At 35.2% G+C, this 144179-nt stretch overlaps 3 protein-coding genes and 1 long non-coding RNA gene across 14 annotated transcripts; 2 read left to right on the top strand and 2 right to left on the bottom strand.

Moving 5' to 3' along the window:
• Nucleotides 1-17275: 17275 nt before the first annotated feature.
• Nucleotides 17276-24172, top strand: LOC141394476 (uncharacterized). 8 transcript variants are annotated; one of them, XR_012410435.1, is made up of 3 exons: nt 17276-17356; nt 17416-24060; nt 24120-24172. XR_012410435.1 is itself a non-coding variant. In XM_073968871.1 (2 exons), exon 2 carries the CDS (start codon nt 18980-18982, stop codon nt 21689-21691), a length of 2712 nt encoding a protein of 903 aa, XP_073824972.1. In that variant the 5' UTR covers nt 17276-17356; nt 17416-18979; the 3' UTR covers nt 21692-24172. The 8 variants fall into 5 exon arrangements, 3 of the variants coding, with proteins under 3 accessions (XP_073824972.1, XP_073824973.1, XP_073824974.1); XR_012410437.1 differs by having other exon boundaries at nt 17316-17356; nt 17550-24060; XM_073968871.1 differs by having other exon boundaries at nt 17416-24172.
• LOC141392362 (coiled-coil and C2 domain-containing protein 1-like) lies at nt 22904-34581 on the bottom strand. Its single transcript, XM_073965311.1, has 3 exons — nt 34477-34581; nt 34016-34390; nt 22904-22921 (listed from the first exon to the last, which is right to left on the bottom strand). Exons 1-3 carry the CDS (start codon nt 34531-34533, stop codon nt 22904-22906), a joined length of 450 nt encoding a protein of 149 aa, XP_073821412.1. The 5' UTR covers nt 34534-34581.
• Nucleotides 34582-60273: 25692 nt separating this feature from the next.
• Nucleotides 60274-121736, top strand: Reps (RALBP1 associated Eps domain containing). 4 transcript variants are annotated; one of them, XM_073968866.1, is made up of 10 exons: nt 60274-60700; nt 60782-60990; nt 61056-61496; nt 113650-113966; nt 114024-114420; nt 114482-114730; nt 115403-115565; nt 115622-116079; nt 116162-116251; nt 120126-121736. In XM_073968866.1, the coding sequence occupies exons 2-10, from the start codon at nt 60841-60843 to the stop codon at nt 120780-120782; spliced, it is 2922 nt and encodes a 973-aa protein (XP_073824967.1). In that variant the 5' UTR covers nt 60274-60700; nt 60782-60840; the 3' UTR covers nt 120783-121736. The 4 variants fall into 4 exon arrangements, with proteins under 4 accessions (XP_073824967.1, XP_073824968.1, XP_073824970.1 ...); XM_073968867.1 differs by having other exon boundaries at nt 60509-60704; XM_073968869.1 differs by lacking the exon at nt 116162-116251 and having other exon boundaries at nt 60531-60700.
• LOC141394481 (uncharacterized) lies at nt 71862-143857 on the bottom strand. Its single transcript, XR_012410441.1, has 7 exons — nt 143461-143857; nt 137753-140085; nt 137269-137695; nt 136919-137210; nt 136733-136847; nt 126575-127631; nt 71862-71876 (listed from the first exon to the last, which is right to left on the bottom strand). It is a non-coding gene; the product is annotated as an uncharacterized lncRNA (long non-coding RNA).
• Nucleotides 143858-144179: the final 322 nt, after the last annotated feature.

Raw genomic sequence — 144179 nt, 5'->3', positions numbered from 1 at the left:
AAAAAATCTCTTAAAAGAATATGTGAAATTGTTACGACTCTCTTTAACTGAATGAAAAAAGTAAAGAAATAAGGGAAGAAACCCCGTGACTATTTGCTGATTATTATTATTATTGGTCGACCGTGACTATTTGCTGATTATTATTATTGGTCGACTGTAAAAACCGTTCTGCAACTAAGAAATTTTTATTGTAGATGACAAAGTGTGAAAGAAAATATTGAATAATTGATCATTCTAAAGGTTATTGCCACTTGTACATTTTTTAATATATCGCACCTGATCAACAAAAGGAAGCAACTTAAAATTTCTTACTTATCAGTAGAGACAAAAACCTGTTCATAGAGGACATGAAGAGTGGAATAATTGAATTTTTTTATAAAGGAGTAGACATAACAACGAAAAATCCAAACTATAACAAACAAGTAAAAAGTCGTTAAGTTCGGCCAGTGTTGAAACTTAATTTTTTTTAATTATTTTTCATTCAACAGAACTACGGTCCAAAACATGCATCCCCATATGTCAAGCATTGGTACAAAATCGAAAAATATGCATACTTATGTTTGTACTTATTATTTTGGACATATGTGTACATAAACAGGCCTTTTCGTAATCAAGACAATATTCCCCATATGGTACTGGGTGGTATTTTTTGGTTACACATGAAGAAAATCGGTCGAATAATGAATGTGGTCACTTTCAAACGATCGGATCTTTCTATCCAAATTGGATTATTCGCGGCTGTATTCAGTCATTACCACTCGTTTAAGTTCACTGGAAATACCGTGTAGTATGATCTTATAGTAAAATTTAAATGATCACCATTAACTTTTCCGCTCAAAGTTTCGCATTCATTACTTAAGTGCGTCGCGCTACAACAACCACATGAAAAATGTGTAAGTGAAGCCAAGTTTTTTGAAAAACAACAACATGGCTGGCGCATTAAAATTAAACATAATTTAACTGTTTTGGGACAACGCATGTCCCAACGTGTCACTAAACGGACCGTATGTGCCGAGGGCTTTAGTAATCTTTTTAATAAATTTCTTTACGACACTCGCTCATTCCGCGATGACATTCAAATATTCAGCATTAAATTAGAGCATTGAAAATCTCAGCAATAGTATTTCTTTTAACATATGAAATGGATACATTTTTTTGTAGACGTAACAATATACAGAAAACATCTTGAGGTCTTCTATAAACAGAAAATCGAACCAATTTCAGCCATTTCCGTGGGACAAGACTACAATATGTTGACACTAAAACCTTGAAAATTCCGAAAATCTGGAGGTAATTTCCTAAAAACACTAAACCCCTCCAAAATAACGAAAATAAAAACATACCTTTCCCGGTGGAAGTTTTGGCATCTTGATTATCCTTTTTGAAAAATTGCCTTTCTTGAACAAATTCTTATTCTTTCTTGAACGACAGATATTCCTTTTTGAAAAATTGCCTTTCTTGAATAAATTCGAATTCTTTCTTGAACGACAGATAGATATTCCATTTTGCAAAATTGCCTTTCTTGAATAAATTATAATTCTTTCTTGAACGACAGATATTCCTTTTTGAAAAATTGTCTTTCTTGAAAATTCTTAATTCTTTCTTGAACGGCAGAATGTGTCAGAATGATATTCCTTTTTTGTTTAAAAAAATATGTGACTGAGTCAAAAAAATAACTCGACTACTACGACTACAATGTAGAAATTTAAAGTATATTCCAACAACAAATATATAAGTGATAAAGAATACCCAAAGCGCAGTGTTAAATCTGCCGTGTTTTGTGCTTCAAAACATGGATCATAACTATTTTTTCTGTAAGAAATGCTAGGAACACAAAATACCAACATTTTTTGAGGCTGAACTCCAAAAGTACCGCTACGCCGAAAGTTGGAGCTTCGCCGAATATTTTTAGCAAGAAATGTTTGTACCTCGATCGAAGACCAAGATCAAAACCGTCCAAGAGAAGCTCCTAAACTTCATTTATTCCAAATGTTGTCTGGTAGGTACACGAACGAGTAGATTGATATAGTCCATATTCAAACCCGATCTATATCCGGAAGGAGTAGTACGATTTGCAAAGTTTGAACCAAATCGATTGCGCCCTTCGATAGTTTCCGTTCACACCATTTTACAGATAAATTTCGAACTTTTGTGGGGAGGTACCCGAAGGAGTGGACGACGTGGGTCAACTTCGAACTTTAACTAAGTTTGAGCAACATATTACGAAGTTTAAAATTTTGTTCGGTTGATCCGTTTGAGAGTTATCGTGCACACGGACGGACAGGGCTAAATCGACTCCAAATTGTCTCAAAGAACTTCGTCCAAACACTGTTGGGGTCTAAAACTATTATTTCGAAGAGGCACATTTAGACTAAATGCTGATGGTATAAAAAGAAAGAAATAGGAGGTACTGAAAATGTTTTGATCCAATTATGGACAAATATTCTGTATCGGGCGACAATTTATTTGTGATATTGATACAATTACCGCAGTTGTCCGTGTTACCAAAGCCATTGTCTCTAATTCAGCGATGAACAAGAAGAATGCGCCCTTCTAATTTAAATAAGGATTCGGCATACAAATGTACTCTCCGTGTTCATCTATGATTTTATTCCGAACTTTCGAATTCGGGAGATAACTTTAAACAGAGAAGTCAGAAAGAAAAGCAGACGAAAATGTTCGCAATAGTTTACTTGATTAAAACGCAAATGTAAATAAGCTCTAATAAACCAAAATTCTACCTATCTATCTGCGACAAAGATCGTCCTAAATAGTTCAAAACAAAGAAACATTTGCAATTGAACTCGACAATGAGATAGCAATAATAGCATAATAGGTTTGAACTAAAGCCATCGACTTCAGTATCTAACAGACGCGAGACGAAGTTCGCCGGCCCCCCTAGTTTTAAATAATTAAAAGCTCTATCAAAAATTTTGAGAGCTTTGCCTAATTTTCAACGGACTGGAAGACTCATGGAAATCGAATTGGCATTGGGGTCATACATTTGTTGTGTATTTTTGCGATTACGGCAGAAAGTCCTTCTTAAAAAATCAATTTTTTATTGAATTTGAATATCGGTTCAGATTTGGATATAGCTTTTCATATTCAATTTCAATGAAATTTGGAATGTGTGACAGAATTTGGTCTACAACGAAATGTACCAAAGTGTATAGAAATCGGTTCAGATTTGCATATATATCTCATATATATTCGTCCGATTTCATGCTTCTGATGCTCTAAAGTCGCTACATATGCCCAATTTCAATCAAATTTAGAATGTGTGACAGAAGTTGGCCTGCAAATAAATGCGCGAAAATATTTCGAAATCGGTTCAGACTTGAATATAACCCCCATATACATTTTTGACCGGTTTGAGGTATCTGATGCGCCAAACACCCTATATCTGCATGAAATGTGTGACGGAATGTGATCTAGAAATAAGTTTGCCAAATTATATTGAAATCGGTTCAATGACATTTTATTTGGTCTAGATATAAGTTTGAATCGGTCGCAATTTGTAAAATGAGTGCAGAATTTGGTCCAGAAAAATGTTCGACAAAGCATTTTTAAAACAGTTTAAATTTCAGGTTATAACCTGTTTAAACTATGCTTAATTTAGAAAATCCAGTCGATTTAAGATGCCATTTTCATACAATAGATTTTCATAGATTTTTATTTTTTTTTTTTATTTCATAGATTTTATTTTTGAATTAATGAAAATGGAAACAAATTAAATGAAAAATAAGAAACATGAAAAATATGGAATATTCAAAAATGGAAGAGCTCGCATGTGAACAACACCATCATCCTCCTCCTCATCGTTGTCCATTTCATTGTCGGTATGTTGATGTTGATTGGCATCGGCATGTTGCTGTTGATTGGCATCGGCATGTTGATGTTGATTAGCATCGGCATGTTGATTAGCATCGGCATGTTGCTGTTGATTGGCATCGGCATGTTGATTTTCGCCGTGGACTCTTCCACGTCTGTTGCCACGTCTTCTATTGTAATTGCGTCTGCAGCGTCTATTGCAATTACAATTACAATTGCCTCTTCGGTTTGTTGTGGTCTTGGTGGTGGTGATGGTCCTGCTTCCATCACCATTCTCCACAATGACCGTAACTTTTTTTCCATTGTTGCTGTTGCGTTGCTTCCGCTGGTTGTGTTTTTTGTTTTTTGCCTATAAAGAAATGAAAAAATAGGTAATGAAAAATTAAAATTAAAAAAATTAAACATGAATTACAAATATTAAAAATTTATTTTAGCAACCAAACTTACCATTTTGACGTTCAAGTATTGAATGAGGAAAAGGAAAAAATATTTTCGTTTTCCTTAGTTTCTTTTTTTCCAGTGGCAAAGCCTGCTTTTTTAAAAATTAATTAATTATCGTTAAGTTGTCATCGCCATTTACTTGGAGATGAAAATGGCGGAAATGTCAATGATTTTCTTGAAAGTATGCAAAAGTAGTACACAGAAATGTAAGGGAGAATAATCAACTGCTTTTATTTTATAAAAAATGTAAAAAAATACATTTTATTTTACCGAAAAATGTGTGCGTGTGACTACGGACTAATGCTTGGTTTACATTTACGATTTGGATATAACCCCCATATACATTTTTGACCGGTTTGAGGTATCTGATGCGCCAAACACCCTATATCTGCATGAAATGTGTGACGGAATGTGATCTAGAAATAAGTTTGCCAAATTATATTGAAATCGGTTCAATGACATTTTATTTGGTCTAGATATAAGTTTGAATCGGTCGCAATTTGTAAAATGAGTGCAGAATTTGGTCCAGAAAAATGTTCGACAAAGCATTTTTAAAACAGTTTAAATTTCAAGTTATAACCTGTTTAGACTATGCTTAATTTAGAAAATCCAGTCGATTTAAGATGCCATTTTCATACAATAGATTTTCATAGATTTTTATTTTTTTTTTTATTTCATAGATTTTATTTTTGAATTAATGAAAATGGAAACAAATTAAATGAAAAATGAGAAACATGAAAAATATGGAATATTTAAAATTCATAAAATGGAAGAGCTCGCATGTGAACAACACCATCATCCTCCTCCTCATCGTTGTCCATTTCATTGTCGGTATGTTGATGTTGATTGGCATCGGCATGTTGCTGTTGATTGGCATCGGCATGTTGATGTTGATTAGCATCGGCATGTTGCTGTTGATTGGCATCGGCATGTTGATTTTCGCCGTGGACTCTTCCACGTCTGTTGCCACGTCTTCTATTGTAATTGCGTCTGCAACGTCTATTGCAATTACAATTACAATTGCCTCTTCGGTTTGTTGTGGTCTTGGTGGTGGTGATGGTCCTGCTTCCATCACCATTCTCCACAATGACCGTAACTTTTTTTCCATTGTTGCTGTTGCGTTGCTTCCGCTGGTTGTGTTTTTTGTTTTTTGCCTATAAATAGACATCGGATTTTAGCATGTTTTTTATTTCTTATCCGATTGGACTCAAATTTTGGATCTAGGCGTTTTGAGGGTCAAATTTTCGATATTTGGGGTCATATCAAAAATATGCAAAAAATATGCAAAAAATATGCAAAATATATGCAAAAAATATGCAAAATATATGCAAAAAATATGCAAAATATGCAAAAAATATGCTAAATATGCAAGTGTTTTTTTGACAAAAATCGTCAATTAAATTTGGAAAATCATCAAAAAAGCACTCTAAATTAAGTTTTTTGACGCTTAACATAGTTTTTTGCTGATTATTATGTTATTGAGACTCTCCAGATATTCCGCCACAGCAATAAATCTAGACTAACAAGACTTAAATCAGTTTTCAAAAGGTGAGAAAATGTCAAATAACCCAGCATTCCTATTACAACATAATTTGCTTCCTATACAAATGTAGATAGATAATTAAAAAATTTCAAAAACTCAATCAGAAATGTCAAAATCAACATGTCCAAATATGGTGATAGTTTCTAATCGGCCAAAATTGTCGAGCAGAAAAACAAAGGAGCTAGAGTTATTTTTGTTTAGATAAAAGCGCAATTTTTTCAAGATTTTGGAAAAAGGGTTCGCTTTTTAGCGCAAAATGGGAAAAAGTACTAAAGTACCATTTACGATTCCAGGTTCCGGAATATAACTATAATTAGAAGAACATATACGTTTTGAATATCCACATATTAGATTTGAATATATTTTATAGTGTTTAGTCCTATATTTGTGGTCAAAAAACTTGATGACATGGTTTTAGCTTAATGCACTAAAAATAGTTAATTTTATATGTATATTGTAAGCATACAACCGCTTAATGCAGAATTGGGAAATGTTCACTCCTCGGCGAAAAGTAATGCATTATTTTTAGATTCACTTTTGGCAGTTTTGTTGAGATGTATATTATTTTATTGTTGTAAAATAATTTCAGCTAAATCTCGGGTTTTGTTGCTTTCAAATTTTTAAAAACAACAAGTTTTATTTAATGGGATGTAGTTAAAATTGATGCGAAGAACACCAAATGATTAGTGCAAAATGACATCACTCAGAAAACCCACACAATAGCGTGGTAGTGGTAAAATAAGTCAAACCCTTGGAATTATCTTTAACATGGCAAAACCACTCACATATTTCTGCTAGAAAAGCATTTGGAATGCTAAAAAAATATAGTTCTTTCATTCCTGCTACAGGGAAACAATTTTGATTACACAGTCGAAAAGAAAATATACAATTAATTAACTTATACCTGACCGTGTATTCGATAATTTGAACTAATTATTACAAATGTTTCGAATTTGGACAGTTGTTTAATGGAGGAGTTGCTGTAAAAATTGTTTCAGCAACATTTAGAAAAAATTATCGGGTAAAAGGATATAACACCTTTTATAACACATTGGTCTTGTTGTCTAGGATATAAATAAATATATTAAGAAAAATATTCGCCGCAATATTGTCATTAAAGTTGCCAAAGGCACTATACACCTAAAAGGCAAAGATTTCAAGGAATCTTAATTTTCAAAAAAAAAAAAATGAAATTTCACACTTGTCCCGTGTTTTGCTTACATCCTGATGTATACTTTAAAAACGTCATAGTTCTGGCTCTACTTTCACAATCTGATTTGCGTTTTCTTAAATTTGGGAAAATTGAGTCTTGTTGCATGGTAAATTGATAAAAGTAAGGAAAGGAACAAATACGGGCAATGCCAATAAAAATGTCTGGGTTGTCGTATAGAAAAATCTCACTATTTTTAACACTTAGAGCACGTAGAGTATTATATAACTACCACGAGTTATTTAATCATAGAAAATAATTTATTTTCTTTACTATTCGTTAATCCGGACAATTTGATAATTCGGACACCGCCGAAACCTGTGGTGTAGGGATTATCGAGATTGTACTGTATATATGGGTGCAATATCCAAATCAAAATCGATTCTTACCAAAATAAACAGGGATCGCCCTATGGCCAAAAAATCTCCAATTTTTATGCGATTTGGTATATAAATGTGACCTGTACTTTGTTTTCAGAAAGACCTGGCCAGATGGATAAATGCGAATCTATGCAGATCATCAAAAGGAACTGTGGGTCTATTTCGTTTCCTTTTGCATGTTGCAAACTCATTCACTAAGACATAATACCCTTAGGGTATTAAAATATAGTTATCAGTGCAATCATGAATAAAAATTCCGTGCATAATTTGTTTCCTTTCCCAAATTTCACATTTTTTTCCATATTTATGCCCAAAATGGGAATATTTTTGTCGATTCGACTGGAATATGCCATCATGAAGCGAATCTAGTAGCTTTCAACTTTTAACAAATTTTGATTTTAAAAGAGTTTCACTTTCTAAAATTATTTCCCGTGCGGAAAATTCGGAGGAAAATATTCATGATTGCCCTGTATATGTTTTTATATGTTACTAGTGGACCCGGCGAACTTCGTCTCGCTATTAAGGAATAAAATTTCATACAAAAACTCAATTTTCGATTTTTCCAATTTTCCGACTTTTCCAGATAGATTTTCCAAAATTTTCTTCGTAAAGACCTTCTCCTCGAAAATACGAATAACTGACAAAAAATTTTACAGAAATCGGCCTAGCCGTTCTCATTTTATGAATTATTATACATTTTTTACACCATTTTTATATATATAGAAGATATGTTTTTAGTAAAATATGATAGATTTTATGTAATATTCAATATTGTCTTAGTGTTAATTTCTACCTCATTTGTTATTCTGTCACACAATTTCGCCGAGCAGAAACTATCAACATATTTGGATACGTTCATTTTGACATTTCTGATTGAGTTTTTGAACAAATTTGTATTAGAAAGCAACTTATGTTGTAATAAGAAGGCTGGGTTATAGGAAATTTTCTAAGTCTTTTAGTCCAGATTTATTGCTGTGGCGGAATAATAAATAATAACATAATTATCTGCTAAGAAATCGACGTTTAACGACAATAAACTTAATTTAGAACACTTTTTGATGACTTTCCAAATTTAATTTGACGATTTTCGTCAAAAAAATTAGTTGCATATTTTGCATATTTTTTGCATATTTTGCATATTTTTTGCATATTTTGCATATTTTTTGCATATTTTGCATATTTTTTGCATATTTTGTGCATATGCAAAATATGCAAATATGCAAAAAAATAAAAAATATGAGCCTGTCATTGCATTCAGTTTTCTTCAAAACGAATTTTGGTCCAATCAGAATTTTCGTATCTTTATTAATAAAAAATATGCAAATATGCAAAATCCGATGTCTACCTATAAAGAAATGAAAAAATAGGTAATGAAAAATTAAAATTAAAAAAATTAAACATGAATTACAAATATTAAAAATTTATTTTAGCAACCAAACTTACCATTTTGACGTTCAAGTATTGAATGAGGAAAACGAAAAAATATTTTCGTTTTCCTTAGTTTCTTTTTTTCCAGTGGCAAAGCCTGCTTTTTTAAAAATTAATTAATTATCGTTAAGTTGTCATCGCCATTTACTTGGAGATGAAAATGGCGGAAATGTCAATGATTTTCTTGAAAGTATGCAAAAGTAGTACACAGAAATGTAAGGGAGAATAATCAACTGCTTTTATTTTATAAAAAATGTAAAAAAATACATTTTATTTTACCGAAAAATGTGTGCGTGTGACTATGGACTAATGCTTGGTTTACATTTACGATTTGGATATAACCCCCATATACATTTTTGACCGGTTTGAGGTATCTGATGCGCCAAACACCCTATATCTGCATGAAATGTGTGACGGAATGTGATCTAGAAATAAGTTTGCCAAATTATATTGAAATCGGTTCAATGACATTTTATTTGGTCTAGATATAAGTTTGAATCGGTCGCAATTTGTAAAATGAGTGCAGAATTTGGTCCAGAAAAATGTTCGACAAAGCATTTTTAAAACAGTTTAAATTTCAGGTTATAACCTGTTTAGACTATGCTTAATTTAGAAAATCCAGTCGATTTAAGATGCCATTTTCATACAATAGATTTTCATAGATTTTTATTTTTTTTTATTTCATAGATTTTATTTTTGAATTAATGAAAATGGAAACAAATTAAATGAAAAATGAGAAATATTAAAAATATGGAATATTTAAAATTCATAAAATGGAAGAGCTCGCATGTGAACAACACCATCATCCTCCTCCTCATCGTTGTCCATTTCATTGTCGGTATGTTGATGTTGATTGGCATCGGCATGTTGCTGTTGATTGGCATCGGAATGTTGATGTTGATTAGCATCGGCATGTTGATTAGCATCGGCATGTTGATTAGCATCGGCATGTTGCTGTTGATTGGCATCGGCATGTTGATTTTCGCCGTGGACTCTTCCACGTCTGTTGCCACGTCTTCTATTGTAATTGCGTCTGCAGCGTCTATTTCAATTACAATTACAATTGCCTCTTCGGTTTGTTGTGGTCTTGGTGGTGGTGATGGTCCTGCTTCCATCACCATTCTCCACAATGACCGTAACTTTTTTTCCATTGTTGCTGTTGCGTTGCTTCCGCTGGTTGTGTTTTTTGTTTTTTGCCTATAAAGAAATGAAAAAATAGGTAATGAAAAATTAAAATTAAAAAAATTAAACATGAATTACAAATATTAAAAATTTATTTTAGCAACCAAACTTACCATTTTGACGTTCAAGTATTGAATGAGGAAAACGAAAAAATATTTTCGTTTTCCTTAGTTTCTTTTTTTCCAGTGGCAAAGCCTGCTTTTTTAAAAATTAATTAATTATCGTTAAGTTGTCATCGCCATTTACTTGGAGATGAAAATGGCGGAAATGTCAATGATTTTCTTGAAAGTATGCAAAAGTAGTACACAGAAATGTAAGGGAGAATAATCAACTGCTTTTATTTTATAAAAAATGTAAAAAAATACATTTTATTTTACCGAAAAATGTGTGCGTGTGACTACGGACTAATGCTTGGTTTACATTTACGAAATCCACTCGATTTCAACTGTCAAATCCATAGGTTAAACGTCAAATGAAATCCAGATGAGATTTCATTTGACGTTTAAGCTATAGAATTGACAGTTGAAATCTAGTGGATTTCGTAAATGTAAACTTAGCATTACTTTCTTACACACACATAACCGAAAAGCAGCGAAATTTCTATTTATTTCAATGGATTTCAGTTTAGGGGTTTTATTCCGATAATATCGATAGGCAAAACTATCTATCGATATTGAATTTTTAAATAATAATCGATATTATCGATAGTGCCATCGATTTTTTGCCTGCTCTAGTAAGTAAGAGATTGCATGTACCATGCATTATACAATTAAAAAGGTAGATGCCTCAGCCCAGCTGATCGAATCTAAAACGTCAAAAAACTAGGAATTCGCCATGAAAAATCAAAACAAAAAACCATATGATTCGGTAAGTAAGAGATAGCATGTCTACACTTTATAGACAAACACAAGCGATAAAAAGAGACAACAAGAGACCATTTGGCGAAAATTTTGACAGTTTACATTACAAAAAAAGTTGCTTTGTTGTAGCAATTCGCCGATGCACATACCTTTCTAATTGTACCATGCATTTTACATTACAAAAAAAGTTGCTTTGTTGTAGCAATTCGCCGTTGTTTCTACCTTTTTAATTGTACCATGGTACCATGGATACAATTAAAATGTCAAAATATTTCGCCCTGAACATGGTGTAACCCTGCGTTTACACATGACAGGACAGTTGAGTTCATGTATTGATTGTCAAAACCATGGCACAATTACCCAGGTAGTAGCGTCGTAAAATGTTGAATATGTTATGTCAAAACTTTCTTTATGTTGTTGGGGAAGTTACAACAACAATATTTTTTTATAAAGGGATTTGACTTTTCATATTCGAACAGCTGGGGCTGGATTCTCGTTCTATGAAAATTTGAAATGAAAAATATTTATTTTCATTTCAAATTTTCATAGAATAAGAGTTGAGCCCCTGGTGTGATACCACTACCTGGTTAATTGTGCCATGGTGAAAACCATGTCTGTGTGACGTAGGCGTCCAGACAACTGCAAAAACAGTTATAAAATTATGAATGAAAATCATCGACTTGTTTTCGTTTTTCATTCGCATATTTTGTTTTTGTACATATTCTTTTGTTTTCAGCACATTTGAATTATCATCTTACTTCTTTTTCACAAAAATGTCAAAAATTTGTTAACCCGACTGTCTGTGAAAAAATGATGGACAGTTGGAAGACAGCCGACAAATGTATGTATGTGTTAGTAAATCAGAGGTGTATTCGAAGACAAACTGTTTGGTGTAAACACCAGATGAGTTCCATATATAGTTAAGAAATCCTCATTTAAAAAACAACGCTTTACATTTGCGCTAAGGCGAGTAAATCGATCTAAAAAATTTGACAATTCGTGTGAGAAGTATAATTTTGTTTACAAAAACAGGCCTCTTGTTGTCTCTTTTTATCGCATGTGTTTGTCTATAAAGCGAACACATTCTATCTCTTTCTTACCAAATCATAATGATTTTTTATTTATTATTGTCTTTTTAGGACGAAGACCATTATTTATGAAAGTTTTTAATTAAGGAGTTTTTGTATTGAAAAATGGATTCTAGCGAAATACCACACACTCAACCATTACGCTACGATCGTTTCGCCTGGTGGTTTAAGCCAGGATCATCAGGCGTATTTTGAATGCTAATGGCTAGAAGACAAAGGCTGATTTTGATAACTTCTATTTATACAAACATTTTTACAAATTTGTAATTATGAAGTATTTATTGAAGTCTTTTTCTTTATCAAGTCACCCTAGTGTCTTGTCTAGGAATCATTTTCTGTTTTGATTTTTCATGGTGAATTCCTAGTTTTTTTGACGTTTTAGATTCGATCAGCTGGGCTGAGGCATCTACCTAAAGGGGTGTTTACACTATCTATGAATGTCATATGAGATGTCAAATTTGCTACCTGTGAATGTTGTACACATAAGCTGCGTTCCAGTACTTTTTTAAGGATAAAAGTGTCAAAAGAGAAAACTGTCGAAAATGAGACCAACACACACATTTGTCCAAAATGTGCGGGAACGAAAAAATTGCAGAAACGCCAAAAAATCTGGAACAAATGTCAAAGTCGGCGTGTCAGCGAATCAGAAGCCGGCAAACATGTTGCATATTTTTGCTCGCTCAAATTTATCGTGTAAAAAGTTTCTAAAGAGAGAGCCATTCAGCGTCATTTTTGTTCAAAGAGAATTGAACATTTTGCAACTTTTTTGGTGTACGGGAACGCATTTCGAGAATAAATGTGAAAATGTGTAAAAACTTTTTAGTTCTGGAACGAAGCTATAGTGTGACCACTATGAAAATTTTCATTTATCAAAATGTAGTGACAACTCGTATGTACTTTTTTCATTTAAGGGGTGTTTACACTATCTATCAATGTAATATGAACTGTCACTTCTTTTATCCATTCGACATCTTTTATGTTTGTCAAAGTACATACCACTTTTAGTTTTTGCGTTCACACTAGCATACAATTTCGTATGACCACAAAATACAAATCACGCAACAAATACAATTTATTTTCGTTTTCTTTACCCATTTTCTTAATTTTTTGGTAAAATTGTTTTCTTCCAACAATTTATTTCTCAACTGCATACGAAAATACATAGCCGAATAGAGTGCTCCCTAAATAAAAAATGTACATATGGGTTGCCACATTGTTTTGATAGATGAAAATTTTCATAGTGGTCACACTAGCTGTGTTCCTTTACTTACCTGAGGTAACCATTTTTAACCTGCAAAGCGTTCCTTAACCCCGAAAAGTGCAAAACTGGAAGCAATTTTTAAGAAAGTGAGAGGGGAGCGAGAACGGGAATGGCTTTCTCTTCTACCACAGGCTACCAGCAAAATTTCTGCAGGTAAAAATGGCAGAACTGATTTTTCGACTTTTGTTTGACGATTATTTCACAACGAAGAAGAAAAAGTCGAACGCTGACAAAACTAAATCATGGTTCAATTAAAAAGGTTAGCTAAAGCTATCTGTCAGTTTAAATTTTTCAAAATTATATACACAATCTGTGAATGTGCGTGTGCTGTTTGAGTGTTTAGTAATTGTGTTGTGTTTAGTAATTTTGACGTTTTAGGAATTTAAGAAAAACCAGGGTTCTATAATTCGTTTTCATCTAGATCTACCTCTTTACTTATACCATGAACTAAATTAAAGACTGTGAAATAAAAGACGAAAATTGATTTTTTATGATTCTTTTTGACATTGCTGCCAGAGCTACCATTTTTCCGTTCCTTTACTTTTCTGGTAAAAATGTTCATGAGAGATCAATTTTGAGCAATTTTGACACTTTTCTCTTTTACCACTCTTACCATTAAAAAAGTAAAGGAACAAAGCTACTATGTGTACAACATTCACAGGTATCAAATTTGACATCTCATATGACATAGATAGATAATGTAAACAGCCCGTTTAGACTAAGGGCATTATCTCGATTTAATACCCCGGTTACACTATTGAAGGTTAACCCACTGGGTTTAATAGATCCAGTGGGTTAATCTTTGCTGGTTACACTTAGCTTTTCGAGGATATAAACTGTCAGCTGATGTTTGTTTACGTATACATACAAAATAACTAATAAAGTCGTGTGTTACACTTTTACGATTTCTCGTATGAGATATCGTCCCCTCTTTGCTCATATTGGTATATTTTACATAGGGATACATTTTTGTATCATGGTATCATGCGTACTTTTTGTTAAAAAAGTGTCTAATGAAAAAAAATAAATAATTTTATGATTTCCAAATAACTTTAGATTTACTAACTCCATAAAATCTCATACGACCAATCGTAAACGTGTAAAACACGACAAACTCTGTTGCAAAAAACAGTTGCAACTTTTGGTACTTTTTGAGTAGAGTTGGATTTTTTTGCACAAATACCGAATACAACACTGTATTTTTGGTGGATTTGTGCCGGATTTAAAATAAACCCAGTCGTGAGAGGATTTAATTTTTGTATGGCAAATCTGGACAGATTTGACCAGATTAATACCCCGGTTACACTATTGAAGGTTAACCCACTGGGTTTAATAGATCCAGTGGGTTAATCTTTGCTGGTTACATTTAGCTTTTCGAGGATATAAACTGTCAGCTGATGTTTGTTTACGTATACATACAAAATAACTAATAAAGTCGTGTTTTACATTTTTACAATTTCTCGTATGAGATATCGTCGCCTCTTTGCTCATATTGGTATATTTTACACACAGGGATACATTTTTGTATCATGGTATCAAGAGTACTTTTTGTTAAAAAAGTGTCTAATGTAAAAAATAAATAATTTTATGATTTTCAAATAACTTTAGATTTATTAACTCCATAAAATCTCATGCGACCAATCGTAAACGTGTAAAACACGACAAACTCTGTTACAAAAACAGTTGCAACTTTTGGTACTTTTTGAGTCGAGTTGGATTTTTTTGCACAAATGCCGAATACTGTATTTTTGATGGATTTGTGCCGGATTTAAAATAAACCCAGTCGTGAGAGGATTTAATTTTTGTATGGCAAATCTGGTCAGATTTGTCCAGATTAAGCAATAAATCCTCATGAAGTGGGTTAACCCGGCAAAAAACTGTAGTGTAACCGCACTATAAGTAATAAATCCTCATAATGTTGGTTAACCCGGCAAAAAAACTGTAGTGTAACCGCACTATAAGTGCTTAATCCACCCAAATCCACCCTGATTTACCATCCAAAATTAAATCAACTCAAAACTTGGATTTGTTTTAAATCAAATGTTAAATCGAAATATTTTGATATACAACATGGTTTTTTGCTTCTAAAAATGCAACTATTGCTGTTTGTACCAATATTGGCAACTATGTTCATGTGTCGTTTATTTACTAGGGTTATGATTTTTTTTTTATTTTCTATTAAATAATTTACAATCCATTATTAATTTCGCTTCAGCGCCAGTTGTCTTTATAGAGGCTAGTTGGCAAAATATTACAATTCAATATTTAAATTGAAATATATACATAGCTAAATACAATATTTTATATTGATTGATTTTATATTTTTTATATTGATAACAACAACATAAAGTTTTATTACAAAAACTGTTCAACATTATGTAGCAAAAACGATCGAATGTTTCTTTTATATATTAAGAAGTTGTTAATATTTTTAATATCTTGAGGCAAATTGTTGTACTCCTTACTGCCAGAATGGTCAATTCTTTGTTTTGTTGTTTCAGTTAGACAAAATTCTACCTTTAGATTATCTCTATTTCTTGTCAAGAATCTATGCTCATTTCTGGCAAATGTTAACGTGTGGTGACCAATATTGTTCAAACATTTAAATACATACAAAAGAACTTGCATTTTATAACATCCATGTAGAGGTAATATGTTTGAGAATACTTCCTTAAACAAGCTAAGTGTGGGATAAGTCGGTGGTAAGTTGGCTATGACTTTCAGGGCTCTATTTTGTACTCTCTGAAGCGATTTTAATTCACATGACATTTTATGACCATAAATGATAGCAAGGTAATTAAAATGACTTTGTACAAGTGCATTGTAGATTAAAAGCTTTGTGTTATGATCAAATTTGTTTTTAAACTTATAAAGCAACCCAATAGCTGGTGCAATTTTATGTTTTAATTGACGTATATGCTGATCCCATGACAAGTTATTCTGAAAATGTAATCCTAAATATTTCAGGGTTTGTACCTCCTCTATTTCTGTCTAGTTTATATTTATGGTGAAATTGTTATTGAACCTGGAGTGCGGTTTAAATCTAATCAATTTTGTCTTTTCGGAATTAATAACCTGACCTTTTTTCTCAAAAATGATTTCCTGTATATTAATGCCAAAAATAACAACGTCCATTCCATTTAATTATTAAAAAAGGTCACGCACAAACCACTTTGATTTTTTTTTTTGGAAAATCCTATGAAATGAAATAAATGTTACACCAAATTTTTTTCCTGTTGCACGAATAAATGACATTTTGCCTATTAATGACTAAAATATTTTTTATTCCATTTAAATATTGAAAAAGGTCCCTCACAAACCACATTCAATTTATGTGATACATGGAATAAAGCTATATATGATATAAAATTATATGTATGTAATAATATGACGACAAAATTGGTGAGAAAAAAAGCTTATGTCATTCTGGATGTGTCGTGTGTCTTTAACGATTGTTTTGTGTTATTTATGTACTTAAAGTGACTCCAAAATTGTTTCCAAAAAGCTCATCTATAAAAACTTTAAAAGCTTTTTGGGCATGAGCTTTTTTCTATCCTTGTAATTAAGATTTTATCTAATCTTATAGCCCATTTAGATATGACTTCATTAGCCGGATTTAGCACATTATCAGGTTTTATTTGCTAAATCCTGCCAAAATCTACCAGATTTCCCATACAAAAATAAATCCTCGTATTGAGTGGATTTGTTTTAAATCTGGCATAAATCCTCATATACAACTCTGTTTTTTGCAACATGTTGCTAGAAAATACAAAAGGTTGCAAGCTGGCACAAGTAACAAGGTAGATGAATCGGTGAATTGCTACACTAAAAATAATTTAAAATGTAAAAATTTGTAAACAAGGCTGTTCCAGAACGGCACTTTTTAAATGTTTACATTTTATTTATTTTTTATTGACGTTGCCGCCAAGCGCTTTTATTGTGTTTGCGATCGATTCTATTGATATCGATCGTCATTGTGATTTGTCATGTTTTTGTTTGTGATGTTGATAGTTATCGCAGTTTCCTCCATTCTCTCTCTTTGACAATATCTGATTAAGGCATTTGATATTTGCAATGCCATTATTCTTCGTATTTGTCTTTTTGCAGTCAAAGGAGAAGGTGAAAAACTGCGGTAAGTATCAGCAATGATATTTGTTATTGTAATTTGTGTTAATGACTTTACATTTTTAGAAATAAACGCGATCTACTGTATAACATGTTTTATGCAGTAAATATAAACAAAATTGTTTTGCGTTAACCGCAAGCCTCCTGCTTTGACGTTAAACTTAATCCATAACAAATTTTTTATTTCGCAATTTGTTTAGTTTGTGACGCAAACAAGTGTGGACATTGCTGTGTGTGGAAAAATACAAAGTAAGCCAAATTTGAGGTTGGAAAGATGGCACCACCTGTTCGCCGGAGCCCACCAAACCTGAGAAGCACAGCCAGTGCAGACACTATTACATCAGTTCAGCCTGATCATGACGCCCAAGTGGATGTAAGTAGTGAAGCCTATGGAAACACACAAGCAACGCCGAGAACGGAGACAAATAACCAAACTATGTCATCAGCCGTACATAGTGGAACAAAAAAGCCTGCATCCAACAATTTTGCCAGTGATAATAATGCCATCACAGAAACGCCAAAGGGGAACGTTTCAAGCCAAAAGAAGACGGTCTCCAAGTCAGGTAATGCCATGAAAGCTACAGAGCCAGGTACAAGTAGCCAACAGAGGGAAGTGGACAACATAGCTGATATAAAGAAGCAAATGGCCTACCTAAAACGACAACTTTTGGAAACAAAATCTCAACTAGCCGAGAGTCAACGCCAGTGCCAGCAGTTGGAGGTTATGTCCCAAAAGCCATCAGGAGAAACGGTAAGTGACCATAACCTAAATTCTAGAAACATGTCCGCCATTGATTTAGGAAACACAACAACAACAACGATGCTGCCAAATATTCAAGCAACACATACATCGACATCAACAGCCGCCATCATGACGCAACCGCCACCTGCTGCCGACGTCAACGTTGTACAAATGCTGATGCAAGCTGCAACAAATTTCAACGCTTCTTTGCCGCCAGCAATAAATACAAATTTATCGCCATGTTCTACAAATAGTAACCTCAGCCAACAACAACATAGAAATTTGTATGGTGCTCAAAGTGGAGTCAGTGAGGTTATGGTTTATCGAAAAATTATTGATTTGCCAGAATTTAGTGGGGAACCTGAGGACTGGCCATTATTTTACACAGCCTATAGCCAGTCATCAGCCGCATATGCCTACACAGATTTTGAAAACAATCAACGCCTACAAAAATGCCTAAAGGGTGAAGCCAAGGAAATTGTGAAAGCGTTACTTACTCATCCTGAACATGTAAGTGATGTAATTGATCAACTGAAATTTCGATTTGGAAGACCAGGCCCTGGATTCTTGTTCTATGAAAATTTGAAATGAAAAACATTTCCTTTATAATGTTTTTCATTTGACATTTGCTTCCTTTATAAATAGTTTTAATTTCTCATTTTCATAGAAACAGAATTGAGCCCCTGAGCAGCTTATACATTGCCAGTTGAAACAAGCCAGAGAGTTGCCACATATTTCGGAGAACAATTTAACGAAATTAGTGCCATTTTCAACAAAAGTAAAAAATTTAGCAGTTTTCCTGAAATCAATTGATGCACAACAACACATTGCTAACCCTACTTTACTGGAAGAGTTAGTATAGAAGCTCCCCATGAGCAAGAAACTGGAATGGGCCAGAGTTGCCACCACTATTCAACCATATCCGACCATTATTATTTTAGCGATTGGCTTTCAGAAATGGCAAATTTAATTTGCATAATTCATGATGTTGACAATAAAGAACAAAAGCGCCGTGTCCTACTCCATTCTACATCACAGCAAATACAATGCATTTTCTGTAAAGGTCAACATAAAATCTATGATTGTCGTCGTTTCTTGAATCTCAACGTGCAAGATAGATGGAAACAAATTAAACAGATACGTGCCTGCTTTTCTTGTTTGAATATTGGACATATAACCAGAGATTGTCGTCGTAGTCGATTATGCCCTATAGAAGGTTGCCAACGTAGGCATAATAAACTGCTGCATGAGGGCGCCCCCTGTGTACCATCCATTCAACCATCGAATTGTGAGTCAGAATCTCAACAAAATGTTCTCAGCTGTTCATCTGAAGTTAATAAAAAGCTACTTTTTCGTGTATTGCCCGTCACACTATATGGAAACAATTGTCGTATGGATGTATATGCTCTTTTTGATGATGGATCATCTATAACCATGATGGACAAGGACATTGCTGAGAAAATAGGAATTCGAGGAAAAAGCTGTTCATTAAATATACAGTGGTTCGGAGGGAGGTCTGCCAAGGAACCTGTGACGTCATTCAATGTGAAGGTGAGTGGAGTGAACAAAAAGAGTTGCCACTTGATGAAAAACGTTTATGCAGTGTCAAATTTAAATCTTCCAATGCAAAGTTTGAACCAAAAAGAAATTGAAGCCGCCTTTAAGAACAACCAAAATCCAGCAGTGAAGCCATATTCAAATATTGTGCCAAAATTATTGATCGGATTGGATAATGCATTTTTAGGGTTGCCAACAATTACTAATTTTAAAGATTTATCGGGACCTTTCGCCTGTAACACTGAATTAGGATGGGTTGTTTTTGGACCCTGTAAATCGATATCGTCATCTCAATCATCGTGTCTTTTCGTAAGTGTGGAAGAAGATCGACATGTCCACAAAATGGTGGAAGATTATTTCAACATTGATAGCATGGGTGTTCGAGCAGCCCCATTAATAGAATCGGATGACGATATAAGGGCAAAAGAAATTCTTCACGAATCGACGAAAAGAGTTGGAAATAGATTTCAGACCGGATTATTATGGAAAAATGAGAATGTGGAGTTGCCAGATAGTTACACAATGGCACTTAGGCGACTTGAAGGAGTTGAAAGGAAAATGAAAAGGGATTCAAATTTGTATGCTGCTTACGCAGAAGTTATTAATGGATATATAGCCAAAGGTTACATAAAAGAGGTCCCACTGGAAAATATCAGCCTGATATCAAATAGGAAATGGTACTTGCCACATTTTGGAGTTATTAACCCGAACAAAGAGAATAAAAAGCTGAGATTAGTTTTTGATGCAGCCGCCAAGGTAAATGGGACGTCATTAAATGACAACCTTTTAAAGGGTCCCCAATATATTTTATCATTGCCTTCAATACTTTATAGTTTTCGGCGTGGAAATATTGCAGTGTGTGCTGATATTAGAGAAATGTTCCATCAAGTGATAATACAGCCAAGAGATAGAATATCAGAAAGACTTTTATGGCGAAATTGTAACCCTGATATAGAACCTGTTGAATATGAGATGACAGTCATGACATTTGGAGCCGCCTGCTCACCGTGTTCAGCCATATATGTTATGAAGACTAATGCCAAGGAACATATTGACTGCCATCCCAGAGCAATAGAATCAATTTGTGAACATCACTATATGGATGATTTTGTTGATAGTTTTCATTCGGTGGATGAAGCTATAGAAATATCAAAGCAAGTTACAAAAATTCATAAAAATGGTGGATTTGAACACAGAGGATTTATATCAAATTCAAATGATGTCATGTTGGCACTTGATGGTTTATCGTCGTCGAAAATTATTGCTCCCATGGAATCGGGAGAAAAGGTATTAGGTCTGTATTGGGACCCGGGTTTAGATACATTTATGTTTAACCTGAAATTTAGCAAAGTCGATCCTGATATTATTTCTGGACAGAAAATACCAACTAAACGCCAAGTATTAAGCATCATTATGTCAATGTTTGATCCTCTTGGATTTTCGAGCAACTTTATGGTTGGAGGAAAATTAATTTTACGTAACATTTGGATAACTGATTGTGTAGGGGATGAAGAGATTCCCAAAAACATCGATGTAACTTGGCAAAATTGGAGAAACAAGCTAATTAACATAAAAGAATTTAGCCTGAATCGATATTACTTCCCCCCTGGAAAGTCTAAAAAGTTGGAATTACATATTTTTGTTGATGCTAGTAAGGAAGCATTTGCAGCTGTAGCCTATTGGAGATTTGTTACTTCTGAGAATGAAATTGGAGTTAGTTTTATATGTTCTAAAACAAAATGTTCACCCTTGAAAAGGGTATCGATTCCCCGCCTGGAGTTGCAAGCCGCCGTATTAGGAACGAGAAAAAAACAAAATATACTTGCTGGGGTGCCACCGTGGTGCAATGGTATGCACACCCGCCTTGCACACATAAGGTCGTGGGTTCGATTCCTCGGCCAGGCAACATCAAAACACTTTTCAACGGTGGCAAAATACCCCTCAGTAATGTTGGCGACATTTCCTGAGTATTTCAGCCATGTAAAACTTCTCTACAAAAGTGGTGTCTTGGACACGCCGTTCGGACTCGGCAATAAACTGTAGGTCCCATATCATTGAGCTAATATGAATCGGGGTGCACTCATTGATATGAAAGAAGTCTCCCTTGTCCCTTAGGGATGTTTGTGGAACATTTATATACTTGCTGATCACAAATTGGTACCAGAAGATATAACCCTATGTAGTGATTCAAAGACTGTTTTGAAATGGATTTCAAGCAGTCATAGAAATTATAAGCCTTATGTAGCCCATAGAATAGCGGAAATATTGGAATCAACAAAAATTGATAATTGGAAATGGGTACCAACAAAAGATAACGTAGCCGACGATGCCACAAGATATTATAATCAAATTGATTTTTCGATTTCGTCAAGATGGTTAAATGGACCATCATTTCTAAAAAGTTCTGAGGAAGAATGGCCAAATTATGGCCCGACTTCATCCTGATGAAGCCGATGAAGAAGAAATGCGACCTAAGGTTTCGCTTTTAATTTTGAAAAATTATTTTATTAATATTGAGAGATTTTCGTCGTATCTCCGTTTAAAACGAATGGTAGGACAAATAATTCGTTTTATTGATATTTGCCGCAAAAAAAGTCGGCGCTCGAAATTTACCTGATTTAAATGCATATTATTTAAATGAAGCTGATGCAGTATTATGTCGTCAAGTTCAACGAGAATCATTTGCCGAAGACATCAGAAATATTGAAAGGGGACAGCCAGTTTCTAAAGAAAATAAATTGGAAAATTTAACTCCTTATATCGACGATAATGGATTATTGAGATTTTATGGAAGAATTGATGCAGCCAGCTGTCTTCCATATAGTATGAAACGACCAATTATATTGCCTAAGGATCACTATTTTACGAAACTTGTTGTATTTTATCATCATTGCCAGATGAAACTTGAAAGTCATGAAGCAGTTATATGTGAGATAAGGAAAAAATTTTGGATTCCACAAATAAGACAAGTTTTAAGAAAATTTGTTGCCAGCTGTTTCACTTGCCGAAAAAACAACGCCAAGCCTGTGCCGCCCATTATGGGTCCACTGCCCATTGATCGATTGGAGCCTTATATGCTGTTTATATTAGAGCTTTTTGCAGGGTTAACCTTCTTTGAGAGGATTTGTTTGAAATATAAGCAATGGAATTGACATTTAAAACCCAGTCGGTTTGTTAAATCCGGTTATATATAAACGGGGTATTACATCAGACCTTTCAAATATACTGGTCTTGATTATTTCGGGCCTATAAATGTCACGATTGGACGAAGAACTGAAAAGAGATGGGTAGCATTATTTACATGCCTGACAATCCGCGCTATACATTTAGAAATAGCTCATGATTTGTCAACGGATTCCTGTATAATTGCAATTAGAAATTTTATAAATCGTCGTGGTGTTCCTGTAAGAATCAGGTCCGACAATGGGACGAATTTTATTGGAGCCAACGAAGAGTCCAAACGATTTGATGACGTTTTTGAGGCCGATCGGATTCAACATGAATTGAGTGAAAAAGGCATTGAGTGGATATTTAATTGCCCAGCAAACCCTTCGGAAGGCGGTGTATGGGAGAGGATAGTACAAAGTGTTAAAAGAGTTTTACGACAAACCATGAAGGACACCTCTCCAAAGGAACATGTTTTGCATTCCTTAATAATTGAAGCAGAAAATATAATAAATTCTAGGCCATTGACTCACGTGCCCATAAGCCCTCATGAGGAGGAGCCCCTCACTCCAAATCATTTTTTGTTCGGAGCAGCCAACATTCCTCAGACATCTGCGGTCAACGTTCCAGAAGAACAAATCTTCCGCCTGAAGAAGCAGTGGCGAGTTGCTAAGAGTTTGCGAGATAGATTCTGGAAGCGGTGGGTTGTTGAATATTTGCCAACATTAACCAGGCGAGTAAAGTGGTGTAAGCGAATGAAGCCAATAGAAGTAGGAGATGTTGTGTTTGTTTGCGATCCTAATCTTCCACGTAATCAATGGCGGCGAGGTATGGTCACTCGTCTGCATACTGGGGCAGATGGTGTTGTTCGTCGAGCTGATGTCAAAACCTCCACAGGAGTACTTCAACGAGCTGTCTCAAAGTTAGCCGTCCTGGACTTAGATGATGGTGAAGCTGACCGCTCCACGGGGGTGGGGGTGTTCCAGAACGGCACTTTTTAAATGTTTACATTTTATTTATTTTTTATTGACGTTGCCGCCAAGCGCTTTTATTCTGTTTGCGATCGATTCTATTGATATCGATCGTCATTGTGATTTGTCATGTTTTTTGTTTGTGATGTTGATAGTTATCGCAGTTTCCTCCATTCTCTCTCTTTGACAATATCTGATTAAGGCATTTGATATTTGCAATGCCATTATTCTTCGTATTTGTCTTTTTGCAGTCAAAGGAGAAGATGAAAAACTGCGGTAAGTATCAGCAATAATATTTGTTATTGTAATTTGTGTTAATGACTTTACATTTTTAGAAATAAACGCGATCTACTGTATAACATGTTTTATGCAGTAAATATAAACAAAATTGTTTTGCGTTAACCGCAAGCCTCCTGCTTTGACGTTAAACTTAATCCATAACAAAGGCGGAAAAATTAAATTTGTTTTGATGCACAAAGTTGTTTTTAATCAACCAAGACTAATATTTACGATGTCTAAACGATAAAATAATTCGTTTATTTATTTTAGATGGGCAAACGGCGATAAAATAATTCTTCATTTGCTCTCTGGTTACCATTAGTAGCATAATGTGCTAACATTTTCAGTATTAAACAATATTACAAAAAAATTCTTTTGACGCATGGTTTAATAAGAAGGGTTAGCCAAAGCTTTATGTCAATTTAAATTTTTTTCATTCGAGTATGCCTAAAACTTCAAAACAATATAAACAAACTGTGTATGTGTGTGTGGTGTTTGAATAATATGCCAAACAATTTTAAAAACAATCGAATTCAATTGTTTTTAGACCATTTGTATGGAAGAAATTGCTGAGATTTGCATTGAAACAATCAGTTTATCATATTCACAACACGACTATGTGGAGAAAACTTAACTCTTCATTCATTTTTCGCGTTTTTTATAAAATGCTCAAAAAATACATTGTAAACAAACCCACCTGTTGCTTTTATTTTGAAGTTTTAGGAATTCAAGAAAAACAAGGGTTCTATAGATTTTTTTCATTTAAATCTACCTCTTTACTTATACCATGTTTTGACGTTTCAAATTCGATCAAATGGGCTGATTAGAGCTGGCAAAAAATCGATGGCACTATCGATAATATCGATTGTTATTTAAAAATTCAATATCGATAGATAGTTTTGCCTATCGATAATATCGGAATAAAAACCCATAACCTGAAATCCATTGAAATAAATAGAAATTTCGCTGCTTTTCGGTTATGTGTGTGTAAGAAAGTAAGTCCGTAGTCACACGTACACATTTTCGGTAAAATAAAATGTTTTATTTTTTTTATTTTTATGAAATAAAAGCAGTTGTGTATTCTGCTTTACATTTCTGTGAACTACCTTTGCATAATTTCAAGAAATTTCCACCATTTTCATCTCCAAATTAATGGTGTTGACAACTTAACGATAATATCGATAGCAATCGATATTTTAAAACACTATATCGAAAATATCTAATGTTGGGAATATCGATGGTTTGCCAGCTCTAGTTTACAGTTATTTGAAAAATGTAAATAATAGGGTTATGACATTTTTATAACCTTATATCCCTGTGTCATATTTTGATGAGCTTTTGCATAATAGCTCATTTAGACTAGCCATAAATCCTCGACTGGATTTAATAAATCCAGCACAAATCTCATTGCATTTAGATATACATTTTGGAGGATATAAATGGCAGTCAGCTGATTTTTGTTCATAGCACAATTACCAAGGTAGATGCATCAGCCCTAGAGCTGGCAAATCATCGATATTCCCAACATTAGATATTTTCGATATAATGTTTTAAAATATCGATTGCTATCGATATTATCGTTAAGTTGTCAACACCATTAATTTGGAGATGAAAATGGTGGAAATTTCTTAAAATTATGCAAAGGTAGTTCACAGAAATGTAAAGCAGAATACACAACTGCTTTTATTTCATAAAAATAAAAAAAAAAACATTTTATTTTACCGAAAATGTGTACGTGTGACTACGGACTTACTTTCTTACACACACATAACCGAAAAGCAGCGAAATTTCTATTTATTTCAATGGATTTCAGGTTATGGGTTTTTATTCCGATATTATCGATAGGCAAAACCATCTATCGATATTGAATTTTTAAATAACAATCGATATTATCGATAGTGCCATCGATTTTTTGCCAGCTCTACTGTAAACACAAACACACAAAAACAAACAGAAGCGGAAAATAGAAAAAATATTAAATAAAAATAAAATTGATATAGCTTTAATTTAATAGTATACACATTAATAGTATTTAATAGCAATTTGCCAAATTATTTTGTGCAGTATTCCATTTAATTTTTAATTTTCAAGCAATTCTTTTTGCAAATTCGCTTATGTATACGTAAACAAAGATCAGCTGACTGGCATATTATATCATTCTAGACTAGTCTAAACAACTAGGATTTGAAAGTTGGGTTTAGAAATCGAGTCGATTTAAAATGACTAGTCTAAACGGGCTATTAGGGAGCACTCTATTCAGCTATGTATTTTCGTATGCAGTTGAGAAATAAATTGTTGGAATTTTACCAAAAAATGAAGAAAATAGGTAAAGAAAACGAAAATGTGAGTACGATTAAAGTTTTTAACAATATAAATTGTGTTATTTGTGTGATTTATATTTTGTGGTCATATGAAAGTGTATGCTAGTGTGAACGCAAAAACTAACCGCCAGTTTTTGTATGTCGAAAGAAGAATGTGTGCGAATTAATAAATCCAGTAAAAATCTCATTGCATTTAGATATACCTTTGGAGGATTTAAATTGCAGTCAGCTGATTTTTGTTCATAGTACAATTACCAAGGTAGAAGTATCAGCCCATCCAATCGAATTTGAAACGTCAAAAGAAGTTGTTGTAAATTGAATTCATCTCAAAAAACATATGCCAAATTACAAATTTATTTTTTAATATGTGTGTTCGTTTACTTACAATTTGTTCAAATTGTCACTGGATGCTGTTCGTTTACTCTACAGTACAATGCAAAAGACCTTACTGGACTTGTACAAATTTGTACAAATTATTGTGTAAACGAGAGAAATAAATTGTTGGAATTTTACCAAAAAATGAAGAAAATAGGTAAAGAAAACGAAAATGTGAGTACGATTAAAGTTTTTAACAATATAAATTGTGTTATTTGTGTGATTTATATTTTGTGGTCATATGAAAGTGTATGCTAGTGTGAACGCAAAAACTAACCGCCAGTTTTTGTATGTCGAAAGAAGAATGTGTGCGAATTAATAAATCCAGTAAAAATCTCATTGCATTTAGATATACCTTTGGAGGATTTAAATTGCAGTCAGCTGATTTTTGTTCATAGTACAATTACCAAGGTAGAAGTATCAGCCCATCCAATCGAATTTGAAACGTCAAAAGAAGTTGTTGTAAATTGAATTCATCTCAAAAAACATATGCCAAATTACAAATTTATTTTTTAATATGTGTGTTCGTTTACTTACAATTTGTTCAAATTGTCACTGGATGCTGTTCGTTTACTCTACAGTACAATGCAAAAGACCTTACTGGACTTGTACAAATTTGTACAAATTATTGTGTAAACGAACAGACCTAATATTGAAAATGTTAGCACGTTATGCTACTAATGCCACCTAATGAGAAAATAAAGAATTATTTTATCGTTTAGACATTGTCTTGGTTGTTTAAAATCAACTTTGTATATCAAAGCAAACTTAATTTTTTCGCCTTGTTTAAAAATTTTTATATTTTAAATTATTTTTGTTTTAGCAATTCAACGACGCATCTACCTTGTTTCTTGTGCCAGCTTGCAACTTTTTGTATTTTCTAGCAACATGTTGCAAAAAACAGAGTTGTATACGAGTATTTAAAACAAATCCATTTGTAATAATTTTAGCTTTGTTCCTTTACTTTTTTAATGGTAAGAGTGGTAAAAGAGAAAAGTGTCAAAATTGTTCAAAATTGCTCTCTCATGAACATTTTTACCAGAAAAGTAAAGGAACGGAAAAATGGTAGATCCGGCAGCAATGTCAGAAAAAAACATAAAAAAATCAATTTTCGTCTTTTATTTCACAGTTTTTAATTTAGTGTTGTCAGTGTTGTTGTTGTTGTAACAGTGTTTTTGTTATGTTTATTTGTTCGTTCCTCTGTTCAATCTGGCTCTGGGTCTATCTCCAGTTCAAGAAAAGTGGCTGCTTCGATGGGATGTAGCCATAGATCCACTGGAGTTAGATGGGTAGGTTTGGCGGCGCAGTTAAAAAGGTGTTGTGTGTCGTGCGGGCCCATGCCGCATACTGGGCAGATGTCTTGCACGGCGCGATCGATTTCCGCCCAATAAGAATTTAGGCGACTGCAATATCCCGAGCGTAGTTGAGCCAAAACTACTCTAGTTTGTCGTGGCAGCAGACGCTCCTCAGCTGCGATAGATGGAGGATGTACTCCGAGTACTTTATTCACACTATAATTGCTTAAAGCCTTGGCAACTGCGTCCGTGTGAATGCTATTCAATCCTGCTTGATATGCTTGTTGATCTAGGGGTTCTCTCCTGTATCGTTGGACCTCTCCCTCTAGAGCATGGATATCCTTCCTGATCTCCCTGAATGGGCCGGGCCTACCCACAAGATGGTGATTGGGATGGTTCACACGATAACATCCAAGCAGGAACTGCAACGAAAGCATCTCATTGTGTTGCTTTACAGGAAGAATTTTTGCCTCCTCATGTAGATGGTCCACTGAAGATTTGAGGAGGCACCCTGTCGCTGTTCTCAGGGCTGCATTCTGGCAAGTTTGAATCTTTTTCCAGTTCGAATCACACAATCTCGGGGACCAGACTGGAGCCGCATAGCTTACCACAGACCGACCTATCGCGTTATATGTGGTCAACAAGGTTTCTTTATCTGCACCCCAAGTGCTGCCGGCCAGGGACTTAAGGACCTTGTTCCTGCTTTTCAACTTGTCGCAGATAGCTGTGGCGTGTGCGCACGACGTGAATGTAGTGTCGAATGTGACCCCTAAAATTTTAGGGCAGTTTGTGGTCGGAATTCTGCTACCGTCGACCACGACATTCAACTCACGTCCAAACTGCGCTGTCCATGTGGTGAACAGAGTGGCTGTAGATTTTGTGGGGGAAATCTGCATATTCCTCGAATGGAAAAAGGTGGAAAGATCAGTTAAATAGTTGTTCAGTCTCTCACAGATGTCATCAGGATAAGTCCCCTACGCCAAGATCGTGCAATCATCCGCATACGTCACGATCTCAATGCCGTCTGGAGGGGGTGGAATACAGGAGAGGTAGAGGTTAAACAGTTCCGGAGATATCACCCCACCTTGGGGAACTCCCTGTTTCACTCTACGGGGTTTGGACTTCTTATTCCTGAATTCCACGTACGACTGGCGTCCACACATATAGTTGATTACCCAACGTTTCAAGCTTGGCCGGAGGGTTGTCTGCTCAATGTCCCCAAACAGCGTGGAGTGCCTGACTGTATCAAAGGCTTTTGATAAGTCAAGCGCCACCATCACTGTTCTATCGCACGGCCGTCTCTGGTTGAGTCCTTTACAGATATATGTGGTAATGGCGTGCAGCGCTGTTGTCGTGCTGTGCTGCTTACGGAATCCATGTTGATGATCGGCAATCGGTCTGTACGATTCACTTTTGCTGGCATCCTTGCCTGGCTTCCGTAGTGGGACCACCCTGCCCATTTTCCAGACTTCGGGAACAACGAGGGTGGCTAGCGACAAGTTGAAGACTTTGGTGAGATCCTCGACTCCCGGCTCATCCAGCTGCTTCAACATTACCATGGAGATTCCATCAGGGCCCAACGCTTTGGATGATTTAGCGTTCCTGATGGCATTGGCAACATCATCCATTGTAAATTGTGGTGGTTCATCCTCGGCAGGAAGAGATCTGATGCGACGTAATACTCTTCTCTTCGCCCTGTCACTCTCGGGATGCTCGACAAACTGTCGATTGAAATTACTTGCGCACCTCTTCGGGTCAGTCAACGTAACGTCGCCAAACGTGACTGAGGTCCTATCTTCCATTCTTCCAGGGTTCGAGAGTGACTTAACCGTTGCCCACAATTCACCTATACCGGCTCCAATGTTGCAGCTCTTCAGATGATTTAACCATTTGTTCCGCTTATGCTCGCCGACCAGGCTGTTAACTTCCAGTGTCAGCTCCCTGACTCTGGGGTCATTGGGGTTGATACGACGAAGCTCATCACGCTCGTTTGCTAATCCCATCGCCTCTGCTGGGAAATTTGGTCTTACTTCGGGTATTCGACCAGCAGGGATATGGCGAGCGGCTGCAGCAGTGATGATGTCCCGGAACGTCCTTTCCGCTACCCGAACATCTGAAGGATTGGGCAATTCTCTGAAGCGGTGATTGGTGAACTCTCTGAAACTCGGCCAATCAGCTTTTTTATGATTGACGAACGTGCGGCGTTCAGAGGTGATGAAATCGGGTGGTCTGCTAATGGAGACAATTATGGGGAGATGGTCTGATCCAAGGGAAATGACGGGTTGCCAGGTAACGTCATTTGTCAGACCAGGTGACACGATGGTTATGTCAGGCGAACTGTGACACTCTCCTCTAATTCTGGTAGGGCGTCCTCATTGACCGTGCAAAACGTAGAGCTATCAATCTGCTCAGCCAGCGCTGTACCTCTCTGGTCGTTTCCGAGGGCCGAATGCCACATCTCATGATGTGCATTAAAATCCCCCAGGACCAGACGATTATGCCCTTGCAAGAGCGGGCTAATGTCAGGCCTATAATCAGGGATACAGCTATTTCTCGGCGGGATGTATACATTCAGCAACTCTATCTCGGCAGCCCCACACCTGACTGCTACCCCCATACATTCCATGTATGGGTCATTAGAGACAGGCTCAAGCGAGATAGGTCTGTATTGGACAGACTGGTGCAATAGGAAAGCCAATCCCCCACCTCCACTTCTGGTGCGATCTTTCCTCAGAACATTGTAACCATCACAATGCTCTAAGCTGTGGTTGTTGTTCAGCTTGGTTTCCTGCACCGCCGCGACCTTGATGTTCTTCCGACTCATAAAATCTACTATCTCCTCGATCTTACCTCGGAGTCCATTGCAATTCAATTGCAGAAAGGCTGCATTTTCGGGGATTGGGACAACAACGGCTGGTGTTAAAGGCTGCGTGTGAGGTTGTTGTCGAGGGGACTGCGGGGGAGTTTCGTAATCAGACGACGAGGGAGTCTCGTAATCCGACGACGACTCACTGGGAACTGTGTTCACACAGCATGCAGCAACATAGTCCCTGTCGTAGTCCCTCACGTGGACGAGTCCAGAGCAACCCCTTAGATGCACCCACTCCTGACATCTATTGCATCTCACCGAAGGTTGGATGTGGGTGAAGATGCGAATGTGACAAACTGAGCACAGATATATTGGTCCTGGGTTTTCCTCCGTCCCGGCTCGGACCAATAGAATTCGGAGCAGGCATTCCGGGATATGCTGCTCCCAACACAGAAAAACGAAACAAATACGAACATGTACACACTGAGGTGGCAGCCGCTGGCCGGAACATTGGTTTTGTGTTGTTCCGGGTCAATCCGGTACGAAAGAACCCGCTGCCGTGGGATTGCCGACTTTTTCTTCGGTTTTTCGTCCATTTTGTGAAATAATCGTCAAACAAAAGTCGAAAAATCAGTTCTGCCATTTTCTACCTGCAGAAATTTTGCTGGTAGCCTGTGGTAGAAGAGAAAGCCATTCTCGCTCTCTCTCCCTCTCACTCTCTTAAAAATTGCTTCCAGTTTTGGCACTTTTCGGGGTTAAGGAACGCTTTGCAGGTTAAAAATTGTAACAAATGGCTAAAATGGTAACCTCATGTAAGTAAAGAAACACAGCTTTTGTGTGTCTTTTTACTTACTAAATGTAGCTGAAACATATTTTCTGCAACTTTTCCTTTATATTACTGTCAAAATCTGCAACATTAGTAATAATTATTACAAATTATCACGTAAAAAGACACAGCTATTATTACAAATTATCGAGTACGTAGACAGGTATAATACGAGGATTTGTTTTAGTATGGGAAATCTGGTAGATTTTGGCCGGATTTAGCAAATAAAACCTGATAATGCGCTAAATCAGGCTAATGATGTCATATCTAAATGGCCTATGACAGTTGAAATCGAGTGGTAAGTAAACTTGCCTGTAGATTGGGACTTATTGCATGATCATGTCACCGAAATTTATAATTTCAAGCAAATTGTCCTCTTTTGAAATGTACGTGAAAACGATTGTAAATGTTTATAGTACATTTACGAAATAGAGTGGATTTAATCTAACAAATGAAATCTCATCAGAAATTCCTTGTATTTTATTTGACGTTTAAGCAATGGAATTGACACTTGAAATCTAGTAACTTTCGTAAATGTAGACTCTGTAATACGGACATCTCATATTTGTCCAACCTCGATAATCAGAACGAATTTTTTTCTATCTTGAGCATTAGGTTCTTATTTATTTCATTGACGTTTTCGTTCTTAAATAATTGGTAAGAAAAAATAAGTTTTTCAAAGTTTTCGATTTTTGTAGGTAACCCTGCGTTTACAAATGACAGGACAGTTGACTTCATGTATTGATTGTCAAAATCCCACAACTTGCCTGTGTGACGTAGGCGTCCCGACAACTGCAAAAACAGTTGTAAAATTTTGAATGAAAATCGTCGATTTCTTTTTGTTTTCCGTTCACATATTTTGTTTTTGTTCATGTTCTTTTTTTTCAACACATTTCAATTATTATCTCACTTATTTTTACAAAAATGTCAAAAATTTGTCTTCTCTAGTGTCTGTGAAAAAATGATGGACAGCTGGGAGACAAACGACAAATGTATGTATGTGTTAGTAAATCAGAGTTGTATTTGAAGACAAACTGTCTGGTGTAAACGCCTAGTAACTCCAAATATAATAGCTCATTTAGACTAGCCATAAATCCTCGACTGGATTTAATAAATCCAGTACAAATCTCATTGCATTTAGATATAAATTTTGGAGGATTTAAATGGCAGTCAGCTGATTTTTGTTCATAGCACAATTACCAAAGTAGATGCATCAGCCCATCTGATCGAATTTGAAACGTCAAAAGAATTTTTTGTAAATTGAATTCGTCTCAAAAGACATACGTCAAATTACAAATTTATTGTTTAATACTGAAAATGTTAGCACATTATGCTACTAATGCTAACTAAAGGGCAAATAAAGAATTTTTTTTATCGAAGTTTGTCCATCTAAAATAAATAAACGAATTATTTTATCGTTTAGACATCATAAATATTAGTCTTGGTTGATTAAAATCAACTTTGTACATCAAAACAAATTTAATTTTTCCGCCTTGTTTACAAATTTTTACATTTTAAATTATTTTTAGTGTAGCAATTCACCGATGCATCTACCTTGTTTCTTGTGCCAGCTTGCAACTTTTTGTATTTCCTAGCAACATGTTGCAAAAAACAGAGGATTTATGCCAGATTTAAAACAAATCCACTCAATAGGAGGATTTATTTTTGTATGGGAAATCTGGTAGATTTTGGCTGGATTTAGCAAATAAATCCTGATAATGTGCTAAATCCGGCTAATGAAGTTACATCTAAATGGGCTATAAGTTAGAGAATCGCACTACTTGCATAGAAATATCAATAAATTAATAAAAAATCGTATGACTCCTTTTATTTTCATTCTTTGATATAGCATTTCCAAATCAAATGAAACCTTTTCCAATTTAAATGAAACCTTTTCGAAAATGATATCGATTTCGAAACTTGTGTCAAACATTCGATTCTCTAAAGCTGGGTACACATTGTCAGTTTTGAATGTCGATATTTCGCAATTATCGATAACTGTCAAACCGTCCAGCAGCCACAAAATATTTTGTGGTTGCATGAGGAATGACAAAATTGAACGGCCACACTAGCGAGCAACAACAAAGCTGTCATTCAAAACTGACAATGTGTACCCAGCATAACTCATCTTTTCAGTTATAGCCCAATTAGATATGACATCATTAGCCGGATTTAGCACATTATCAGGTTTTATTTGCTAAATCCAGCCAAAATCTACCAGATTTCCCATACAAAAATAAATCCTCGTATTGAGTGGATTTGTTTAAAATCTGGCATAAATCCTCGTATACAACTCTGTTTTTTGCAACATGTTGCTAGAAAATACAAAGGTTGCAAAAGGTGGCTCATCAGGTTGTAAAATTTCGCTTTTCGTTGTAGCTTCAACATTTTCAATTTCATCTTGTTCACCCTGTGCTATATCAACAGGATCAGCAATTTCGTGTAACTCTCCTAAAAGATCCGAATCATTCTCTATGTCGTCATCGTCATCATCACTGCCAATGTCCTTCAGACTATCTGCAATCATTTTATCCAGATCACTTGGTGCAACTAGTTTAGGCTTCGGTTTAGGCTTGGGTTTGCCTCCCCCACCAGCTATTGCTGCTAGCTCTGCCTCCAAGTCACTATCATTCTCATTATCATCACCACCATCAAATCCCAAACTAGGATCAAAATCATCTGGTATGTCTGTTAACCCGAACTATAATAGAAAGAAATGAGTCATTTTTTTCTTTATTCGTCGCATTTAAATTCATTTCGTAAAGATAGTTTATTTGACAATAATACCTGTGATAGATTGTGATTTCGACGTTTTGGCGGTTCCGGCTTCTTTCTGGCGAACATTTTAATGAAATCAATAGACCTTAAAAACTGTTGCAGATTTGATTTTATTAATTACAAGGGCGTAGCCAGGATCAAATCTAGGGGGGGCAACTAATTTTTTTTTTTTGTTTTTTGGTGATGTGTATAGTTTTTACATACAAAATTTTAAACCCTTTATTTAGGTACATACCTAATGAAAAACAAGTAAAAAGCTTCCACCATAAAATATTCTGAATTTATGTGGAATATTTAGCATTCTTTCCGATATGAAAGTTCTGTTGGCCACGATTTTAGGTAAATTGCGTAAACCAATTACTTGAAATTTGGCGGTATCGTTGTTTAGGGGTATACCAAAACGAGGACGTATGTCCGCAACTACGAACGCTTAATGCTAAATTGCACCCAATTTAGAGAGAAAATGTAAATAAAAATTTAGAATGGGAGGTACCCGAAGGACTGGATTTATAAGGACTATATCCGATTTGCAAATTTTGGCCCAAATCGATTGCTCCCTTCGAGAGTTTTCGTTCACATGGCATTGGATGCACATCCTCTTGTGGTTCGAACATAGTAATTTCTTAACAGATACATATAGCATACCAAGAATAAGTTAATAATATGTAACTTAACGTACACACGAATTCGCTTAAAACGACATTGTTTATAACGCAATGTCATTATCCAAAAGACGATTTGAATCGAAACATCCTAAGAATGCGTGATGTCTCTGTTTATCTGTTTAACCCATTTCGTCGCAATTAATGTTCGATTTTTCGAACAGTAAAAAAATTTTATGGATGAAAAAGGTAAAATTTTAAACAACTTTTAGTATGTATACGAGTATTAAGTTTTCTCTGTCAGCAAATAAAAAAATTCTTCCCTTGAAAACTTCTCCTCCTCCTCGATGGTAGGGGTGCATTTTCGAAGCCTATAATTTTGGATACTATTTAAAATTAATTTTAAAAAATTAAAAAAAAAAACATGAAATTTAAAAAGTAATCATGGTGAATTATTGCCAATACATAAAACCGTAGCACAAAACATAAAGAAGATGATTTAGATGCACAAGCTGGACTTTACATACATATGTGCAAAGTTGACTGTTCGAAATTGTCATAAATGTCAGTGGCTATATCAAAACGTGGAAATGTATGAACAAATTAGGGGGAAGAGTTATTATAGCCCCATAGAAGACTAAATATTAAATTTCATCCATTTCTGTAGGATAGCCGTAATATCCTAAACTATCCTGAAAACCCATAAAATCGGGAGGTACCGTTCTAGTTTGGCTACATAAAACATGAACCAGTGCTCACAAATTTCTGGATAAAAGTTTAGTAGGCCCAAAGAAGACTAAATATGTATTTAATTACACCCCTCATAGAACGGGCGGTACCGTTACCGGTAATCCAAAACGTGAACCAGCACTGACACATTTCCGGGGGAAAGTTTTGTAAGCCCAAAGAAGACTCTATACTACTCTTTAATCATTTTTTCGTTCACTCTGGCACATACTTTGCACATCGTAATATTTCTAAGCGACGTAGATCGTCCTAACATACTTTACATTTTGACATCACAAACAATTAAGAGGCGGTCTCACTTGTATTGAAAGGAGTGCCAAAAATAGTTCTAATCGAGCTACCGCCTCGAAATTTTAAACATAGTTTTACAACGAGGCAAGTTGATAGAAAAAAATTTCAGTGGATGTAGGTCGACATTTAGGTATAGCCCTCTTATAAAGGTAATGCCTGATTTTTGGTATTTTCATGAATTTAGACACAGTTTCCAATTGATTTGGTTGAAATTTCGCATTTTGAGTTCTCAGTGAACAAAATACATCCTCGCAAAAATGTTCAATATAGGTCCACGTTTAGGTATAGCCCCCATATAAAGGTGTATTTTTTAAAAAACACGGAGTATCCCAAATACTCCCAACATTAGTAAAACTCAACATAAATTTATAGTACTGATTTTAAAAGTACCAGAAAAATTATTTACAAAGAATTTATTTTTAAGGAAGTTAGAAACTATGTATGAATATCTTTTTACGTAAAAACATTGTCAATGCTATCAACTATAAGTTTAAATCTGGAAATTGTACATTTACCTCTTTATTTTTTTATAATTTCACTCATAAGCTGCGAATGCTATTCAATTTTCGACTTTACTTGACATATTACCGTTGTAAATTGGCAAAAATTGTACTGGATATTAACAATTTGATGTGTTTAGGTAATATTTATTTCAATCGAAATCAAATTTGTTTCCATAAATTTTTGATTTTTGTCCACGGGCGGAACCACAGTGCGATATGGCCCTCTTCGAACATAAACTAATTTTGGACCGATATAATAAAAACTTCTTTAACAAAATTTTTAATTTTCATAGACTATATCAGTCAATCTATACTATATCGACTCAGAATTTTATCCTGATAACAAATATGTATACTTTATAGGGCTGCAAATAAGTATTTCAATGCGTTACAAACGGAAAAATATACCCTCCATTCTATGATGGAAGGTATAAAAATTGCATAATAATAATAATTGTTCCACAAACATCCCAGAAGGGACAAGGGAGACTTCTCTCATATCAATGAGTGCACCCCGATTAATATTAGCTCAATGATATGGGACCTACTGTTTATCGCCGAGTCCGAACGGCATGTCTAAGACTCCACTTGTACAGAAGTTTTAAATTAAAAATTGCATATCCCATGTATTTTTCAACAGAATTCAAAGTTTACTTAGAAATAATAAATTATATTTGGTATCTTCTAAGCAGGCTAGAGCAGGAGGAAAAGCATTTTCCTAATTTTAATGCGTTTTTACACTTCTATGACTATAAACAAAACATTTGTTAACCGCTTTTAAAAAAATATAGCTTATTCGAAAGATATTAGTCGTCCATTTGCCGTTATTAAATTTAAAAAACAATTTTTTTTATAATTTTTCAAACTTTTTTGACAGCACTAGGGGGGGGGGGGGGGGCAGCTGCCCCCTCTGCCTATAGCTGGCTACGCCCATGATTAATTACACTGCTCAACACGACTTTTGTTTCAACAGAAGTTGCGGTTGTTTCTAGATGAAATCGGCGAGATATTTTCAAATCCGGCCCCGGTTTTTGTCCATCAGCTCTTGTTTTTGAGATATAGCTTAAAATCGGTTTTTACGAGTTTAACCCAGACTTTCGTTATTTTCGGATACAAACAAATATTTTTTTGTGGGTTTTTCGACATTAATCTATTAAGGAGATGTTGTACGCTCGATACAAATCATTTTTGAAATAGTTATGGTGAGTATATATCAAAAAATATAGAAAATATACGACGGACCTTGTAGAAATTGCATATTTTGAGTACTTTAAGCTGTAATTACGTCATCGGGGGAAGTCATAGGATCTTCATATGGCAATGCGGATATGCTTAGGGTGTCTACTATATAGTCCAGTATTCAAATATATAATATAAAGTTCATAGCCCCCATGATTTGGCCATAACCTAAAAATCGCAATGAAGACTGCTAAAGGGAATTAATTTACCAGTGATATCATTACCACATAAGCCATTTACTTTTCAATGGCAGTCTTCATGATGGTTTTTAGGTTATGGCGGAATCATGGGCGCTATGAACTTTATATTATACATTTGAATACTGGATTATATAGTAGACACCCTAAGCATATCCGGAGTACCATATGAAGATCCTATGACTTCCCCTGATGACGTAATTACAGCTTAAAGTACTCAAAATATGAAATTTTTACAAGGTCCGTCGTATATTTTCTATATTTTTTGATATATACTCACCATAATTATTTCAGAAATGATTTGTATCGAGCGTACAACATCTCCTTAATATATAAATGTCGAAAAACCCACAAAAAATATTTGTTTGTATCCGAAAATAACGAAAGTCTGGGTAAAACTCGTAAAAACCGATTTTGAGCTATATCTCAAAAACAAGAGCTGATGGAGAAAACGCGGGACCGGATTTGAAAATAACTCGCCGATTTCATCTAGAAACAACTGCAACTTCGTCTGAAACATTCAACTTTTTCAATTTTGTTGAGCAGTGTTATTCTTACAATCAAATGCTGTGTTCCAGAACCTGCTAAAAGCTACTATTTTTTACTACGATAACATTTTTTCCTTTATGTTATCGGAAAAAATTTTAAAAATTAGTAGATTCTTGCAGTACTGGAACAGACCAAAAACTATCGATTTCAAACAGCTGACAAATCAACTTGGGCAAGGCGAATCTACAATAACCCAGCAAAAAAGTTTGGAAGTAGTGCAATGCAGAGTTATGATTTCAATACATCTTTCGATGCAGTCCACACGGAGTTATGAAAAATGCACTCTGCTCGATACATTTTAAAAGCACTCGCTTATAGATCCCTAGCCAAGCAAGCCAATTTTTTGATCCCTACAGTCGCAGTCTTTTTTTCTGAACACAAGAAAGAGTTTCTAAAATTATAAGAATTTGTGTAAAAAAAATAAAGAAATACAAACTAAAGATACGAACATTGCTGTAATTCACGAGACGCAAATTATTTTTGAAGTGGAGTTAGAGTTTTTTTTTGGAAATCTGAACTGGAGTTGGAGGAAAAATGAAAAACCACTTGGATGATGAAGCAATATCAGTTGCGTGACACAAAAAGCAGAGCAGAGGATGTAAACTCAGTTATGATCAAATTTAATGGAGAGTTTTTATAATTTGTATTAGTGTAATAAAGTTAATATTCTTGTTTACACGAATAAGAAATGTATTTTATTTATTTTGGGATATTTGCAATGGCTTGCATTTTATAGCATCTTTAGACTGCATTTAAATTCAATCCAAAACACTACATCAAAAGCTGTGATTTGGATCGAAAATGGAGTGCATCCTAGCTGTGTGCCGTGGAAGCAAAATGGAGTGCATCCTAGCTGCGCGCTCTCTTGTAAAATTCATAGGTGAATTCATAGGAAAAGATGTACTCCAGCGGCAATTGTTCTAGTGATTTAACTGCATCCGCGGATGCAAACTTTTTGCTGGGAAACACCATCATGGTACAATTACAAAGGTAGATGCATCGGCGAATTGCTACAACAAAGCAACTTTTTTGTAATGTAAACTGTCAAAATTTTCACCAAATGGTCTTATGTTGTCTCTTTTTATCGCTTGTGTTTGTCTACAAAGTGTAGACATGCTATCTCTTACTTACCGAATCATATGGTTTTTTGTTTTGATTTTTCATGGCGAATTTATAGTTTTTTTGACGTTTTAGATTCGATCAGCTGGGCTGGGGCATCTACCTTTCTAATTGTACCATGGCCTCAGCCCAGCTGATCGAATCTAAAACGTCAAAAAACTAGGAATTCGCCATGAAAAATCAAAACAAAAAACCATATGATTTGGTAAGTAAGAGATAGCATGTCTACACTTTACAGACAAACACAAGCGATAAAAAGAGACAACAAGAGACCATTTGGTGAAAATTTTGACAGTTTACATTACAAAAAAGTTGCTTTGTTGTAGCAATTCGCCGTTGCATCTACCTTTGTAATTGTACCATGCATGGCACGAATGGAATTATTCGAATTACAAATGGAATTATTCGAATTTCAAATGGAATAATTCGAATTACAAATGGAATAATTCGAATTACAAATAGAATAATTCAAATTACAAATGGAATAATTCGAATTACAATTGAAATGTTTCGAATTACAACTGGAATTCTCGAATTACAAATAAAATATTACGAATTACAAATGGAATTCTCGAATTACAACTAAAATGATTCGAATTACATCTGTAAAAGGTGTAGAGATGTTTGCTTATGGGTACTTTACACGATATGTTTTTTACATATGAGTTGTCACTTTGCATATACATTTCATATGCAAAAAACATATCGTGTAAAGTACCCATTATCCTACACGATATGTATTTTACATATGGGTTGTCACTTTGCGTATACATTTTGTATATAAAAAGTGAGAACCCATATGTAAAATACATATCTTGTAAAGTACCCATTAGTTTAAATAGTTTTTAATTCATTTATTAAATTTACATATATTTGTATTTCATTAAACCAATATTTATGAGACTTCAAAGCATATTGATATTTTATATTTTTGTTTACAATTTTCAAAAATGAAGTTGACCTAGTATTACGTACAACAACAATATTCTATGTGGTTGTTTCATCGATTATTGTACAACAACACTTGCTTTTACCTGTAATAATTGTACCATGGTAATACTGCAAAAAACAATCTGACAAATTGTTATTAAATATGTGGTTTACAATTTATATTAAATAAAAGCTACATCCAATTTATTTTTATTTAATATTTTTCTACTTTTCCGCTTCTGTTTTTGTGTGTTTGTGTTTACAGTTATTTGAAAAATGTAAACAATAGGATTATGACTTTTTTACAACCTCATATCCCTGTGTCATATTTGGATGAGCTTTTGCATAATACTATGTTTACATTTACGAAATCCACTCGATTTCAACTGTGAATTCCATTGCTCAAACGTCAAATGAAATCCAATCGATTTCAGATGAGATTTCATTTGACGTATACACAAAGGAATTGACAGATGAAATCGAGTGGATTTCGTAAATGTAAACATAGTGTAAGATTAGATAAAATCTTAATTACAAGGTGATTCGATAGAAAAAATCTCACTCACAAAAAGCTTTAAAAGTTTTTATAGATGAGCTTTTTGGAAAAAATTTTGGAGTCACTTTAAGCACATAAATAACTCAAAACAGTCGTTAAAGCCATACGACATATCCAGAATGACATAAGCATTAGTTTCTCACCAATTTTATAGTCATATTATAACATATATATCATCTTATCATATATAGCTTAATTCCATGTATCACATACATTGAAAGTGGTTTGTGCGGGATCTTTTTCAATATTTAAATGGAATAAAAATTATTTTAGTCATTAATAGGCAAAATGTTATTTATTCGTGCAAGAGGAAAAAATTTTTGGAGCAATTTTTTTTCATTTCATAGGATTTTCAAAAAAATTGTCAAAGTGGTTTGTGCGTGATATTTTGGAGTTTATTCACTCTCTCAATCATTTTTGAGAAAAAATGTCATAAAGTCATAACCCTAGTAAATAAACGACACATGAACATAGTTGCCAATATTGGTACAGACTGCAATAGTTGCATTTTTAGGAGCAAAAAGCAGTGTTGTATATCAAAATATTTCGATTTAACATTTGATTTAAAACAAATCCAATGCCAAGTTTACACTTGCGCTCAAAAATCCACTGGATTTCACGAAATCCTGAAATACACCCTGGTGTTTACACTAATTTTTTTTTTGATTTCAAACATATCACAATGACCAAGGTAGATGCATATGTGCAGATGATCGAACCTGCATTTTCAAAACAAGTTGTTGTAAATGGAAGTAATCATCAAAAATTGAAGTAATCACGACAATATAGAACTTTACAACTTTATTTGGAAAATTATCGTAAACTTATCTATAATCGTATTAATTGTGTATAATACTAACAAATGCAAAAAAAAAAAAGAAATGATGTTATCGTTGAGACATCATAATAATAAATGTTGATAGATAAAAGTTGTGATCAGAACCCGCAAAATATTAATACTTGCAGAAGTTTTCCCGTTTAGTGCTAAAAATGCGTTCCCGTACTCCGAAATCTAGCAAGATTTGATTTTATCGTTGAGACATCATAATAATAAATGTTGATAGATAAAAGTTGTTTTCAGAACCCGCAAAATATTACTACTTGCAGAATTTTTCCCGTTTAGTGCTAAAAATGCGTTCCCGTACTCCGAAATCTAGCAAGATTTGCACTCTTCTCCTGTTTTCTGCCATACAGTTTGGCCTAGTAGAAACTAGCAGCATGTTCATTGGCATCTAAATACGATAGCTGATACGTTGATTTTGACATTTTTTTGTAAATAATGTGAAAAAAATATTAAATTACTTTGTTACAATGCTATTCTTCATTGTGTTCCCGTACTTTTTTAATGGTAATGTTAGAAAAAAGAGCGAATTGTCAAAAATTGCTTCCCAATACAAATTTCTTAAAAAATATAGGAACAAAAAAATGACGGAAATTGCAAAAACTCCAGCAGAAATGTCAAAATCAACGTATCAGCAATCGTATTTAGATGCTAATGAACATGCTGCTAGTTTCTACTAGGCCAACATTTTATGGCAGAAAACAAGAGAAGAGTTGTTACTCGCCGGCTATCCGCTGAATAAAATCAAAGCATAAAATCGAATAAAAATACAGTATAGTCTCGATAATCCGGACACCACATGTTTCGGCGGTGTCCGGATTATCGAATTGCCCGGATTACCGAGTAGTTACAAAAACGTATAATTTTATAAGTTAAAATCATTAATAGCGGATGTTTACTAGATAATATCATGACATTTAAGCAAAACGAATTCATGTTAAGCAAATAAAACGGTTTGCGACCATTTTTAGACTGGGAGCAGCTATCCTGGCTATAAATTTACTTCTTAATTTTACTCCTCCAGCGTAATTTAGGTGAAATTTCTCTACTATTGGTGTATATTTATTCATAGTTTTTTTTAGGATATAAACTTCGTAGCCCATGTACGGATATTGATTTTCAGAGTTCATGGAACACGAGACTCTTACGACATGAGATATAACTTCAGAATTCGCACTCATGCACTCACCTCATTATGGTGAATATATGTTAGCCCTATCTATGAACATCAGCAACTGACTTTATGTCGTCGACGAAAACAAAAAATGTGTTGTTTTCTATTAATGTTATAATCTTCGAATAGGACAATATATGTAGATTTTGAATCTATTGGATGCGTAATTACGAGAATGCAACAACAATCCGTAGTTGCCGGTAATTTTGTACATCAAAGAATGAAAATAAAAGGACTCAACTTTTTTTAATAATTTATTGATATTTCTATACAAATAGTGGGATTCTCTAACTCATTTTTTTGCGTTACTAAAAACTAAGCTATTAATCGTAACGCTTTAAATATTTTAAACATTTCTAGGTAAAATAGTTTCGGAATACATTACATGCTCCCAAGGGAAATTTTCAGTAATCAGAAGGCTAATGAACTAATTCCTTTAGAGGAAACGAACATCCAACATAGATTTTTAGGGGAAATAGGCTACCCAACGCTGGGTTTAAAATACTGTTGCATATCATAGTCATCCATCAATGGTTGAACGGTAGAAAAATCATTCGGCAGATTCAGATAGTGAATTCCATATTGACTGTATAACTGAGTCAAGGTGAAACGGCGAGATGTAAACCGAAAACTTTGAAAAACATAATTTTTCTTATTTGTACACCAATTGCTATTGCTAAGAACGAAAACGTCTATGAAATAAAAAAGAATCTAATGCTCAAGACGGGAAAAAAATGTTGATGTCCGGATTATCGAGGCACGAAAAATATGAGTCTACAATGTAAAAAATTCTAGTGTCCGGATTACCGCGTTGTCCGGATTATCGAGACTATACTGTATATGAAAAATATACGAGGTCGGTTTGGGCATGGTAAGATAACAAATTTGCCTGGCTAGCTCATCCAGGAGGTAAGTTCTCAACCCGTTATTCTTCAGCTCGCGAACATATTAAAATAAACATTCCATGCCACGGAAACCAAACGTTTATTAAAAGTAGAGTTGATTTTAAATTATATTGCAAAGGTCAATTCTAAGTCATTGAAGCACCTTACCTGTGACCATTTGTGGTATGACGAGGACTAATGTCATACCGAGGTACACTTGTCCCACCCTGTCGCCTATGACATTGTATGTACCTTTAATTTACAATGCACCTTAATGTGACCTTCAAAACCTAAAAGCCTTGGTTACCCAACATTCCTTTTAAATGCGAAGTCAGTTTAGCATTTCATATTCATAACAAAATTCATTTTATTGAACATAATTCATAATAATAAAAAAAAATAATTAATTAATAATAATTAATAAAAAATAAAAAATAGAAAATCATTAAGAAAAATTATTAAATTAATTAAAAATAATATAAAAATTAAAAAAAAAGGAAAAACTATGAAAAAAGGCTAAATGTCAAAAATGTCAATCAAAAATGACGTCAAACATTCCAGAATAATGCTTTCAATTATTTTTGTAAATTCACTTCGCAATTTACCAATGTAAGGTCAGGAATGCCCTTTAGAAGATTTGGAATTTTCCAGTTTTGTTGATGTCACTATGCATTAAAACACAAAATCAGTAAAGATTCACTTCGGGCAAACATGCATATTTTGCAATGTCTTACCTTGAAAATAATTCAAATTTTATTGCAATAAATGCAAATTCATTTGGGTGGCTTGAGGTCTTTGCAAAATGTCACAATGTAATATTCACTTATTAATGATCTTATTATTTGTAGGTCTTCATATTAGAATATTTTTATTTTTCCATTTGTTAGCACTATACTGTTATTACGATATATAGATAATTTTACGATAAAGTTCTATATTGTCGTATATTTTTATGGCTAATTCAATTTACAACAACTTGTTTTGAAAATTCATGTTCGATAAGCTGCGCATATGCATCTACCTCGATTATTGTGATATGTTTGAAATCAACAAAAAATAAATGTAAACACTGGGGTGTATTTCAGGATTTCGTGAAATCCAGTGGATTTGGAGCGTAATGTTTGGTTTACATTTACGAAATCCACTCGATTTCAATTGTCAAATCCATATGTTAAACGTCAAATGAAATCCAGATGAGATTTCATTTGACGTTTGAGCTATGGAATTGACAGTTGAAATCGAGTGGATTTCGTAAATGTAAACTTAGCATAAGTGTAAACTTGGCATAATGTGCCGTTTCCACGGTACGTCTTTCGTTCTCTGTTCGTTGTTCGACCCATAACTACGAATAAATTACTTATTTCCCCACACAAAATTCTGTGACCAAAAGACGATTTTTTTACGTTGTTCGAGTAGAAATACTCTCTGAACGACGAATAAAAAAGTCCCATCCCTAACAACTGATGGAATTTATCGAAAAAAATTAATTGTGACATGTCTAAATTCAAAAATGAAAAATTTGTTAAAAGCACAAACAATTTTAGAAAAAAATTAATGATCTTAACTTTTTATATAGATGCAGAAGGAAGAAGGTTGTGTTTCCTTCTTACTTCCACCCACATTTTTTGTCCATTAGTTCAAAACCGCGTAAAAAATCAGAAACAAAAAGGAAACAAATAACTGAAAGTCTGTATACACAAACATTGTTTTGGCATGTCTCTCTCTCTTTAATTTTGAAAACAGAAACATATAAAAATATATTGAAAATACAAAATTATTCGGAATTTATGGAAAAAATTAATGAAAAGTGTGTAGTTAAATATAGAAGATGCATTTGAAGGAAAGTCTATTGCTTTTCCGATTCATTTAATGTATATTTTAATGCTCTGTTCCAGAACCTGCAAGAAGCTACTATTTTTTACTACGATAACATTTTTTCCTTTATGTTATCGGAAAAAATAGTAAAAATTAGTAGATTCTTGCAGTTCTGGAACAAACCATATGTGTTTTCGGTTCAAATTTACGTGAAAACAAGGAAACAAAAATGAAAGAAATTTTGTTTTTGTTTCTGTTAATTACGAATGGTGTCGTGGAAATGGGTTAATTCGTGTACGACGTTCGACAGGCGAACAACGTAATTGAAACGCTCGTGTGAACATACCCAGCAAAAAGTTTGCATCCACGGATGCATTTGCCGTTGGAGTACATCTTTTCCTATGAATTCACTTAAGAATTTTACAAGAGAGCGCGCAGCTAGGATGCACTCCATTTCGCTTCCACAGCACACAGGTAAGATGCACTCCATTGTCGATCCAAATCACAACTTAAGAAGCAGTGCTTTGGATTGAATTTATATGCATTCTTCGGATTGCATTTTTAATCAGTCTAAAGATGCAATTAAAATGCAAGCCATTGCGAAACATCCCAAAATAAATAAAATGCATTTATTATTTGTGTAAAATAAGAACACAAAGAACTTTATTATATAAACACAAATTAAAAAAAGTTTCCATTAAATTCAATCACATTTGAGCTTACTTCCTCCGTTCTCGATTTAATCCAAGTGCATCTGATTTTCTTTCATCATCCTAAAGTTTTTTTATGTTGCCTTCCCATCACTAGCTCAGCTTTCAACATGGAAATTTTTTCGACTCCATTAAAAATTTCCGTCTCGTGAATTACCGTAAAAATGTTCGCAACTTAAGTTGTTATTTCTTTATTTTATAACAAATTCTTCGAAATGTGTACACTCTTGTTTATCTGTGTAGGGATCAACCAACTGTTATTTTCTGTAGGGATCTATACAGCAACTGCTTATAAAATGTATCGAACGGAGTGCATTTTTCATAACTCTGTTGGACTACATCGAAAGATGTTGTGAAACCATAACTCCAATTGCACAACTTCAAAATTTTTTTCTGGGTGACATTAGAAGTTGTTACATCAAATCATACCAAACGTCAAATTTGTTCACAAGAACGCATTGGTGTGAATTGCTTGTTTACATTTTGTATGAGATTTTATTCACAACAATGAATTTTGACAACTAGTATGATGATCAGCTGTTTTTGGCGTTACACCTTTTTATTCCACCATGGTCTGTTCCTTTACTTTTTAAAATGGTAACTTCTTTATTTGCAAATTCGTTTTCCGAATATTAGCGATCAATGCAATTTAGTTACATTTAAAAATTATACGTAATTTGTTTTCAAAAATTATTTATTAGATCTGCAAATCCCTCTCTGTGTCTCGCTATGCTTAATAAGTTTGTCTCATCTCGAATACCAGTCCATTCCTTGATATTCTCAAGCCATGTTAACTCCTTCCTTCCTCTTCTTAAGTCCAATTTACATATGCACATTAAATGATTTCGTTTTACGAAATCCTAGAATCAAATGAAGTGTATTTACATCTGTTTTTTTGCGTCATTTGCTTACGCACACAATCGCACATACACACTTATACAATAACACAAACACACGCACACAATATATTTATTCAGAGAAATAGGAATTTCAGAACACGAATGTGTATCAAATAACTTAAATTAATTCTAAAAACAAAAAATAATAATTTTTGCAAGTTTTTTAAACATTTATTTTTACTATTGTCATCGTTTGAGTATTTTTGTTTTTCTACAACACACACAAACAAACAAAGACATCATAAAACAGTTGCATTTTTTGATAGTTTATGACAAAAAAACAGGGCTGCTTATAATAGTATGGTGTTTTCGTGCGTTGTTTAGAATAAATGACGCAGCTATCGTCATTTATTTTTGTATAGTAAATGACGCAAAATGTTGCCTGTTTTAGCAAATAAATGACGAAACAGCTCCAAATGACGAAAAAGTTGCTAATGTAAATTGGACATTAGTTTCTTTTAATTTTCGATGGAGGTTGAAATCGTCATGAAGTTTTTGTGATCTTTCAATCTCCAGACATTGGTTTTTTAAATATTCATTTTTTGCAACGCGAATAGGTGCCTGATTTTCTCTATTCAGCTCTCAATATACTTCATAATTATTATTTTTATAGTTGTTATTTATTGTTGACCTGTTGTATGGTAATTTATATTTGATGTATATTTCGGCTAAAGGTCAGTGAAAAGACGTTGTTTGTGTTTAGTTTTAAATTTTTATTTTTGTTCCAATATTTCGGTTGACTTCGTCAACCATCTTCAGGGATAAACTACAAAAAGAACAATCATTTACAATTTGATAATAACAATTATAACACAAAGATTACATTTAAAGAGAAAAGCTTCTGCTTTCTTACGCCGTTTGAGCTAAACTAAGTTTTTCTTTCTTGTTGTCTTGAGTGCTTGTTGACTAAGTTCCTGTATATGTGTGCACAGTGGTCAGTATCAGTTTTATAGTTCATTCTAATGTTTGTAGGGGTATTTATTATGTGCAACATTTCTAAAGTATATCGTCTTTTGTAATTGCTTTCTTGCGTTAATATATCCACATCTATGAAATTTGGCGTATGTCCAGTTAATGTGCAATGTGCTGCTAAGGCCGTCTTTTGTTCTAAGGGTTTGTCCGTATTTTGATCCGACTTATGTCCGGAAAGTCTGGTTTTTAGTTTTGTTTTAGTTGTACCAACATATACCTTAGGGCATATGTTGGTTCCGTCTCCATTGCACTTGATTCTGTAAACAACATTACACTTATCCTCCTTTTTTAACTTCGATTTTGTTTTGCTAAATATGTTGTTGACGTTGTTCGTAGTCCTTAGAGCTAACTGGTAATTGTCCTTATTATATATATTGGAGTTCTTAAACCTCTCTGAGAATCCAGGTACATAGGTAATCGCTTTGTATACTTTTGCTTCTTTGGTTTCCTTGACAATTCTATGTTTTTCTTTCGTATGTTTTATTAATTCTTCTATAGTTTTATGTGGGAACTCATTTATGGCTAGAATCTCGTAAATCTTTTGTTCGTTTGTTTGATGAAAATGTTCGTCACTTATGCTTAATACTCTATTAATAAAGTTTGTGGCTGTATTGATTTTTACTCTTCGTGGATGTTTAGAGTTGAAATTTATTAGACGTCCTGTGGCGGTTGGTTTTTGGTACCAGTCTAGTGATAATGAGTTTCCTTGTCGAATTATGACTGAGTCCAAGTACGGCAGTTTTTTATTTACTTCCAATTCATGGGTGAACTGTATGTTTTTGTCAAAGGAATTTAGGATGTTTAAAGTGTTGTCAATTTCGGTTCTCTTCACAATGCAGAAAATGTCGTCTACGTACTTCGTTATTAGTTTTGGTTTATTCGTCATCTTTTCTATTGCAGCGTCTAATAATTCCTCCATTACGATGTCAGCAATAATCGGTGACGCTGATGATCCCATTGGAAGTCCCTTTCTCTGCTCGTACACCTTGTCATTATATATAAAATATCTAGAGTCTTTGATACAAAGAGTCAATATTTCCATAAAAACGTCCTTCGGTATTTTGGTGTGTTCACTTATAAGGTTCCACTGTTCCTTTATTGTCCTTAACGCTAAATTTATTGGTACGCTAGGGAATAACGACACAACATCAAATGATATTAAAACTTCGTCCTCATTGATAAATGTATTTTTAATTCTCGATTTTAGATCCAATGCGTCTCTGATGTTGTATTTTGAATGTTCGGTCAGATGTTTTAAAATTGCTACTATATATTTGGAAAGTCCATACGTCGGTGAATTAATAGATGAGCAGATAGGTCTTAGTGGTATTCCCTCTTTGTGAATTTTAGGGAGGCCATATATTCGTGGCGCAACTGCTGTGTTAGTGATCATCCTATTTTTCTCCATGGCATTAATTATATTCATATTAAATAATTTTTCCGTCAGTTTGTTGTTTTTGGTTTGAAGAGTCGATGTTGGATCTCGTTTAAGTCTTCTATATGTACAAATATCTCGCAGTATTTCTTTCATTTTTGCTTCATAATCATCTTTGTTCATCGCAACCGTCTTTCCCCCTTTATCGGCATTCAATATAAAAATGTCTTTATTTTCCTTGAGGAATTGTTTTGTTCTACCCACTGTGTCAATTACAAGTTTATCTCTTTTACTTAATTTAGTCCGTTGTAAGTGGTCGTCAATAAGAGAGACTATTTTCACTCTCGCATTTTCCTGATCCTCTTTGTTGTCAAGTGTTTGTATGCATTCTTCACTCTCAGCAATGACATTCAACAGGGGGAATGCTGTTGTTGTTGTTGGCAACGCATACTTCGGTCCCATCGACAGTAACCACTGCACATCATTCGGTATTGTTTTGTTTGTGGAGTTGTAGAACCAGTCGTTGCTTTGCATGTTGAGTTGTTTTTGTTGAGTTTCTTTTAGTTTCTCAAACTTTTTGATATGTCTTGTTTTATTTTTCTTATCATAACTCTCTTGGAGTAATTTTTCACTCTCCATGTAAATGTTGTAGTCTCTTTCATCCATTAAATATTGAAGTTTCTCATTAGTTTCTAGCATAATCGTTTTGTTTTTGTGGAGTTCTGTATGTTTTTGTTGTATTAGTAATTTGAGAATTTTGATGTGAAAATTGTAGTTGTGCGTTTCTAGCTTAGTTAATAAATTTGGCGGTATTTTGTCATTTGCTTTGAATATGTCATAGGTTGTTTTTGTTGTATTGGCTATAAAGTTTGGTATTAATCCCAGGTTCCTACATTTGATTAGGAATGTTGTTGAAGCTTTCAGATTTGCTGTTTTCTTATTGCATTTCGAATATTGTTTGGTTTTGTTAACAGTATTTATGTTATATTTTCTTCTTATCTCGTTGTATAGATGCATTTTTGTAATTTTTCTTTCACTTTGTATTGCGGTGTGCCTTCCGTGTTGTTTGTTGTTGTTATTTATTGTTGACCTGTTGTATGGTAATTTATATTTGATGTATATTTCGGCTAAAGGTCAGTGAAAAGACGTTGTTTGTGTTTAGTTTTAAATTTTTATTTTTGTTCCAATATTTCGGTTGACTTCGTCAACCATCTTCAGGGATAAACTACAAAAAGAACAATCATTTACAATTTGATAATAACAATTATAACACAAAGATTACATTTAAAGAGAAAAGCTTCTGCTTTCTTACGCCGTTTGAGCTAAACTAAGTTTTTCTTTCTTGTTGTCTTGAGTGCTTGTTGACTAAGTTCCTGTATATGTGTGCACAGTGGTCAGTATCAGTTTTATAGTTCATTCTAATGTTTGTAGGGGTATTTATTATGTGCAACATTTCTAAAGTATATCGTCTTTTGTAATTGCTTTCTTGCGTTAATATATCCACATCTATGAAATTTGGCGTATGTCCAGTTAATGTGCAATGTGCTGCTAAGGCCGTCTTTTGTTCTAAGGGTTTGTCCGTATTTTGATCCGACTTATGTCCGGAAAGTCTGGTTTTTAGTTTTGTTTTAGTTGTACCAACATATACCTTAGGGCATATGTTGGTTCCGTCTCCATTGCACTTGATTCTGTAAACAACATTACACTTATCCTCCTTTTTTAACTTCGATTTTGTTTTGCTAAATATGTTGTTGACGTTGTTCGTAGTCCTTAGAGCTAACTGGTAATTGTCCTTATTATATATATTGGAGTTCTTAAACCTCTCTGAGAATCCAGGTACATAGGTAATCGCTTTGTATACTTTTGCTTCTTTGGTTTCCTTGACAATTCTATGTTTTTCTTTCGTATGTTTTATTATTTCTTCTATAGTTTTATGTGGGAACTCATTTTTGGCTAGAATCTCGTAAATCTTTTGTTCGTTTGTTTGATGAAAATGTTCGTCACTTATGCTTAATACTCTATTAATAAAGTTTGTGGCTGTATTGATTTTTACTCTTCGTGGATGTTTAGAGTTGAAATTTATTAGACGTCCTGTGGCGGTTGGTTTTTGGTACCAGTCTAGTGATAATGAGTTTCCTTGTCGAATTATGACTGAGTCCAAGTACGGCAGTTTTTTATTTACTTCCAATTCATGGGTGAACTGTATGTTTTTGTCAAAGGAATTTAGGATGTTTAAAGTGTTGTCAATTTCGGTTCTCTTCACAATGCAGAAAATGTCGTCTACGTACTTCGTTATTAGTTTTGGTTTATTCGTCATCTTTTCTATTGCAGCGTCTAATAATTCCTCCATTACGATGTCAGCAATAATCGGTGACGCTGATGATCCCATTGGAAGTCCCTTTCTCTGCTCGTACACCTTGTCATTATATATAAAATATCTAGAGTCTTTGATACAAAGAGTCAATATTTCCATAAAAACGTCCTTCGGTATTTTGGTGTGTTCACTTATAAGGTTCCACTGTTCCTTTATTGTCCTTAAAAGTTTGAGAAACTAAAAGAAACTCAACAAAAACAACTCAACATGCAAAGCAACGACTGGTTCTACAACTCCACAAACAAAACAATACCGAATGATGTGCAGTGGTTACTGTCGATGGGACCGAAGTATGCGTTGCCAACAACAACAACAGCATTCCCCCTGTTGAATGTCATTGCTGAGAGTGAAGAATGCATACAAACACTTGACAACAAAGAGGATCAGGAAAATGCGAGAGTGAAAATAGTCTCTCTTATTGACGACCACTTACAACGGACTAAATTAAGTAAAAGAGATAAACTTGTAATTGACACAGTGGGTAGAACAAAACAATTCCTCAAGGAAAATAAAGACATTTTTATATTGAATGCCGATAAAGGGGGAAAGACGGTTGCGATGAACAAAGATGATTATGAAGCAAAAATGAAAGAAATACTGCGAGATATTTGTACATATAGAAGACTTAAACGAGATCCAACATCGACTCTTCAAACCAAAAACAACAAACTGACGGAAAAATTATTTAATATGAATATAATTAATGCCATGGAGAAAAATAGGATGATCACTAACACAGCAGTTGCGCCACGAATATATGGCCTCCCTAAAATTCACAAAGAGGGAATACCACTAAGACCTATCTGCTCATCTATTAATTCACCGACGTATGGACTTTCCAAATATATAGTAGCAATTTTAAAACATCTGACCGAACATTCAAAATACAACATCAGAGACGCATTGGATCTAAAATCGAGAATTAAAAATACATTTATCAATGAGGACGAAGTTTTAATATCATTTGATGTTGTGTCGTTATTCCCTAGCGTACCAATAAATTTAGCGTTAAGGACAATAAAGGAACAGTGGAACCTTATAAGTGAACACACCAAAATACCGAAGGACGTTTTTATGGAAATATTGACTCTTTGTATCAAAGACTCTAGATATTTTATATATAATGACAAGGTGTACGAGCAGAGAAAGGGACTTCCAATGGGATCATCAGCGTCACCGATTATTGCTGACATCGTAATGGAGGAATTATTAGACGCTGCAATAGAAAAGATGACGAATAAACCAAAACTAATAACGAAGTACGTAGACGACATTTTCTGCATTGTGAAGAGAACCGAAATTGACAACACTTTAAACATCCTAAATTCCTTTGACAAAAACATACAGTTCACCCATGAATTGGAAGTAAATAAAAAACTGCCGTACTTGGACTCAGTCATAATTCGACAAGGAAACTCATTATCACTAGACTGGTACAAAAACCAACCGCCACAGGACGTCTAATAAATTTCAACTCTAAACATCCACGAAGAGTAAAAATCAATACAGCCACAAACTTTATTAATAGAGTATTAAGCATAAGTGACGAACATTTTCATCAAACAAACGAACAAAAGATTTACGAGATTCTAGCCATAAATGAGTTCCCACATAAAACTATAGAAGAATTAATAAAACATACGAAAGAAAAACATAGAATTGTCAAGGAAACCAAAGAAGCAAAAGTATACAAAGCGATTACCTATGTACCTGGATTCTCAGAGAGGTTTAAGAACTCCAATATATATAATAAGGACAATTACCAGTTAGCTCTAAGGACTACGAACAACGTCAACAACATATTTAGCAAAACAAAATCGAAGTTAAAAAAGGAGGATAAGTGTAATGTTGTTTACAGAATCAAGTGCAATGGAGACGGAACCAACATATGCCCTAAGGTATATGTTGGTACAACTAAAACAAAACTAAAAACCAGACTTTCCGGACATAAGTCGGATCAAAATACGGACAAACCCTTAGAACAAAAGACGGCCTTAGCAGCACATTGCACATTAACTGGACATACGCCAAGTTTCATAGATGTGGATATATTAACGCAAGAAAGCAATTACAAAAGACGATATACTTTAGAAATGTTGCACATAATAAATACCCCTACAAACATTAGAATGAACTATAAAACTGATACTGACCACTGTGCACACATATACAGGAACTTAGTCAACAAGCACTCAAGACAACAAGAAAGAAAAACTTAGTTTAGCTCAAACGGCGTAAGAAAGCAGAAGCTTTTCTCTTTAAATGTAATCTTTGTGTTATAATTGTTATTATCAAATTGTAAATGATTGTTCTTTTTGTAGCTTATCCCTGAAGATGGTTGACGAAGTCAACCGAAATATTGGAACAAAAATAAAAATTTAAAACTAAACACAAACAACGTCTTTTCACTGACCTTTAGCCGAAATATACATCAAATATATATTATTTTTATATTTTCGTCTCTGGTCCATCAAATTTAATATATCTTGTGTCATCCATTCCTTGTTTTTGGATCGTTTATAATACCCTAGGGCGTCTTCTGCTATGAGCTTGAGTTTATTTTTAACATCGTTCCATATGTCTTCAACTGTTTCGATATTGATTGCGTTTAGTTCCTGGTTCATCCGGTATTTTAGGCTTGTTTTCAAAGAGATATCGTTAAGTTTTGCTACGTCGAGCTTTCGTCGAGATTAATTAAATTAATTAATCGAGTTAATTAAAATAAAATCTATTTGATTACGTACAATGTGACCTCTTCTATCTTATGGGTACTTTACACGATATGTATTGTTACGAATGTAACTGATAGGTTTAATTTAATTTAGTTTAATTTCCGTTAATTTAAAAATTTGAATTGTAACGTAACGTTTTATTACGCAGTTATTTTATTTAAGCAACAACAACTACCATGTAGAACTCTCTTCATCATTCTAGTCGTTACATTACCTTTGGTTAATGTTCTTTTGTTTGTTTTGCCATAATCATGTAATTATCGTTTAGTTTGTTACTTCTTTTCTTGCATTTATTTGTTGTTGTAATTACGTCATTGATCATCCCCCATGTATGTGAGTCTGGTTGTTCGCTTAGTCGATGGTCAGACTAGCAAGGTTTCATGAAACCAATTTCGTTAAAGTTTCTTTTCAAATTTCGTTAATGTCCACACACGTTAACGTGAAATTTAAGATCTTTGCGTGTCCTCTTTATTTTACCATTCGCGTTTGTTGTGTTTCTCATACCAATAAAAACAAAAAAAGACATAAATAAACCAAAAAACAACACAAAATAATTAACATTAACAATTAAATTAATATTAATAGTTAAATTTTCTCTATTTCATTAATTAAATGTTTTTATTAAATATATGTATTTATGTTTGTTTTGTTGTTAACGTTTGCTTGAGAAAATACAAATGAAAGAAAATTGAAGAAAAAATCTTGCAACGAAGAACAAGAAGAGGCAACACAACAAACACAGAAAACCATGTACATGGGTTTCACTACTTCATACCCCTCGCCTATAAACTTGACGTCGCCATGTTGAAATCGTGCTAGTCTGACCATCGACTTAGTGCGACTGTGTATCTGTGTTGTACATATTCGAGGAGTTGCCAGACATTTTCTAGAGGACTCTCGAACAGGGAGACTTTGGGATATAAATACAGGGGAACTGGCAATGACGAGTGTGTTGTGTTTTAAGCGTTGAACTGAACAGATCGGTTAAAGAATAGCTGCGTGCTAACTAGAGACTTGCTGTGTGCTTAGTAATTAAAGTCGGTTCTGAATAAGTGTAATAAAGTAAATAAAGCATTGTAGAAACGTAATCTAAAACGAACCCTGTTTTATTTTGTACAAATCGTATCGGGGAATAAAACAACGTCTACACGGAGATTAGTTAAATCTAATTCCGTAACAGTATTTTACATATGGGTTGTCACTTTTTATATACAAAATGTACACGCAAAGTGACAACCCATATGTAAAATACATATCGTGTAATGTACCCATTAAGGTGATTTCCAAGTGTACAGCCTTCTTGGGGGGAGACAGAACATTGTATTAGCTATGTTCATTTTGTGTTCTTGACATAACTGAACTAGCCTATCCCCTCTTTCGTTCCTTTCACCTAGTCCGTATAATCCTGTTATTCCAGATACTCTTTCCCTCCCTATTTTAGCATTAAAATCGCCTTGAATTATAGTTATTTCGTGTGGCTTTGTCATTTGTAACAGATCCCCAACTTCTTCGGAGAAAAATTCAATTTCGGCATTGCTTTTATCAGCAGTGGGTGCATATATTTGAATAATGTTTATATCAATAGGCTTGTATTTTAATTTTATAAGCAAAGATCGGTCAGATTTTGGGATGAAGCCTGTTATACACGGTGCCACTGTATTCTTTACGATTATTCCCACTCCATTCCTACGATTTTGATTACTATTGCCTGAGTGGTAGATTTTCATGTTTTTAGAAAAAATTCTCCGTTATCAGCCACCATGTCTCACTTATTCCGAGGATATCGATATTTAATCTTTCCATTTCAGATATAGCATTCGCGAGTTTACCAGATTCGTAGAGACTCCGTACATTCCATGTGCCAATATTTAGGTTTTGATTTGTTTTACCTCGGGGTATTCTTAGCACCCTCGTATTACCGGAGATTGAGGGCCATGTTTTGTTTCTTAACTTCATAAATTGTTTGGTTTTCAAGGAAATATACTTCTGAAGGGTTTAAAGTTTTCCATCTATATTACAAGCCGAGTACAGACGCTTCTTTGCTGCCGCTTACTGTAAGACAGACGCACCTTAGAGTGGTTTTGTTAGAGGTAGTTTACACTATCTATCAATGTCATATGACACGAAATAAAAACATTCCATATCTACCCACGGAGGCAATGTGGAGACGTAATTTTATTATATTTTTGCTGGGGTGGACGCACAGAATAAATGGCGTAAGGAAAATCTCCAATATTTCACATATTAGTGAATATTTAACGATGGAAAATTTCATGTCATATGACATTTACATATAGTGTAAACGCGGGAGGTATTTCATTTCCTTTCTACCACCCATATCTGGGAGGCGTTCGCTATCCGCCACCTGCGACGCGTTCTCTAGGGGTTACCACCCCCTAAGAAAAAATGGAAACATTGGCAGAAAATGCTAAAAGTGGTGAATTGCCCTCATATAAATTGCATGCTTTTTAAAGTCAGTCTGTGTTTAGACGTTCAAGCTGGAAAGGCAAATTTTCTTCTTCTCTTTCTTTTTAATGTTTGTGTCAATTTTCTGATTCTTCTTCGCACTCTTTTTATCGTTTGATCATGCAAAGGCAATACTAAGGCGATATTGCTTATAACATTTAAGTAAAGATCATTAAAAATTAAATAAATACATTTGTATATGTTTACTATTACATTTTACAGATAATTTTTTGTTCAATTTATTTTTCATCACAAAAGTTTTTAATTCAAATGTATGCGTTCTTGTTTATTTGCCGGCGGAGAAAAGAAAATGCAAAAGAAATCTGCAAAGAATAAAGAAACAAAACAGAATTTGCGAGTACAGGGGTGTGTGTACCCATTCGTATTCCTCTCTACTCCTTCGCCCATAAACTCAATTTTCTTTCCCATCAACTTTCCCTGTATAAACACGGACTAAGGGAACACTGTAGGTTCCCAGCAAAAAAGTTTGGAAGTAGTGCAATGCAGAGTTATGATTTCAATACATCTTTCGATGCAGTCCACACGGAGTTATGAAAATGCACTGCGCTCGATACATTTTGGAAGCACTCGCTTAAAGATCCCTAGCCAAGCAAGCCAATTTTTTGATCCCTACAGTCGCAGTCTTTTTTTCTGAACACAAGAAAGAGTGTTAAAATTCTAAGAACTTGTTTTATAAAAATAAAGAAATACAAACTAAAGTTAGGAACATTGCTGTAATTCACGAGACGCAAATGATTTTTGAAGTGGAGTTGGAGTTTTTTGGAAATCTGAACTGAAGTAGGAGGAAAAATTAAAAACCATTTGGATGATGAAGCAATATCAATTTCCATGTCATAAAAAGCAGAGTAGAGGAAGTAAACTTAGTTACCATGGTAGAACAAGAAAAGGTAGCAGCAATACCCAGCTGACTGAACTGGGCTGTAGTGTTAGTGTCAAATTCCATACGACATTTTATATATTTATTTCTATGTTCGATGTATATTAGGGACATATATTTTTTGAAGAAAAAAATTATTCATCTGAAATAAAAACAATTTCCCATAAAGACTCCTTCATATCATTGACATGTAACCTCCTCCAGGTCCGAACGACATGTCGCACACTAAAACACCACTTATAGAGGCGGTACAATATTTGTCAATATGTGTGGTATTTTGTTAAACTTGAAAATAATAAAGCCCTAATAAACATGTGCTTCTTGTTTTTAAAAACAAAAGATTGAAACACCTTCTCTTTTTTCAATGAATTACGAGCGACCCCAAACATTTTTGCAAGAATTCTACTTCCTGCGTGATATTGTGCATTTAGTGGAATGATATGGAAACATTCAAACTGAAAATCTAACGAGTTTTCATTTATGTTTTTCAAAATATTCAATCAAATGTGAAAAATTATTAGTTTTTTAAATTCCAATAATTTATAGACATTTCCTTATTTTGTTTACATTTATATTTGGCACTAACGTTCCAAACAAAAACAAATTCCTTTGTGGTTGTTGTTCGAGTTGTATTTGTTGTAGTATTAACCCTACGATCCATAACCAGGTACCCGGGTACTTTTTTTAACTTTAAAGTGCTGCTGTTCCTTTATTATTGAAGATATCAACATGAAACTCCGGATCATCAGAGATTTCGGCTAAACTTAGAGACTGGATAAAAGTTTATCAAATTTGGATAAATATATTAACTAATAAATGCGTTTAAAGTTTTTGTATACGGGGGTCCATAACCAGGTACCCGGGTACTTTTTGAACTTTAAAGTGCTGCTGTTCCTTTATTATTGAAGATATCAACATGAAACTCCGGATCATCAGAGATTTCGGCTAAACTTAGAGACTGGAAAGAACTTTATCAAATTTGGTTAAATATATTAACTAAAAAATGACTTTAAAGTTTTTGTATACGGGGGTCCATGACCAGGGTACCCGGGTACACAAATAAAAAAACTCAACATTTTCTACCTAAAAACACAAAACCAGTCCTTTGCTTGTGGGCCTTTCTAGCCTAGAAAATGCTCATAGAAACCAATTTTATCTTACAAACATGAAATTTGTACAGTTGAGATGTAAAAACTAAGCGATTCTAATAATTTGTACATATAAATATTATTTTATTTGAATATAAACGAAAAAACTTCTTTTGGGTACCCGGGTACCCTGGTTATGGACTCCCGTTCGTCCAGGTGGTTATGGAGCGTAGGGTTAACTTTACCTTGTATTTGTTCTACCATGCTTAGTTACGATCAAATTTATTGGAGAGTTTTTATAATTTGTGTTAATGTAATAAAGTTAATATTCTTGTTTTACACGAATAAGCAATGTATTTTATTTATTTTGGGATATTTGCAATGACTTGCATTTTATAACATCTTTAGGCTGCATTTAAATACAATCAAAAACACTACATCAAAGGCTGTTATTTGGATCGAAAATGGAGTACTCCTAGCTGTGTGCCGTGGAAGCAAAATGGAGTGCATCCTAGCTGCGCGCTCTCTTGTAAAATTCATAGGTGAATTCATAGGAAAAGATGTACTCCAGCGGCAATTGTTCTAGTGATTTAACTGCATCCGCGGATGCAAACTTTTTGCTGGGTTACAAATGGTAAGAAATGGTAACTTCAGGCAAGTAAAGGAACAGAGCATGTATTGTACCATGCAACAAACCATGGCACAATTACCACTACCTGTATCGTAAAATTTTGAATATGTTGTGTCAAATTTGTCTTTATGTTAGTCCTTGGTCACACTAGCGAGTTTCTTGATACGAATAATAGGAAGAGGCAACATCGCAAACACAGAAAACCATGTACGGCGGTTTCACTACCTCATACCCCTTGCCTATAAACTCGAAGTCGCCATGTTAAAACAGCGCTAGTGCGACCTTCGACGACTTGGGGAAATTACAACAAAAATAATTTTTTTATAAAGGGATTTGACACTTCATATTTGAACAGCTGGTGTGATACCAATACCTTGGTAATTGTGCCATGCAACAAACTTTTTAAGCTGGCTCTACAAAAATTGCGTGCGTTATATGCTAGAACGCCGTTGTTTTGTTAAAATATCGACTTTGGTCAACTACGACGGCAAAAGACAGGCCTCATACTCATACAAGGAGTAGTTCTAATTAATTTATTTTATTACTGTTGAAAAAAATATTAAGTTGGCCTAGGTTACTTCTTGTACATGATATTTCGAATTAGCCAAAAAGGGCTATACAGGAAAACGAAGTGCAGACAAGTACGTACGTGAAAATCGAAAAAAACATTGAGTAAAGTAGTTCATGAAAATGAAGTGGTTATTGTAAAACTTGTCTTTTAGAGTCATCCTTTGAAACCCCGATTACGGTCGGTTGCCACCTGTAACGTACCAACCTCAGAATGGAAGAAGTATCTTTGACGGAAACTGAAAGTCGATATTATGGTGATTTGTTCTTGTGCTGTGATGAAGAAAAAACTGGAAAAATACCGATGCTGCGATGTTCAGAGTTGTTTCGTTCTGCTAATCTATCTAGTGAAAAAATACTTGAGGTGCATAGATTTCTTACTGTCGGTGTAATTTGGTTTACATAGCTTTGGTCATTATTGCATTTTAGATTATATCCCTTGCCGGTATTCCAGATACTGCCATTCATGTTTCGCGAGCACAGTTCTATTCTTGCCTGAAATTAATTGCTGCACACCAAGCATCAATGCAACTAAGACAGGAATTAATCGCTGCCTCTGTTCAATTGCCATTACCTCGTTTTAGTTGGAATGACACTGGCAGTAAGCTGGAAGCTAATAACCAACAACAACACCATCACGCAATTCCTCCACCACCCGTTACTGACCGTCGTAACTCACTGCAACGGAGAACTGACTGGAATGATACCAATCCAATAGGGTCACGACGTAATTCATCGTCAAACCATCAACAAAAAAGCGATGTGTGTGCTGCAAGTTCAGATTTGCAAAGTACCGATTCTGAAGTGGAACAGTGCGAATCCAGTTGTGGTGGCGAAGAAGGCGTCGCAGGGAGTATCGTTCATTCTAAGGTAAATTAAATACACGATTTGCATTTCGTTATTGGATTTTTATTAATAAGCAAAAAATACAAAAGAGGATCTTATGAATACTACAAATATAAACCATTGGAACTCCTTTCCTTTACCGACCCACCGCGGAAAATTATGAAAAAATTACCACAGATAGTGCTTTTTATCCCGATTCCAACGTTGTATTGCTTTTGTTGCGGAAATGTATACTTCCCGAGATATGGGCCTTTAGAGTTCCAAAATTTTGGCAAACCACCGCAGAAAACTATGAAAAAATTACCAGAGATAGTGCTTTTTCACCGAATCCAACGAGGTATTGCTTTTGTTGAAATGTATACTTCCCGAAATATGGGCCTCAAAAGATCCACAAAGGCCCTAACCTATCTTTCTCTAAATAGACGGCCTTCGGCCGGGATTTAAGACTTTCTCCTATGGACAGGTGCAAATCTCGGGAATGGGAACAAAATTTTCTTTGAAATTAGATATTTTTCTCTAAATAGCCGGCCTTCGGCCGGGATTTAGGACTTTCTCCTATGGCCAGGTGCAAATCTTTAGATCTTAGATATTTTTTTCTAAATAGCCGGCCTTTGGCCGGGATTTAAGACTTTCTTCTCGGGAACGGGAACAACATTTTCTTTTAAATTAAATATTTTCATTGGATTCGGTGTAAAAAGTACTATCTGTGGTAATTTTTTAATAATTTTCTGCGGTGGTTTGCCAACATTTTATACTAGGGCCTTTGTGGAACTTTGGAGGCCCGTATCTCGGGAAGTATACATTTCTGCAACAAAAGCAATACATGGTTGGAATCGTGATAAAAAGCACTATCTGTGGTAATTTTTTCATAATCTCTTCTGAGGTGGGTCGGTAAAGGAAATATAAGCCAAACCATTTCATCAGTCGTATTGTGCCGCTTATACCATACAGACGTGTTCTTTCTCAAACAGAAGTTTCTTTACTAATCCAAAAACAATAAAATACGGTTATTTTTGTTTTGTGATCTGTATTCACACTTACAAAAGTAATAACTTTACACAAACAAAATTAAAAGACAGTGCGACGAAGATGGTTTTGCCTCTACGAGGCATAAAATAATGAGTAAGAGAGTGAAATCAGGTGGTTCTCCTCAGGGAACAAATAACCAAAATTTCTATTTACCTCTCCAAACATTGGATGATGACGACATCGGTGATGATAATAATAATGATGAGATAGTTATCGATAACTCGATAAAAGCCAAGGTGCCTCCAATCACTGTACTGAAGTGCAAAACTGAGCAAATCTATGAATTATGTAGAATATTGAATATAACCAATTATTCTATAAGAAAAATATCTATCGGGTTGAAACTATTTCTAACCAATCCTGCTGATGTTAAGCCTATTTGCGAGGGACTTTCCAAAAGTTTACAGGTAGAATTTTTTACATATGCCGCAAAAAATGAAAAACCTTATAAGGCCTTGTTATTTAACATGGACAAAATGGACCCCAAAATTGTAAAAGCTCAACTCATTGAAATGGGTTTGAAATGCACAGACGTTAAGTTGGTGACCAAAAAAATCAACGCCTCGTACGAAAACGTTATTTATATTGTGTACTTCGAAAGGAAGTCAATAACGTTAAAAGAATTGCGTCAAAGCTATTCTGATATAAACCGTATCAGAGTTCGTTGGGAATATCAGAAGCCAAGCAGGAATAAAGTTACACAGTGCTACAACTGTCAGATGTTCGGCCATGGTTCTAATAGATGCCATGTCAAAACCTTCTGTGCTAATTGTGCTGGGAATCATTTAACCGTAGAATGTCAAGTTAACACTGTAAAATGTGCCAACTGTAATGGCGAACATAAATCTTCGTCTCTCGATTGTCCTGCAAGGAAATCATTTTTAGAGATTAGGCAAAAATATCAGCCAAGAAGACAAGCTAAACCGACTGCACAATTTTCTGGCAATCAGAAATTTTCTACAATGTTTCCAAATTCCTTGAACCAGGATCATAATACTTCTACCACGAATAATAACTGGAACAAACCAGAAGAAACATCAAATGAATTATTTTCCCCAGAGGAAATGAGAACTTTAACTCTTGAGTTAATATCTAATTTAAAAAAATGTAAGTCAAAGGCTGACCAATTCGATGTCATTACTGCCCTTGCATTTAAATTTTTAAAATGAGCTCCAATTTGAAGGTCATCTCATGGAACGCAAGAGGCGTTCGCAACAAAATGTTTGAATTAATGTACTTTCTAGAAAATCGTAATATTGATATCTGCCTTCTCAATGAAACCTGGCTAAAAAGCAATCACTCGATTAAAAATAAAAACTATGTGTGCTACAGAAACGACCGACCAGATCAAAGAGGTGGGGGCGTTGCAATACTTATCAAAAAAAATATCGACCACCAGCTATTACCTAATATAAATACGTCAGTTATTGAAACAGTAGGATTAAAGATCTCATCAGGCAATGATTACATAAATATATACTCATGCTATTATCCCGGCGGCAACAGAGACGTTTCTAACAGGAAAAGGCGGTTTTCTTCTGATTTAAGGAAATTGACTTGCAACAACAACAAATTCATAATCGGAGGCGATTTAAATTCAAGACACGCTCATTGGGGCTGCTCTAGGAGCAATTCATGGGGAAATTTGTTATATGAAAAAATACAAATGAATAATTTTCAAGTCTTATTTTCTTCGGATATGTCTTATATACCGGCTGATAGTAGAAGACAACCTTCTAATTTAGATTTATACATCACAAATATGTCTGATAATATTCTTGGAGTAAAAACTATTAACAACCTTGGCTCCGATCACCTGCCCCTATTTTGTGAAATCAATTTTGGAGCAAAAACCAACGACAAATGTTATTACAGCTACAAAAGAGCAGACTGGAATCGGTATAAACAATTCATTAACAGATATTTGGAAACCTTGGATTACGAAAATGATACTCCTGATGAAAATCAAATAGATTCCTACATTGAGAATTTTACAGGAATTTTATTATCTGCTGTTGAATATAGTGTCCCTAAACGTAAAATCTCCTCGAAAATAAGCGCAATACCTAACCATATCAAAATTTTAATACAACACAGAAATATTTATTCCAGAAATTTTAAACGATTTCGTGACCCAAACGATCGCTGCGCAATGAACCGGCTTAATAAACAAATTAAGAAAGAATTATTTGAACATAGAAACCGTTCATGGAATGAAACGTTATCTTCTTTGGAACAGGCGTCTAAACCATTCTGGAATATATCCAAAGTTTTGAAAAGGAAAAATAATCAGATCCCTACCATTGTCTGTAATAACACATCGTACTTTACATCAAAGGATAAATGCGAAATACTAGCTCAACATTTCCTGAACAACCATTCATTGTCATCTAACCTTAGCGATAGAAATACGACTGACGAAGTGGATAAAATTGCATTAGAGATCCAAGACAGTAACGCAAACCCACCTGAATGTTTTCGGATTAGCATTGACAAAACCTGCGAAATGTTAAAGATGTTAAAAAATAAAAAAGCTCCAGGCCTGGATAATATTAATAACCTTTGCTTGAAAAACCTACCTGCTGCTGGAGTTGCCTTCTTAACATTTATCCTAAATTCATGTTTAAGATTAAGCTATTTTCCTCGCGTTTGGAAATGTGCAAAAACTGTTCCCATTAAAAAAGCCAACAAAACTGGAAGATCATCTTCTGATTATAGACCGATTAGTCTTCTATCGTCGCTAAGCAAAATTTTGGAAAAAATAGTCAAAGAGAAAATACTCAGCTTCATTGAGCTAAACAACATTATTCCTCCACAACAATTCGGATTCAGGAAGGAGCACAACACTACTCAACCCTTATTTAAAATAAGAGATTTTGTTCATGATAATTTCTCCTCTGGCAAATCTACAGGTATGGTCTTATTGGATGTGAAGTCAGCATTTGATTGCGTTTGGCACAACGGGCTGATGTACAAAATGATCAAATTGAAATTCCCTATTGAAATCACAAAAATAATACAAAATTTCTTGTCTGGAAGAACATTCATAGTCTCAATCGGCTCATCCTGGTCAGCGAGAAAAACGATTGCCGCAGGATGTCCACAAGGTTCCTGCCTTTCTCCTATATTATACAACATATATACTTCAGATTTTCCTGATCTTCATGGCTGCACAGCATCAATCTTCGCAGATGACACCGCCATACTTTGTTCTGGTACTTTATCAAACAATATCATTGATTGCCTAGAATCAGCCTTGATAACATTAAGCAAGTATTTTTTCAAATGGAAAATTCTTCTCAATACTGACAAAACGGAAGCTATATTCTTCACAAGAAAACGATCTCCGCGATTTATACCACAGCGACCAATTCTTTTTAATAACCAGAACATTAGTTGGAAGAACGAAGTAAAATATTTGGGTCTCATACTGGACACCCGAATAACCTTTAAGAGTCACATACCATATATTGTGGATAAAATAAATAAAATCATCAGATTGTTATACCCTTTAATCAACAGAAGATCTGAGCTGAGTTTAAATAACAAAAAACTACTCTATAAAAGCATTTTTCAACCACTTATGTTTTATGGCGCCCCAGTATGGTCATCATCGGCGATGTGCCATATCAAAAAATTACAAATTTCTCAAAACAAAATTCTCAAAATGATATACAACCTACCGTGGTTATTCTCAACTCAACGTCTGCATCATATGGCAGACATCGAATTAGTTGAACAAAAGATAAACAAGCTGACAGAAAATTTTATTGGAAAATGCCAAATATCCCAATATCAGCATATTAATGATTTAATATCATCATAATTTTACCGCATTAACGTAATTTACACCAAAATTGTTAAAAAGGGTTTTGTTTTTGCGTACTTCCCATTTAATGTTTATATTAACTTATCTACTAGAACATTGGTGGCGTTTATTTAATTGGGATAGCTGTTACAATTTTGATTTTTCAAAATAGTCTGGCTTAATCCCTTTTGTTGTTTTAATATTTAAAACAACAAGTTTATTAGTGGAGAAGGTTTGGCATTGTTCGCCAAGGGGTAAGGCAAGGAAGACTAGTTTCGATCCACGCCACTGGATCTCATCAGTTCCCTTTGTTTCTTGTTTGTGGATATTCTCCACCGAAGTTATTTTTCAATAACTTCTTCAACAAGAAACTTTTTATACCCAAACATCAATCGTCAGCTCGAAGTATAAACGTAAACAAAGAAAAACATTCAATGAGAAGTTTTTCTTTGGTAACCTAACACAACTCCGACGAAAGTGTTTACGAAACAAAGCAAACCTTCTTCCACTCGTATGTGTCGTTGATTTTTCAACAAATGCACATACCCAAATGCTGTTTGGTAGCTTATATACCAACAACACACAAAACCGTGCCAGTGTGTCTCAAATAGAACATTGGTGGCGTTTATTTAATTGGGATAGCTGTTACAATTTTGATTTTTCAAAATAGTCTGGCTTAATCCCTTTTGTTGTTTTAATATTTAAAACAACAAGTTTATTAGTGGAGAAGGTTTGGCGTTGTTCGCCAAGGGGTAAGGCAAGGAAGACTAGTTTCGATCCACGCCACTGGATCTCATCAGTTCCCTTTGTTTCTTGTTTGTGGATATTCTCCACCGAAGTTATTTTTCAATAACTTCTTCAACAAGAAACTTTTTATACCCAAACATCAATCGTCAGCTCGAAGTATAAACGTAAACAAAGAAAAACATTCAATGAGAAGTTTTTCTTTGGTAACCTAACACAACTCCGACGAAAGTGTTTACGAAACAAAGCAAACCTTCTTCCACTCGTATGTGTCGTTGTTTTTTCAACAAATGCACATACCCAAATGCTGTTTGGTAGCTTATATACCAACAACACACAAAACCGTGCCAGTGTTTCTCAAATAGAACATTGGTGGCGTTTATTTAATTGGGATAGCTGTTACAATTTTGATTTTTCAAAATAGTCTGGCTTAATCCCTTTTGTTGTTTTAATATTTAAAACAACAAGTTTATTAGTGGAGAAGGTTTGGCATTGTTCGCCAAGGGGTAAGGCAAGGAAGACTAGTTTCGATCCACGCCACTGGATCTCATCAGTTCCCTTTGTTTCTTGTTTGTGGATATTCTCCACCGAAGTTATTTTTCAATAACTTCTTCAACAAGAAACTTTTTATACCCAAACATCAATCGTCAGCTCGAAGTATAAACGTAAACAAAGAAAAACATTCAATGAGAAGTTTTTCTTTGGTAACCTAACACAACTCCGACGAAAGTGTTTACGAAACAAAGCAAACCTTCTTCCACTCGTATGTGTCGTTGATTTTTCAACAAATGCACATACCCAAATGCTGTTTGGTAGCTTATATACCAACAACACACAAAACCGTGCCAGTGTTTCTCAAATAGAACATTGGTGGCGTTTATTTAATTGGGATAGCTGTTACAATTTTGATTTTTCAAAATAGTCTGGCTTAATCCCTTTTGTTGTTTTAATATTTAAAACAACAAGTTTATTAGTGGAGAAGGTTTGGCATTGTTCGCCAAGGGGTAAGGCAAGGAAGACTAGTTTCGATCCACGCCACTGGATCTCATCAGTTCCCTTTGTTTCTTGTTTGTGGATATTCTCCACCGAAGTTATTTTTCAATAACTTCTTCAACAAGAAACTTTTTATACCCAAACATCAATCGTCAGCTCGAAGTATAAACGTAAACAAAGAAAAACATTCAATGAGAAGTTTTTCTTTGGTAACCTAACACAACTCCGACGAAAGTGTTTACGAAACAAAGCAAACCTTCTTCCACTCGTATGTGTCGTTGATTTTGTTTTAAATATTAAAACAACAAAAGGGATTAAGCCAGACTATTTTGAAAAATCAAAATTGTAACAGCTATCCCAATTAAATAAACGCCACCAATGTTCTATTTGAGAAACACTGGCACGGTTTTGTGTGTTGTTGGTATATAAGCTACCAAACAGCATTTGGGTATGTGCATTTGTTGAAAAATCAACGACACATACGAGTGGAAGAAGGTTTGCTTTGTTTCGTAAACACTTTCGTCGGAGTTGTGTTAGGTTACCAAAGAAAAACTTCTCATTGAATGTTTTTCTTTGTTTACGTTTATACTTCGAGCTGACGATTGATGTTTGGGTATAAAAAGTTTCTTGTTGAAGAAGTTATTGAAAAATAACTTCGGTGGAGAATATCCACAAACAAGAAACAAAGGGAACTGATGAGATCCAGTGGCGTGGATCGAAACTAGTCTTCCTTGCCTTACCCCTTGGCGAACAATGCCAAACCTTCTCCACTAATAAACTTGTTGTTTTAAATATTAAAACAACAAAAGGGATTAAGCCAGACTATTTTGAAAAATCAAAATTGTAACAGCTATCCCAATTAAATAAACACCACCAATGTTCTATTTGAGAAACACTGGCACGGTTTTGTGTGTTGTTGGTATATAAGCTACCAAACAGCATTTGGGTATGTGCATTTGTTGAAAAATCAACGACACATACGAGTGGAAGAAGGTTTGCTTTGTTTCGTAAACACTTTCGTCGGAGTTGTGTTAGGTTACCAAAGAAAAACTTCTCATTGAATGTTTTTCTTTGTTTACGTTTATACTTCGAGCTGACGATTGATGTTTGGGTATAAAAATTTTCTTGTTGAAGAAGTTATTGAAAAATAACTTTGGTGGAGAATATCCACAAACAAGAAACAAAGGGAACTGATGAGATCCAGTGGCGTGGATCGAAACTAGTCTTCCTTGCCTTACCCCTTGGCGAACAATGCCAAACCTTCTCCACTAATAAACTTGTTGTTTTAAATATTAAAACAACAAAAGGGATTAAGCCAGACTATTTTGAAAAATCAAAATTGTAACAGCTATCCCAATTAAATAAACGCCACCAATGTTCTATTTGAGAAACACTGGCACGGTTTTGTGTGTTGTTGGTATATAAGCTACCAAACAGCATTTGGGTATGTGCATTTGTTGAAAAATCAACGACACATACGAGTGGAAGAAGGTTTGCTTTGTTTCGTAAACACTTTCGTCGGAGTTGTGTTAGGTTACCAAAGAAAAACTTCTCATTGAATGTTTTTCTTTGTTTACGTTTATACTTCGAGCTGACGATTGATGTTTGGGTATAAAAAGTTTCTTGTTGAAGAAGTTATTGAAAAATAACTTCGGTGGAGAATATCCACAAACAAGAAACAAAGGGAACTGATGAGATCCAGTGGCGTGGATCGAAACTAGTCTTCCTTGCCTTACCCCTTGGCGAACAATGCCAAACCTTCTCCACTAATAAACTTGTTGTTTTAAATATTAAAACAACAAAAGGGATTAAGCCAGACTATTTTGAAAAATCAAAATTAACTTATCTACTCTAACATTGTTACATTTTAAAATAATTATAAAGTAGAAAAGGAATTATAAATTCCTAACCTCTTGTCTATATATATGTATTATTTCTAAGCCATATTAATATTACACGCAATAAAGAAAGAATTGAAATTGAAAAAAAAAGCCAAACCATTTTACATCGGCAGGGTCTATAATCCGAAACGACTACCCTCTTACTCGGAAAGTGTTTACCTCATTCTCTTCTGTAACAACAGTAGTGCTGAATAGCGTTTTTTCGATCGTTCCCAACGCCACACTTTTTCGCCCCTGCCGACCGAGAGGGCCACCTCCCTACGTAGGGAGCGCGTACACCTAGACTAGGGAAAATCAGCTACAGCAAAACATCAGCCGGTTAGAAAGTTAATTTCAAAGACAAACACATCAAGAAATGAATACCCAGCAAAATTTTCGATGCCAAAGATGCTATTCAAGAATGGGTGCAAGTGAAATGGAATGACATTTTTTAAGCATCTTCACTCATTCTTTTTACAAGAGCGTGACCCCCAAAAGATGCAATTCATCTTCATTAACTCGGTGGAATGGCATTTTTAACAATTCTTTGGCATGACATCTACACCAATTCTTTGCATGTCATCTTAACTAATTCCCTAGAATAACATTTTCGCTAATCTTTGGCATGTCATTTTCACCAACCCTTTGGCTTGAATTTTTCACGTCTTGTTCGGAAAATGCTGTATTGAAATATGATTTTCATGGCTTTTTTATTTATTCAAAGCAATTTATGAAATAACTATAATTTAATTATCACCAAAATTATAATTGCAGTTTGTTGTTGTAACAGTAGTTTATATGTTTATTTTTCTGCTTAATGAATGTGGCTACATATTGAAGTTTGTTAGTAGAATTGATGCTGAGCAGGTGTTTTGTGTAATGAAACCTTGCCCTATAGAAATTTAGACGGCAGCACCAACCCGAGCGTATTGAGCCAAAAATACTCTGCTTTGTCCTGACAGCTGACGCTCCTCAGCTTAGATAAATGGTGGATATTCTACGAGGACCGCATGCAGACGATAGATAGTTGTTTATTGAATCTGCGACTGCATTCATATGAATACTTCTTAAACCTGCTTGATAGGCTTGTTGATCCTGGTTCTACTCCCATCGACCATGACATTCAACTCTATTGTTCTCAACTCTGCCGCCCAAGTGGTGAATAAAGTGGCCGTAGATTTATTGGCTGATATTTGTATATTCCTCGCGTGGAAAAGGGTGGTAAGATCAGACAAAAATGAGTTCAGCCATTCACAAATGTCATCAGGGAAGGCACCTGACACCAAGATCGTACAATCATCCGCATACGTTATAGGTTAGACAGTTCCTGCAATATCACCTCGGACAACTCCAAGTTTCACTCTACGGGTCTCGGACATCTTGATCCCAAATTCTACGCACGACAGGCGTCCAAACATATAATTTATTATCCAACGTTTCAAACTTGGCCAGAGCGTAGTCTGCTCGATGAGCTCAAACAGCGTGGAGAGGGTTACTATCACTGTTCCATCGCACCGCTTACTTTGATTGAGTCCTCGACTAATATGTGTGGACATGGCGTGCAGCGCAGTTGTTGTGCTGCTTGCGGATCCCATGTTATTGATCGGCAACTAGACAGTTATTTCTGATGCTGGGGAGGACTAAAGCCTCAAGGGCCTTTGCTACGGGCGACAAAAGCGAAATTGGTCTGAACGATTCACCTTTGCTGGCATCCTTGCTAGGCTTCAATAGCTGGTATATATATTTTCCAGACTTCGGGAACGATGTGTGTGGCTAGCGACAGGTTGAGAACTTTATTGAGATATTTGATATTCGGCCATCCAGCTGTTGCAGTTTAAGCACCGCCGCTACTCGCAACATAGTATAATTCCTCCGCAACTGATTGATTGATTCATCTTACAAAAGTTTTTCAGTTCCCATCACCAGAACAGATTTCGACATGGACTCTAACTGCAAATTACTATTTCGTGAATTTTATTTTACGAACATATTGGAAATGTACACTTTTGTTTTGTAGGGATCTACAAATTGACTTGTAGAGCAGGGCTCTCTAGAGCAGGCAAGGAAACTTTTATAATACCAAAGATTGCAATCCGACTCTACTTTTCTGCTCAATGATTGGGACTTCCTAGCGTAATAAATCTTACATAGCTTTAATATATCTTAGATAAGTAAAAGAAAATATATGAACATGTGTATAAATAAAAACACAAAATTCGTCTCTATTGGATCGATGGAATGGGTTCAAATGCTGATGAAAAGATCGGATCTTTCACGACTTCATTTGAACCAATGTAAAGATCCAGGGAAATCATGGCATCTCATGGAATCACTTCCATAAAATTTTGCTGGGTAGGTCTAATATAACAAATTTCCTGGCAACTATTGCAACATACTAAGAACGTAAAATAAAGTTTTTTTATGACATGCAGAGGTTCGGATAAAGACATCCTATTATATAACTTGTTATATTCATCACATAAAGATCGGAGTGGATTACTTATTTCATAATTAGATTTCGCTAACGTTAATTTAAGTGGTATGTAGTTTCGAGTACTACGGAAGGTACACTAAAATTTATTTCGCCTATTAAAAACTGTGATTCAATTTGTCCACGCAAGAGTTTAATAGTGAATATATATCTGAGCATTAAACGTCTTTTCTCCAATGTTGGAAGGTTATTTAACTTTAGACGGTTTTCATATGGTGGAAGAGATTCATTTGAGCTCTACCATCAGCCACTAAGAGCAAATAAAAGAAATTGAACATGTACTGATCCTATCTTATCAGAATAACATTTGTAGAAAGTACAAAGTACACAACCGTATTCTAATGTTGGTCGGACAAAGCTAATGAATAAGCGTTTGGATCGTCAAATTCCTTAGACCAGCTTTTTATAAAGCACAGTAATGACTTGGCTTTTTAACACAAGACTCTATCAGCCCTATTCTGAACATTCCCATGGGAGCGAAATTTCCCATTCCCACGTTTTCCATATTCTCAACGACGTGGGGACAGCAAAACATGGGAGCTGAAATTTCGAAATTCGAAATTAGTTACACCAAATTATTATAGCATACTTTTGGGGGCTGTAATTTTGTTTTGTAATACAAAATGCCAATTTGCATTGAATTCGCGGTTTTTGAATTAGATTAGCAAAAGCACAACTCACTTAATTCAACAACCGTGCATTGATTTATGGATTTTTTAAGTGATTATCAGGGTTATCATGAATATTTCCCTCGGAATTTTCCGCGCGGAAAATAATTTTAAAAAGTGAAATTAATTTAAAGTCAATGTTTTAAATAGTTGAAAACTACTAGAATCACTTAATTATGGAATATTCTTGCCAAATCGACTAAAATATTCCCTTTTTTTGAATATAAACATGAATATAAAAAATTATGAAATTGGGGAAAGGGAAAAATTCCGCACGGAATTTTTATTCATGATCACCCTGTATAGCTCTATTCCTTTACGTGCAAGATTCTTCAAGTTTTACCACTTTTTACTCGAAAGGCGTTCCTTTACTTCTGACACCATACAATTCATATGAGAGCAGTTCAGTTTTAATTAGTAGGCAAACATAATTTTTGTGTATAAAGTAATAGGAACTTTTTAAGTTTGTAACGAATTTAAACATTGTATGTTGATACGGAGTAATTTTTGTTAGGGGTTTAACGAGTATATCGCTAGTTTTACTTATTCCTAATGATCGCTAGAACTCGTATTTTGCATATTTTTAAAAAAATTCAAAAAGATAAATTCGGATATTTTTCTCGATTATTACATATTTTTGCGTATTATTACATATCGTCACCATAAATTTCCGAAGACGTATCTCAAAAAAAAAAAATAAATAAATAAATAAATAAATAAATAAAATACGTTTTTGATTGAATCTAAAACTAAAACGCATGCCCTTGCAAAATTTCAAGCTTCTACGTTCAAAAATAACGATCCTATTCAAGAAAAGGCATTTCGGTAAATGGAATAGCATTGCAATAATTTGGCATATATGTATGTACGTTTGTGTGATCGTTGTCGTGTCGTTGAGGAGACTAACACGTTTTCAATAGAACGTTAGTCGTCTGATTTAAAAAATCCGAAGTTTATATTACGAAAATGAATAAAAGTTGTAAAGATTGTATATATTATGGTTATTTTCCAATATATTATTATTGCCAAAAATTCTTTTGAAATTTATTTGTTTTTACTTGATGTGCTGCGTTAATAGAAGCAACCATGACTCTTCTTCTCATATTTCAATACATATGGTCTGTTCCAGAACTGCAAAAATCTACTTTTTTTGTTCGATAACGTAAAGGACAATTTTTTATCGGTGTAAAACATGTTAGATTCTTGCAGGTTTTTGTATCATATAAGAATATGCAAAATCCGAAGTCTACTAATGACATACATTTTGTATGCTTTTATCAAGCAAACACTTGGCGATTATAAATATTTGCAATAATTTTGCCGTGTAGATGTCTTAAAATATGAAATTTCTTGAATTTTTTTTTCAAACTCCCACACTGTTTGCTGGGGAGATTTTTCCCACAAGACACAAAATTCTCCCACAATTCAAGATAGAGAATGTATCCTTTTTTTCCCATGGGAACAAATTCCCAATTCGAACTTCATTCAGAATGAGGGGAGATGGGAAAAAAATTCTCACAAAATTTTATTCAGAATACGAAAATGTGGGAATGGGAATAAATTCCCAACTCCCATGCGTTCAGAATAGGGCTGTATCAGTCCTATTCTGAACATTCCCATGGGAACTGTTTCCCATGGGAACGAAATTTCCCATTCCCATGTTTTCCATATTCTCAACGACGTGGGAACAGCAAACGATAGGAGCTGAAATTTCGAAATTCGAAATAAGTTACACCAAATTATTATAGCATACTTTTGGGGGCTGTAATTATGTCTTCTAATACAAAATGCCTATTTGTATTGAATTCGCGGTTTTTGAATTAGATTAGCAAAGCACAACTCACTTAATTCAACAACCGTGCATTGATTTATGGATTTTTTAAGTGAATGGAGTCAACGATGTGTGGTGTTTTTCTAATAAGCACATTTTCTTCAGAATTTGCGAATTGGTGTAAGCATTTTTTTAATTAGTAGGCAAACATAAGTTTTGTGTATAAAGTAATAGGAACTTTTTAAGTTTGCAACGAATTTAAAAATTGTATGTTGATTCGGAATAATTTTAGTTAGGGGTTTAACGCGTATATCGCTAGTTTTACTTATTCCTAATGATCGCTAGAGCTCGTATTTTGCATATTTAAAAAAAAAATCAAAAAGATAAATTCAGATATTTTTCTCGATTATTACATATTTCAGAAGACGTATCTAAAAAAAATAAATAAATTTTGATTTAATTTTTGTTGACCTTTGGACTTTCTATCTCTGTTGGTTTAGTTTGGCTTTTAGGTCAGAAAATAAAACAAATTTTTTTTGTTTTATTTTTATTCTTCCAATATTTCGAACATCATCGGTGTTCATCATCAGGGATTTTCTTTTGGAAAAGATAGTCGATAAGAAAAACCAAAAATGTAATTATTTTTCACATATGTCGTTTATATATTTTTATAACAAAATGTTATTTGTTTTTTCAAAAGAAAATCCCTGATGATGAACACCGATGATGTTCGAAATATTGGAAGAATAAAAATAAAATAAAAACAAAAAAAATTTGTTTTATTTTCTGACCTAAAAGCCAAACTAAACCAACAGAGATAAAAATAAATAAATAAATAAAATACGTTTTTGATTGAATCTAAAACTAAAACGCATGCCCTTGCAAAATTTCAAGCTTCTACGTTCAAATATAACGATCCTATTCAAGAAAAGGCATTTCGGAAAATGGATCGTTGTACGTTTGTGTGATCGTTGTCGTGTCGTTGAGGAGACTAACACGTTTTCAATAGAACGTTAGTCGTCTGATTTAAAAACCCGAAGGTTATTTTACGAAAATGAATAATAGTTGTAAAGATTGTATATATTATGGTTATTTTCCAATATATTTTAATAATTATTGCCAAAAATTTTGAAATTGATTTGTTTTTACTTGCTGTGCTGCGTTAATAGAATCAACCATGACTCTTTTTCTCGTATTTCAATACATATGGTCTGTTCCAGAACTGCAAAAATCTTCTAATGTTTACTACTTTTTTTTGTTTTGTTCGATAATATAAAGGAAAATTTTTTATCGGTGTAAAACATGTTAGATTCTTGCAGGTTTTTGTATCATATAAGAATATGCAAAATCCGAAGTCGTCTAATGACGTATTTTACAGTACATTTTGTATGCTTTTATTAAGCAAACACATGGCGATTTAAATATTTGCAATAATTTTGTCGTGTAGATGTCTTAAAATATGAAATTACATAAAAATATGAAATATCTTGAAATTTTTTTTCAAACTCCCACACTGTTTGCTGGGGAGATTTTTCCCACAAAAAGACACAAAATTCTCCCACAATTCAAGATAGAAAATGTATACTTTTTTCCCATGGGAACAAATTCCCAATTCGAACTTCATTCAGAATGAAGGGAGATGGGAAATGGGGAAAAAAATCCCACAAGATTTTATTCAGAATACGAAAATGTGGGAATGGGAAAAAATTCCCAACTCCCATGCGTTCAGAATAGGGCTGATTATGAATATTTAGGGCAGATCGGATTTGGGGTATAAATATTTTAGTGTAACAGTCAAGTATCTAATCGATGCCCATGTTAATTGCAGAAGATTGACATTCAACAAGAATGTGTGCGATTGATATAAAGTCTCCACAGAATGAACACCGGAGAGGCATGGAATTTTCGAAGTAGTGCTTTGTATTAAACAAGAAAAATGCATTCAGATCTACTAAAATTAGGGTTTAGCGAGTCCTTGGTATTGTTGTATTAACAAGTCTAAGAAATGTAGACGATGACTGCCACGCAATAGAGTTTTTAGAGTACTGTGTCTTTTTGTAAAAATGCATTAAGGTGAAATGAAAACAGGACATTTCTGCAATTTGAGAAAGATTCAATGCTTCTTTTGCCATTTTGCCAGCAAAATCATTTCCTTTAATCTGTGAATGTGAAGGTATCCATAACACGACAACTTTATAGTTGTATGGAATTTTCATCATGTCACTGAAGATTCCACCTTTATTGTTTTGAAGTGCTCTTGCGACACTCAGATTATCAACACAGATTAGTGTTTTTTGTTTTGTTTGGCGTAGTCTATAGCAGATTTTACACCACTCAGTTCCGCCGAAAATATTCCTGTTCTGTTTGGCAATCTAGATTTGGAAATTGTTACGAAACTATTATTTGTATATTGTTTGATAGCTGCGAATGACGTGGAATGTCCATTAAAAGAACCATCTGTATAAAGGATAGTTTTCGGGTTAAAAGAAGAAATTCTTTCGAGTAGGAGTTGTTGACAGCAAACTTTACTGGTATGACCTTTTTGGAATGAAGATAAGCCAATAGAAACGAAAATACTTCCGATTGTTAGGTTTGGGCTATTCTTTGAAGGCAAGGGAATTTGAAAAGTCGAAAATAGAGTCAAGATATGTCCAATGGGTGTCGTATTTGATGTGTTGTTAGAGTTAGCATATTTCCAAAATGTGTTGTGGAGTCCATGGGCACATATAGTAATAACTTTCCTACTTAGACTAAAAGAAAATAGCTCCAGTAGGGTTTGGAAGTCGTTGTAATTTCCCTCTATATAAAGAGACTCTACAGGTGTAGAGCGGAGAAGACCCGTGGCAGTTCTAAAACATTTGTTTATGGCATCATTTAATTTTGAAATATTTGCTTTGGAGGTATATCCATTAATTGTAATGCAGTGAGCAAGTGTGCCATACACCAATGATTTACATATATCTATTGCTGTTTCAATATGAGGACCTTTTGATTTGGAGCAGATTAAACGTAGAAGATTGTTGATTTTGCCTAACTTTGTCTGTAACATTTTTATATGGTCATTCCACAATAAATTTCTGCTGAATACAAGTCCCAATATTCTCATTCGTTTCTGAATGTTGATGGTATTTTGATCGAGGCGTATTGAATTACATTGGCATTTTCTCTCTCCATATGAGACCTCCGGTAGAGGACCCAGATGAGCCCCATAGGGTGTTCTGAGCGTTCAAATCACCCAATAAAAGAGTTTGCTGGGAAGTTGGTATGTTGATGGAATTAACTAAATCGGAGAATATAGTTATGTCATATTCCTTATATACATTAATAATGTGGAGAGGAAATCCATAATCTAATGTTATCGACTGGAATTATAGATTTCCAGAAGATATGGTATTATTAGTAACATTAATATTATTCTTCACAAAAATAGGTATCCCTGTCTTGGAATAGTTATAGGTTTTGTTGTGATGATACACATTGTATCCTGGAAGATACAGTAAATGCCTATTCTGGTCCGTGACGTGTGTCTCTTGTAAAACCAACACACTTGGTTTGTGCAAAGCAATTATCATTTCTAATGCAAATTTGTGGCATATAAAATCTTGAATGTTCCATTGCAAAATTGTAATGTTCGAATTCAGATCCATATTGTTAGATTAAATTAAAGAGAAAAAATAATTATTGTTAAGAAATTAAGAAATAGTTGTGATGTGTTTAAGATGACATGGAGATGTCGTCGTTGTCTTCAACTTCAGGTCTCCTAGAGGTGATTTTGGCTGGTTTCATAGATGTTGTCGATGTACTTTCTGGTGACGAATCAGTTGATATCTGAGAAAATCTTGGGGAACTTTGAGTGCTTTCCTTTATTGCGTTCAGTTGTGTGTAAAACTTGTTCAATAATGTTTCTTTTTCTGCCGAATAATTTGATGACTTGTTATTTTCTTGATTTGTAGTGTCAGAGTTTGAATGAGATATTGATGGCGATGTTTGTATTAAAGTTGAGTTTGGGGATGGTTTGTTATTTCCTTGATTTGCGGTGTCAGAGTTTGAACGAGATATTGGTGATGATGTTTGTACAGAAGTTGCGTTTGGTGATATTTTATGTGTGGTTTGAGAGGACGACGGAATTTGATTTGAATAATGGTGATGGTAGAGTGTTTGTGTAAGAACCTGTAGACATTTGGTTATTTTTATCATTGCCCCTTGCTTGAGCTGCTTTTTAGCTGGGGGTTTGATTAGGTAGGCGTCCGGATCACTTTTGAATATTTTCCACGCATCGCAGTTTGTGCACCTTTGCTTAATTTTTATTTGTTCACTGATTTGTGTTTCAGAAAAGAAATGCAATTTTTATCATACGAACTGCAGGCGTTATGTGGAGGTGGGAAAGCACATTCTTTGCACAATTCAATGGATTTGCAGTGGTTCTTGGTGTGTCCAAGTTTTTGACAGTTTTTACACTTCAGTGGGTTCGAAATATAGTCGCGGACAGGAACAGTGCTCCAGCCAATGTCGATGTGATTCGGAGGTCGTATGCGGTCAAATGTGATCACAGCTCCCCCTGTAGCAACCAATGTATCTCCATCCATTTTCATGAATTTTCTTACACCAATTACTTGATGTTCCGCTAAATCTTTGAGTAAGTCGTCTTCGGGTATTGTCTTGATTTTGTCTGAGAATATTAAGCCTTGCGAGTAGTTGAGTGAAGAATGTGGCTCTATTTTGACTGGAACAACATCTATATATTTTGCAGCTAAAAATTTTCTAAAAGCTCTGACATTGTTAGCCTTTATTAACAAATCACTACTGCGCAGTTCAGATATTTCAGAATATTCCCGGCTGATGTGTTTTATACCTCGGCATATCTGGAAAACATTGTAGGAGGCCAATGGCTTAACTTCACTTGAGGAGTCCAAGGATATTGCGGTCTGGGTCCAGGACAGCGTACCTGTTGTGATTTGGGGGGTACACCCCATTCACTATGATTTAGTTAACAAAACTTTTATTTAAAACTATTTACAAAAAATAGCGCAAAAAGAGAATCAAGTGACAAAAAGAAAATCAAAAAAACGTGCTCTCGATTAAGATCAGCTGTTTGAAAACAAACGGTGTTTGCTCATCAACCGTTCGATGAGAACTGAAAACTGTTGTTTTTTTATTTATTAATCAACTTTACAATTATTATAAGCAATCGGGCCAATTAAAATGAATTACATTATATTACATATTTGTATGTATCACTACTCAGTGTGCATATGAAACTTTATATATATACTAGCAGACCCCGGTCCGCGTTGCTGGCCCGTCGTAATGAGTTTTAATGACAACTTTTTATCGACTTTATGCTTGAAAATTCAAAAATATGTATTTTCTACTTCACTTCTTCGGTGTATTGTCAAACCGAAAAGGATTGTTTTGTCTTTTTTCGCCAATTTATGCTTTTTAGGATTTATTATCGTCCATGTCCCTGTCTTTATCCTAAAGCGATCTAATTTTAAAGGTTAAAATTGGTTAAATCGAATTCTTCCGCTTATTGAGACTTTTCATGGCTGATGGATCGTTGAACCTCACCATTCAAGTAAATTTTTAAATATATAGTTTTTCTTGATCAACCACCGTTGTCTTGAAAACTAATTTGCAACCCGATGCACTCATAAGTTTAGCAAATATAGCGTTTATAAAATAATAGGCCTTGAAATTCGTCTACAAATATATAGCATTTTGGACCACGGGACATTCCTGAACATTTTCTGAATATTAGGTTCAGTAGTTTTGGAAAAATAATGTTTTGAAAAGAGTGGACGTGGTCATCAGTTTTCAAGATATAACATATTAAAAAAAGTAGGCCTGGTCCGGTATTTTGGCTCCAAATATGTACCTAGGGTGCACACAACTTCATTGCCTACCAAAAAGTATGCTGAAACCGATATAATCATACATTTATTTGACTTATATATAGCGTTTAACAGAAAGGCATGGGGAAGGTACCCCACGTCTTCTGAAATTCATAATATACACATATGGCCAAAATAATAAGTACACCATGGTTTATGTTCAACGTCGTAACGTACGATAAGTTTTTTTCAAGTAAAGTATGGCAACTTTGCCACATTTCCAAACATCTATATGGCAACTTTGAATCAACAAGTGAAGAAATGGAAAAATCCCGTTACTTTTTGTTTCTGTGTTATTTTTGTGCTAAAGTTCGTATTTTGGCTGGCCAAAATAATAAGTACATTTTCGATTTTTCAATATTTACCTGTTGCTGAGTACATTTTAATAAAAGTTTGTTATTTAACTAATTGTGCTTATCAAAATTAAAACAAATTGCACCACAATTTTATCGATAAATGGGTCGAAATAAGCACTGTTCTCCAGAAGAAAGGAGACTAGTGACAAAATGGAGAAAAGAGGGAAAAAGCCTGAGAACCATTGCAAAATCACTTGATAGATCAGTGTGTTTTGTCCAAAATGCCTTAAAACTTAAACAAAGTAAAGAAACACGCGGTAGGCCAAAAAAGACATCGCCAATAACGGATTGCCATATTGTCACCCTTGCAAAAAGATATCCCTTTATATCCTCTCGGGAAATTTCTTCGGACATATGCAATGTTATATCCGCTCGAACCATTCGGAGAAGACTTGGAGATGCCAAATTGCCAGGACGAATAGCCAGAAAGGTTCCACTGCTTCGTAAAAAAAATTTTATGATGAGGTTATCCTTCGCAAGAGAACATTTGGGTTGGTCCGGACCCGTACATGAAAAAAAATGGCGAAATATCCTGTGGAGCGATGAAACCAAAATAAATTTATTTGGAAATGATAACGGAAGGAACGTTCGTCGCCCCAAAGGAAAAGAATTTCATGTTCGGTTTACAAAAAAGACAGTCAAACATGGAGGTGGAAGCATAATGGTTTGGAGCTGTTTTTCTTGGAATGGTGTTGGTCCAATATATCGCATCAATGATACAATGACCAGATTCGAGTATAAAAATATATTAGAGAATATCATGTTGCCATATGCTGAAGAAAACATGCCACTTATATGGGTGTTTCAACAGGACAACGATCCGAAACACACATCCCGGTATGTCAAAGATTGGTTTCAGCAAAATAAAATAAAACTCCTTGACTGGCCTAGCCAGTCTCCTGACCTCAATCCCATAGAAAACCTTTGGGGAGATTTAAAAAAACGCATTGGTACACAATCGTTCCAAAATAAAGACCAACTTTGGGATTTTGTTCAAAAAGCTTGGTATGAAATACCTGTTGAAACCTGCCGTAAGCTTATAAGCAGTATGCCAAAAAGAATACACAAGGTCGTAGAAAATAAAGGTGGATATACTGGATATTAATGCTATAAGCAATACTGATACAAATTTATCCTAAAAATTTCGAATTTATTTATTTTATTTTATGTTTTACAGAATGTACTTATTATTTTGTCCACTATTTTTTAAGACATTTTCTTATTAATACATTAAAAAGTTTATTTATCGCGAAAATTCCTGCAATACTTATTGAAATAAGTTGGCTTTATGTTGTAAGAATTTAATAAAAAAATCTGCTTTGCGTTACAATAAATACATTTTTTTAATTTACCTGAAAATATACAAACAAACTGGTGTACTTATTATTTTGGCCATATCTGTATACATAACAACGGCAAACATTGAGCTTTTGTCGCAAATTTTATGGAAATCCCTTCAGTAGTATTGGAGTTATGACATATTAATAAAACAGGCGTGGTCGGGCCTATAGGCCCTAAAGAAGTACCTAGATTGTAGATTAATGCATAATTTTTGCAAATATAACGTTTTTTAAAAATATCGCATAGGGAGGTACCCCGCTCCCTCTGGAATTCAATAAAATATGTAACCTGTTTTCGGGGAGCGTGATAAACTTTTCTTTCCAAAAACCTAAGTTGGGTTATGACAGCATTTGATTTTTATTCATAAAGGTAAGGCGTTTTTTTTTTCAAATATGCCCCCTTTAAAATTCAAGAAAATTTTCAGGAAATCGGTTCAGTAGTTTTGTACATGTAACATATTTTAAAAGTGGGTGTGGTCAAGTCATTGTTTCCTAAAAAAGTGGGTAAGGTCTTCCGAAATAGATACATTCGTAATTATTGTAAATATAACATTTTTAAAAAAGTAGGGTATGGGGGAAGTACCCCGCCCCTTCCGTAATTCAACTGAATTTGTAGCCTTTTTAAGCGGGGGCCATCCTTGTACATTCCCTGGCAATTTCAGAAAAATCGGTTCAGTAGTTTTTGTAGAAATGATAAAAATTGAAAATTGAAAAAAGTGGGCGTACATTTTCTTTGCATAAAAACAAATTACGTAGATATAACCTAATAAGAAAGTGAGCGTGGTCGGATCTTAAGTCCCCAAATTAGTACGTAAGGTTGGAGACACAATCGCCATTGACTCGCAAATAAATTCCGAAACCGATACATTCGTATTTGTTGCAAATATTGCATTTTTACAAAAATAGGGAATAGGGGAAGTACCCGCCCGATCCGAAAGTCAAAAAATATGTAGCCTATTTTTATCGGGGACCAACCCTGTACATTCGCTGAAGTTTCAGGAAAATCGATCCAGTAGTTTCGTAGATATAACATATTTAAAAAAGTGGGCGTTGTCCAGTCTTAATGCCCCAAATAAGCACGTAAGGTCGGAGACACAATCGCCATTGACTGGGAAATTAATTTTCAAATCGATACATTTGTAATTGTTGCAAATATTGCATTTTTACAAAAATAGTGCATAGGGGAGGTACCCCGCCCGATCCGAAATTCAACCAAATGTGTAGCCTATTTCAACAGGGGGCCATCACTCTACGTTCCCTGAAAATTTCAGAAAAATCTGTTGAGTAGTTTCGTAGATATAACATATTTATGAAAGTGGGCGTTGGCCAATTTTTCTTTGCATAAAAACCTAAACTGGACTATGACTAACATTTCCACAAAAAACTATCCAAATCGCTCCAGCCGTTTTCAACTGATTCAATTACCAACAAACGACAATAGAGTTTTATATATAAAGATGAAATAATCCTATTGTTACGAAAACACTTAAAGGCAAAAAAAAAAAAAAATTATACAAATATTTATATTTCACTTTGACAGAATATCATTAAAAGAAACCCTTTGGGTACGGTCCTGTAAATAAGAACGTATCCATGACAAGAGTATTGATGGGAAACCCATACAATCAAACTTATGCATTAACAATTCGTGTAGAACGGTGTCAAAGGCCTTACTGAAATCGGAGTATATAACGTCAGTTTGGCATTTATTTAGGAATCCATTGTGAACGTGATATGTAAGCTCCAATAAATTTGTCAAGGTAGACCTACCCTTAACGAAACCATGTAGATAAGGTGATATTATAGATCTAGGGAAATAAGTTATTCGGCGTGAGATTAGAATCACAAAAAGTTTAGGAATTGCACTTAGTTTTGCAATACCTCTTTAGTTTTCAATCTCACATCCACTATCAGACTTATGCAAAGTAATAATAAAGCTAGATCTCCAGACAAGAAGGAAAAATTCCAGTGTCAAAGAGTCATTGAAAATAATTGTTAGGGGACGATAGAGTTCATAAACACATGATTTTAAAATAGAAGTCGGTACACCATCTGGACTGGTGAGTTTGAATATTTCAATGACAATAAACCATTTAATAATTCATCCTCTGTGAGAATAATGCGAGGAAACTGGTTATGTTTATGAATATTATAAGGGTAATTAAGGGGGTTAGATGAAAATTTGGAGTGGATAGATAAGAAATTTAAACAAATAGGCATTGGGATAATTGTATTAACTAATACAGCTCACTAATGACAACCCAATTAGCAAAAATAGCTGTTAATACATCCACAATACACAACAAAACCAGTAAGGAAAGGATCAAAGTCGGGCGGGGCCGACTATATAATACCCTACACCTCTGTGAATATGTAAAATATATATGGGAGCTAAATCCAAATCAGAACAGATTTTGATATAATTTTCCACGTTTATTGTAGACCAAATTCCGTCACATAGTCCATTTCATCAAAATAGCGTGTTTCGTGCATCAAATCGGTCGAAAATATATATGGAAGCTATATCCAAATCTGATCCGATTTCGATATGATTTGCCACAGTTATTTCTAGACTAACCACCGTCACACATTCCAAATTTCATTGAAATCGGACAAATACAGCGTGTTTTGTGCATCAAATACCTCAAATCTGCCTAAAAAGATATATGAGAGCTATATCCAAATCTGAACCGATTTCGATATAATTTGGCACACTTATTTCAAGGCCAAATCTCGGCAAACATTCCAAATTTTATTGAAATCGTACATATATAGCGCGTTTCGTGCATCAAATACCTAAAATCGGCCGAGAATATATATAGGAGCTATAGCCAAATTTGAACCGATTTCTATATAATTTGGCACACTTATTTTTAGACTAAATAGCGTCGCACATTGCAAATTTAATTGAAATCGGACATATATAGCGTGTTTCGTGCACCAAATTCCTTAAATCGGGCGAAAATATATATGGGGGCTATATCCAAATCTGAACCGATTTCTATATAATTTGGCACACTTATTTCTAGACTAGATTCCGTCGCATATTCCAAATTTCATTCTACGTCAGTAGAATAGAACACCTCAATTTTTGTTAATGTTAGCGTATTTATCCCAAAGCGAATGAATCTACGATTTTAATCTTGTAGGGATTTAAAGCCTATGATGTTCCGTATCAATCACAGAAAAAATTATGTTTCTAGCTTTTCGCGAAATGATTTTCTGATCATTTTTCCTATAGTACTATGAAAAATAGGCATTTATTTTCGGTCATCAGGATAGAACAGCCATTTTATTTTCGCGAATTGTGGAGATATTAACGCCGAATTTTCTTTCAGTCGATAAAGCGGGGCTTTCTAATAATTTTTCACCAATAAAACCATATAAATAATTCCGCGGACGACGAAATAACAGCGTAAACGGGTTTAAATTGACAGATAATTGAAACATCTCGGAATATCAATAAGAGTCGCGCAGTTATGTCATATTTCTTCACAATAAGATAGAATATGACACAGACAACCTCGACGGATACATTCGAGCGCTGCGGATGCTCATAACATGGAACATTTTCAAAATGAGTATGAACAACGTCAAAATTTCTTATAAAAACGTTGATTTTTTCTTCAAAAAAATGATTTTTCCGCGAAGAAGTCTGCCGTTTAAAGGTTTGGACATGTGCTCCACATTTAGAGGAAGATAATCTGATATGAAAACATCCGCTATTTTAATACACTGAGGGAAATTTTAGCACATTTTTCAAATTGAACACGCCCTTTGGACTTTGCATTTTATATGTGTTCTTATTTCGGCATCCGCGACTGTTTTCAATAGTGTTATGTTCCAATAATAATGGACCTGGTTATGCTCTCCATACAGGATTTTACGAATTAGTCGTTTTTTAACTGAACTCGCATATGTAAAAGCCCCGTTTTCGCGGGAAAACACAGTCATGGAAATTGAGGTTTTAGGTTGCGTAAGTTGCTTTTAAAAAGTACTAAAATTTCGCCCAGTGTATTAAAATAACGGTTGTTTTCATATCAGATTATCTTCCTCTAAATGTGGAACATATTTCCAAACCTTTAAACGGCAGACTGTTCGCAGAAAAATCATTTAATTGAACAAAACATCAAGGTTTTTACAAGAAACTTTGACGTTTTTCATACTTATTTTGAAAATGTTCCATGTTATCAGCATCCGCAGCACTCGAATGTATCCGTCGAGGTTGTCTGTGTCATATTCTATCTTATTGTGAAGAAATATGACATAGCTGCGCGACTCTTATTGATATTCCGAGATGTTTCTATTATCTGTCAATTTAAACCCGTTTACGCTGTTATTTCGGCGTCCGCGGAATTATTTATATGGTTTTATTGGTGACAAATGATTAGAAAGCCCCGCTTTATCGACTGAAAGAAAATTCGGCGTTAATATCTCCACAATTCACGAAAATAAAATGACTGTTCTATCCTGATGACCGAAAATAAATGCCTCTTTTTCATAGTACTATCGGAAAAATGATCAGAAAATCATTTCGCGAAAAGCTAGAAACATAATTTTTTTTGTGTTTGATACGGAACATCTTAGGCTTTAAATCACTACAAGATTAAAAACGTAGATTCATTCGCTTCGGGATAAATAAGCTAACATTAACAGAAATTTAGGTGTTCTATTCTACTGACGTGGAGTGTATATAGCGTGTTTCGTGCACCGAATGAATGCCTTAAATCGGGCGAAGATATATATGGGGGCTATATCCAAATCTGAACCAATTTTTACCAAAATATATAGGGTTCGTCCTTTGGCCAAAAAAACTATCTTCCCCAATTTTCATGCGAATCGAACAATAAATGCGTAAATAAATCTGTTTTGTGCTTCGCTTTTTGGAATACCGCGCTTTGTCATCTCTTCATCCACATGTTTGCGCCATATATTCTTTGGCCTGCCAATTCTGCGTGCACCGTCATGTGGCTCGAATTTATACGCTTTTTTAGCGGGTTCATCATCGCTCATTCTTATTATATGGAATAACCAACGCAATCGCTGCATCTCGATACGTTTAACTATATTGATGTCGTTGTATCGCAGATACAGCTCGTGGTTCATACGACGTCGATATTCACCCTCAACGCAGATCGGTACGTAGATCTTTCGAAGAATTTTTCTCTCAAACACGCCAAGCACTGCCTTATCTGCTTGCGCAAGTACCCAGGCTTCGGAACCATACATCAGCACGGGTAGTATCAGTGTTTTGTAAAGCGTTATTTTTGTTTGACGAGTTGTGGCTTTGTTTTTAAAGTGCTTACATAAGTCAAAATAGCATCTGTTGGCCAAAACAATTCTTTTTATGTCACAACTGATGTCGTTTGTTGTGTTTTCGGCGTTGCCGAGGTATACGAAGTCTTTTACTACCTCAAAATTATAGGAACCAACTTCAACAGTTGGTCCGATCTCAATGGACGTATTGCGCGTCGACACCATCAGCTTGGCCTTCTCGCCGTTTACCGCCAGACCCACTTTAGCAGATTCTCCTTCGACCTTCATAAAGGTATCGGCTACTTCTTTTACTGATCGTTCCATGATGTCTATAGCAGCATAAGCAAGTAACATGTGGCTATTGGTGTAAATTGTGCCACTTCTTTTGACGTTTGCCTCTCGTATAACCTTTTCTAGCAGGATGTTGAAAAGATCACACGAAAGGCTGTCTTCTTGCCTGAACCCTCTTTTGGTACAAAACTCTTCGGAGAGGTTCTTTCCTATTTTAACTGAAGATTTTGTGTCAGTTAGAGTCATTTTACAAAGCCGAATAAGCTTTGCGGGGATACCAAATTCAGACATTGCTTGGAATACCTTTTAACGTTGCGGGCTGTCGAAGGCTGCTTTATAATCGATCTGCATCTCTTGGGTCTTCTCCAGGATTTGCCGCAGAGTAAATATCTGGTCAATGGTGGACTTGCCAGGTCTATAGCCGCTTTGGTATGGTCCAATTATATCGTTGACCATGGGCTTTAGCCGTTCTCACAATATCCCTGACACTATCTTGTAGGCAATAGGGAGAAGACTTCTGCCCCTATAGTTGGAGCATAAAGTCGTATCTCATTTCTTATGGACGGGACACAGGATGCTAAGGTGCCAATCGTCGGTTACGCGTTCTTCCTGCCAGATGGAGCTAACTAGCTGATGCATACACCTTATCAGCGTGTCGCCTCCGGTTTTAAACAGCTCGGCTGGTAGGCCATCAGCTGCTGCTGCCTTATTATTCTTCAGCCGGTTTATTGCTGTCTTTACCTCATCTTGGCCGGGTGGTATACATTCTATACCATCTTCTGGGATTGGATCTGTGGTATCATCGTCTTCGCTACTATTGGATACCAACAGTTTGGAAAATGCTCTTTCCATATCCTTAGCACACTATCTGTATCTGTTACCAGATTACCTTGCTGGTCTCTACAGGAGGATGTGCCAGTTCCAAAGCCATCAGTTTGATGTTTCACTCTTTGGTAGAATTTTCGGACTTCATTCTGTCTCCTGTACATCTCGATTTGTTCACACTCCCGCTTTCCCATCTCTCTCTTTTTCGTGCGGAAAACTCGTTTCTCCTCTCTCCTTTCCTCCCTATACCTCTCTCGTGCGCTACGCGTTGCTACTGATTGTAAAGTAGCCCTATATGCCGCATTTTTTCTTCGGTAGCAGCACGACACTCCTGGTCATACCATGCATTCCTTGGTGAAGGTCTCCGGTATCCAAGTACTGAGTGAGCAATGTTTTGCCATTGTCTTGATAAAAAAGTAAACAATAAAGGCAATTAATTTAGCCATAAAAAATTTTACAAAAGAATTAATACTACTCCAGTAACTGACAAAAGGCAGAAAGACAGCTGTGCAATCACTATGAAATAACATTCATTGCATCCCATACTGAAAAGAAATGGGCGCAGAGCTTTTACGGTAAACACAAGGCGATAAATTAAAACTTCTTAAGCACATCGGTAATGTATTATAAGTTCTACCAACTCGCACTTGAAATGACCTCTCTTTAAAAGGCGTTCACCTCGGAATTCTTAATTGGGGGTTGGTTCGTTATTGATCTAGAGAAGACAAACTCATGAATTAAAAATTGCGGAGACTGACACCTTATTACATTACAAAAAATGCAGCATGCTGTGTACTCGTAACGTTATAAAATTGCGAAAACTACATTAAGAGAATATACAAAAAGTAAAAGTCAATTAAACACATGGTGAAGTTTGCTAAAAACAAACCCCAAAGTCCCAGAATATACTTCAGCACAATATAGAATAATATGCATGACCAATGCATTACCTAACTTTTTCTTTATTTCAGAGAGAGCTTAACACTGTACATCTTCCTTAAAATAAAATAAACTTTTGAGAAAATAGAGTTAACATGTGAAACAAAGTTTAAATCTCTATCAAGTGTAACACCTAAGTGGTTAGCATGATTAACAAACTCTATATCATGATTATTAATACGGACAGACAAAGGCACATTAGAGCACAAGCCGAACTTTAAAGCTTTGGATTTAGTCACACTAATTGAAAGCCTTTTCAGCTCCATCCACCGACCCAATACGGTCGCTGTATGGTTGACAATAGACTGTAAAACGTCAGGAAACTCAGATCTATACTTAAACGAGATTTGTATATCATCAGCATATGCAAACGGTATAAAATTCTGAGTTGCAATTGCAATTGAGGATTTATTTGACGTATAAGCAATGGAATTGGCATTTGAAACCCAGTGGGTTTGTTAAATCCGGTTATGTAAACGTACTATTATATTATCACCAGTTCAGATTTCGTTAATTACTCCAACAGCACTTCATTAGGAAATGTTCTTCTCGTGAGTTGCCGTAAAAATGATCTCAACTTTTGGTTGTATTTTTTATTTTATATAAAAATTTTAGAAATTGATGCGCACTTATTCTATCTTTGAACAAATTCTGTAGTTGTAGGTATCTACAAATTGGCTTGCTTGCCTTTTTCACGACTTCCTTGAACTGCATCCGGATGCAATTTAAATGTGAGAAATGGATGCCAATCGTTGGATCGCATCAAAATGCTGTTAGGTTAGGGGATGTGTAGCCACCATAGTGACTACGCCACTCGGAGACCTTTCGGTCCTGAAAAAAAGACAAAAAGAAACGAAAGAAAAAAGAGGGGAGGGAGGTTGAGAAAATAATAATAAATAAATTATTAAAGAGGAGAATGACGTGTAAGAAAAAGGAATGTGGTGTTATTTGGTGATGGTTAGAAAACTGCCAGAGTAGTAGTTACGCTTATGGGTTGCGCCGTCCCAGCCAATTTAAATTTTTGATGATGTTATTAATGATTGTTGGTTCAATGTTTGAGTAGAAGGTTAACTTGGAGGAAAGCATACTCCAGTTAAACTATGTCGCTTTCGACCTATCATCGGGCAGCGGCATAGAATATGCTCCATAGTCTCCGTTTCCTCCTCATCTTCACAGAGCCTGCAATAGTCCACACCATCATGCTCGGATGTTGCAATGACCGGTAATGACCCCCGTCAATTTGCTCAACTTTAAGAGTGAAGTTGTTCTATTTGTTGATAGAGTCGGCCAAATGGCCCTTGACACGCTGCACCTTGATTCATTGTGCCATAGTTCCTTGGCTCGTTCTTCAAAGAACGTTTCCACGTTCCGGAAAAAGTGACTCTGCAGCCATTCTGATCGCGAAGATTTCAGCTTGGAAAACGCTACAGTTACTGTTTAACCTGTATGAGTATTCGACACAAAGCTTTTCGCAGTAGACGCTAGCTCCGGTACCTTCTTCCATCTTGGAACCTGTGTAGAAAGCCAGACCGTCCAGAGGAGGGTTACTGCGTATCCAGTCATCTCTACTAGGGATAACGACCTCAATATCTCCAAATCTTTGGACTGGTGATATATAGTCGCTGTATTTCTCCTGTGGATTTAAGCTAAGGTTTGGTCCTAGCTCCTGAAGAATGCATCCATGTCCATGGTGCTGTCGCGCCAACGATTCAATTCATGTAGCTTTAGGGCACTACGTGCTGCTTGACCTTTGATGCTGAGTCTCATGGGCAAGAGGTTCAACATCGCATTTAGAGCCGCGGTGTACCTCTAAAAGCTCCAGTTATCAGGATCGAGGCTGCCCTCTGCACATTGTCTATGCTGCCGGAGTTCGATTTATGTCGAAGCGCGTGCCACCAGACAAGACATCCGTGGGATAAGATGGGTCTCACAACAACATTATACAGCCAGTGTATAATAGCTGGATTCAATCCCCATGAATAGAGTGCAATCATACTTCTCTTCGTTCGTTCCTCAACGTTCCTTTTCCATCTCAATTGTGAGTCCAGGATTGTACCTAGGTATTTAGTCTCAGGAGATAGATGTAATTGTACCCCATCCAGTGTTGGTGGCACGAAGTCGCCGAGCTTACGCTTTCTGGTGAACAGTACCAGTTATGTCTTCGTCGGATTTACACCAAGGCCATTTGCCGTGGCCCAACGGGACAGCTTTGATAAGGCTCTTTGCATAAGCTCCGAGATTGTAGACAGGAATTTGCCAGTTATCAGTATAACCACATCGTCCGCATACGCGACAACCTTAGTGCGCTGATTGTCGAATTCCGCCAAAATGTTATTTATCACAAGTAGCCACAGCAGCGGTGAGAGTACACCTCCCTGGTGGGTACCTCTAGTTACTGTTTTCCTTATCGTCATCTCCCCAATACTGGAATTAATGATCCTGCTCTCCAGCATCCTATTTATCCAGCATATCAGGATTTCCGGGGTGTTGACCTTTTTAAGCGAGAGATGAATGGACTCAAGTTTTACATTGCTGAAAGCTCCCTCTATATCCAGAAAAGCTGCCAGGGTAAAGTTTGACTTTTCCATGTTTCTCTCAATAAAACCCACAACCTCATGAAGAGCAGTCTCCACAGATTTGCCTTTGATATAAGCATGCTGCGAGTTGCTCAGTGAGGCAGTGTCTACAAAACTCCTAATCTCCAGATCGATCAGTCGTTCGAGTGTCTTGAGGAGAAAGGAGGATAAGCTTATAGGTCTGTAGTCTTTCGATGCAGAGTGACTGGCTTTCCCCGCTTTAGGAATGTAAGTTACCTTTACCTCTTTCCACAGACCTAGTACGCAAGAAACAAACAGTCCCTGAAAATCTCCTCCAGAATTAGGTATATCTCAAGACCGGAGTCTGTCCACGTGCCGTCCGATTTTTTGATACTCCCAATGGATTTGGGGTCTTTGGAGAGTATCTTACGGAACCTGGCAGCGTCGTTTACTCCTTCTACAGACTCAAACAAACAGACCCATGATTTCTTCTTGGCGCGTTTGATTTCACTCTTGTATTTGTTGAAACTCGCTTTATACGATTTAGCGTCACTGTCAAGTTTCGTCCCATGCGCCCTATTATACAGCCTTTTGGTGATTTTCTGCAGTTCGCCAAGATCCTTGTTCCACCACACCGGTTGGGATTTTTTCCCAGGATAAGTTAATGGACAGGCATCCTTATGGCAGCGAAGAAGGGTTTGCGTTAGGTTGGACACCATACTTTTAATCTCAGCAACTGTTACTATCCTTCCGGTGTGTGTCAGTTGATGGTTCGTCAGATCAGTGAACCTGATTCCTATAAGGAATTTGGCGGGCTCCGCCGAAAGAGATTTCGAAGTATATCCTAATATGGTCCGTAAAGGAGAATTTGTCAGATACCCTCCAGTTCTTGACGACAGAGTCATCTAAATTTGATTAGGTCAATGACCTTCTCTCTGTCTCTAATTTTAAAGGTTGGGTCATTTCCTCTATTACATATGTATTCTTAAATTATAAGATAAAGTGGAAAATTGACCTCTAATGTTTGTGTCCTTACTCCCCAATGGAAATGGTGGGCGTTGGCGTCACATCCAAGGATTACGTTACAAGCGCCCAGGTTCTCATTCAGCAGACTATGTACCCCCTGATTTGGTGGATCAGGGTCCTGGTACGGCATGTATATTGAGGACAGGAGAGTGGCCTTCTCTCTGCCGTTCTCCAATCGCACCGTACACATGTCTCCATTGCTATAATTAGATAGAAAGATTAGATTAAGGTTCTTCCTACCTACAACACAGGTCCTCACCTTGTCCCCCTCGGACGATGCGAAGACCTCGAAGTTGGAATTGTTCGGCCCAGAGACCTTATTTTTGTATATATGGTAAATTTCAAATTTCCTTTACAATTCCATAGAAAATAAATTAAAAATTTGTTTGGCGAGCACATCCGCCATTTTTGGTACATGGGTTACGAAAAAAATTGTGGTTTCAAATCTGTTCGCGTTCACAAAATTGGATGCTGCACTCAAAAGTTATGGGGGGTTTTACTCTCTTATAAAGAAAAAATATTTAAAAATTCCTATTGTGTTGTAATAAGAACATGTATATATGAATCGTTAACAGTATTTGATATCTATCCGTAGATGCTAAAATGGTTGCTAAATTTATTTTTATTTTCGCGGAAAATCCAAAAATTGTAGAAATTTTGGAGTAAATTTTATTTATTATAATTTAAAAATACGTACAGTATCTAGAGAACGCGTAGAAAATTGTGAGACCAAAATTATAAAGATCGCGTTTAAAACTTGCATATTACAGCAACAACAAAGAACGGAAACTTACTGTTGGAAATTATTTCAAAAACATATTTTTTGGTTAAATACGAAAAATTAAAAAAAAAAATGTTGGGAGTTATTCTATTATTTCGCTAAATTTCCATACAAATCCTGAAGTATTTTGCTTAAACTTCTACAAGAAATGTAATTAGTAATCGGGGAAGTATATTTGCTTTCTGTGATAAGCAATAGAAATAAAAAGTAGAGAATAAAATTGAAATTACAATCAAAGAAAAAACATAGATATTAAAAACCGTATAATTCGCGAATCCGTTTAAATCAGTTGAGGTGCATGTGCTTTTCGTATACAGGGAGTCCATCTCTATCAATATACACGGATTTTCCCATGTTTCATTCAGCGGCCAAAGTGTGCCATCAGTTGCATCTTACTATTCAAAAAACCTTCAAGTGGGCAAAAATTACGCGATGTCCATATGATTATAAGGTGCATTCGATTTCAATGGCCCCCTATTAAAAATATAAATTATTTTAGACAGATTCGTCAAGAACTGCGGATGTGCCACCACATTCTATTTTGGGATAAAAGGGATGTTACCCCCGAATCTTTATAATTTGTGACACACCTTTTTGGCAAATATTATAATCGCGTATAAAGGATTACATTTATGTAAAAATAATCAACGAAAATCGCGGTTCAATTCGCGGAATTGTCAAAATATATTTTTGCAGATTTTCCTACTTTCAAGGTATCTATATCCGGCGTTTTAGTGGATGGATTCGAACGCGGAAGGGCTTATTAGATCCGGCACGTAAAAAAACTAAAATCACGCGGGGTTCAAGGGTACCTGTACGACAGTTGTAAATTTTAAAGCCAAAAAATAGTTTTTTCAGAAAATTTACGCACCAAATTTTCGCCTTTGGACTCCTATAACTAGGAAGCTGTATGGAGCACACTCATGAGATATACATCGAACGACGTGGAATCGCGAGTTTTACAATCCTATAAACTAGTTTCGATTATTATCTAGTTGCACCCACTAATTATAAGAAAAATTCGAAAAACACTGAAATCAAAACTTCAAAATGTCAGCATCGATTTTAGGGGGAAGCAGTGTATATATCGAAAAGTCAAACACTAGAACCATATTGCCTAAGGGTATTCTTTAGTTCTTTCTTTGAGCACAGGTTTGAATTTTCCGTGGTTTGGCCAGAAATCAAGAAAGAACACAAAAAAACTTGTAAACTTCAACACATTTTTCACATTTTTTTATATTACCACCAGCGCAGCTTCCACGAAAATTATTTGTTATGGTCCATATTATGAGATCGTAGCTAAAACACTTCAATATATATAAATGTATTCTTATTTTATAAAATATATTAACAGTTCGCGAATTATTTAATGGTGAACCTCAACTTCAACGATTGTAAAACTTTTTTGAATATTACCATATAAGGTTTCTGGACTAAAACAATGTCCACATCTGAGTTCGTGAGGGACAGAAGTAGTTCGGCGGCAGCTGCTTTACAATGATGCAGATTAATCTGCAAAATGCGTAGCACCTGTCGCTTTCCTACTCCTACTGAGTTTCTCGAGGTGGACTCAGTCGAAACCGAACCCATCCTGAACCAAAGTTCAGTTTTCCCTCACGAACCTTGAGGTACTCCTCCCCTGAGGAGTCTACCGCTATCTTTACACCCATCCCTCCATTCTCCTTACATGGGGTTAGACTTAGGACAGTCCAGTCCTTTGTAAGGAGACCTGGGTTCTGGAGCTCCAGCATCCTCATCAGAAGTTCCTTGTCCACGGGGGGTGGGGGAACCCATGCTGGGAATACCTTCCTTGATGGAATCTCTGCTACAGAGACCGCAGCGATTTTCGCCCCCTCCCAAAGTTCGTTGAAGCCACTAACAGTCTTCTTAAGGTACTCTTGCGAGCTCCTGTTGAGGCATTTAATGACCTTAACTCCCTTCTGGAGGAAGGCACTGCCAAACTGACGGTCGCCCTGGTATACCTCCGCAGACACAATGGCTCTTCGAAGACGAGTCTCAAAGAGCAACCAGTGACTTTCGCTGATTTTCCCGAAGGGATCAGCTCTGTCGATGATTGCAACCAAAAGATCGTCATCGGTTGCCATTGTGGCTGGTTTGGCATGGGGTTTCCTACGTCCATGATCGCAGGCCTCGGAGGTAGCTTTTCCCTAGGAGGTGGACGCCTTCTCAGTACTGGTGCTATTTTTTTTTTCCTACCTCAATCCAAAGATTTTATTTATTTATTTATTTATCAACTTTACAATAATTCTAAGCCATCGGGCCAATTTAAATGAATTACATTATATTACATATGTGTATGTTATCACTACTCAGAGTGCATATAAAACTAGGTATATGATATAATCCTATAATTACAAATACTCCAAGCCATAAGGCTAAAACAAAATACAAATATTTATATTCCCACTACTCAAATGTAAGAAAAAATTAAAAAAATGTAAAAAAATATACTATAGATAATAATAAGGTTATAACCCTTCATATTTGAACTGACAGTTAAAAACAGTGAGATCACTAAAATAATAAAAAAAAGCAATTTGGCGTTCATCAAACGATGGAAAGAGAAAGTATCTGAGCGTCAGAGTAGGTGTCGCAGAAGATGTCTTGAGAAAGAAGCTGGTGATATATTAAATACTTTTAAATTGTTGGGTTACGAACCAACTTATAGAAAAACACCAGTAATCGAAGTTTTATAAAATTTGGAAAAGAGGTCCCTAGAAATTTAATGGTATATGGCGTAATGTGATCACGCCTATTAACGCCGTAAACATAGCGAACTACTCTATTAATTGCGAGCGTAATCAAGTCAATAATTCCCTGACCTGCACCAGTGTAAACCTCCAAGCAGTACAAAACAGTAGGCAGAACTAGACTATGAGCCAGACGATATCTAACACTCATGGGCAAATATAGATCTGTGGCATAAAGACATCTTAAAGAAAAATTTATTCTTGAGACTACCATATCAACATGACGGTATTTCCCTTGTCTTTGCGATCAAGAACGCCAGCATGGTCATCGTCTTATTTGGCAAAGGCTGTGGGCCTTCTGAAGAGCGAACCCGCTTCACAGATTTCAGCTGTGAAGATTTGTTCGTCTTCTCAGAAGTCGATGGTGCCTCAGGCGATCCTCCCGTCGTGACTCCCGAACATTCTGTGAGGATCTCCGAGACCTTCTGTTCTTCCGCTTTACCTTTATCCGTCGGGGTAGAATCCGGGTTTGGGACAGTCACCTTCACCAGTTGACTACCCTTACGGGAGCCTTTTGGTGTCGGATTATGCCCCTTGTCCTTTTCCTGTCCTTTCTGATTCGGGTTCGGCTTTAGGTTCCACCGTACTGCCAGATGCAGTGGGCTTCACCTCCACTTTCTTGCTTGTCACCGCAGTCTCTTTCAAATCTTTGGCTGAAGCAGCGACAGGGTCTGGGAGGAAGATTTTGTCCACCATGAGTTCACGTCTGGGTGCGTTAGGATAAGTTCTTTCGAACTTCCTAACATACTTCAGCTTACTCTTGATGAATGATCTCCCTCTACGAATGCGAGTTCGCGTCCCTTCCCACGAACTTGCGCAGATACGAAATCGCACGTTTATAGTGCCTCGTATCTGAAGCCTCTTTGGCGGGTACTGCCGTAGAGTCGGTGTCCGTCGATGAGGTATCCTTGGATTCCCCAACGCAGGCCGGTGACTCAGGGTCAGTGGCTGTTGTTGGAGTTTCGTTTGATTCCTCTTCGTTGGTCATCGACTTATAGTCAGTGACTGTTGATGGAGCCTCCTTAGATTCTCCATCAACATCCATTGACTCGGTGGCAGTCTGCCTCCGATCTGCCTCGGCAAGTGCCGATACAGGACCAGACTGAATCCGGTTTGTCAACCAAGTCCACACCCTCTTCGACCACATCACCGTCAATAGAGATTTCATCATCGCGGAAAACCGATCATAATCGAATATAATCGACCATTTTCGTTGATGCAATCTGTGATGTACATATGGTAAATTTCAAATTTCCTTTACAATTACATAGAAAAAAAAATTAAAAACTTTTTTGGCGAGCACATCCGCCATTTTTGGTTTCAATCTGTTCGCGTTCACAAAATTGGATGCTGCACTCAAAAGTTATATGCGGTTTTACTCTCTTGTAAAGAAAAAATATTTAAAAATTCCTATTGTGTTGTAATAAGAACGTGTATATATGAATCGTTAGCAGCATTTGATATCTATCCGTAGATGCTAAAATAGTTGCTAAATTTATTTTTATTTTCGCGGAAAATCAAAAAATATTGAAGAAATCTTGGAAAAAATTTTATTTATTCTAAATCAGAGTCCAAAAAATCTCTAAAAAAAATAATTTAAAAATACGTACAGAATCTAGACAACGCGTAGAAAAATGTGAGACCAAAATAATAAAGATCGCGTTCATAACTTGCTTATTACAGCAACAACAAAGAACGGAAACTTATTGCTGGAAATTATTTCAAAAATATATTTTTGGTTAAATACGAAAAATTTGAAAAATAAATGTTGGGAGTTATTCTATTATTTCGCTAAATTTCGATCCAAATCCTGAAGTATTTTGCTTAAACTTCTACGAGAAAAGTAATTAGTCATCGTGAAAGTATATTTGCTTTTTGTGATAAGCAATAGAAATAAGAAGTAGAGAGTAATATTGAAATTACAATCAAAGAAAAAACATATAAAATAAAAACCGTATAATTCGTGAATTGGATTAAATCGGTTGAGGTGCATGTGCTTTTCGGATACAGGGAGTCCATGTCTATCAATATGCATGGATTTTCCCATGTTTCATTCAGCGGCCAAAGTGTGCAATCAGTTGCATCTTACTATTCAAAAAACCTTCAAGTGGGCAAAAATTACGCTATGTGCATATGATTATAAGGTGCATCCGATTTCAATGGCCCCCTATTAAAAATACGTCAATATAAATTATTTTAGGCAGATTCGTCAAGAACTGCGGATGTGCCACCGCATTCTATTTTGGGATAAATAGGGATATTACTCCTGAATCTTTGTAATTTGTGACACACCTTTTTGGCAAATATTATAATCGCGTATAAAGGATTACATTTATGTCAAAATAATCAAAGAAAATCTCGGTTCAATTCGCGGAATTGTCAAAATATATTTTTGCAGATTTTCCTACTTTCAAGGTATCTATATCCGGCGTTTTAGTGGATGGATTCGACCGCGGAAGAGCTCATTAGATCCGGCACGTAAAAAAACTAAAATCACGCGGGGTTCAGGGTTACCTATACGACAGTTGTAAATTTTAAAGCCAAAAAATAGGTTTTTTCAGAAAATTTACGCACCAAATTTTCGCCTTTGGACTCCTATAACTAGGAAGCTGTATGGAGCACACTCATGAGATATACATCGAACGACGTGGAATCGCGAGTTCTACAATCCTATAAACTAGTTTGGATTATTATCTAGTTGCACCCTTTTATTATAAGAAAAATTCGAAAAACACTGAAATCAAAACTTCAAAATGTCAGCATCGATTTGAGGGGGATGCAGTGTATATATCCAAAAGTCATACACTCGAACCATGTTGCCCAAGGGGTATTGTTTAGTTATTTCTTTGAGCACAGGTTCGAATTTTGCGTGGTTTGGCCAGAAATCAAAAAAGAACACAAAAAAACATGTTTACTTCAACACATTTTTCACATTTTTTTATATTACCACCAGCGCAGCTTCCACGAAAATTATTTGTTATGGTCCATATTATGAGATCGTAGCTAAAACACTTCAATATATATAAATGTATTCTTATTTTATAAAATATATTAACAGTTCGCGAATTATTTAATGGTGAACCTCAACTTCAACGATTGTAAAACTTTTTTGAATATTACCATATAAGGTTTCTGGACTAAAACAATGTCCACATCTGAGTTCGTGAGGGACAGAAGTAGTTCGGCGGCAGCTGCTTTACAATGATGCAGATTAATCTGCAAAATGCGTAGCACCTGTCGCTTTCCTACTCCTACTGAGTTTCTCGAGGTGGACTCAGTCGAAACCGAACCCATCCTGAACCAAAGTTCAGTTTTCCCTCACGAACCTTGAGGTACTCCTCCCCTGAGGAGTCTACCGCTATCTTTACACCCATCCCTCCATTCTCCTTACATGGGGTTAGACTTAGGACAGTCCAGTCCTTTGTAAGGAGACCTGGGTTCTGGAGCTCCAGCATCCTCATCAGAAGTTCCTTGTCCACGGGGGGTGGGGGAACCCATGCTGGGAATACCTTCCTTGATGGAATCTCTGCTACAGAGACCGCAGCGATTTTCGCCCCCTCCCAAAGTTCGTTGAAGCCACTAACAGTCTTCTTAAGGTACTCTTGCGAGCTCCTGTTGAGGCATTTAATGACCTTAACTCCCTTCTGGAGGAAGGCACTGCCAAACTGACGGTCGCCCTGGTATACCTCCGCAGACACAATGGCTCTTCGAAGACGAGTCTCAAAGAGCAACCAGTGACTTTCGCTGATTTTCCCGAAGGGATCAGCTCTGTCGATGATTGCAACCAAAAGATCGTCATCGGTTGCCATTGTGGCTGGTTTGGCATGGGGTTTCCTACGTCCATGATCGCAGGCCTCGGAGGTAGCTTTTCCCTAGGAGGTGGACGCCTTCTCAGTACTGGTGCTATTTTTTTTTTCCTACCTCAATCCAAAGATTTTATTTATTTATTTATTTATCAACTTTACAATAATTCTAAGCCATCGGGCCAATTTAAATGAATTACATTATATTACATATGTGTATGTTATCACTACTCAGAGTGCATATAAAACTAGGTATATGATATAATCCTATAATTACAAATACTCCAAGCCATAAGGCTAAAACAAAATACAAATATTTATATTCCCACTACTCAAATGTAAGAAAAAATTAAAAAAATGTAAAAAAATATACTATAGATAATAATAAGGTTATAACCCTTCATATTTGAACTGACAGTTAAAAACAGTGAGATCACTAAAATAATAAAAAAAAGCAATTTGGCGTTCATCAAACGATGGAAAGAGAAAGTATCTGAGCGTCAGAGTAGGTGTCGCAGAAGATGTCTTGAGAAAGAAGCTGGTGATATATTAAATACTTTTAAATTGTTGGGTTACGAACCAACTTATAGAAAAACACCAGTAATCGAAGTTTTATAAAATTTGGAAAAGAGGTCCCTAGAAATTTAATGGTATATGGCGTAATGTGATCACGCCTATTAACGCCGTAAACATAGCGAACTACTCTATTAATTGCGAGCGTAATCAAGTCAATAATTCCCTGACCTGCACCAGTGTAAACCTCCAAGCAGTACAAAACAGTAGGCAGAACTAGACTATGAGCCAGACGATATCTAACACTCATGGGCAAATATAGATCTGTGGCATAAAGACATCTTAAAGAAAAATTTATTCTTGAGACTACCATATCAACATGACGGTATTTCCCTTGTCTTTGCGATCAAGAACGCCAGCATGGTCATCGTCTTATTTGGCAAAGGCTGTGGGCCTTCTGAAGAGCGAACCCGCTTCACAGATTTCAGCTGTGAAGATTTGTTCGTCTTCTCAGAAGTCGATGGTGCCTCAGGCGATCCTCCCGTCGTGACTCCCGAACATTCTGTGAGGATCTCCGAGACCTTCTGTTCTTCCGCTTTACCTTTATCCGTCGGGGTAGAATCCGGGTTTGGGACAGTCACCTTCACCAGTTGACTACCCTTACGGGAGCCTTTTGGTGTCGGATTATGCCCCTTGTCCTTTTCCTGTCCTTTCTGATTCGGGTTCGGCTTTAGGTTCCACCGTACTGCCAGATGCAGTGGGCTTCACCTCCACTTTCTTGCTTGTCACCGCAGTCTCTTTCAAATCTTTGGCTGAAGCAGCGACAGGGTCTGGGAGGAAGATTTTGTCCACCATGAGTTCACGTCTGGGTGCGTTAGGATAAGTTCTTTCGAACTTCCTAACATACTTCAGCTTACTCTTGATGAATGATCTCCCTCTACGAATGCGAGTTCGCGTCCCTTCTTACGAACTTGCGCAGATACGAAATCGCACGTTTATAGTGCCTCGTATCTGAAGCCTCTTTGGCGGGTACTGCCGTAGAGTCGGTGTCCGTCGATGAGGTATCCTTGGATTCCCCAACGCAGGCCGGTGACTCAGGGTCAGTGGCTGTTGTTGGAGTTTCGTTTGATTCCTCTTCGTTGGTCATCGACTTATAGTCAGTGACTGTTGATGGAGCCTCCTTAGATTCTCCATCAACATCCATTGACTCGGTGGCAGTCTGCCTCCGATCTGCCTCGGCAAGTGCCGATACAGGACCAGACTGAATCCGGTTTGTCAACCAAGTCCACACCCTCTTCGACCACATCACCGTCAATAGAGATTTCATCATCGCGGAAAACCGATCATAATCGAATATAATCGACCATTTTCGTTGATGCAATCTGTGATGTACATATGGTAAATTTCAAATTTCCTTTACAATTACATAGAAAAAAAATTAAAAACTTTTTTGGCGAGCACATCCGCCATTTTTGGTTTCAATCTGTTCGCGTTCACAAAATTGGATGCTGCACTCAAAAGTTATATGCGGTTTTACTCTCTTGTAAAGAAAAAATATTTAAAAATTCCTATTCTGTTGTAATAAGAACGTGTATATATGAATCGTTAGCAGCATTTGATATCTATCCGTAGATGCTAAAATAGTTGCTAAATTTATTTTTATTTTCGCGGAAAATCAAAAAATATTGAAGAAATCTTGGAAAAATTTTTATTTATTCTAAATCAGAGTCCAAAAAATCTCTAAAAAAAATAATTTAAAAATACGTACAGAATCTAGACAACGCGTAAAAAAATGTGAGACCAAAATAATAAAGATCGCGTTCATAACTTGCTTATTACAGCAACAACAAAGAACGGAAACTTATTGCTGGAAATTATTTCAAAAATATATTTTTGGTTAAATACGAAAAATTTGAAAAATAAATGTTGGGAGTTATTCTATTATTTCGCTAAATTTCGATCCAAATCCTGAAGTATTTTGCTTAAACTTCTACGAGAAAAGTAATTAGTCATCGTGAAAGTATATTTGCTTTTTGTGATAAGCAATAGAAATAAGAAGTAGAGAGTAATATTGAAATTACAATCAAAGAAAAAACATATAAAATAAAAACCGTATAATTCGTGAATTGGTTTAAATCGGTTGAGGTGCATGTGCTTTTCGGATACAGGGAGTCCATGTCTATCAATATGCATGGATTTTCCCATGTTTCATTCAGCGGCCAAAGTGTGCAATCAGTTGCATCTTACTATTCAAAAAACCTTCAAGTGGGCAAAAATTACGCTATGTGCATATGATTATAAGGTGCATCCGATTTCAATGGCCCCCTATTAAAAATACGTCAATATAAATTATTTTAGGCAGATTCGTCAAGAACTGCGGATGTGCCACCGCATTCTATTTTGGGATAAATAGGGATATTACTCCTGAATCTTTGTAATTTGTGACACACCTTTTTGGCAAATATTATAATAGCGTATAAAGGATTACATTTATGTCAAAATAATCAAAGAAAATCTCGGTTCAATTCGCGGAATTTCAAAATATATTTTTGCAGATTTTCCTACTTTCAAGGTATCTATATCCGGCGTTTTAGTGGATGGATTCGACCGCGGAAGAGCTCATTAGATCCGGCACGTAAAAAAACTAAAATCACGCGGGGTTCAGGGTTACCTATACGACAGTTGTAAATTTTAAAGCCAAAAAATAGGTTTTTTTCAGAAAATTTACGCACCAAATTTTCGCCTTTGGACTCCTATAACTAGGAAGCTGTATGGAGCACACTCATGAGATATACATCGAACGACGTGGAATCGCGAGTTCTACAATCCTATAAACTAGTTTGGATTATTATCTAGTTGCACCCTTTTATTATAAGAAAAATTCGAAAAACACTGAAATCAAAACTTCAAAATGTCAGCATCGATTTGAGGGGGATGCAGTGTATATATCCAAAAGTCATACAATAGAACCATGTTGCCCAAGGGGTATTGTTTAGTTATTTCTTTGAGCACAGGTTCGAATTTTGCGTGGTTTGGCCAGTAATCAAAAAAGAACACAAAAAAACATGTTTACTTCAACACATTTTTTTATATTACCACCAACGCAGCTTTCACGAAAATTATTTGTTATGGTCCATATTATGAGATCGTGGCTAAAACACTTCAATTAATATAAATATATTCATATTTTATAAAATATATTAACAGTTCGCGACTTATTAAATGGTGAACCTCAACTTCAACGATTGAAAATTTTTTTTTGAATATTACCATATGTACAAAAAAGTACCGTCCACACCCAATAGTCAACTACGACTAATAGTCGTCCACGATTAATAGTCGACTACGAAAAATAATAGACTACGACTAATGGTCGACTACGAATAATAATGTGTGTTCGTTTACTCAAAATGTGTACAAATTGTTACTGGATGATGTTCGTTTACTCTACAGTACAATGCAAAAGACCTTAGCCGATTGCAAGAAGTTACTGGACTTGCACAAATTTGTACAAATTGTTAAGTAAACGAACACATCTATAGTTGACTCCGACTTACGAAAGTCGATTAAGAATAATCGATTATTTACGGTTTTCGCACAGTCAATAGTCGACTACGATTTTTAGAGATTTTACGGCTAATAACCGATTAATCGATTAACCGACATCGGTTTTACGTATCCCTAAATCGAAAAACCGATTATTGCATTCCACTGCATATCCCTAATATCTATACTTATAAAAGAGTTGAGTAATGATGACTTACTGATAATCAACGCCCAGGCTAAACGGCTGCAGCTATAATCTTGAAATTTTGGGTGAGGATCACTCTTGGTCCGAATAGGTCAGGTAAGGCTGGGTTTTTTGAAATTCGAACTAGAACGGTACGAAAAGTACTAAAAGATACTAAATATGGTACCATTTGTATTTGGCGAACCGGTAGCGCTAGAATTCTGAAATTCGGAATGAGGGTCACTGTTGGAGTGTTAGAAAGGTGTTCCAAAGGATTTTTGGAAATTCGACCTATAAGTGTACGAAAAGTACTAAAAGTTACTAAATTTAGTACCAATTGTATATTTTGAAAGGATATGGCTAGAATCTTGAAATTTGGTATGGGAATAAAGGATGGGAAGTGATACTGATATAAGAAATGGTTTTGGAAATTGATACTTATGTTTACGAAAAGTACTAAATTTGGTACAATTTTCATTCGGATTAACGGGTAGAGCTATAAATCTGAAATTTGAATTTAAGATTACTGTTGAGGTGTAAGATTGAGATATTGGAGGCAGTTTTGAAAATTCGTATATACAGTTGCGTTCAAAATAATAGGAGCGCCCATACAAAAAAAGAAAATTGTCAAAAAATATGGTTAAACTTACCCAATTTGGTTTAGTTTGAATTTGTTTAACATTGTTGACATCCCAACTGTTAATTGATCAGCAGAAATGTGGCAATCTGTTTTAAATTATTTACTGTTTACACCAACATTATAAATCGTGTTTAAAATTTTTGTTCAAAAAAATAGGAGTGTGGAAGAAAAAGGACGATAAAAGTAGTTTTCGTTGAGTTTAGGATCAAAATTGTCAATATTTTAGTTAACAGTAGTAAATCCAATAGATTTTATGAGATTTGATTGCTGTTTGAAAACAAAAGTCCTTTGGAGTTAGCCAGAAAACAGGCGATTGTCCTTGCAGAAATGTTTTCCATAAATTGAGCACTTAATGGGCAACCCAATGGATTTTGTAGACAAAAGCTTTAACGAGTAGATTTGTTTGATGCTATGGATGTTATCTCTAACAATATATAATGATTGGTATCCCATAAATTTGTGTATTTTGATCCTTGAGCCAAGTTTAAGACAGTTTACATTAGCCCTTAAGGTAAGGATCGGCCAAAAAAAGCGTATCTATAAGGAATTTGTTCCCCAACCAAATAATATTTGGAAGTCCTTAGGATGCTAACCTTGTGTATGTAATCAATTTCGCTTCTATTCAAAAAATGTTTAAAACGTGAACGGTTGTATGTACTTTGAACCACTTAGTGATAGTCAGGCTGGGATTGCACTATGGTTGGTATACGCCGTAATATATTTTTCAATATAAACATACGTTTTTCACTCAAAAATACTTCATTTAGGTTAGTTTTATTAGAAAAGTGTTTATTATACGATGCAAAACCCAATGAAAATAATCTTAGGCCAACTTCAAAAGTTTGTCTTTAAAGTTTCCTTCTCAACAAAGCGTTTTGAAAAATGTCTCATATGTGCCAATCATCCAATTGTTCAAAAATGAACCATGTAATGAATTCTGCGTACAGTTAAGATGCTAAGGACCTCAGAACATCACTTGATCGAGAAATTAATGCCTTATAGATACGCTCTTTTAACCGATCCTTACATAAAGAGTTAATGGAAACAGGCTTTAACTTGGCTCAAGGATCAAAATACACGAATTTCCGGGATACCGCTCATTATATATTGTTCGAGATAACAGCCAGAGCATCAAAAAACTCTAATCACTAAAGCTCTGCCTACAAAATCCATTGAGTTACCCAATAAGTGCTCAATTTATGGAAGAAATCGCTGCAAGGACAATCACCAGTTTTTAGGCTACCTCCAAAGGACTTTTGTTTTCAAACAGCCATCAAATCTTATAAAATATATTGGACTCACTACTGTCAACTAAAATATAGACAATTTTGATCTTAAACTCAACTAAAAATATTTTTATTGTCCTTTTTCTTCCGCACTCCTATTTTTTTGAACAACAAATTTAAAATCGATTTATAATGTTGGTGTAAACAGTAAATAATTTAAAACAGATTGCCACATTTCTGCTGATCAATTAACTGTTGGTATGTCAATAATATTAAATAAATTCAAAATAAGCCAAAATGGGTAAGTTTAACCATGTTTATTCGACCATTCCCTTGGTGTAAATGAGCACTCCTATTATTTTGAACACAGCTGTACATACGTGTACGAAAAGTACTAAGTAGTACTAAATTTGGTACAATGTGGATCTGGGTGAACGGATAGAGCTGAAAACCAGCAATTTGGAACTTGGATTCCTGTTAGAGTGTAGATGAGATATGGATTTAGTTTTGGAAATTCTTACTTATGTGTACAAAAGTACTAAATTGTACTAAATTTGGTATCATTTGGTATTGGCATTTGAAATGAAAGTGAAGATTGAGAAGTAGAGTTGATACAAGAAGGTGGCTTTGGAAATGTGAACTCATGTGTACGAAAAGTACTAAATGGTACTAAATTTGGCACAATTAGGATATGGGATAACCGGTGGGGTTGGAATTCTGAAATTTGGACTTAAGATTACTGTTGGAGTGTCTGTTCTAGATATGGAGGTAGTTTTGGGAATTCGTACATATGGGTACGAAAAGTACTAAATGTGGTACAATTTGGATTTGGGTGAACGAATAGATCTAGAATCCTGGAATTTCGAATTAAGATTAATGTTGGAGTGTAGGATTGAAATAGTTTTAGAAATTTGTTCTTATGGGTACGAAAAGTACTAAATGCTACTGAATTTAACAGAATTTGGATTTGAGTGAACGAACAGAACAGGAATTCTGAGATTTAAAATTAATATTACTGTTGGAGTGTAGAAATGAGAAAGTTTTAGAAATTCGTACTTATGGGTACGAAGAGTACTAAATGGTACCAAATTTTGTAGAATTTGGATTTAGGTGCTGGAGTCCTAAAATTTGGAATTAAGATTACTGTTGGAATGTAGGATTGAGGTATGGAGGCAGTTTTGGAAATTCGTACATATGTGTACGAAAAGTACTAAATGGTACCAAATTTGGATTTGGGTGAATGCACAGAGCTGGAAACTTAAGATTTGGAATTGAGATTACTGTAGGATTGAATTAGTTTTGGAAATTCGTACTTATGGTTGCGAAAAGTACTAAATGGTACCAAAATTGGTATAATTTGTATTTGGGTACACGGATGGAGCTGGAATCCTGAGATTTGAAATTGGTTGGAGTTTAAGATTTCGGTTGGAGTTTAAGATTTCGGTTGGAGTTTAAGATTTCGGTAGTTTAAATGGTACCAAATTCGGTACAATTTGGTCTTAGGTGATCGGATACATTTAGAATCCTGACATTTGGAACAAAGAATGCTATTGGAGTGGAAGATTGAAATAGTTTTGGAATTCGTACTTCGTATAATGGTACCAAATTTGGTACAATGTGGATTTGGGTCATCGGATACAGCTATAATAATGAAAATTGGAAATAAGATTACTGTGGAGTGTATGACTGAGGTAGTTATGGAAATTCCTACTTATGGGTACAAAAAGTAATAAATGGTACCAAATTTTGTACAAGTTGGATTTGGGTAAACGTATAGAGCTGGAAACCATGAGATTTTTAATTATGATTATTGTTACAATGTAGGATTGAGATATTGAGGTAGTTTTGGAAATTCGTACATATGAGTCAGAAAATTACTAAATGGTACTAAATTTGGTACAATTTGGATTTGGGTGAACGAACAGAGCTGGAATCCAGGGACTTTGAATTAAGATAGCTGTTGGAGTTTAGGATTGAGGCAGAAATTCGTATTAATGGGTACGATGAGTACTAAATGATATCAAATTCGGCACAATTGGGTATTAGGTGATCGGATACATTTAGAATCCTGAAATTTGGAATTAAGATTACTGTTGGGGTGTAGGATTAAGATAGTTTTGGACATTCGTTGTTACGGGTACGAAAAGTACAAAATGTTACTAAATTTGGTATAATTTGATTTAAGTGAACGGATAGAGCTGTTATTGAACATTGTACAAAATGTGGTACCTTTTGGTATTTGTTAAAATATAGAATTGAAATGAATTTTGTTTTCAGGATCACTGTTGTTGTGTAGAATAGATTTGATATACATAGCTGTAGGGATAAAGGTGGAATTCGTAATTTTACTATTATAGTCACTGTTGCTGTGTAGGGTTGAGATATGGATGTGGTTGTGTAAATACGTACATTTAGAATCAAAAAGTACTAAATGATACAGAATTTGGAAGAGGTTTTGGAAATTCGTACTTATGTATACGAAAAGTACTAAATAGTACTATAATTGGTTTTAGGGAAATTGTAGAGCTGGAAATGTGATTCGCTTTTGGGATATAAGGAGGTAATTTTATAAACGTATACCTATGTGTACGAATGTTATAATATTTGGAACCATTTTCGTATTTCATAAACGGATAGAGCTGGATTCTTAAAGCTTGCATTAGGGTCAGTGGTGTTGTTTAAATTAGGAATTTTTTGAAATGCGTACAAATTCTGAAATTTGGTACAGAGGTCGTTGCGAGTTGAGTTATGCATGTTGTGTTGGAAAATACAGAATGGTACTAAATTTGGTGTTGGTGGAAGCAATAAAGCGGGAATTAAATTACCAGAGTATGAAAAGTACTAAGGGGTATCTAATTTGGTATTGGACAACGGAATAGAGGTGGAATTCTGAAAATTATTATATACAATCCTTTACAAGAATATATACAATCCTTTACAAGAAGATTTTTACCCCTTGGTAAATTGAAATGCCTCAAAAATGCACCGTTATGTAGCAGCTACGTAAAAGAGTGCACATTAAGTAAAATTTTTTCAATAAAGATTTTCTACCCTGCCATACCACAATTTCCGAAGGTTGGGTGTTAAATTCTTAATGGAAGGGTACGAAAAGTACCAAATTCTTTGTTACTGAAAGGGTAAAACTGAAATTTCCAATGTAAGTAACTGTAGGTATTTATCTTCGATATAAGGTCGTAGTTTTGGAAATTCAAATTAAAAGGGAATTAAATATCGTGCGATTTTTATCGAATGGGCGCTGATGGTGTGTAGTGGTTACATACTAAGATTTCTTGGAAATCTAACAAAAGGCGAACGAACATTATTTAAATGAAATTAAAATAGCTATTAGTATACAAAAAATCCCGTGTTTATCATCAGAGTTGTTTAATTGTATTTTATTCCCTTTCCACATACGAAGTAGCGGGCACTTTGCTAGTAAATACATTTAATTTTGGACTTCTTTAAAATGCAACTTCCTTTTTGAACGCGGCAAATCAAGGATTTGGCAGAATAGACTTCTTTGAGATTAGCAGAGCCATGTCACTGAGCGGAATGTTTGTTCTTGAAGATTAACTTGATAATGAACGTACGACAAACATGTCCCATGTATTTTGAACATTTGTTAACAAATCTTACTGCAGATATCGCGCAGCAGACCGAAAATGTATTCATACATCTCCCTCTTATTGTCCTTTAACAGGAACAATTGTAAAAGAAACTTTAATATGCGGACATTTGTATTAAATCAAATCAATTCTGAAAAGTACGAAGACTTTTGTGGGATCAATAAGGACACATTTTTTGGTATTTCGTTAATAACTTTCGAACAAATGAGCGAAATTCACTAGTTCTTTTTAGTAATTTAGAAAAAATGTATAAGAAGGCAAATACAAATAAATATTTTGTAATTTTTTTCGCAAACTAATGATTATCACTAGAAAATATTTTGTTACCAGGAGTACGAAGACATTTGTGGGACACTGAATATACATATTTTTGATGAAGTTTAAACAACACAAACCAAATGACGATACGGAAGTTAGCCTTTCTGAATGCAATAGGCTGACTTCCGAAACGTCAATTGCATTCGTGCATGAAACTAGGGTTTTTTTAATCGAGTTCTACAATACTGCAATTTCATAAAATTACTCTAGTATGGAACTCGATCTAAGAACCCCTAGTTTCATGCACGAATACAAAGCAACTGACGTTTCGGAAGTCAACCATAGTGTGTTTATATATAACCTGATTTAGCTGGTTTATATAGGCCTTGATCGTAATAGTGTATATCGTGTGGAAATCAAATTTCGTTTTTTTGAAGGAACCTAATATATAAAATACAAGCTTTGGCAAAATTTAAAGCTTCTACGTTCAAAAATAGCATTTCGGAAAATGGGTTAGCATTGCAGATTTTGTTGTAATGGCAGATCCCGAAACCAAGCGTTTTCGCATTTTAAGTTTCATTACTTACTCCACTCGTACTGTATTGATAAGACCCCTAATACTCGCCCGCATAGGATTGATAGCCCATATTTACATTAGGCAATTTTCCTTGCGGCAATTGTCAGTTTGTTGGTAAGAGAGTGTATTGTGAGGGAAAGGGTTACAATATGCTTCACGTCTCTCTCCATCAAACTGACAATTGCCGCAAGGAAAATGGCTTAATGTAAATTGGCACATATTCTATAAAACAGTTTTTCATTTCATAACGTTTCTTGTTTCTCCTGTAAAATTATGGTGTAATGAACAGTGTTTATTATTATGTTTGTATGTTCGTTCATCTGTTCAATCTGGCTCTGGGTCTATCTCCAGTTCCAGGAAAATGGCTGCTTCGATGGAAAGTAGGAAAGTTTGGCGGGTCAGTTGAAAAGGTGCTTTGTGTCGTGCGGGCCCATGCCGGCTTTGGGTTACGGCTTTGTGCATTTCAGGTGACGATATATAGCCGGATTTAATAAATCCACTGAGTGTTAAATATAAATTTCATTGCGTATACGTAAAATAAATCCTCGTAAAGAAGGTTAACTTGGCGAAAAGCTATAATAAAAACAGTCTATAATGCAAGGTATAATGAACAGGTAGTGGCATCGATATATTTGAATATGTTATTTCATAATTTTTCTTTATGTTATTGGGGAAATTACAGCAATAGTAATTTTACTACAAAGGGGTTTGACATTTCATATTCGAACAGCTGGAATAATAACAAAACCTATCCAATATGCCCTGGTGTAATGTTAGTCCCGATTTACATTTGGCGAGTTTACTTGCGGTAATTTTGCTCGTTCCTTTTTATACTTGCCTCTTGCGTTTATAAAAGGCAATTCTGTTCATAAGTTTGGTTTTCAAAACAATGAAAATAATGTCGAACACCAAAAAGTATTAAAGGAATTGCCGGTACGAGCAATTGGGACTTAGTCCACATTTACATTATGCAATTTTCCTTGAGGCCAAAACCTAAAGCTTTGCGTGTTGCGTACAAAAAAAAAAAAAAAAAACACAAACACAAACAAACAAAAAAATGTATTTCAAATTGAAATACATTATTATGTTTATTTATTTATTCATTCTTTTAATCAAAAAAGCCCTCGCAGGGCTATAACATGATAGAAGGATAGGACTTGTCTAATGTAAATTGGGACTTAGTCTACATTTACATTATGCAATTTTCCTTGAGGCCAAAACCTAAAGCTTTGCGTGTTGCGTTCAAAAAAAACACAAACAAACAAAAAAATGTATTTCAAATTGAAATACATTATTATGTTTATTTATTTATTCATTCTTTTAATCAAAAAAGCCCTCGCAGGGCTATAACATGATAGAAGGATAGGACTTGTCTAATGTAAATTGGGACTTAGTCCACATTTACATTATGCAATTTTCCTTGAGGCCAAAACCTAAAGCTTTGCGTGTTGCGTTCAAAAAAAACACAAACAAACAAAAAAATGTATTTCAAATTGAAATACATTATTATGTTTATTTATTTATTCATTCTTTTAATCAAAAAAGCCCTCGCACGGGCTATAACATGATAGAAAATATAACACATGAGCAAAAAATATAACAATTTTCGAACTTAAATTGCAATGTTATTATTATTATTATTTTTATTATTATTATTATTGTTATTATTATTATTGTTATTATTATTATTATTGTTATTGTTATTGTTATTATTGTTATTTTTGTTATTATTGTTATTGTTGTTATTATTGTTATTATTATTATTGTTATTATTGTTATTATTGTTATTTTTGTTATTATTGTTATTATTATTATTGTTATTATTATTATTATTATTATTGTTATTATTATTATTATTAAACAAAAAAAAAAAACATTGTTCCACAACATCCCACATACAGGACAAGGGAGACTTCTCTCATATCAATGAGTACACCCCAATTCATATTTAGCTCAATGATATGGGACCTACTGTTTATCGCCGAATCCGAACGGCGTGTCTTTAGACACCACTTGTGGAGAAGTTTTTCAAGGCTGAAATACTCAGGAAATGTCGCCAACATTACTGAGGGGTATTTTGCCACCGTTGAAAAATGTTTGATGTTGCCTGGTTGGGGAATCGAACCCCCGACCTTCTGCGTGCAATTATTATTATTATTAGTATTATTATTATTATCAGAACGGCAATTCCCGGTAAATTGCAACGGCGGAAAGATAAAACTCACGGCGAAATTTCTTTCATGATAACCCCCAATATTATTATTATTATTATTATTATTATTATTGCAATATATTATTATTAACGCATACGCAAAGTTATAGTTTTTGGGATGAGGCAATTGCAGATTTTTTTAAATGTCGATTCATTATATCATATCATACATATCATACTGAATTTTTATTTTAGCACCATCGCGGTGGTGGTTCTCCGGAAGCATGGAGTACCAACAGTGACAGTCCTACTCCTACACCAACAAACACGGAAAGGCCGTGGGCAAAGGATACTTTGTGGCAAGGTTTATTAGGTGATGAACATCGCCAACTTTTGGGTACCGAAGAAGAGTCTTCTGACCGACATAGCAGTGATGACGATGATGATGACGACAATGAAACGGATTTGGAGACGGTTTATCAAATAACACCGGAACAACGCGAATACTATTTTAATCAATTTAAATCCGTACACCATGATACCAATGGCCTCCTGTCCGGACAAGCTGCACGGTTAGTGACAATAAATATCAACTGATTTCTACTATAATTCTATACAACTAATTGCAGAGTATTTTTCGAGAAATCTCGAATTCCGGTTGAAGAGTTACGACATATATGGCAATTATGTGATGTTACTCGAGACGGGGCTTTAAGCTTAGCCGAATTTACAGCAGCAATGCATCTTGTTGTGTTACGCAGAAACAATATACCATTACCGGCCACATTACCACATTGTCTACATCCGACTGTCCTACAGCGTACAACGCTAGCCAATCACATGATGACTCAGGAACCTGCCGAAGCTGATCTTCTGCATTTGGACGAAGACGAGGATGACAATACTGATAATACTATTGTTGGGATGAACACTGGAATGAGTCTAACTGGAAACTCTGCAAATAGTGTGCGTATGCTGAATGAGAACACAGTTATGAACATGAGTACTCTTTCCGCATCTTCACAGGTTTGTGCTTCCTAAGTAATACGTTTTATTATTTGATATTGATGATTTTCGGTATTGACAGGCTAGTATAGGCTCACGTCAATGTGTTACTACAACTACAAAAAATCCTAATTCCCTAACTCCACCAACCATACCACCGCCTCCGCCTGTTAAAAATCGGAGTATTTCAAATTCTCCAAAAGTGGATCAACCTACGATTTCACCTCCTTTAAATATTCCGAGTTCAAAAACAGTCTATAGCACAAGTAAAGATAGTTCTTTGTGGTCAACTAATGTGGGCAATGAGGAGCATTTGCAATTTGTTACAACAGTAAGTTGCATATATGTAAAATATTTTTTTTTTAGTGTGCAGCTGCGGTCAAAAAAGTAATGTCCATACAAAATGTGGCAACTTGAAATGGTTTTACTATTTCAAATAAATCTATATTCTTCCAACGGATAAGACATTAACTCCAACGTTTTAATAATTTAATTAATTTTACATTATTTGTTGTTTACACAAATTAGTTAAATCGACTGATAATATCGGACAAAATGTACTAATGTGAACAAAAAGCACAATTAAAATATGTTTTACAAAAGTTTGGACAGTTTTTAGTTATTTGATAGATATGAACGCTATACTGTGGGCAAATGTCCTTGTGAGACAAAACATCGAAAGTACTTTATGTGAAAGATCATCCATGAGTGCTAGTAAATAATGAATTGCTTCTTCAGCTATATAATGTTATGAGGTGTTTAGCCAAAACAATGCAAACGAAAAATATTGCATCTATTCTTCAGTTCAGAAGATTTAAAAATTAGCGTAAATAGTAAATCATAGGTTGTCAACAACATTGAAAAATATATTTTGTATGACCACTACAATTTTTTTACCGCAACTGTATGTGCATATCAGAGTTTTGACACATCCTAACTGCCTTGGTTATATTGACTAAATGCAAATAGTATATTTTTACAATTAATCGATACTTTTCTGTAGGACACACAGCCAAGCCAATGGACCAAATTCAATGAATCTCCCACATCAAATGTATCTAGTCCTGGTCCAAAACCCGTAAATTTTGATATGCAACGCACAGCTCAGGCTGTGGTCTCAGATCCACAAATTTTACATCCAGTGCCATTAAGAGTAACTCCAGTTGGTAAGTTGTTACTTGGGGATATACAAAAACTTTTTTATTATCAAGATCTTATACAGGTGGCGTTATAACTACCAATGCTGCCACGGCTCCCAACAATGACAAACATAATCACGAATTGTCGGGAGACAGTGTTCTTACAGTGCGAGAATCAAGTCCGAAATCATCTACTTTTTCATCTTGTAATACTACACAACATCGTGATTCATTACAGAACAGTGATCTAAGAGCTATTCAACGGCCTCAAGCTAAGAAAATTCCGGCAAAAAATATTGGCGCCATTCCTCCCCCGCCACAGCGGGAACCTACAACGGTAGCTATTGCCGCACCCAGTATGTCTACACATTTAGCGGATAATAGTTCCTCAAGTGGGGCAAATGTACTCTCGACATCCATGGTAATTAGCAAAAAAGATCCACCTCCATTGCCACCTCCACGTCCCCACAGACACGGACGCAGCAGCAGTTTGGATTTAAATAAATTTAAAATTGGTACACCAAGCGGAGCACAGCCAGAGGTATGCTACTCGATGCATTCTAAATACTACTTTACTATAAATGTTTTTCTGTTTCATGGTTTTGTTTTCGAACTAAATGAAGATTATGGCACAAGCTAGTTTCGACCTGCAAACGTCTACAGGTTTCGCAGATTTTGCACAATTCCCCGACGACAATCTAACTGCAAATGTTGTAAGTTCTATGCTTGCAATAATACTAATAATAATATGTATATCTTTGATCATTATACTCACAATTTCTCCAAACAAACATTTTATAATAACTTTGGATATGTTATTATCATTAAAAAAAGAAAAAAAAAAAACACAAATTAGTTACATTGTGCTATAAGAGTTGACCAAAAATTATTCAAGTGTTCTGATGTAAAAATTCGATCTTCTTGAGGTCCATGGAAAATGAAAATAAGTACCTTTGGTTTCTTTGGGTCACTCCTTAGAAGATACTAAAAAGTATAATTATTGCTACAAAAAAGGAAACAACCAATACTATCGGCTAAAAAATATATAACTTTTGCAATTTTTTGTGTTTTAAAATTGTCGTTTTAATATGTACCGATATTGTTAACAAACCGTTTAGACCTATGTGCATAATTTTGTTGCGAAAAAAGATTTTATGAAAATCTAGAAAATGCCATTTTTTATACATTTACCGTTATAAAATCAAACAACGGAAGTGACTAAGAAACCAAAGGTGTTTTCGTTTTCCATGTATACCCTACAAGACAGAATTTTTACATCAGAAACCTTAAATAATTTTCGTGTAGAACTTTGTTATTAGCAACATAAAACTTTCAATTTGACTCAATTACATAACGTATTTTCAAATTATAGGCGCATTAGCCTTATGTTTGTAGATTAATTCAGAGGACACATTTTAATATCTACCTCAACGCATCTTTTCTTTAAAAACGCGATGCTAAATTTGCAATAACATGACAAATTTAATGCGGTGTCGAAACCGATTTCTACTAAATGACCCAAAGTCGAGTTCGGAATCTATTGTTCAAATTGGAGTCGAAAGGTATCGTTATTCTGAATACAATTAGAAATCTAAAGAACTGCAAAACCAAAATTGTAAACAAATTCATTTTCACTTATCACAATATAATTTGTTGCACAATGGAGGGACAGATAAAAAATGCATGAGAACATAAATAAACTTTGTATATTTCGATTATTGTTTTGAGGACAAATACCAAGAGATTTGTATAAAAAACCATATAGTTTTTACATAACTTGTTGCCATAAATGAAAATTAAATTTGTTACACTTGTAACTGTACATTAACACTGCGCAACATTTTTAACGTAACCTTGTACAAACAATTTAAGCTGAAGATTTTTTGAAAGTACCGACCCAAACGACCAAGCCCTAGATGGGTTTTTTAAAGCAATTCTGGGCTATATCTCTGAAACCTATGTGAATCTTCATCTCACCTTTGAAGCAAATTTGTACATAAGGCAAGAGTAAAATATTTGTAGAAGTAATGAACTCCAAAAACTACATTTATTGCCTCATTTTTTATAAAATATCGAAAATTTCCATAATTTGTATACATTTTGCATCAAATCTCCAAAACCGTTAATTTGTAATACACAACTCATCAGAACATGCCATTTGTTCACGTTGTTTTCAGTATATTTTTCAACGACGATTTAATAAATATGTCAATAACGTGGTGAAATCCTAAATGCTATAATAAACTGTTGGTGTGAACTGTGTTTGAAATACGTGTTATAAAAGATATGATCTAAAAAACCGCTGAAACAACATGAAGTAAGAATTTTAGAGTTTCAGAATTTTCTGAAGAATTGCCGAGAACTTTATTTGGAAGATTTTTGCAAAAGGTTACTTGGTTCAACTCCCAATAGATTAGCAGAAACTGACCAGGGGCCTAATTCTCGAATCCGTTATCGAGCGAGTTTTTGTTCGAAGACAAATTACGAACGATCGAAATTTTTGGATTCCCTTGTTCGATCGAAATTATTTAAAAAATTTATCGATACATACGGTTATCGAACGGTGAATCATATGGTAAACACAAAATATTACACGTTACAAGTTTCTCGTAAAATGAAATGAAAACATGAAAATTTTATAAAATAATAGAAAATTGTGAAAAATTAAAAGTAATTGTGATCTGAAATAAATTCCAATTAAAATATAAAAATCGCATTCTGGCAGTGGAAAATATATTTTTAATTTTTAAGAAACATCCCGTTTTTGTCTATTTTTTTACTCATTTTATTGAAAAAAGTATTTAGTATGTGATTTTGATTAATTTTGTTGCAAAATGTTTCATTAAAGTTCGTTTTGTGCCACAAAAATAATCATTTCGACAGCAGATGTGTGGCGGGCAAAAACTCGCAAGATTCCACTCGAAAGTGTATTCGACAACGGATGCCGTAATCCAAATACTGAAAATATCGATCGAAATAACTCGATCACGTATGCGAGAATTAGGCCTCAGAATTGCAGCAATTATGTAAAATGTTCTATGTTTTATCGATTTTAATGCCCTAGATAGAGTTTTTCTTATATGGTATGTCTGTTCAGAAGATAAGTTCTACTAGATTAGAGCTACAATATTGACAATGACAGTAAGACCAAATTCCTAATCGTTTCTGAGATAAAGGACCGATAAATGCAAAAAATGTAGTTTAGCCCGGATGAGGTCATAAAATCCGAACTCGATCTGACAGTACTTTACTTTCAAAAAATTCATACTAGAAGTTGTTTGCATTTTCAGTGTTGCATAGTGTAATTAAACACAATCTTTACCTTCCATACCTGGCTCTTGACACATATTCTGACCTCGACTCCGCCACTTTCGGTACGACTATGATTATTTCGTCGACGAGATTTTTCATCGTCTGTATTTCTTTTTGGATATTTTTGCTTGCATGTATGTCACATATAAAACTTACATTACCTGCATAAAAATGAATTTTCCTTGCGGAAATCGTGAGTACAAGACAAATCAACACAATCACGACATGAATTATTCTACAATTATACAGTATATCGCACCTGTTCAACTAAAGGGTAATAACTCAAAATTTTGAAATGTAGACTTTTTATTAAAAATTATCAACTCCACCCACCGAAAAATTCTCCCATTATTTAGTCTACTCTTTCATCAAAAAATACCATTATGCAACTCTTCATGTCTTCAGAGTAACTATAAAGTATCAACAGTTTTTTGTCTCTACTGAAAAATATAAATTTTTGAGTTACTACACTTTTGTTGAACAGGTGCGATATATTTATTTATACATATATTTTTTAAGTTATTGTAACGTACGCTCCCCAAACATGGAATGGCCAGACTTCAAACTGTACCTGAAAAAAGTCGAACCCTTGTGTAGATCCTTAGTCAGAAATCACCTATTCCATTTTCATGATTAGCAATTTTAACCACGTGTGTATTATTGCTAAAAATACCACCACATAGCCGTGTAGAGCATGGAAAACTAATATGAAATACGGTGTAAATTTTTCTCTATCGCGGAAAAAGTTTCCGCACCAAATGCATTGAAGTTCAGTAATGCATTTTTAATTTTATCTGTCATAACAACATATTTGCTTTTCATAAAAAATTTTATTTTTTTGTTATCTAATTTGGTGCGGATAGAGAAAACATGACACCTTATTTCATAATAGTTTTTCATGCTCTACACGGCTATGTGGTGGTATTTTTTATTTTTATTTATTTATTATTGGTATTTGCAAAAAAGTGCAAAAAGTTATATCCCTAATGTGTATGACACATATGTGACTATTGATGGCAAACCGACCTTGAAAAATTCTTCCATAAATCGGTGGAATAACTTAATAAAATTCTACTGCATTTTTTGGATAAACGATTCTTGACTCCGGATCTACTAAACTCCGAAAATGCAAATGTTCAAAATTTTATCGATTTATGTCCATGTTGATGGAAAAACAAAAAGTCGAAATCAGTGTGGCCAGGCCAATATGGAAAAAAGCAAATTATTAATGTTCTATAAAAAATTTTTGTTCTTTTTATTTTCATCCAACTACAGAATTCGGATCCACAACAAATGTATTCCTTGCCAACCCAACCAATAACTACTGGTCGTGGTCTTCCTCCAGCTGCGGGAGCTTTACCTCCAACAAGACTTTCACTGCAGTCTAATCAACGTGTTTCGGCTTTCGAAGTTTATCGCAAACCCAATACACCACGCAATTCACAATCTCCTAAACCCTTGGCTGCGCCAAATTCTGTTCCTGTTTTACAACAACCCCCTCCGATACCACCACCTTTTGGGTCAGCAGGTGCCACAGCACTAACTACACTTCCAAACTCGGAGTTATATGAAAAAAGGGTAAATGCCATCAGTGAAACACTACGACACGTCTCATTCAAACAGGAAAATAACATGACCGAGGTACTGCGGCATTTACGCGAACAAAACAATCTTTTACTGCGACTTTGTAATGATCTCAGCGACGAATTACTTACTGTACAAACACGTAAAGAAGAAATGAGACTTCAGTTGGAAGCTTCGGCATCTCTGCTCTGCAATGATAGTAGTATGGGATTTCCACAGTCATTGACGACGACAGCAACAGCATCAAGCTCAAACTTAGGTGTTCGTACAGGATCTTCAATATCAGCACCAGTGACAGCAAATGTTACCGGTGGCTCTGGTAGCTCGGGCGTCCACTCTAATGTTTAGGCAGCTTAAATGTTTATCAACACAGATACGATGTTATTTCTTGCTAGATTCGATGTTGTTTGTTAATGAAAACCGATACAATACGTATTTTAAAAAGTATTGAAATTATTTGAAAACTTATATGTATGTATGTTACAATAATAGACTACAGATTAACGCTACACTCACACAACACATATGTAGAACCATGCAGTAATACGTGCATACATAATCAATAAACAAACATAACTTCAAAAGTCGTTATCATCAAGGCTCTTAAGCCCACTTAAGTTAAAAAAAAAAAAATACATATAAAAATGCTACATATTACGTTGACAGTCATCTTATCCATCATCGGGTAATGTTTGTATACGATGCGTATCACAAACAAAGAAGCAAAAGCAAAAAAAAAAAAAAAAATTTACCTACGTACATGTAATTGTATAAATTGTTATTTATTCATAATTATTTATTACTGTAATATTATTAACTACTAATGTTTCTCATGCAAAACGAAAACCCAAATATCCCTGAAATCAACTCAATCTATTATCCATTAAAGCGCGTGAAGTTAATATACATACATAAATACATACATACACATACATATTATTAATATCCTTTTTAGAAATACATTGCGCTGGTATCTCCCTTGTGTTATATATTCTCTAAAACAAAAAAGGTAGCGAAAGGAAGAAGTACATTGTATTTTTCTACTGTAAAACAATAACAACCAATTCAGATTCCTTATAAAAATACATATTTTTAGTATGTTACAACTACTAATTACAATCACAAAATAAAAAAAAAAAACATATTATCGACACATTGTATTAGTTGAATAGATCTATTCATTCCGGAAATGAAGATTTTGTTTCAAATATTCACACTTGATTTTTTTAAGTACATAAATGTATTTTAATTTTTTTATGTTATTTTAATAATTACAAATAAAGTATGCAATTACAAACTAAATCTGTGGTTTTCCGAGAAAGAAACGTGAGTCGACTTATATCAATTTTGAGTTATTAGTACCGAGTAGATGTGTTTTTTTTTGAAGGTTTAAAACATCCGTTTTTGACACATATGTCAGCATTATTTTGAATATTCCTATGAGAGCTATTTCCCATGGGATACATTTCTCCCATTCCCATGCCCCATCCCCTATTCTGAATGAAGTTGGAGAAGCAAAAAATGGAAGAAGGAATTTCGAAAGTAGTTACACAAACAGCCCTATTCTGAACGCACGAACGCACGGGAGTTGGGAAATTTTTTCCCATTCCCACATTTTCGTATTCAGCCCTATTTCGATTCTGCAAATCGAGTCGATTCGGGTTTCATCACATACCCGATTATATTTTACGCCTAATCGGTATTATGAAAAACAAAATCATTAGGTTTTAAACATTAGGTGTGTACGATAACCCAATAATTTGTACAAATTCGTACAAATTTTTACTGAATGCTGTTCGATAACAAAATTATCCAGCAAAAGAGAGCGAGTTTGGAGAGATTTTCGGAGAGTTTTGTGACTGAGAACTTGCAAATTTTTGCTGGGAAAATTTGTCCCGCAAAAATTTGCAAGTCTGATCAGCTGACTTTTAATCGCCTGTTCAATGTAAACAATTCGAAATGTTAACATTTTTGACCAAGAAAATTTCACAATTACACATTTTTTTAGATTCTAAAGGGTTGTGGATAGGATTGAAGCATTAAATAAGTAAACTGCAATTTTAAAATTTATGTTTTTGTTCCATTTGGTTTAAAATATAAAAAGAAACAAAAACAAATTTCATACATTTTCGGAAACAGCTGATTTTCTTGCAAATTTTTGCAAAATGCTGTTCGATAACTTTCTGCAATTTTTCTAGCTTGAGAGAGTAAAATTCACTGAGAGAGGTTGCTGGAACTGACTGAGTAATTATTGCTGGGAAAGTTATCGTACACACCTATTATTTGGCAACAAAAATTAATAGAATTGTTAAAGATCATTTGTATGCCTTTAACCCACGTAGCGCCGAGAATTTTTTTTGCGAGAAAACTTAAAATTTTTTATGAAAATTATATTTTTGAGACTTTTAAGCATTTTTTAATAAATAACTTTTTTCTCTAAAACGTACAGTTTTCCTGCAATCGGGCCTTCTTTTAAAAGTGCCAAAAACTTTGGAGTGTAATATTGGTGTATCCTTACATGCCAATCCCTTGATTTTTGATTGAGAAAATACTCTTACTATATTCCTAACAAATCCCTGACTTTATATGATTCTAACATTTATGATTAAATTTTTATCGCATATTTAAATTTTTCATCAAAAGTCGAAAATTACAAAAAAGTCGATTTTTTTGAATAGCTTGTTAGGCCAATTGCGTGGAAATGCGTCGATCAAATGAAGCGTTATAAGCATGAAATGACAGATAACAGACAATGCTATAACAAAATGTAAAAAACGCCACAAAAATATTCGAAAAAACCAGAGTTTTACGTCAATTTTTGCAACCATTTTTTGTGGCGTTTATACGACCAGTGGCTTTATCTGGGTTAAATCAATGCCTGTTCCAGAATTGCAAGAATCCACTAATTTTTACTATTTTTTTTTCAATATCATAAAGGAAAAATTGATATCGTAGTAAAAAGAAGTAGTTTCTTACAGGTTCTGGATCAGTAGACAGCGGAATCCTATGCAAATGCATATATGGTTAGGATGGCCGTAGAGAAAATCTGATTAGACAGAAACTCGTGTTACTACAAAATAAAACGAATTAGGCCCATACATTTTTACATATTTTGACATATTTTTACATATCTGCATAAAATGAGCATATGCAAAAATATATTCAAGGATTTTTGCTCTAAATATCCCACCGAAATGGCTGAAATTTGGAATTAAGTCTTCGTTAGGGGTATGCAACTTTACAACTGAAATCTGTCCGCATAGGTCCATGTCTTCATATAGCCCCCATAGAACGGTACCTACCGCTATTCGGTATTTTGAAAGTTGTAGCCTCAATATCCCACCGAAATGACTGAAAATTGGTTTTAGTCTTCGTTGGGGGTATAAAACATTCCAACAATTTGTCGGCATAGGTCCACGTCAGAGAAGTGCGCAAGTAGCTGATTTTGACACTCATAAGCCACATGCTGAAAAACAAGCGTATGTGCGGCTTGCTACTCTAAAAAATAAATGCAAGTGTTGCTTGCCATTCTCAAAATATGTACGAGTGTGGCTAGCCACTCAAAAAATAAGTTGTTTAAAAATGGATAATTTTTGACACTTGCGTATGCTTTGCCAAGTAGTTTTAAATACGCAATAACAATTTCTGTCTTACTTTTTTGCTCATTGCACATCAAGTATTGTTTTCAACCCTTGTAATTCAACCGAGACAATCGAGAGAAGAGAATGAGAGCTAAGATCACCGAGAGAATGAGAGCTAAGATCACTGATTTTCAAACGTTAAAAGAACATGCAAAAACACACATAACATTCCAAGCAAATAAAGAAAAGCATACACAAACGAAACAACAACAAATAAAATTACAATTGTTTATTTTTTGTAGTGTTGTGTGTGTGCTTCCACTTGATAAGTCACTTGGCAAACTATCTACGATTGCGAGTTTTGTAACAGTGCAAAATATGATGAATACTTGTTTTACTTATTACGCACAAGCAACGGTCTTGATGCGTCGCAAGTATTTTTGGTGGTGGTGGAAAAAATACCGAGTGCGAGAAAACACATGCGTTAAAATAGCAAAAGGCCCAAAAAACTTGTGCGTACTCAATTGGCTTACGGGGGCAAGTAACTCATTGATGATCTCTGGTCCACGTCTTCATATAGCCTCCATAGAATGGTACCTCCGATTTTCGGTATTTTGAAGGTTGTGGCCTCAATATCCCACCGAAATGACTGAAATTTGGCATTTTGTCTTCGTTGTGGCTATAAAACGTTCCACCTGATATTTGTCGGTATAGGTCCACGTCTTCATATAGCCCCCATAGAACGGTACCTCCCGATTTTCGGTATTTTGAAGGTTGTGGCCTCAATATCCCACCGAAATGGCTGAAATTTGGTATTAGGTCTTCCTTGGGGGTAAAAAACTTTCCACCTAAAATTTGTCGTTTTAGGTTCAGGCCTTCATATAGCCCCCTTAGAATGATACCTCCCGATTTTCGGTATTTTGAAGATTGTGGCTGTGGTTATACATTTATCTATTTTATTGACTTGTCTGAAGAGAATTTTAAACAGAAATATTTTACAAACAAACATTTTTGTACCTATTACACTGCGCAACAAGGTTTCTGTGCGGTGAAAAATTCCTTTTGGAGATGAAAGTTTTTAGTGAGTATATTAAGAACCCAAAAGGAAATTTTCCCCATAGGTCAAGGTTCTGAGATATCGCGCGATGAATTTTTTGAATTTTCGCCTATGATGCTTGAGAAAATAGCTTTATATCTCTGTTTGCCGTTATTGAAGCTTCATTTTGAGATTACATGTCTGCAGTCAAATCGAATGGCGAATCTTTTTGTAGAACATTTCATTCTTCTAACTCAATTCCTTTCATGTCCTTTTCGTCCTTTCTTTCTTGAACCGTAGTAAAAGTACCACAAAATGGGATTTTACAGCATCCAAATATTCCACAAAAATATTGCTCTGAGAATTTTAGGTACGGTTCTCATTGGGTGTCACCGTGGTGCAATGGTATGCACGCCCGCCTTGCACGCAGAAGGTCGGGGTTTCGATTCCCCGGCCAGGCAACATCAAACATTTTTCAACGGTGGCAAAATACCCCTCAGTAATGTTGGCCTTGAAAAACTTCTCCACAAGTGGTGTCTTAAGACACGCCGTTCGGATTCGGCGATAAACAGTAGGTCCCATATCATGGAGCTAAATATGAATCGGGGTGCACTTATTGATATGAGAGAAGTGTCCCTTGTCCTGTATGGGATGTTGTGGAACAATGTTTTTTTTTTTTTTTTTTTGTTTTTCTCATTGACAAGTAATCGATATTGTCACGTTTTCATTGTCCTTTTTGACATTTACCCGCTTTTTGTTCAGAAAAAACCTACATATGTTTTGTTTTTCTGTATATTTGTTATTTGTTATGTGTTGGTAGGTAGCATACCCATTGGTTATCGCTTATATTGACATCTGGGATGTATCTGAAATATTTACCATATATAGCTCCCGATATGCTGAACACGTTAATGACAAATTTTCTTTGAGAATATATCCGGTTATCTAATATTTTGAACCGGATATAGCGATATAAAACCCGAATTTTGTACCGAATTTAAGTAACCGATTAAGCTAATATGTATACCATTAGAAAGCTAATAAGATTGCCAATCAGGGAAAATACATTTTTTGACAGCATCTCACCTGAGTTCGGTGCTAAAACAAAAAACCCGTATTCTTGAACCGTTTTTAAGGAAAAATATCACTGCGCGTAAATATGAAGATCAAAGCTTGGTGGGTGAAATGTTCTTTTTGCCGATGAAAGTGGATGAAGTTAATATTATGAAGCCGGAAGGACAGTTATGCCGTAGTTCAAACTTCTGAGTTATAGCGAAATGGAATTTATGTTGCGCGTTTATTGTCGTGCTCTTAAAGTTCATCAAGAATGTATGCATCACGCCATAACTCAGAAGTTTGACCTACGGCATAACTGTCCTTCCGGGTTCATAATATTAACATCATCCACTTGTTGCGTGGATATGAGCTGTACAGTTGACTGGAGATGAAAATTGTGAGGCGACGTCAATGCGTAATGGGGGTGTCATTAAGTTTTTTTTTATGTTGGACGTAGAGATAAACACTTGCAGGAATATGATGTTCGTAGAGCTGCAACGGGTAATAAACCAGACACCTTCTATTTTAATTTTTTTTTGAAAAAATTAATCGAGGCGTTCGCGCGTCAGGCAATTATTAAAAGACAATGGAAAAAGGAAATGGGCGGTGTTGCCAGTTTCATTGAACGTAGGGTGTGTTCAGTGAAAAAGGTTGAGGTCATGTTCAGTAAGCAATACTCCCAAAACGATCAGCTGTGAGAAGGCAGCCATTTGGTGGTGTTATGTTAATGATTGAGTGATTTTTATTTTGATTGGAAAATTTAGGAAAATGGTGGAAAATGGCTGGGCTATAAAAGACAAATTGCGCCGAAATAAAGAGGTTAGTTGTTTCAAATTCCCGTGCTGTCATGTCAAGTTGCTGACCAGTGGCTAAACGCTTTTAAATAAAACAATTAAATTGCACACAAAAACAGTGATTTGTAACGTTCTCTTTATTATATGTGTTTATGTCCGTGTTTAGACACACGGGAAAGTAAATTCAGTTTTTAGGCAATAGGGGGTAGGAAAGAGTATTGAGGAGCTCTTTCCTCTCCGCTCTCTCCCAAAAACTCAATTTACTTTCCCGAGAACTTTTTGTGTCTAAACACAGACTATGGAAACAACCAACAAAAGTGAGTGTTTGGATGGTGCAAATTTAAAACAAATGATTAACAGCAATTTTAACGTTGTGTGATAGGTTTCCCAAGGAAAGTTACGATCTTCTGGCCTCCGGTGTTGCATATAGGGGCTAGTTTGTCTATTTGGTAGCAACTCCAAATCATTTTCGAAGCATTTTTCCATCGTTGTGTGGAGACCTTTGCACAAGCCTAAAGTGCTTTATTTTGGGTGCAACAGCGAATTGTTTGTGGTTTGCTCAATCAGTGGGTAATTAATTGCTGGGTGAAGCTTATGTTTCCAAGGATCTAAATTTGGTGACCAGATATTCGATTCAAGTAGAGGCAGCGCCCATTTGATTAAAGTCCGAGCCAACGAACAGGTAACCTGTATGTGTATGATTTGAATGTGACAGCAGCGGGGTTTTAACCTGAAACGAGAAAAGCAAAGAGAAATATTTTTAATTCTAAATAGCCAATTATCAAACTAACTAAAAGCAAAAGATTCATAAGTTACATTTGCCAAAGCTGAGGGCATAAAATGTTTTAAATCGAGACTAAATTTTTTTGGAAACAATTTTTACACTTAAATATAAAAAAATATCTTATATTTATTAATCAGATCTAGTATGTCTTAGTATAAGTTGTGATTGTCCTTTATGTTCATATGATTTTGTAAGAATTTCTACCGCCAGAATATTTTAATTGAATTATTAATCCAGGTGCTAGGGATAACAGGAAACTATTTGATTTCGTAGAACTTGGCTGAAGTGCCATATTATACCATCTTAAGAGAGCTCCCTTAGGACAGGTAATCAAATTTTAGGCTATTTTGTCTGGCAAGTGCAGACTATAGTTTCTGGTGTTCCTATACTTGAGGTGTCTTTAAAAAATTAATATTGTTGGTCGTACTGGTGTTAGATTTTCCTTGTTTTTTTTATACAATCAGACAAAAAAATATAAACTTAAGAGATATTTATTTTTTAATAAACTTTATAATGTATTGAATGTTTTATAATCGTAAATAATATGTTTTGATTGTGTCTTTCCTAATAGGGTGAAACCGTAAAGGTGAAGAGGTGAGTGTGTGTGGTTTGTGGGGTTTCCAATAAAAGTTAAAAATGTGGATTTTGGAAACCATGGTTGGGTGGGCTACATGTGGGAGTAGAAGATCAATGCTCCCTTGTCAAAGCAAGATTTGTTTGTGTTTCAATGTAGTGTTTGTGATGTGTAGAGTTCAATTTTTCGTGTTCGCCCTGATGGGCTAGAGAAGAGGACGGGTTGAGGACCGTAGACCCGAGACCGCGAAGCTAGCCGAAGGTCCCCTCTAGCGCCGCCTCACAGGGATACGTAACGGATGGCGCCCAAACTAAAAAAAAGAAAGTTCTATAAGAACTAAAACCCAGTAAAAGTGCAATAACATCTAAGCGCAATATAATAGAAAATAGGGAAATAATAGCAGTAAGTGATATAGCGATATCCATCAGCCTGGCTGGTATTGATCCATGTTTTCCATTGAAAACATGAGTAAGTGCAATATTAGGCTTAGGATAGGATAGGATATTTAGTATACTCACTTCCATTTACATGCAATAACTTGTCAGTGCAATAACTTGTTCGTCTAGTGTGTAACAATGTATGTATTGTGAATGACCAGTTTTTTTTTTGTGTTTTGTGTAAAAAGTAACGTAAAAGAAATAGTTTTCGAGTAAAGGGTAGTGCAATATTGATCTGGATCAAGATGATCAGATATTAGTTGCAACACCTATTTGCGAGACCGTTTTCAGGTTGGGTAAACTAACAGAAAATTAGCCGCAGAGACCAACTCGAAGATCAGGGAAAATTACATTTTTGTTTGTCGTTCGTCCTGTATAAACCTGCTTTGACAACCGTAAGGACATTACAAAAAACAAAAAAAAAAAAAAAAAAGAAACACACACCTTAAAAACCCATCTTTCGGAAGAACCCTATATTGTTTGTTTGTGAAGTTTTATACTTGTTCTGTATTTTCTTTATTTATTTTTGATTTTTATTATTTTTTTTACATTTATTTTATTTTTTATATTTTTTTATCTACATACGTATTTTATTTTGTTGATTTTTCCTTTTTATATAATTTTATTCTTAAACTGAGAAATTATAGGCGTGTTAGGTTCTGATAGTTTTGATCGCGAATGACGAAAGAGAAACCTTTCGAATATAGACGAAGCAAAAGAAACCGCACAGCTTCTTTTGATGTTAGCAGGCTATCTTTTCAAAACATACCAAAAAAGTACAAACCGAGAAGTAAAAAGGGCAAGAAAATGAATCAAGCCACTGGGGGAGATCCAGCTATCATTGACATGTCACTAACAATAAATGGCAATCAACCTTCAACTTCCAACGCCATAAATATGAATCACTCAGCTAATAATAGGAGTAGCATCCCTAATCATGTCCCAATAAATCCGGAAATGAATAATACGGTGAGAGTGTCAGGAGGTGAAAATATCCCTAATGCCCAAATCGATTTCCGACCCTTGGTCCAAGAATGCATAGCGGGGGAAATGAAGAATGTTTACGAAGCGATAGGCAAACTAGGAGATTTAGTTAAAAACTTAACAATCATAAATAATTCAAATCCGACTCCACCAAATCAAATACCTTTCAATTTCAATACTCCACCACCGACAATTGAAACAGGTAGGCCGCCGGTGATACCATCATCTAACAATGTTTCCGCTCCCGCCACCAACTTTGATAGAGGTAGCAAAGTGGAGAGGTTCAAACTGAAATTTGATGGTAAGCCAGGTGGTATGACAGTGGAAGATTTTGTCTTTAGGTTGGAGTATTTAAAGAAACAATACAATATAACTTGGGAAGAGATTTTTGCCGAATTTCAATCACTTTTAAATGGGGGAGCATACGAATGGTACTGGTTGCAAATAAAAACTGGCGTGGTGAAAGACTGGCCTACATTAAAAGATGCCCTATTTACAAGGTACAGCACAACCATATCAAATTACGAGGTAATGAGTGAAATTGTTGAGAGGAAACTCAAACCTGGGGAAGACGTAGACAGCTTTTTCCAAGCCATCAATATGCTAAGGTCGAGACTAGTTCAACCAATATCCGAGGGCGAATTAGTTCAGATTGTGAAGAGAAATTTAAAGGGTGAGATGTTTAGGATGGTCTATCCCATGAATATACATTCCATGGAGCACTTACGCATGGAATGTATACGGGCTGAAAAGATATGTTTGAAAAGAGAGACCAGGCCAATCGCTACAATTCAAAATAGAAACGTCAGGGTAAATGAAATAAATACTGAAGCGTACCAAGACAATTATTTTGACCCAGAGCCGACTCCAACAGTCTCAGAGGTGACAACTGGCCAAGTTTGTTGGAACTGCCGCAAACCTGGACATCGGTTTATGGATTGTCTGTCGTCGCAGAGAACCTTGTTTTGTTACCGATGTGGCCAGCCCAACACAGTAGCACCCAAGTGCCCTAAATGCCTTCAGGAAAACTCGAGGAAGAACATGATGTCGGCGGGAAAGTCATGTTCGATAAACCAACCCGTAACGAACACTCAACAACAACAACAATGAATATTCCTGATTACCCTTCAGTACGTCATTATCTTCCATTGGAGATCAGAAAGGCGAATTATGAAATAGTGAAGAAGAGGATATTTGAATTGGAGGAGATTCAGTCAAACCCGAATGGCGAAGATCGACCCCAAAACATAACTAAAGACAATCAAACCCCAAAACCCAGCCGAAATGCTAAACAATATGCCCGAATATCAAAATTAAGAGAAAGAAGAAAACAGGACAAGAGGATGAAAAAAATGTTAGTGGATTCGGTTAGAAGATATAACGAAACGTCGGATCCTAGACCTTATGCGACGATCACTATAAAAGGAAAAGAAGTGAAAGGATTATTGGATTCAGGAGCTACCGTTTCCGTTTTAGGTAAAGGATGTAGAGAACTTTTAGACGTGTTAGAAATTGGCCCCGAATCATATAACACGAATGTAAGGACAGCTTTTGGACAGTTACACCGTATCTTGGGTAAGGTGAGACTGAAAGTGGCATACAAAGAAACCGAAAAAGAAATATGTTTTTATCTATGCCCCGACTTGGAGCAAAGCCTGTATTTAGGTATAGATTTTTGGAAGGCTTTTAACTTAGCACCAGAGGTAGTCAAGGTTAATGAGATCGACATCGAGAAGATTCATGCTAAATTTGCTGAAGACGTTGAATATTAGAAGGAAATGCACATATTGACAGAAGAACAGAAAGAAAAATTAAAGAAGGTAGTTGATTCATTTCCATCGTTTGAGAAATTAGGCCTTGGACATACTACGTTGGAAAAGCATACAATAAAACTGGTAGAGGGCACAAATCCGATAAAGGGTAAACATTATCCTATATCGCCTGCCATGCAACAAATAGTCTACGAGGAAATCGACAAGATGCTGGAGCTAAAAGTCATCGAGGAGAGCGAAAGCCCTTGGAATAACAAAACTACTATTGTCAGAAAGCCAGGGAAAAATAGATTCTGCTTAGATGCACGGAAGCTAAATGCTGTGACGATTAAAGATGCATATCCGTTGCAAAATATTGACGGGATCCTAAGCAGAATCGATCAAACCGTGTATATAAGTAGCGTTGACTTGAAGCATGCATTCTGGCAGATAGAGTTGGACGAAGAGTCGAGGCCCTATACGGCTTTTACAATACCCGGTCGTCCACTCTATCAGTTCAGAATGATGCCATTTGGGCTATGCAACGCCGCCCAACGTCTTTGTCGCCTCATGGACAAAGTTATACCCTCACGCCTAAAGTCCAACGTGTTCATATATTTGGATGATTTATTAGTAATATCTGAAGACTTTGAAACTCATGTCAAACTCTTAGCCGAGGTAGCGGAATCTTTAAGACGAGCTAATCTTACAATTGGTCTGAAGAAGAGTATGTTCTGCTTCAAAGAACTTAAATATTTAGGGTTTATAATAGGTGGGGGCGTTTTAAAAACAGATCCAGAAAAGGTTCTGGCAATAAAAAATTTAAAAACACCAAAAAGCCCCAGGGATGTTCGAAGTTTCTTAGGAACCGCGGGCTGGTACCGTCGGTTCATTAAGAATTTCGCAACTATCTCGGCACCTCTCACGGACACATTGAAGAAAGGACCCAAATTTATAATGACCGAAAAGGCCAAAGAAGCTTTCGAAGAATTGAAAGTTGCTTTGACGACAGCTCCAGTTTTGAAGCATCCTGATTTCCGAAAACCCTTTTTCATTCAATGTGATGCTTCTGAATATGGTATAGGTGCTGTGCTATTTCAGAAGGGAGAAAAGGAGGAAGAAAACCCCGTCGCCTTTTACTCCCAGAAGCTCAATAGTTGCCAACGCAACTACAGCGTTACAGAGAAGGAATGCTTGGCGGCCGTTATGGCTGTAAAACGATTTAGACCCTATGTAGAGTTAATGAAGTTTACAGTCATAACGGACCATGCCAGCTTAAAATGGCTAATGGGAGTAAAAGACCTTAGTGGGAGACTAGCACGGTGGTCACTAATGCTCCAAGGCTATGATTTTGAAATAGAACACCGTAAGGGCAAAGAAAATGTCGTGGCAGACATGTTATCTCGTCTAGAAGTGGTGGAAGAGATTGAAGTAGTGGATGATCTCTTCGACTTTGAAACCACAGAGTTTGAAAGTACTGAGTATAAAGAGCTCATAAAACATGTACAAGACAATAAAACAAAATTGCCCGACATAAAGATTAAAAATGGTTTAATATTCAAGCGAACGAAAACAGACATTGACTCTGAGCTAGAAGAAGAAATGCCATGGAAGCTATGGATTCCTACATCGTTAACCTATCTTCTTATAGAAAAAGCCCATAATTAGGTAACATGCGCGCATGGGGGCATAGCAAAAACGCTACACCGTCTTAAAAGATTTTATTATTGGCCAAAAATGGCACCACAAGTCAAACAATTTGTGAATAACTGCAAAACATGTAAAGAAACCAAGCCAATAAACCAAAACATGCAACCAACGATAGGGAACGAAGTAGTGACGGAACGACCTTTCCAAAAATTATATATGGATTTTTTAGGGAAATATCCAAGGTCAAAGAGCGGAAACACCCATATCTTTATCGTAGTCGATCACTTTTCAAAGTTTGTTTTCCTTAAAGCCATGAGGGAAGCCACCACAAATAATGTAATACTCTTTCTTGTTCAGGAAATTTTTAGAAAATTTGGTTTTCCCGAAACAATACACACCGATAATGGGGCACAATTTACGGCGAAATGTTTCAAAGACATGTTGGAAATGTACAAAATAAACCATATACAAACAGCTCCGTACTCGCCGCAGTCAAACGCATCCGAAAGGGTTAATCAATCGGTTTTGGCTGCGATTCGAGCTTATTTGGAAGAAGACCATAGGGAGTGGGATGCCTACCTATCAGAAATCGAATGTGCATTAAGGTCGTCCGTGCACTCAGCCACGGGAGTCACCCCCTTTTTTGCATTATTTGGGTACGAAATGTACACCAATGGGAACGATTACAAATTAGCAAGACAATTAAAATCTATGTGCGATCACAAAATAGCTGAGCTAGATAGAAAAGAAAGATTAGAACTGATCAGACAAAAGATAGCCAAAAATTTACATGAGGCTTATGAAAAAAGTGGCAAACGATACAATGAACGTGCACGAGTAGTGAAGTTTACCCCGGGCCAAGAAGCATATCGTAGAAACCACGTACTAAGCGACTTTGGAAGAAATATCAATGCAAAATTTTGTCGTAAGTACATAAAATGCCGAATTGTCAAACCGGTGGGCAATAACATGTACGAAATTGAAGACCTACAAGGGAAACCACAGGGAACATGTCACGTGAAGGATTTGAAGATGTAGTGACAAATGCATCGTATTACGGCAAAGTTTTCAACAAATAGGTGATTGTGAGTGGCTAACTTGATTACGACTAAAAGTCGTGTAATCTGGATCTGGTCCCCATACATAGCCGCCCATGAAAGGTTGCTGTGGAACCGGTGCCATCGCAGACCTAGGGCAGGTTAGACTATTGAGGTAGATGCCAGTTAACTTCAAACCACGTAATGTTTTCAACTAATGCCGGTAATACTGACAGATGGTCACTAAAAGTATACCCGAACCTACTAAATATTAATAAAATAAAACATAATCAGAATTCTGATAAGATTATGAGTGCTACTTATTGCACTAAATTTGATAAAGTTTTGGGTATAAATTGCAAATGATATAACGTTTTGCCCCATAGAAGGATTTTGTACATTTTCTCTCATTTATACTATTACATTTTCGACCCAAATATATTTGGAAAGAATTAAGAAATCCCAACCCGGTACGTATGGGCTGCTTCACGTTTAAACGATGTTCTAAAAAAGTTATCTCAGCCCAAAATAACACATTGGTTCGTTAAATTTGAAGATTAAGGTTGTTGCCCTTCAGGAAATCCAGTTCTCAAATGGTGGATAACACCTTCTGGTTTTTCAAATTTTCAATAAAAAAATTTTAATGCGTTGTCTGACACCATCGTTTTTTAGATTGGGGGTATAATAACGAAGGTGGAATTGACAATTAGCTGTCTGATTTACTTTTGTGTACAAAATAATTACTCAACTCAAATATTTCTACGTTTTACTCTAATGTGCAAAAAAAGTCTAGCACAAATCTAATGCAGGCAATACGCTATACTGCAAAACTGCTACTGCCGATGAACCCTTGTGCAAGTGTGGGATTGAATAGAGCGTGGCTTCCCTTCAATCCATCTTTCAGAAAAGATAAATTTGCATCCAAAAGCACGATGTTGATTTGAAGTTTTCCAATTCTTTTAAGTTGCTCACAATTAATATTTGCTGTTCTCAAAAGTGTATGTTGATTGCTTTGTGAGTAAACAAAATTCATCGGATTGAGTGGGGTTCATTTTCAAATTTAAAATTGTTTTGATTTCTATCCTGCATAAAATATTCACACATACATACATTCACAAATACTTCAAAATTTACTAATACTATTACAAATGCCGTCCTGCATGCCCATAGAATTATTATATAGTATTTATGTAGGCCATACAACATAAATACTATATAATAATTCTTCATTAAAATCTGTCCATATTGGTGGATTTCAAAATGTTTTTATATATTAATCAGTAGTCAATCCGTGCCTGCGGTCCGATGAACCCCTACGTACTTATGTGTAGCTAAAATATAAGTTAATACTCAAAATCTTGAAATTTTCATTCAAAAGCGAATGAATTTTATTTTTTTTTTTTTGCTTTTGTTTTTGAAAATGGTTATTGGCAATTAAAGAAGGTAGAAGTGACAATCAACTGCCTCTTTATTTTTTTTGAAAAATAAAGATTTCAGAATTTATTATATTCAGTATTATACTCATCACATTTAGAAAGTTAATTTTTCTTCAAGAAAATCCTTCATTTCAACGTAAACGGGTCATAAAAAGGCCCTAATACAGTTCTAAAAGCTTTATGATTATATTTTTGTGCTAACATGGCTCATTTTAGAGGGGTTGCCAATTAGGTCTACGTTGTGCAAAGAATATGTTTGTACCCCATGATTCGATATGTTTCTTCGACAATTTAGTTGCAATATCCACAATGTGTTATAATGCATGTAACTAATTTATATAAGTATGCCTTGTTGCTATTTATCCGACAGAAGGGTTTTCATTTGAAATTCAAAATTATGTTGTTTATCAGTCTTGAAAACTCACACATGTATTCTCACACTTGAAAACTATCATAAATGATGTGAGTTGTGATTGGCAGTGAGTGGAGGCCTTCACCACAGGCAAATTGTGTTAAACAAAAGGAGGACAAACAATACAGAACATAATTTTTGACGTCAGTTTTGCGTGGAAGGAATACCTTCTTGGTGGTCTGATTTAAATGGTAAGGGGCCTGGAATCAGCAGGTTACTATGTTCGTCCACTGTAAGGGGGTGTAGAATGAGTGAAACATACACGAAACTTATCCTAGCTTTGAGCCTCTATGTCAATTTACAGCGGATCCACCGGAAATGTATTATATGAAATGTTATTGATACTGAAAACAGTTCAAGTGCTGTATTCATTGTTGGAAAAAATTTGTTGGTCCTTAGCCCCCCACAGCTAAACCGAGATTGTCACCGTTTCCCTAAAAACCAATATAACTGCAAATAATTGAGTAGTATATAGACAAGAAATGCATAAAGTGTGGCATATTCTGAGTTAAAAGATACTATGCAAATTGTTATGAACGTGTGTAATTTATAAATTTAATTTACACCCACACTGCACTAATTCACTCAAATTGACACCAAAACCAGGTCCGTCTATTACCACATACACTACATAAATAAAACTTGATTAAGTCAGTATGGAATGCAAACAATTCCTGCAAACGTCCGTGCAGAAATGACCACCGTCAAACAGGTCAGAAAAAAAAAACTTACCGAAAAGGCATAAAATAGATTTCCAAAAACTTACCCTTCAAGGCTCCACTACAGATTGCATGGAATCACAGATGTGGCATCTAAAGATGTTATTGAATTGTCCACTAGAAGCCGGGGTAGCCAATCATCCATTCAATTGCCCAATGGCACTAGACAAACACAATAAAATAAGAATTACCAAAAATCCTAACTGGGTAAATGAGATATTGTCTATACTCACGAAAATACATGAAAATTTTAACATCATGTAGGTTTACACTTTAGGCCTTTCGAGAAAACACCACTCCACGAGTGAGTCCAACATCAAAGATCGGCGTACCCTTATTTTTGTAGCTTATCAGGTTTTCCTATTATGATTGCCTTAAAATGCAAACGGACGAACAGCAAATTTAAAAATGACTTGCAATAGGCAATAAACTTTACTCGCGGAAAACTCTTGACTCTTCCCCGAGCACACTACCAATTATGTTTTGCATGGATGAGCCATTCCAACAAAACCGTTCCCAAATAACCTGCAAAGACAAAAGATTTATTAAAAGAAATAATGTAATTAATACCATGATTACTCACATTCTCGTAGCATAGTATAAATGTACATTGCTCAAACAAATTCTGCATTTAAAGAACATTGGGGGAATTGAATTTATATCGACACCGACGGACGGCAAGCGAAGATGAGAAAAATAATGGAAATCAAAACATTCTTCTTCTTTTGTATGTGGCGGTAATGAATGAGCTGGTATCCACATGTCAGTGATAACGTAGTAAACGTTGAATGAGTGCGTGACGCCGATGTCAGCGTAGATGCCGGCCGTCGACCATTTTTCTTCTCGTCGCGGATGTTTCGATGAATGAGCTGGGATGTACATTTGATGGGTTACGAAGTCACATGTTGAATGAGTTGTGCCGTTGTGGATGCCAGCGTCGTCAGCAGATCTGCGACGTCGCCGACTTTGTATATGTGAGGGTGATGCTACTACCACAAATCAGCAGACACCTGCAAAAGTACCGCTTATTCCAGAATCCGCATGATTGGTGCAAATGGAATACTTACCCAGATGGTTAACGAAAGTTTGCCCGGCTAAGAGACTCCAGGGTGTGGGAGTTCCCCACGTGGAGCAAATGATAACCACGCACATCGGCCATGGAAAAAAGAACGCATCCATGTTCGAAGTTTTGTTGCGTGGATATGAGCTGTACAGTTGACTGGAGATGAAAATTGTGAGGCGACGTCAATGCGTAATGGGGGTGTCATTAAGTTTTTTTTTATGTTGGACGTAGAGATAAACACTTGCAGGAATATGATGTTCGTAGAGCTGCAACGGGTAATAAACCAGACACCTTCTATTTTATTTTTTTTTGGAAAAAATTAATCGAGGCGTTCGCGCGTCAGGCAATTATTAAAAGACAATGGAAAAAGGAAATGGGCGGTGTTGCCAGTTTCATTGAACGTAGGGTGTGTTCAGTGAAAAAGGTTGAGGTCATGTTCAGTAAGCAATACTCCCAAAACGATCAGCTGTGAGAAGGCAGCCATTTGGTGGTGTTATGTTAATGATTGAGTGATTTTTATTTTGATTGGAAAATTTAGGAAAATGGTGGAAAATGGCTGGGCTATAAAAGACAAATTGCGCCGAAATAAAGAGGTTAGTTGTTTCAAATTCCCGTGCTGTCATGTCAAGTTGCTGACCAGTGGCTAAACGCTTTTAAATAAAACAATTAAATTGCATACAAAAACAGTGATTTGTAACGTTCTCTTTATTATATGTGTTTATGGAAAGAACGAACAAAAGTGAGTGTTTGGATGGTGCAAATTTAAAACAAATGATTAACAACAATTTTAACGTTGTGTGATAGGTTTCCCAAGGAAAGTTACGATCTTCTGGCCTCCGGTGTTGCATATAGGGGCTAGTTTGTCTATTTGGTAGCAACTCCAAATCATTTTCGAAGCATTTTTCCATCGTTGTGTGGAGACCTTTGCACAAGCCTAAAGTGCTTTATTTTTGGGTGCAACAGCGAATTGTTTGTGGTTTGCTCAATCAGTGGGTAATTGCTGGGTGAAGCTTATGTTTCCAAGGATCTAAATTTGGTGACCAGATATTCGATTCAAGTAGAGGCAGCGCCCATTTGATTAAAGTCCGAGCCAACGAACAGGTAACCTGTATGTGTATGATTTGAATGTGACAGCAGCGGGGTTTTAACCTGAAACGAGAAAAGCAAAGAGAAATATTTTTAATTCTAAATAGCCAATTATCAAACTAACTAAAAGCAAAAGATTCATAAGTTACATTTGCCAAAGCTGAGGGCATAAAATGTTTTAAATCGAGACTAAATTTTTTTGGAAACAATTTTTACACTTAAATATAAAAAAATATCTTATATTTATTAATCAGATCTAGTATGTCTTAGTATAAGTTGTGATTGTCCTTTATGTTCATATGATTTTGTAAGAATTTCTACCGCCAGAATATTTTAATTGAATTATTAATCCAGGTGCTAGGGATAACAGGAAACTATTTGATTTCGTAGAACTTGGCTGAAGTGCCATATTATACCATCTTAAGAGAGCTCCCTTAGGACAGGTAATCAAATTTTAGGCTATTTTGTCTGGCAAGTGCAGACTATAGTTTCTGGTGTTCCTATACTTGAGGTGTCTTTAAAAAATTAATATTGTTGGTCGTACTGGTGTTAGATTTTCCTTGTTTTTTTTATACAATCAGACAAAAAAATATAAACTTAAGAGATATTTATTTTTTAATAAACTTTATAATGTATTGAATGTTTTATAATCGTAAATAATATGTTTTGATTGTGTCTTTCCTAATAGGGTGAAACCGTAAAGGTGAAGAGGTGAGTGTGTGTGGTTTGTGGGGTTTCCAATAAAAGTTAAAAATGTGGATTTTGGAAACCATGGTTGGGTGGGCTACATGTGGGAGTAGAAGATCAATGCTCCCTTGTCAAAGCAAGATTTGTTTGTGTTTCAATGTAGTGTTTGTGATGTGTAGAGTTCAATTTTTCGTGTTCGCCCTGATGGGCTAGAGAAGAGGACGGGTTGAGGACCGTAGACCCGAGACCGCGAAGCTAGCCGAAGGTCCCCTCTAGCGCCGCCTCACAGGGATACGTAACACACTTTCATCGGCAAAAAGAACATTTCACCCACCAAGCTTTGATCTTCATATTTACGCGCAGTGATATTTTTCCGTAAAAACGGTTCAAGAATACGGGTTTTTTGTTTTAGCACCGAACTCAGGTAAGATGCTGTCAAAAAATGTATTTTCCCTGATCTTTTGCTTGGGTAGCATCGGCTTCGAAAGTTTCCTCGCCAACATTTAATTGGGCATGTCTGAGGCCGCTTCTATTATTTTCGATGTAGGTGACGACACTTCGGTTCTGGAAAAAAATTTAAAAACATTATTTATATATATATATATATATATATATATATATATATATATATGGTAACATGGGGCGGCTTCGCCACTGGGGCGCCTTCGCCAGCGCCGATTTTCTTGATAACTATAACTGCTAGAGAAATGCCGTTAAAGGGAAAATTGTGAGTTTAACGAAGATCTTTCATCTCCCAATAATTGGCAATTCTATCAAATATATGACTGCTGATGCAGGCGGTTTCATGTTTTTGGGGTATTGCGAAAAATATTCATGGTAGGTATATTTTGTGATATCTTGTATAACTTTTGTGATATTAAAATTATATTTTATACCGTTAATAGACAACTACTGAAGAATATAAATCCAAATAATTTGCATGATAAAAGTAATTACAAATGTCAATATATTCATATTATGAACTATGTAGGGGATGGGGCGGCTACGCCATGATAGGGGTGTTGTGGGTTAATGTGAGAAATATGTCAAGTTTAACTTAAATTGTTTATGCTATTGATATACCACGCTATAATGTGAAGTTAAAATCAAATATTGTGCTAAACCTATCTAATTTGGCAAAAATTTCATTTTTATGCCTTAATTCAAGGTACCTACTTCAATTAACGGCTAAAATATGTTTCTTTTTGTAAATTTTAGAATAATTTTTGATTATTAAATAGAAAACCTGTTCCATTTATGCATAATGTTGATATTTGAGGAGGAAGTATGGTAAATTCCAGTTTTAGAGTCCGTTGATATATGTCCTATGTCGATGGCGAAGCTACCCCATGGGTGGGGAGGCTTCGCCACCTTTTAGACATTTTGTAAATTCTCAAAAATAATATTTTAAAAGCAAAATTATAATAATTTATATATCAAAACTTATAGTCAAGATATGCTAACATTCTTACCAAAAATAATATTTGGAAAAACTTGAATGATGTCGATATGAGAACATTTTGAAAAAAACGTGGCGAAGGCGCCCCATGTTACCATATCTAATATATAAAAGGCAATGTGTGTATGTTAGTATGTTTGTTTGTTTGTATGTTTGTATGTTCCGAATAGACTCAAAAACGGCTGAATAGATTTTCTTGAAAATTTTAGATAATGTACTGGGAACACCGGTGGTGAAAATAGGCTATATATTTTTTTGAATGGTCGTCGCGGAAGTGAAATATCGCGGTCATCCCAAATTATTCAAAAATGTATTATTTCAAATAATATACCTAATTTCAGTAAGCGTGACTACAAAACCGCTATAACACTGGCTTCAATATGTGGGATAACGCGGTCAACGCCATATTCTGGAATACAGTAAAATCCCGATAACTTGAGATGTCACTATATAGAAATTCCGAAAAATCGATTGGGAAATCTTATGAAATTTTGTATGTGGAGTTTTTAGGTCTGAGTGTAGGTCGTAATCTATTTTTTTATCCCGCTAAGTGTAGTGGCCGGTGGTCCTCCCCACAATTTTTTTAAGAAAACCGCGAAATTCAAGATACTTTTAATATATTGTTTACAAATTGTTTGCAATGCTATGGTACTTACAGTCTTGACCTTGAATGATCGTCGCGGAAGTGAAATATCGCGGTCATTCCAAAATTTTCAAAAATGTATTATTTCAATTAATTAGAACTGTCGTAAGCTGTTTTTATACGGCTAAGAGTAGTGACCGGTGGTGCTCCCCCACAATGTTTTTAAGAAAATCTGAAATCTTTGATATTTTTGAACGTATTGTTTACAGATTGTTTTCCCTGAATGATCGCGGTCATCACAAAGTGTTCAAAAATGTAGTATTTTAATTAATATACATAATTTTAGTAAGCGTGACACAAACATGATGTAAACACTAGCTTGAACAAGTGGGATAGCGCGGTCGTGAGCTATTTTAATACGGCTAAGTGTAGTGACCGGAGGTTCTCCTTCAATTTTTTTTTTAGATCTGAAGTCCATGATATTTTTGAACGTATTGTTTACAGATTGTTTGCAATACTACTGTAATTACTGTCTTGACCCTGAATGGTCTTCGCGGAAGTGATATATCGCGAAAAGTGAAATATCGCGGTCATCACAAAATTTGCAAACATTTATTATTTCAGATAATATACATAATTTTGTAAGCGTGCCTAAAAAACGCTATAAACGCTGAACACTAAACAATAAGTGGGAAAGCGCGATCAACTCCACATTTAGGAATACAGTAAAATCACGATAACTTGAGATGTCACTAGATCGAAATTCCAGAAAGATCGATTGGAAATCAGACAAAGTTATTGATATACAATACAATATCATCATTGGAATCAGAATACCGCGATCGTGTTCGATTTTTGAAAATATTATAATTACGGATAAAATCTCAAAATGTGGGAAGTGAAACTTCATAAGCATTGATTTCAATCCTTGGAATAGCTAGGTAAAGATACATTTTTTAAATACAACAAAATCTCGATAATAACAACTACAATTTATAGCAGTATTTTTTTTATGAATTATATAAATGTTGCGATACATATCCCGAAGGCACATACATTTCGCTGAGGGGTATTTTACCACTATTGCATATAGAGCGCGAAGAAAAAAGGCGTTACGTTCGATCGGGCTGAATGAGGTTAAATCCAACAAAAATAACGAAAATCAGGCGCCACCGTTCTATGGGAGCTATATCAAAACGAGGACGTATACTGAAAATTCTCTGCAAGACTGTTTACGACCCCCAACAGTGGCTATAGCTCTGAACTATCGAAAATCGGGAGGTACTGTTTTATGGGAGCTATATCAAAACGTGAACCTATAACTGTTACATACCGAGCGCAAATGAAAAGGCGTGTCTTTCGGTCGATCCGAATATTTATGCTCTCCTCTTTAAAATATATTAAAACCAGATTTCAGCCATTTCGGTGTGATAATGATGTTAAATCCTCAAAAATAGCGAAAATCAGCCGGTACCGTTCTGTGAGAGCTATATCAAAACGTGGACCTATACCAACAATTCTTTGCAGTAATAATTACGACCCCAACCGAGACCAACAATCCAATATATAGCAATGTTAACTGACGTGCACCGACCATTATATGTGGGTCACAAAGTGCATTAAACTGTCGATTTATGGTGAAGGGTATAATAAAAGAGATTTTATATCTTAAATTTGGGGGATACCATTATATGGAATTTATGTCAAAACATTGATTTATATTATGAAGTTTCTAGAGGGATGCCTAATTATGGCTGTATCAATACTGGATAGATAAGTAAAGTTTACACGGAGAACCCAAACAACGGGCCAGCAACGCGGACCGGGTCAGCTAGTATATATATATATATATATATATATATATATATATACTTTATAGAGAAGAAGTCCGACTTACCATATACAACAAACTTGCTGGGGGAATTCGTTTCCAGTTGGGTGGTGGTAAATTTTGTACCCATTGTGGAACAATTTTTCCCATCCTCATCCAATTTTTTTGCATTTGATACAAAGAATACGATGCCATTGTTATCAATGGCATCGTATGATTTGCATCATTGCGTTTTTTTCCATATTATGCAAAAAAAATCCATAAGGATTTCTTCGTAAAGCAGTATCTTCGCCTCCTCTTCGGTGTCTGCTGCTTTAGCGTAATCCTTATGGTCAACCTGGGCGGCGGCGTAAAATTTATTATTTTGCTTGTGCAAGGTGAACTTCACGTTAATCCCTAGCTCCTCCGCTGCCTCAAATTCATTTTTGGGCTTCAAAACCTTTTCTAGATTTTTTGATACCATAAATGGTTTTGCCACATTTGGATCAGGCATCAGCAGAAATGCCAACCCTTGTTTTTTTAATTCAAAGCAATAATTTGGCATATAAGTACGTTTGTGTGATCGTTGTCGTTGAGGAGCCTAACAGATTTTTAATAGAAAGTTAGTAATCTGATAAAAACTCGAAGGTTATATTACGAAAATAAATAAAAGTTGTAAAAATTGTTTATATTATAGTTATTTTCCAATATATTTTAATCATTATTGCCTAAAATTCTTTTAAAATTGATTTGTTTTTATTTGCTGTGTGGCGTTAATAGAATCAAGTCGATGGTCAGACTAGCAC

The sequence above is a fragment of the Musca autumnalis genome, unplaced genomic scaffold, assembly GCF_047663935.1.
Source record: "Musca autumnalis isolate F117 unplaced genomic scaffold, ASM4766393v1 scaffold_2, whole genome shotgun sequence".
Taxonomy (NCBI): Eukaryota; Metazoa; Arthropoda; class Insecta; order Diptera; family Muscidae; genus Musca; species Musca autumnalis.
This window is presented reverse-complemented; position numbering and strand designations above follow the sequence as displayed.

Bases quoted from the DNA above. Each gene is read 5' to 3' on its own strand.
- LOC141394476 (XM_073968871.1), top strand. From the start codon at position 18,980: ATGGGCCAGAGTTGCCACCACTATTCAACCATATCCGACCATTATTAT.
- LOC141392362 (XM_073965311.1), bottom strand. From the start codon at position 34,533: ATGTTCGCCAGAAAGAAGCCGGAACCGCCAAAACGTCGAAATCACAAT. The intron at 34,391-34,476 runs GTATTATTGTCA...TTTCTATTATAG, and splicing joins GAAATCACAATCTATCACAG to TTCGGGTTAACAGACATACC.
- Reps (XM_073968866.1), top strand. From the start codon at position 60,841: ATGGAAGAAGTATCTTTGACGGAAACTGAAAGTCGATATTATGGTGAT. The intron at 60,991-61,055 runs GTGCATAGATTT...ATTGCATTTTAG, and splicing joins CTAGTGAAAAAATACTTGAG to ATTATATCCCTTGCCGGTAT. The intron at 113,967-114,023 runs GTTAGTGACAAT...AACTAATTGCAG, and splicing joins CTGTCCGGACAAGCTGCACG to AGTATTTTTCGAGAAATCTC.